This window comes from Watersipora subatra, chromosome 9, assembly GCF_963576615.1.
Source record: "Watersipora subatra chromosome 9, tzWatSuba1.1, whole genome shotgun sequence".
In the NCBI taxonomy this organism is placed as follows: Eukaryota; Metazoa; Bryozoa; class Gymnolaemata; order Cheilostomatida; family Watersiporidae; genus Watersipora; species Watersipora subatra.
Genome location: NC_088716.1, coordinates 55,755,387 through 55,893,476, shown reverse-complemented (window position 1 = coordinate 55,893,476; position 138,090 = coordinate 55,755,387). Strand labels below are relative to the sequence as shown.

Below are 138,090 nucleotides of genomic sequence, written 5' to 3'. Positions count from 1 at the left end.
GGAAGCACACAAAAAACAATACATTTTATATTATTATTTAAATATCAAATAATTATTATTACTACTGCTAAAAAGATTAAATAATTAAATATATTTCAATCGAAATTATAATTATAAATTATAATTGAATATATAAAAATTGAATGTATAATGAAATTTCTCCTTTGACGCTACGGCGCAGAGTTAATAAAATCAGATTCAGCAGGATGCATTTATCAAGGTAGTGTAGCAAATCTTTAAAAAGTTCGCTAATGTTACTCTAGTGAGCAAATTATAAAATAAGTGATGGTCTTGCAAAGGGCCATGGGGGAGCAACTCCATGAGCATTCATTTACAATGAAATGAAGAAAAGATGACAGACGCCATTTATTGAGATTTATAGAAAATTCGGACGCAGTGGACAATCTTTACCAAATTTATTTTCACTGTTCACATGTTCGACGGATTTATTTATGTTCATAATTGTCTGTCAGAATAATCTAAGTATCTGTTTCAATCAAGTACTAGCTGTTAAAGTCATTTAAGTAATATTTTTCCATTTTTGTTGTTACTTTTTTTCGAGACATTATTTTGCATTTAGTCTTTTTCATTATCAAGATGTGTCTTACTGTTTCCCAAGAATATTGTTCTCTACATAATATATGTAAAATTTAGTTTAAAGTTTAGATTATTGCATTGCAATGGCTAGCTTTCCCTCAATAATTTTTATTGTTACAAATGGGAAAATTTTACAGTCAGCAGTCGTGAAAGCGATGTGATTGGTCAGTTTAGACAAGAATGCTATGTCGAGGCATTCCGCTGATGGAAGGGAGAGGACTGTTACAATTTGTTAGTCAAGTCAGCTGGTATTTTACTTTTAAAAAAGACACAGAAGATTATTACTCTAATAAAATCGTTTATTCATTAGACAAATATCATTTCTGATCCAACAGACTGATATTAACAGACTAGCAGCAAGCTTAAACAAGATTGTAACAAATAGTTAGATAACAAATGAGTTGGTTTCAGCTTCTTCCTGTTGAGTTCAGCAAATTGTATCGTCGGCAGCGTTGGGTCTAGAGTAGATACGCTAGAAGTAAGGATTGTCTCCACCCAACTCCTATGAGTTTTCTTCAGTAATAAAAGAATGCAAAGATTACGCATAAAAAGGAAAAAGAACATAATATACACAAGCTGTTGCTGTGAACATCAGCAAAATTAGCTAAATTGCTGACTAGTATATGATATTAATGACTGAATATGTGTAGAGATCACTGCATAGATGCGCATGCATAATTATACATAGATTGCAATTAAAGAAGTAATTATTTTATTACAATCATTTTATTTCTTATACATACCATTAATATTTTTCAGGCTTTTTAATATTTTATAGGCTTTATTTTCTTAGTTCTTCTACAATTTTAACGCTGCTTTAAACTTTTATTTGATTGGCTTGCAGCGATCTTTTAGAGCCAAATAGTGCCAATTAGAAGTTAGATGAGTCTAACCTAAGAATAAGAATCAACTCCAAATTTTTTATCAAGATCTGTCAGAGATGTTTGGCTTTTATAAGGAGCTGTGAAGTGTTTTTAAACAAAAATTTCTATAAAAGATTTTGTTAAAATGAAATCTTTCACAGAGTAATAAAACTTATGAATCTTATACACTGATTAATACCTTTTGAACACATCATTGAAACAATTACTGTGAAAAGCTATACTTGGTTAATGTAAGTCAATTGACCTGCAGTATATAATAAAATAATAGCAACTCACATATGTGATAACTTGTCATTTCATGTGATGAATGGGTATAAAATAGATATGGGCTAAACATGGTAGCAGAACGACAAAAATAGATAGACCAACAGAATCACAGATTGGACACCAAGATAAGGAGAGAGAACAAGAGGAAGGCCAAATGAAAGATGGAGAGATGAAATAGACAGATTTTGAAAAAAAAAACAATATGGAAAAAACAGGTGAAAGACCGGTTATTTTTTCCAGTATAACCTGTTATTTGCTTCTTTTTTTCCATATGATTCTCTTCCAAAAAAATATGGGCTGAACATGATGACAATAGTGAAGATTACATGTAGTAAAAATGAATTCATTAAACGTATGAGCGGAAGACACAAATTAACATTCGCATGTGGCTGATGATAGCTTGCATAGGTAGATAGCATGATATAGCAATGTAATGTAGCTTCAACATAGTGCTGTAATAGATCTGCTAAGCTTGACTATTTCTTATAGCCATATGCATCAAGCTATTTTGGGATTAGCGTAGTAATACGCAAGCCAGCTTTCATGGAAAGCCAATGGACTAGCACATAACTCCGTATATAAAGAGCTATAAGCCAGTGTTCAAGAGGAGGGTTAAGAATATGCAACAGGAGAAGATACAACAACAAAGAGGAACAAAGAGTTAACAAAGAGCAGAGCAAGAGATACAGACTACGAATGACGAAACTAAAGACTGAGAATTATGTTTCTAATCATTATTAAGAACAGCGTGGTAACATTAAGCTAACGTTGAGCAGTTTTGTGTAAATGTATATACATATATGTACACAATTTTGTTTTCTCGTTCAATTAACGTAGTATCATGCATTACCAATCGTATAAAAATTCTTAAAATTACGTGTTTGCTTTCACTTTAACATTTTTACATTTACATGTGTAACTGTTTGAGTATTTATTATTTGTAAACTTATTTCAGCATTACGCTTGATTGTAGTGAATTGTATCTAATTGTTCTATCTTTTCATGCTTATAGAGCTTGTGTAAACAAAAAGGCATACTCATTCACCAGTCGCCTTGCTTGCAACAATTAGTTGTGTATGAGAGCTGTTACTCATTCGGTATAAGACAAGGTGTAAGCAGAACCCAGTTGAAAATGGCTAGTCAGCGCTGACTTCCACAACAGTGCTTTCTATATGCCCACATCGTTTATAAATAGTAAAAAACGTAAGGGTACGAAATAATGTACATGTGTAATTTTAGCTACTATGTTAGGAGTTATCACCTACTTGTTGTATACTGAACGCTGTCTTTTCTATTTCACGTCGCTGTTGAAATCGTCGTCCGATGCCAATAAACGGGTGCTACATGAATGAAAATGAAGACAGGACGTTAACAACATCCAGTTATTGTATTTTTTCATATTCTCCAAACCGGTTGCCAGTATGGCCCATCTCGTAGAAAAGAAGTGTGGCTTCTGCTTACGAACTAATACAAATATAATTGAGTCGAAGCAACTACCGTGTGGACATGTTCACTGCTTATCATGTCTAAGTGAAGCCCTAACCTTGACGCATTTTGTTCAATGTCCAGATTGCACGTAAGTTTTATAAATCATTTTACGCATAATCAATGCGCAACATACTTTTATGATTTTTGTCACGAGTGATTGTCAAAATTTTTACTGCGTTTAAACGTTACATGATTAATAAAATGCATGTATCTAACGATTAAGCAGAGCTATAACTTGTCTTTGTTAAATTTTCTAGGCCAGCTTTAGTTCTGATGCACGTATTATCCGTGTTCTGACGACATTCTCAATTAAATAGCGGCTCTTCTTAAAACCTCCACGAATTTTATAGGGAGCGTTCTATTGGTTGTCTCTATCATTTTGAATAGTTTTCTGTTTTTTCTAAAAAAAAGTAAATTGTATTCTACATGCAAATGCTAAGATGTGGTTATCTAAAAACTAAAGTACTTTTATTGCCTTCTATTGCTGGGTTGGCTAGAAGGAAATAGTGTGTTCGCAACTCTAGTTAAAGAAGTTCAGGTCAGGCTAACTGTGCGTTGCATAATGCTCTCTATCGAATTCATGTAATCCTATCAGTACTGTGACATAAGCTGGGTCTCCCAGTTTTGGTTGGGTGTCCAACGCTGCGCTCAGGCCTGCCAACCCAAGAGTGGGGCAATGCTTGAGATTTGGTTTTGGGGCAATTGATGTATCAATGATAGTCAGGGCTGGTAGTATATTTATAATCGTGGAAATTGGGGCAAAAATCTCACGCATTTCTCACTCATTTTCACTTTTTCTTTGGTGCGATTGCGTGAGTCTCACGCCCAATGCGAGAGAGTTGGCAGGCCTGGCTGCGCTGCAACAACCTTAAGGGTAACCCTTAGAAATTAAGGGCTAAGAGGTGCTTGCAAGGGAGTGGTTCCGATGGGTAAGGGCAAAAGCTATATATCATAGCCAACAGCCAAGCCCCAACAACCCACTATTTCTAGCCAAGTAAGCAGCAACCCATGATAGATTCTGGCCACGATCATGGGCTAGATTTTAGCCGCTAGAAGAACAAACCCTGACAGAACAATTCAGCCTTACGACTCAACCTAGACAACGACTAGACGTTTTTGAAAGTGGAGGATATACACATGTAATATCCCACCACAATCAAATACCTGCCAAAAGTGGATGAGCTGTTATATGGGCCAATGGCTAGTCATTTCAGCCCGCTTATTCACCAGCCATCTAGGTATTGTGAGGTGTTGCAGCACCAAGATTCAACGATGGCACACCAACCTCCCTTTGCCCCCAGCCTTCGCAACCACGATGTTACGCTCCTGTAGCGCAATCAACATCCCCAAAACCAACATCACAACAGTCTCGACTGTCAACACCTGTGTGCAAGCCAATAACTGCTCAGCAGCCTCTGCTGCTACATGATGATTTCGGTCTGCCTAGACCACCACTAGTTCAAGGTTTCCTGTCAGCAAAGTAGGAAGGTCTGGCAGCTCAGTTCACACCTTCTGCTCTCCTCACTGCCCTATATACAGCGTGTCCTGCTAACAGTGGCTCTCTGTGAAAGCCAACTTTTGTAGTACTGGCCAATCACAAGAAACCCTTGAATATTCACATTGTATCTCACGAGATGCGGTTGTGCATTTGCCTCTTGCATTAACACTTCCTTGACTGAGCACCTACGCCTTCAAAAGGGCTGAAAACACAACTCTATTCAACGGCACAATTTGTACCAATGGACATTGCTGCAAGAAAGCTGCTAAATCTTGCCTCAAATTTGTAGTACAGCTGTAGACCATTAATTAAATGTAAATTAAAAACTGAGAAACTTCTCTACAAATTGATATACTTTGCTTGCAGTTAACATATGCAGATCATATGATCTGAGTTGCAATCAATTGGAGCTATGAGAAATTATTTTCCATTTGCATGAATTTTTTGATTTTATCAATATATATTTAATAACGTTGCATAAAAGTTCATTGCACTGATTCATGTTTTTCTACAGTTTGCAGCAAAAACTGACATTTTACATACAATAGCAGTGGAGTTCTGAGACCATTTTCATTGCAAGCTCAGTTGAGATGAGGGCCTTGAGGTTATCAAGCAGTATGCTACAAATCAGCAAATTTATAAAACAAATGAGAATATATAAAATGTTGAAAATAAATAAACAAAAGCAAAACATTGAAAAACTTAACATACAAACAATATTTACAGTAATTGCAGAAACTAAAATGAAAATATTTGAATAAATTTATTTAGTATCAACTTTGTTCCAATCAATAACTTTGTTCCTGGAATGAAATATAAGGTCAATTTCATTGTAGGCTTCATGCCTGACAATTCCCATTTAGTATCTTTTTTCCTCATCTCAATTTGAGGAAGGGACTTTAAAAGGTTCTCTAAAAATAATTTGTTCTGATCTCAAACTGTCTGGAGAACCGCATTTAAAGGTTTCACCAATGCTGTGGTAAGGAAGTTCGGATGGAGATAGCTACATGGAATACACGAGCACTGATAGACAACAATCAAACCGATCGTCTTGCGAGATACCCACTTCAAAAGCTGAGATGCCACAATGTAGGGAAACAAAGCTAGTGGAAAAGGTACAGCTTGCAGAAATTGGTAGAGGTACTTGTATATACCAATTTCTGCCAGCTGTATACTCTCGTTTGAAGAGGAATGAGTTTTCAAAATTGCAGACTGCATAAAGTTGGCTTCGCTATCAAAAATATGGAACACATACCAGTTAGAATAAAAAGCTCGTAACTTTGTACCTGAACTTAAATGAAAACAGAAAGCCCATGATATTTTCAGCATATCTACTAACACTGGCAGCTCCAACTGAGACGGAGGAAAAGTTCTACACCTAACACAAGCAAAGTCATCTAAAAATTCAGACTGTCCAAAGGCTGTTACTTCAATGCACGAATAGGCAAAGATGCGCACACATGGAAGGATGTGGTCAGGAAAGGTCATGTGGGCAAGAGCAACGCAAATAAACAAATGCTACTTACTAAGTGATCAGAACATCGACTGAAGATCACAAACACTCTTTTGACAGAGGAACAGCCGGAAAAAATCATGGTGCCATCTCAACTCAAGGCACTGGCACATGATAGACTATGTTGTTGTTAGGTAAAAAAACTATCTAGATGTACACACTACAAAACTGTTGGACTGATCACAGAATGATCTGTTCTAATGTCACCTCTTCCATGCCCAAGACCAGACACAGCAAGTTTAGTCCTATAACCAAATGAGACCTGGTAAAGCTAAACAACACTGAAACCCTAGAAAAAATTTGCAGAAAGCTTACCAGGTTGCTAAAGGGCATGTATGGGAATGAGACTAATGATGTAGAGAACTTGTGGACAGAGCTAGAGAGAAAATAACCAGTATATGTGATGATACTAGACAACGCAAACAGATGTCATGAAGATTGGCTTGATGAGAATGATGAAAAGATTGTAAGGCTGACCAATGAGAAATTATGTGCTTTTTCAGCTTGGCATGGTGATAAGAGAACTCACAAAAAGACAAGATTACACTATTAGCTAAGAAGTGCAACAGCACACGAGGAATATGAAGAATGAGTGGTGTTAAAAAAGCGACAGAAATACAAAGTTTAGCCCACAGAAACATGAGAAGAGAGTTTTAGGCAGCCACCAGAAAGTTCTGTGGGCCCAAATGTCAGGGAACCAAATTTATAAAGGCAAACATGGAAAATTGCATTAGGACAAATGTGCAATCATAGACATATAGAGGGAATATTTTAGTGGTTTGCTCTACCAACAGTCTGAAGTTATTGATAAGTTCTTTCACGATCTACTGGAAGCTGGACAAGCTCACCTAAAATTAGAATCGGCATTTCTGGAGGTACAGAAAGCTTTGAGCATGAAGAATGATAAATCAACTTGCTATGACAGAATACCTGTAGAAGTGCTGAAGGCGGCAGGATGTCAAGTAATTAAAAAACTTCACAGGCTGGTTGTACACATGGAAAATGAAGAGGCTTCTTTCAGATCTTAGAAACGCAGTCATTCTCATGATATACAAAAATAGAGACAATTCATGTTGTAAAAACTATAAGGGTATTCAACTTTAGTCAACCGCTGGCAAAGTTCTCATCAGGATACTGTCTTATAGACTGACCTCGTTTGCAGAAAATATCCTCCCAAAAACTCAATTTGGCTTCTGGTCTGAACAAAGAACAGTCGATATGATTTTTGCAGCCAGACAACTTTAAGGGGAATGTAAGGAACAGTACTAAGATCTCTTAATGGCCTTCATAGATCTAGCTGAGGTGGTTGACACTGTTAATGAAAGGGCATTCTAGATAATACTTAGTAAAATTACTGTCCATTTAAATTCGTCCCTATTGCACGACTTACAGGAGGGTATGAATTCATCAGTACTAGTTGACAGAAAAACCAGCAGCCCCTTAAAAATTGCCACTGCAAAGTCAAGCAGGGCTGTGTAAGCACTCTAACACTGTTCACAGGGTTTCTCCTGGCCATCCTACACATCCTTCAAAACAGAATAACAGCTGAAATCGAGGTCTGATACAAAAATAATGGAGGCCATTTCAATCTGCAGCCTAGCAAAGACTAGTATCTACAATGACCATGCAACAACTACAGTATGCTGATGACAATGCAATTATTGCCCATCCAAAAGAGGCTCTGCAAAAGATTATGGAGGTATTCTAGTATGCTCATTCCACTAAGCTCAGCACAAAAAAAAACTCCGGTTCTTTGTGACCCAAACTCAAAAAAATTAAGAAATGAGATCCAGCAACCAGAGGTTAAGGTAAATAGAGATCTTGTAAAATGTAGACAGTCTTGGCTATCTTCGGAGCACTCTCTTGTTAAATTTCTTAACATTGAATCAAGAATTTTCAAAAATTAAACAAAAAATAAACTATCACTATGTTTCCATGATGCGCAGTGCTTCGGAGTTGCGCCCTCTCCGAATCATAGAAACGGCATCTTCGCACTGAAATCACTGCGCACTGGTCAGTGCGAAGCCAGTGCAAATTCGCAGCAAGGAAACAGCAATTGCGCAGTGGCTGCGCATAGCTCTCATGTCGTGCAAACGGATTCTTCGAGCGCCATAGACTAGTACAAAAGTTATCTTGCTTATCTTTGTTTTTGCTATTCTTCCGATATTTTTTCACTTAAATTTAATTATGGTCTGCTCCTACGAAGATGATGAAGTGATTACTTTCCTGGACTTTGTTATCGATACCAACACTTTTCGAAAAATAGGTGGCAAGCCCTAAAGTAACATTTCAATAACCTATTACTGATATAAATATTTATTAAAAATATATTATTTGTAAAAATTGTGTTAAGGTTTGTAAAACATTGTGAATGTGTATTGTAAATAAAAGTATAATGATGACAAAAGCATAAAAAGACCTTTTCTGACGTTCGTTACGCATGATCGATTCCATGTATCCATCCAGCGATTCGATTTATACAATTTCTTTTTTCTAGCTAATTTGCTGAAAACCACTGCGCAGCATGGAAACGTACAATCCCCTCGACTTTGGAGGGGGCTGCTTCGCAGTAATGCGCACCATGGAAACATAGTGTATGCTTTGACAGTGCCTTTTCTGACTGGCTATGGACGAGAGTTTTTGAAAATTGATTCCTGAAGAAGAGCATCGAACTCATGGTGTACAAAGCTATTGGGCTAATAACACTGATCTATGGCTCAGGTCTATAGCTCAGCAAGCGCCTCAAGCTCAAGAAAGATAATGGATATACACCGGTTAGAATATTACACCAACAACAGTGTCCACACACAGTCCAGTTCATCATGGATACATTTGAATATGGAAGAATGGAGCGTCGTGAAAAGCTTGAAAATGCTCAAAAGCAGTGACAGAATTCCAAAACGTAAGAGAGTAGTGATTTGCAGTAACTCCGTTGTTAAAAAACCTGCAAATCAAAAGTCAGACTACACAGCCATTCGCAGATAACAAGCACCCATCCTACTTTATAAATAGGGATAACGAAAAGAAGGTGGATGATTCCGTGTTAAACCCTCAGGAAAGTAATAGTTGTTCTATTCCTTTTCTTATCTCATGAAAACATGAGCAGACTACTAAGTGTTAGAAGGTTAACTCACTAGCTTTTTTGATATCCTTAGTGCACTAGGGATGTACTGATTATAGACAAGTTGTGGGAGTTACTCTCACGAAGCTACCCTCCGGGATAGGAGCAGATAAGCCTCAGCATTATTGTGATATATGCTTAGAACGCAAGGATTGTAACACAACAGCTGTCAGCTACTGTACACATGACAGCTGTAAGAAATTATTCTGCGACAAGCATGCACAGGTTAGCATTAGACTTCAAGCTCTAATGTTTCTCAATATTTCTTTGCCAAACTTATGTAAAAAGCTCTGCATCTATGTTGGACTATCCAACCACTGTTATATCAATAGTTGCCATTCTGGAGCCATTAATGCTTATGTGGTATTTATGGTAGTTCCACAATGAAGTCATGCTACATCACGAGATAATCAATATTGCCGAATATGAGAGACATCCTGTTACGTACCAGACAAGGTTTTGTAGTCAGCACCCAGAACGAGAACTGACTTGCATGGGGTGCAAGGCTTGCCTGCAGCCTCTCTGCTTTGACTGTATTGATGACCAGTCGAGCTGTGCAGGTATTACTCATTTACTAATTCCTCCCTTTTGCCTACATTATAAATCTTGTAATGTCTGAAACTGGTTGATCATTGTCACTCATCCCTAATGTCATAACTAGATCTAGTCTACTGCTAAGATTAGCTATTAATTTTTTTCTACCTTCAATTATCTTCTGTAAAGTTTTATTGTGGTTATAAACTCAATATAGGTATGGCTCACCAGGTGGTCACGATTAAAAAACTGTCTAAGACGACGAGAAATAAGATAAATCGCCTCAAAACCCGATGCAGTAATAGACGAGAGAAGTTATTATTATTCTGTGAGGATTTAAACAGGATTATTAGTAGTTATGATGAGGAGACCGAAAAAATGGTTGAGCAAATTCATCACGCAAAATGCGCTCAGGTACGCAGGACATGTCAACATTTTCAGCTTTCAAATGTATTTCTCATTTGCCTTTACCTTTTGGCACATAATTTTGTGTTGTTTTTTGCAGCACATTCATAATTGTACATGTATACTTAGCTTTTCAGTCTCTATAATTTAGCTTCAAAGCATCACTGCCAAATACACTTGCTTAGAGAAGAATCTCCGCACTGGAAGGGATGGTCGAAAAAAGGACCTTGCTGCATTCAAGGATCTAACTGTTGACCCACAACTGATCGAACTTGAGAAGAGCATTAAAGTTTTGGCTGCTTTAGCTCTGCAGTGCCATGAGGTAATCTAGATTATAATTATAGAACAGCCCTGGTTGGCGATATCGTTTCAGTGGTTTTAGCTCAGTAGTCATTCAGTGAATTGCTATCTATGTTATTGCTGGTTTTACTCTATAAAATTACATCCTTGAAGTTATTTGCTGCAGGGCAACGTGATCAGCTCGCATAATGAGTCTAAGCAGCTTTTAGAACCCTTGCTAAGCTCGGCTCTACCGTCACTAACCATTGCAACACCAACTGTGAAACTTGACTCCGCGGGTTAGTCAATAGTTTTATACATTATTAGTCTACTGGCCACATACTGTGCTGTGAAAGATCGTCAGGTGCGTGCAATCATTTTAAAGCATCAGAGGGCTGTCGATTGGTGCAGGTGTTATAGAGTCGGTCCTGAAGCTGAATGTCAAGAGTTCAAATCCCATATGATGCAATTTTTTTTTAACCTTCAACCTTGGCTCCAGACAGACAGAAACATTTTTGTAAAGGCTACTGAATACCCAGATAATAAAAAGTCTGCACAAAAAAATTAATTCTTATTTAACATATATCAACAGTTACCATTCTAGCTTTCAAACTTCATATCATGAGAAAAGTGTTTGGTGTAGTTTAAATAAATTGAGAGCAAAATAAATCAACTGTAAAGGTTTTCAAATTTTGTTAAAAAACTAACTTTCAAACTTCATATCATGAGAAAAAATTTTGTGCAGGTCAAATGAATTAAGAAAAAAATAAAACAACTATGAAAGTGTTTAAATGTAAATATAAAATAATTAGCAAGTAATAGCTAAATTAAGTAGGTTTTGCTAAGATTACAATGAAAACTGAATTGGCAATGATACAATTAATACGAACTGAGAGAATGAAATAAACATCTTGGATATGTTGAATTAATAATAACAATTCGTGCATGGAAGTGCCTGTATAAAGAAGGTTACCATTGCCGTAGAAGCTATCCTTCAAAACTTTGAGTACGACAATACAGATGCCTCTCAATACTGGTACAAACGTAAAATTGAGATACTTGTACTGGTACTTTATCTGACCAAACGGAAAGAGCATGTAGAGGCTATTCCTACTCGAGATAATAAAATTTTCCACATGAAAAGTATTTAGCCTTTTCAGATTTAGCGATATAACCTTATACTTAGGAACAACCAGAAATAGGGGTGTAGCAGCACATTTGAAGTTTAAATGGCACATTTATAAATTACAAATAAAAAAATAGGTAATGGCAAACAAGTAGCTTTCAAAAAATTTCAACAAATGTAAAAAGTAATATTAATTGATGATAAAAAGTGCAAATTTAGTGTATGCAATTGCGAAAAGGATAGAGTATATGGTAAAAGCATTGAAATGGTAAGAATGGCTGAGCCTTGTGGTTAGGTTTGCGTGGTTACAAACTTGTGGTTGCAATCTTTGTGAGTTCAAATATTATATATATTATATATATATAATTTTATATATTATATATATATAATATATATATAATATATATTATTATATATATATACTATATATATACATGTATATATATATACATGTATATATATATATTATATATATATACATGTATATATATATACTAGCTGTGCCACCCGGCGTTGCCCGTGTAATATAAGAGTATTTGGACAGAAAATTGATTTGTATTTAACATATTACAACATTTGCCATTCTAACTTTCAAACTACATATCATGAGAAAAGTTTTTTGTCTTATAAACAATGAGAAGTAGTGAGCGTTTTGCTATTAGCCAGTTTAATAATGTGAGCGAACAGCTTCTCGTGACGTTATGCTATGACCCGCGTCATACAGGTCATACCTACCATACGCGTCACACCTAAAGCATTTAGGTATCGCTCTGATATATTCACTTATATTGGCAGGGTAGCAATTCGACTTCCGCAGTCTAGTGGGCTAGGCGTAATACTGATGAACGGCTTGGCCCGAGATCGAATTCTATTCGTTATGGAATATTTATTCCAAGATTTTAAGATCTATAGCCGGATTTCCGACATACATTGAGAAATATATATATATATATTTTTCTCAAAGTATGTATTTCGGAAATATATATATATATATATATTGTGAAGTTGGTTGTGAGGATGTAGAATATTTAGACAAGTACGATGGTGTAAAGCTATTACTTGATTGCTGGATCATTATACATACTATCCTAGTATTATTGTGAAACGTTTTTTGTAAGACACTTGAGAACTGGATATCTCGAGTGCAGTAGACATCTCTACAATGTAAATCTTCCTATATGTAAATTCCACTGAAGGTAAAGACTTTTTATAAAGTGTTTGCATCATATTACGAAGGAACTTCCATATAATATAAAGCAACAAGCCGTTATAACATCTAAGTTTGATTTGAATAATGAGTGTCTCACAGTTGGCCTTAAAAGTATCATTTTCTCTCTTGCCACACTTGGGAGAGAAAGCGATGTATATGGGTATTTATTATATTTTATTACTTAATTTTAGGCATATATAAACCTTTTGCTCTTTCTTCACTGCATAGACCTTTCTGGGAAGAAAAAAGGAGATAAAAATCTATTTAAATTGACGTTCAAGGTGTGCGCAGTACGCACCCCTTAATTCATTGTGAAATTACCATAATCATGGACCCTAAATCAAGTGTAAGTGATAAAAGAAAAGAGAAAAGTTGCTGATACAAACCAATAATACAGCAGCTGCTGTACAGTCATTAAATTTGTCTAGAATTAGTTTCTCACATTGGAATGCCAAAAAGGTGAGTTTGGGAAGATCTTAGAACCGGTTTAGCTATTTATACAGTATGTATTTTACTGTTTGTATAATGTAAAAATTCTCGGAATGGACTTACATTGTATGAGCATTTACTGTATAATTGAAAATGGAAAAGAGCAAATATTTAAAAGACTGTTTTCAGCAAATGAATGGAGAATATATGTATGTATGGTGAACAGGGATTACATGTTTGTTACAATTTCCATTTCCATAGCATTTCCATAATTCATTTCCATAGTTTTTTCCATTTCAATAAAATTTCCATAATTTATTTCCATATTATTTCCATTTCCATAATATTTCCATAATTCATTTCCATATTATTTCCACTTTCATAATATTTCCATAATTCATTTCCATATTATTTCCACTTTCATAATATTTCCATAATTTATTTCCATATTATTTCCATAACATTTCCATAATTAATTTTCATAGTTTTTTTCATTTCCATAACATTTCCATAATTTATTGCCATATTATTTCCATAACATTTCCATAATTTATTTCCATATTATTTCCATTTCCATAATATTTCCATAATTCATTTCCATAATTCATTTCCATATTATTTCCATTTCCATAACATTTCCATATTATTTCCATTTCCATAACATTTCCATATTTCTAAAATAAAATTTCCATAAAATTATGAGAATATTTATGTTTATGGAAATGGATGTGGAAAAGTAAACATTTCCATAATATGTTTAGCGATCCCTGATGGTGAAGCTTCTTTAATTTTGCAGGTAAATGTAGGAGCATTGAACTCACGCTGGTGCCCTCTAATACACCTCTAACTGTTAAGCCATCTGACTCCATATCAGCAACTTGCAATAATACTTGTGGTTAGTAATTAGATTTTCATTTCCAATCTGCCTTTGTTTTTATCTGAGGATATCGTTCATATATTCTTTTCATTGCTTGTAAAGTCGTATGCTGAATTCTAAGGTGTTTCTATGTGTGGCTAATTTTATCTTGACCAACAAAGTGGATAAATAACCTGATTGATGATGGGTAAAGCACGCCAAATATGGAGACCTCTCTGTCGTTCTCTAACCACTCATTTCTGCTTTTTCAGTGTAGGCTCCTTTCCTTTTTCAGTGTAGGCTCCTTTCCTTTTTCAGTGTAGGCTCCTTTCCTTTTTCAGTGTAGGCTCCTTTCCTTTTTCAGTGTAGGCTCCTTTCCTTTTTCAGTGTAGGCTCCTTTCCTTTTTCAGTGTAGGCTCCTTTCCTTTTTCAGTGTAGGCTCCTTTCCTTTTTCAGTGTAGGCTCCTTTCCTTTTTCAGTGTAGGCTCCTTTCCTTTTTCAGTGTAGGCTCCTTTCCTTTTTCAGTGTAGGCGCCTTTCCTTTTTCAGTGTAGGCTCCTTTCCTTTTTCAGTGTAGGCTCCTTTCCTTTTTCAGTGTAGGCTCCTTTCCTTTTTCAGTGTAGGCTCCTTTCCTTTTTCAGTGTAGGCGCCTTTCCTTTTTCAGTGTAGGCTCCTTTCCTTTTTCAGTGTAGGCTCCTTTCCTTTTTCAGTGTAGGCTCCTTTCCTTTTTCAGTGTAGGCTCCTTTCCTTTTTCAGTGTAGGCTCCTTTCCTTTTTCAGTGTAGGCGCCTTTCCTTTTTCAGTGTAGGCTCCTTTCCTTTTTCAGTGTAGGCTCCTTTCCTTTTTCAGTGTAGGCGCCTTTCCTTTTTCAGTGTAGGCTCCTTTCCTTTTTCAGTGTAGGCGCCTTTCCTTTTTCAGTGTAGGCGCCTTTCCTTTTTCAGTGTAGGCGCCTTTCCTTTTTCAGTGTAGGCTTCTTTCCTTTTTCAGTGTAGGCTCCTTTCCTTTTTCAGTGTAGGCGCCTTTCCTTTTTCAGTGTAGGCGCCTTTCCTTTTTCAGTGTAGGCTCCTTTCCTTTTTCAGTGTAGGCTCCTTTCCTTTTTCAGTGTAGGCTCCTTTCCTTTTTCAGTGTAGGCTCCTTTCCTTTTTCAGTGTAGGCGCCTTTCCTTTTTCAGTGTAGGCGCCTTTCCTTTTTCAGTGTAGGCTCCTTTCCTATGTCAGTGTAGGCTCCTTTCCTTTTTCAGTGTAGGCTCCTTTCCTTTTTCAGTGTAGGCTCCTTTCCTTTTTCAGTGTAGGCTCCTTTCCTTTTTCAGTGTAGGCGCCTTTCCTTTTTCAGTGTAGGCTCCTTTCCTTTTTCAGTGTAGGCTCCTTTCCTTTTTCAGTGTAGGCTCCTTTCCTTTTTCAGTGTAGGCTCCTTTCCTTTTTCAGTGTAGGCGCCTTTCCTTTTTCAGTGTAGGCTCCTTTCCTTTTTCAGTGTAGGCTCCTTTCCTTTTTCAGTGTAGGCGCCTTTCCTTTTTCAGTGTAGGCTCCTTTCCTTTTTCAGTGTAGGCTCCTTTCCTTTTTCAGTGTAGGCTCCTTTCCTTTTTCAGTGTAGGCTCCTTTCCTTTTTCAGTGTAGGCTCCTTTCCTTTTTCAGTGTAGGCTCCTTTCCTTTTTCAGTGTAGGCGCCTTTCCTTTTTCAGTGTAGGCTCCTTTCCTTTTTCAGTGTAGGCTCCTTTCCTTTTTCAGTGTAGGCTCTTTTCCTTTTTCAGTGTAGGCTCCTTTCCTTTTTCAGTGTAGGCTCCTTTCCTTTTTCAGTGTAGGCGCCTTTCCTTTTTCAGTGTAGGCTCCTTTTCTTTTTCAGTGTAGGCTCCTTTCCTTTTTCAGTGTAGGCGCCTTTCCTTTTTCAGTGTAGGCTCCTTTCCTTTTTCAGTGTAGGCTCCTTTCCTTTTTCAGTGTAGGCTCCTTTCCTTTTTCAGTGTAGGCTCCTTTCCTTTTTCAGTGTAGGCGCCTTTCCTTTTTCAGTGTAGGCTCCTTTCCTTTTTCAGTGTAGGCTCCTTTCCTTTTTCAGTGTAGGCGCCTTTCCTTCTTCAGTGTAGGCTCCTTTCCTTTTTCAGTGTAGGCTCCTTTCCTTTTTCAGTGTAGGCTCCTTTCCTTTTTCAGTGTAGACTCCTTTCCTTTTTCAGTGTAGGCTCCTTTCCTTTTTCAGTGTAGGCTCCTTTCCCTTTTCAGTGTAGGCTCCTTTCCTTTTTCAGTGTAGGCTCCTTTCCTTTTTCAGTGTAGGCGCCTTTCCTTTTTCAGTGTAGGCTCCTTTCCTTTTTCAGTGTAGGCTCCTTTCCTTTTTCAGTGTAGGCTCCTTTCCTTTTTCAGTGTAGGCTCCTTTCCTTTTTCAGTGTAGGCGCCTTTCCTTTTTCAGTGTAGGCTCCTTTCCTTTTTCAGTGTAGGCTCCTTTCCTTTTTCAGTGTAGGCTCCTTTCCTTTTTCAGTGTAGGCTCCTTTCCTTTTTCAGTATAGGCTCCTTTCCTTTTTCAGTGTAGGCTCCTTTCCTTTTTCTATGTCCATTTTTACTCCTTCTCAAAATGCTAGGTGAAAACAATATACGTTTTTAACTTTAGGATATTTCTTCTATAGAATTGAAATATAAAAATTCGTTGATGAATCTTGACCAGCTCATGAGATTTGTTGATTGACATCTGCCAAAACATCTCGCAATGCCAGTGGTCCTATTTGTCATTGCAGCAAATATCGACTCAGCGCCGCAGTATGCAGCAAGTCACCTTACTGAGCCAGTTGCAACGCCATCATCTTACTGCGTTGAGAACATTGCTGTTAAAGGTCATGCGCCTGACATCGAACCTGAGTTAGCTTGTTGCTCTATGAGTGATGATCGCTCTATGAGTGGTGATAGCTCTATGACTGATAATGGTTCAATGAGTAAGAGCTCCACCACCTTGCTAAGTGCGGAACTACGTCGGCTCAACATGGATACAATGCTCCAACACAAGCCTGTACTGACATACAACAGGGAAGAGCTGCTTCAACACAAACCTGGCCTTGGTTATGTATGTCCGTTTAATCTTGTTGAGGTTGGGCTGGTCCTAGACATTCCTACTACAATAAAGAAAAAGAAGAATAGAAAGAAAAAGACAGCTAACAGTGTTAACCTATTGGGTATGTTATCATTCTTTACATAGTTTGTGATCAACCTTCTGTCAGTAAAGTAGGTCAACAACTCGGTATGCCCAATAGTAATCTGTTTCACCTCAAAAGATGTTACACCAACATTATCTCTATCACAAATTTGTGTGAAAAAATAAACATACTGCATAGTAGACAGAATGTTGGTTGTTGCCATGGCTTTAACCGCTTGTATTTAAAACATTATAGTTCACTGTTAGGCTTTGCACCATGCTTTCTATTTCGCAGTTCTGTTCTTAACGGGAAGTCTCCGCAGCATCATATAACTTTTCTTTTCGATTGTCTGTACTGACTATTATGCAGAAGGTTGTACAAAATAAGTGTCCTTCATACCCTCATAAAGCCTCTAGTTTGAAAATACATGTAAGCCATCGGTTACCAAAATGTATCAAAATCATTTTACGAAATGCCTTTATCTCAACTAAAGTTTGCAAGGAATTTAAAAAGTTAGCGTCGTTACAGCTACACATTGTTTTGTGATTCCATTTGTTGCGTTCTAAATCACAGTTGAATTGATCTTTTGTGAAAAATTAAAGCTATCATATTTGCTAATAATAAGTCGTCCAATCAAATGTGAGCCTCAATCGCTCCTGGTCGAACCAGATCATACTGTTGTAAGTTTCTGCAATTCAGTTACTTCTGCTGCTTCTCCAGAGCCTCCAACATCAGAAGCTTTGGCTCAGCTGCCATGGGGCCTCTTTTAAGGTTATTGTTCATTTCCTGTTTTGTCAAAAAGTCAATACATCTTTCTTTAGTAAAAAATAGTGATACATTTGTACAAGTTAGTGTTGTTAATGATGATGATTCAGTTGTTCGCATTCATGATTTGTCATATACTGGACCTTACACAGTGCTGTTAGCTAGGTGTTTGACACACACTAGTCAGTGATATATACATGCGGGCTAGTAATCATTTTTACTCACGCTCACCATTTTGAACCTAAATTATTTCCTGTTCAGTAAAAATTAGGGCTGGTGTCTTTGTCATGGCAGATATGTGTGTAAGGATTTGAGATTTAAATTTGCTCATACAACGATCAAATAATAGTTTGAACCTGTAGAGGAATTATCTACCCCTAATAGGTACTCAGGCAGTCAAGAGTAGATGATTTACTGCCTATTTACAGTGTTCTGTTGCAACTTCAACTTAGTTGTGGTAAAGTCAGAGAGCAGGCAAGCTTTGCACTTTCGCTATTTTCATTTTTTTACATTTTCCATCATTCAGTTTTAGATGCTGATACGAAATGCGAGGCTTGAGAGGACTGAGAACAGCTTCAGCTCTTAGCTACCACAAAACTTTTATTTTTTCATTTATTGGTGTTTGGTTGCTTTGAACGGGTTTTGAAAAATGATATTTTTAAAAAAAATATGCACATTCAATTTCATTTTACACAATCTTTAGATTTTATCAATCAAATTAAGTCATTTTTCTACCTTCAGCTCTACGGTTATACAAATACATATACAGTAAATCCAAACTCAGAATGTTGTTTAGCTAGTTTGCTTAGTAATACTTATTATGGGTCAAAGGGTGCCACTGCACTTGATCATGATTATATAACACACACATAAGCAGTGGTGTGGTAGATTATCCTCTTGGTTTCCTTGGAGTATATTTAGCGACCAGTTTCAAGTCTCCAGATTATATAGAAGCTTCGTAACCTTCTTGTATTAATACTTTGAAGCCAAACATTGTATACACGAGCAAGCCTTGTCCTAGATTGTATTAATAACGTTCAATTGATTGTAAAATCACTTAGAATACCATGATTCTTTTTGAATTAAAAATCATATTGAAGCTCCAAGCTTGTAGCACTAAATGAAAAAACAGAAATTAAATATGGTAAATAGGCTAGTGTCATACTCCCTCAGATATGTGATCCTTTAGAGGCAGTTGAAGAAACAATGTCTGATATGCACTGAGCCTGATAGAGTGTATATTTTTATGAATTGAAAGACAATTAGTTTTAGTGTAAAACTCTCATTGCTGAAGAGAAGCTTTCTAGTTTTGTCTATTTTTGATCTTCTTCACTAAAGACTTCAATTAGTATGTCATTAGAAAGTTAGAAACTAATATTCTAATGGCAGCCAATTTTTTTCTCTCGGTGGGTTAGAAGAGCTCTCGGCATTTTGGCAACATCTCAAGAACTAATAGTCCAATCGACTTGAAGTTTCAGAATTATACTGAAAATGTATACCTATGTGAACTGTAAGTACGAAAAAATAGAGTGAAACGAGAAAGCCGCGCTTACTCGTGCATAGAATCAGGAGAAAAACATTTCCTCGAGTTATCTTGGGCTCCAGCTTCAAAGTGTCAATACGTGAAGTAAACTACTCATCTCTATCAGCTGCTCTTACAAGACCAAAATATTCTGATTGCGTTTATATGGTGTCACGAAATACTTTGCTCAATCTTGTTTTTTCTATGTAAAGTATAATTTTCTTATAAAATTTGCCGGATCAGTCTTTGCACAAAGGTGAGTTTCTCATGGATATTTTTGCTTGTAGCTTATTGTGTAGCTTGGCATACTATTTTCAAGCATTTCTACATTTCATATTCATTTTGAATAAAATCGTTTTGCTAACAGAGCAGAGGGTTTAAAACAATGTTGGTGACTTAATAACTTAAAATCTGCAGATAGTGTCTTAGTGTTATGCCCACCCACTTGATAATGTGTGTCAACAGGCTTCTTGTTATCTGGCAGCATGCCTTCTGTTATATGTCCACACTCTTCTTAGGAATCACCCATCAGCTTTTTGTGGTTGTCGATGTGTTCATGCTGGGGTGTAGGATGTTCTTTGTGAAATGCAGTATGCTTGTAATTGTGCTCACATCAACTTCAAGCACCTGTGCACACTAATGTTTCACTACAAATGGTTAGAGTAAATTTTATAAGTTATTGAATTTAACCTCAACCTAAAATAGAATGTTTGTAAAATACCTGCGTATGAACTAAGTGAAATAAATGTTTATTACTTTATATTCACACTCTGTATTTATGAAATTCTATGATTTCACTTCTCCACAGGTTTCATTTTATCTTCTTTCACTTTCCTTACTTTCACTTGCCCTACTTACACTTCCTCTACTTTCACTTTCCCTACTTTCACTTCCTCTATTTTCACTTTCCCTACTTTCACTTTCCCTACTTTCACTTTCCTTACTTTCACTTTCCTTACTTTCACTTTCCTTACTTTCACTTTCCCTACTTTCATTTTCCCTACTTTCACTTCCTCTACTTTCACTTTCTACACTTTCACTTTCCCTACTTTCACTTTTCTTACATTCACTTTCCCTACTTTCACATCCCCCTAGCTGTAAGAGCAGATAACACCTGCAGCAGGTCATATACCCCCATAAGTCATAGTTATGTTTACCTACTATACACTTATTGTAGTTTAGTCAACTTTCACTCTGCCTTCTTATGTGTCACGCAATTTTCCACTGGTGACTGAAGTATTGTTAAAATACCTGCACATGATCTTCATAGAATCCCATCTCTGTTCATTAAACTACAGTAATACTAACAGTTTCTTTTCGTAACCAGAGGAGTATTGTGAGTCTACAATTTATTTCTATTTCCTGTCTTAGGTTCCGCAATAACATTCGATGAACAGACCTTGAACTATGTGTCCATTGAAGAACATAACAATTTCACGAATTTACGAACAAAAACTCCTGAAAAAATTGCTACTGATTTTAAATATTTTTTTAAAAGCTCCTAGCTAAACTACACAGCTTATAGGTAATATGCTACTTTACTGTGGTTTGCCGTGAAAACCATGAACCCTCTAACTGAATAGCATAATTTTGGGTGGAATGCTTTGCAGGCATCTTTAGAGGCGCCGCTAATTTATCTCATATACATCTCTACAATCTATTGCTTCTAAAGTATTACCATCTACTTTTGGTATTATCTTAGCGCATCTTACGGAGTCTGTGAACAAATGATCTCTAGAGTCAGGTTATAATCAATATATCGGAGATAAGTAGACAACAGTCTGATCAGAATGGCTTGTGAATGCTATCTCTCATATCATAAAAATCATTCCCCTCCACGCCCCTAATCTATATATCATGCAGGTTATGATAAGGCTGCCTTTGTTGCTGCTAAACAATGGAAACACGGGCTATATTCGTTTGAAGGGGGGCTGCCCTCTACGTACCAGCCGATGCTCTAGTATCTAATAAATCATGTTATTGTAAGTGACATATATACTGTTGAACAAACAGTCTGATACTTAACTGCTTGCTCTTTGAGAGGCTACAGGGGGCTTTGTACTGTGTGGAGTATTTGCATTGCTTAGCATACAGCTCACTCTTCCGTCGGGCGCAGACAGCGAGAACAGTGTTGCCTTGTGAGTAGCATCTAGGGATTGGCGGCAGCACAGGAAGGAGTGAAAGCATACAACGAGTAAGAGGCAGCATCATCACAAATGTGCTGCTAGTTACAGGTATGTACGTAAGGGACCTAGTAACCTGGTGTCATAACGTGTAAAAACAGCATCTCTACAGTTGTACAAAAAATTCTTTGTCTACTGAGCAAATGATTAAAGGTTAAAATCTTTGCCTTGAAAGTTTTACAAAGTCTCGAAACAGAGTGTAGCCAATCCAATACGACAGTGACCAGATCAAACTAGGAAATTTTCATGGCCATCTTGGATTTCAATTTTCGCTCAGTCTTCACCGCTACTACAGTGATCTCTTTTAAAGTGAGATGATACTTGTCAGTGACGGTCAGTCAGACTTGGCAGTCACAAGAATGTTACGAAGAATGTTAAATGGGTGGGTTAGAGTGAGAGAGGCACAGAATTATAATGCGAGTTAAAGGATTTAGTGACAAGTATACTAAGTCTGCATGATCCTGGATGTAGTTCAATTCATTTTAGTGCTGTCAACGGCTGACAAGTGTGTGGACTGGTATTGTGATATAGCCTTAAATCCGGCTAACTAAATTTCTAGTTGATTAATGACACTATTAGTTGAGACTCTTAGGCTACAGATTTAGCGTGCTGATCTGATTTCCATATCATAGGCGCTGAGAATTAAAAGGCATTCACACTAGTAATATCATTTGATGACTTTGATGACCAGCTAGTAACTCTGGGGAATGAAAGCAATACAATGAAGACTTATGGTTACTATTCATGGCTTTAGCGGGTAACCTCTAATAACACCAACCAGGGGTTACGCTTAAATCAATATCCAAATATATTCAGGACATGTACTCACTCTTTAAACAGTCAACTGTTTCATCCTTATTAGGATTCTTAAGCGGATAATAAGGTGGCATGGAAAGATAATGCTTAGCCAGAATATCAAGTAGCTTGCGTCTGCAAGATTTACCCAGCACCATTACAGAGTGCACAAGCTGCAGAACAGTGTGCTCAGAACAGCTTAGTGCAAATGGTATAATCCACAAACTATACCATTCACCTTATTATAACCCACATATATATTATACATATGTAATATATATATGTATTGTATATATATATATTTGAAAAATTATTGTGAAAAAAGTAAACTTTTAGTATTTGCGTTACAAATTTGTTTCGTGCGAAGCACTCCTCAGACGCGATTGTACTAAAACCAGTATAATTTTAGTACAATCGCGTCTGAGGAGTGCTTCGCACGAAACAAATTTGTAATGCAAATACTAAAAGTTTACTTTTTTCGCAATAATTTTTCAAATATTTCATACTCCACTAATAATCTTTTAGGTTTTTAGTGTAGAGCTCTCTTTTTATATGCTTTTGCACTTGCTTTTAGTTTATATATATATATATGTATATATATATGTATATATATATATATAAGAAATGTATGTAATATACATATATTAAACATGTAATATTATATTACATATAATATTACATATTACATATGTCTTGTCACTAAATCCTTTAACCCGCATTATAATTCTGTGCCTCTCTCACTCTAACCCACCCATTCAACATTCTTCATAATATTCTTGTGACTGCGAAGTCTGACTGACCGTCACTGACAAACATCATCTTACTTTAAAAGAGATCACTGTAGTAGCGGTGAAGACTGAGCGAAAATCGAAATCCAAATGGCCATGAAAATTTCCTAGTTTGGTCTGGCCACTGTCGTATTGGATTGGCTACACTCTGTTTCAAGACTATATTATATAATACATATATGTAATATTATATTACATATAATATTACATATATGTAATATAATATATATGTGCAATATATTACATATAATATATATATTTTATATATATATATATTTTATATATATATATATTTTATATATATATTATATATATATATTACATATAGTGACTATACGCTTATGTACCATGGCTGGTAGGCTTTAATGTAGTTGGCTCTCTCACCTTTTGTCTCTCTAAAGTTACTTATCTACTCTATCATTCTGTCTTAAGGTTTTTCTAAGTTTTATGTGTCTTACGTACAGTATTGATTCGCAAAGCAGTAGTCAGGTTTAGCTGCGCGAAACTGCATTTCAAAGAGGACACAACTCTTCTTTATAGCTACTACATACATGCTTATAACACACGATTGGATATACAGAAGGTTAATAGCTATGTAAGCGCAAAAGAATCCAGCAACATTATTATATATTTCCTGCAAGCTCTGAATACGAACTCCCAGCAAGAGGTCTTAGCTATTAATCTCTCATAATAGCCAGAAGGTAATAAATGCTAGTTCAGTGAGCTTATTTTAGAACTAAAGCTTTAGTAGCCTCAATTCCTAAAAACTGGCAAGTATGTATTCACGAGTTTTAGTTCTCTTCCCTTCTACCTGCTCTTTTTTCATTGTTTTATCCACAGTCTATTCTTTCAATTCCACGTTAAGCTGTGCAAGCAGACATCACAGTCTAAAATAGATATAGTCAAGTGGGGTAAGTGCACCATTGGGGCAAGTGCACCAGCTGTTGATATTTTATCAGCCAATCACTGCATAGCTGTCTCTGAGTGGCAGGACTATTACCCATGATCCACCACAGGAAGCTATAGTCCCTGCATGCTTGATTTCAAATTTTTTGTGAAGTGAGCAACAAAAACATAAATGCACTATTTAAGTAGTTGGCTTTAAATTTAGAGCAATGTACTGATAATTTTATAACTTTCATTTTAGTGGATGTTTGTTTTGGCTATCTATTGAGTGTAACTGGTGTTTATCCATAGAATACTTTTTTTATTGTTTAAATCCAAACAAATAATTTTGTATTATTTTAACTAGGGTGGTGCACTTGCCCCTGATAATTTTAGAGACAGGGGCAAGTGCACCTATGTAGTGCACATTAACATTAACCTATGTGCACCTTAACATATAACAGAGGCAGGGCAAGTGCACCACCCAGCACACATGTAGTTCCCCATCAAAAGGGACAGTTCAATCTCATTGCAAGTTCTCCCAATCTCTATAGTCTTTCTTGTTATACTTTTGAGTTAGTCTATGTCAAATTTGTGGTTCGCTTGAGTGAAACTGGTCACTTGCATTGCAATGGTATAGAATTGCTAATTTTTAAAATTTTAATGTTCAATACAATCAATATTTCAATGGTGCGGTACAAGCTCAAAATTTTTTTTTCTATCTCCATTGAATTTTATATAATTTCAATATCAGCAATTTGGTGCACTTGCCTCTGTTTATTAACCAATGCATAACAATGGCAAAGAAGGCTTGGTGGTGCACTTACCCCTGTATATGGGGTAAATGCACCACCTAAACATACATTTTTAGCGCTTCATATCAAGCAATGATATTTAATTAACAGTCTTCTAGTGCTGATATTGTTGCTCAGAACATTCTGGAGTTTCACAATGACCAATATTAGACTCAAGTGTTTAGTTAAAGCAAAGCAGTAAGACTGTGAAATTGAATTACCCTTTTTCGATGGTGTACTTACCCCACTTGACCCTACTGGAAGTTAATAGACTGAATTGATAATAGGGAAGATGCGCTGAAACTTAGGGTGAGTCTTGCAGCAAATTGTGTGAAAAATTTACCGCAAACCCGGCGTAAGTTTCAGAAATTTTGTGGTCATAAAGTTTTTGTGCTTTCGCTGTACAAATGATCAACTTTTTGCCAGTAACTTATGTAATAGGAAATATTTTGCCTTCAATGAAGTTATTTTAAGCTTAACCTGATTTGTAAGGATTATAAAGATTCTGTTTCCTGCATAAAATAATTAGCTTAATGTGAGGCCGAAGATCAGCTCATTGAAGGAAGTGCAGCAGGTAATTGCTGTAACATTTACTCTAAAGGGCAGTTTAAGTACCGATAATAAGAAAGCAATAAATTTATAGACATCTAACGCTGCCTCGACAGATCCAACACTAGTAGCTCTCGTGTGTCCTCAGCTACCTTTATAATCTTCATTGTCAGTGTGATTGCAAGTTGACAAGAGATGGGCTTGAACAGAGCCGCATTGAGAAATTAAGAAAGACATATAATACTTATAATAATAATCAATAGTATTTATAATAATAACAATATTGATAATAATAATAATATAGTAATACTAGTAGTGCAGCGATATCATTTTTACTAATGGTTATTATTCTCATGTATGTCCGCATCGTAGCAATTATAAGCCAGCTTAAATTACATGCAGGAAGTGTAGCCAATAGTATTAGACATACTACAGCACTCGCTAGTTTGTATTTAAGATATTTAATTTACGATTAGGACTAGCTGACAAAAGTGGGTCAGGCCAGCGTAAATGTGTGAAGGTAAAAAACTGCTTCCTGTTTGTTATAACACGTTTAGAATAAAAAGCTCTCCAATATTAATAAAGTTAAAATGGTTGCATTCATAAGTCACATATTTATTACAATGATCCTTTTACGGCGTAGGAATGGTGGCTTTGTGTGCACGGTTAGTTTTTGTCAGACGCTTTGCTTTCCTTTTTGCTGCCAGCACTTTAAACCTTTAACACTACAAAAACTTATTAACTGAAAACACTTTAGCTGGTCAGTTTGAAACTCCATGCTAGTACTACTATCAGTATATCAGTAGAGAGAGAGAGAGAAGTAGCATCTCCTTGACTCTATGGACATTGGCAGTAGTACATGTATAGCTACTAATCAGCAAGAAATGGTTTCAGAGATCCTCAGCTTGATAAGTAGGATATGCTGATAAGATAAAGGTGAAGTAGGTCCTAGGGCTAGCTGAGAACTAGTAGCAGTCTAGTAAATACAGCCATTTCCAGTTCGACTTACAAAATGCTCAGGAGCTTGTGAAGAGACTGTTATTTTATTTTTATTAGTCACTGAAAATATTAGCCATGCTTTGCCTTTTCAGTCTCACAATTACATCATTCACGAGTTCATCTTTTAAAGAAACTAAACAATTATTTTTCTACGTTTTTTATTAGTTTTTTGTTGTTATGGTTTTACTACCATATTAGTGATCATTCGTTTCCACCCACATTTCCATTATCAGCGTGCAAATGAAAATTTTTCTGTACAATAAGCTAACTCGTTTATCCTTGAGTAAAATATCTTTGAAGTTTTTTACATTAATATATAGTTGACTTGTTTAATATCTCACTTAAAATAATTACTGCAATGTTTTTACCAATATAATATAAAAACAAGAGATAATAATTGATCACGCACTGATTTATCTAATGGTAAATTTCAGCTGTTTACTTATCAATACTAGAGCAGTTAGAGTAAGGGCAGTTAGAGTAAGGGCGTGTATAAGTATTTCATGCAATATGCATGTATACAGCAAACATAATTACAGCATTCATATACATACATGTAGTATATACATATACATCTACATACTCTAGATATAAATATATACAGTACGTACATTAACAAATGTTTGGTTATTGATTTGAGCTAATGCCAACAAAAGTTGTACTTTTGTGACATTTGAACAGCGCGCTTATTGGACATATATACAAATAAATATAAATTCTGTTCACTTGAGCTAGTCTACTGTTACAAACACAATCTCTTGAGGTTATTTGTAACACAATTTATCTTAATTTTGTAGAAGAAAAGATGGCTAATATATGGCTAGCCATTTTACTCGCTATTCCTGCACTGGTTCTCAGTTCCCTAGAATCGCCAGATTTGCAAGTAGACGTCCTTGAATGTCAGCCTACCTACATCCTGGTCGGTTGGAACGCCACAGAGAAAGAGAGCATCGACTCCTACGCTATTCAAGTGGAAGATAACCCCAAAGAGTCTAGGGTCACTTATGAATTAGGGCTACCTTACATTGACACTGAAAACAGTCAAGCTAAAGTACATGTACACTCATCCGACCACCACTACAACATCTGTGTGATAGCACGCCTAAGTGAAGAAGCCACAATATACTTGAACATTACAGAGGTGGCGAAATGCGTAGAAGCAGCTACAATTAGAAGTATTTTACCAATCTCACTAGTAGCCTTGCTACTGACGCTAGGCTTCTTCATCCTTTGCATCATGACTGGCTACATTGCTTGGAAGTGTTCAGCAAGGAGAAGCAAACCAAAGGATTATGAAAAACCGGAGGAGAATGGAAATGGAGACATAGTCCCACTGACACACATAGAAGACTGAGTAGTTATCAGCCCTTGATTACGAGTCACATGACCATCCCCGTGTGCCCCTCCCATAGTCACTTACAACATGATTTCTACCGTCCCCTTATATTTCATAATCTTATCAACTGCATAATAACTTGAACGTTTTTTAGAAATGATATGTTTGAATGCTATATTAAAACAATATAGATACAATACAAAGAAGAATATCGAGTAAGAAAATGCCAAAAAAGGAATGCCATACACAGGAACGAAAGACGTGGCACCAGAGAGAACAATTTACTGTAATTCATACAAGGAAGTAACAGTATATTCTTATAATGAGTACACAAAAACTCCTAGCTGTACATATGACTAGCTAGTTTACCAAGAACTCCGAACTAACTGAAACAATGAGATTCTATTAAAACACACAACAGATGTGAGTCATTATGCTTCACACGTTTACTATGGAATGTCCTAGACATGTTAAAATCATCGAAGTTAATGTGTTCCCATTAATGATGTTCATTTTATCTTCCAAGCAATGATGCCTGAAAGAATTACAAATGAAAAAGTGTTAGATAGTATGTTTTGCTCAGTATTTTGCAAAAATGCATGAATTCCCAAAATGCAATGTAAAACTGTCAAAACTTATCGCAAGTATTTTTAAATTTTAAACTGCTGGCAGTTGATTATCGATAAGCACGCTGACTCGGCACAGGTGTCAGTGACCTGTAGAGTTGAAGGTCGATTTTAACAACAATATCTCCGGTATTAACTTCCTGCAGACGAACATACTTTAGAATTGGTCCTCGCTTCTCTTTCGTCTCCTTGAGAATATCTTTCACCCGTAGTTCGGTGCGACCGAGAAAGTCTACAACCAGTCAAACTGTTACGCCATGCAATCATGCTGTCCCAGCAGAAGAACATCTGAGAGAAAATTCAGGAAAGAGTTACATATGGAAATGTGTTAGATAGTGTGTTCTGCTCATTATTTTGCAAAAGTGCATGAATTTCTTAAATGCAATGTATTTATGTTAAGATTGCCTAGTCTATTAGCAAATTTCAAAACCTGATGACTAAAAAATTAGTTTTAAAATCACACAAAAATTTTCCTAAATATTGTGAGTGTAAAATTGTATTCAATGTTAGCTCATGCTCCAAGGATTCCAATAAATAGGGCTAGAATCTAGGTAAGACTAGTTTGCAGAGGTATCCCTTGAAGATCTCTGGCTATTTAACTGAGAGTTCACACTGCTATACCAGCCTCTACGCACTGATACTATAATCGTGTCATGCTGTCTTATCTACAATGCAGCTAAAAATAACCATATTTAACCAACCGTTGGGAGAAAATCTATCCTGATCAAACACAGTGAAACAGAGAACGTCATCTTCAACACTTTTGATAGGAAACTGCATACTTGAGTTCCATTTGGGATTGAGAGTGTTGGGGATGACCTTAGTCTTGTGAAGGATACTACCCATTGTGACCTCACAATAGGGGTCACTCTTGCCTGCAAGTACGTGAACATGGCGCAGGCTGAGAGACAGCAGTTACTACGCAACTCTTGTGATCCCGTAACTGCCTAGCTAAAGTTCCTAATTTGGGTATGTTACTTAAAGACTTACAACTTTCCAAATAAACATTATCAAGTGATTTTCTTAGATATAAAGTATTAACATAACTAAACCAAGTAGGAGATTAAATATTATATTATATTATTATTATATTATATTATATGTTAAACATCCGATATGTTTAACATCTCTTGTATGATGAGACAAGTTTGGCACCAAATACCCTCTCCACAACCAGCAAAGCCTAAGTATGTAACTAACACACATTATATGTTGACCTACACAATGCAAGCTATATAAAGTAGATTAGTAGCTACAATGCTTATTATCTGCAATAGACCCTACATATAAGTAACAGATATCATTTGATGCAAGGTATATAATCCTGATTGATTGGAATCGTAACTAACTAGTTTCTATGCTCTCTAAAGCCTGGTTCACTATGTATCGCAGTATGCGAGGGTTGTCCTCTCCACGATTATTCGTAGACCATGTGAATATGTCAACGATGAATTCACCGAGGCAATGCAGATATGCCAGAAAAAATTGCAGTTGTACAACTTTCTCGATACCATTCGCTGAACATCCACGATAGTCTGCGCATCACTTAGACGATGTCGATTGGCTGTCACAGGTTGCGCGACCTATATTACCCTTCATGACAGTTGCTGCAGGACTAGTACTTCATCAGCTTCAGCGACTGCTTCTTATAACAAGAACACTATGTCACCGATTATGAGCAAATGGGTTTGTGATAGTGTGAACAATGTTATCACAGACGATCACCGATGTGTTGCGGGATTACTGCCGATATACTGTGATACAGCGTGCCCCAGCCTTAACAGGCAACCAAAACATTAGAATGCAATGCTAAGCCTGGCTTTAATATATGTACACAATTGTGAGCAGCGATGTGATGTAGCCTGTAAACCCCAAGACTTATGAACATTAACATTATTCTAACCACAAATCATTGTGAGATGTAAGAGCCGAGTTCAATAGATTTAACATTTCCTATGGTGGTTATGAGGGGCTAGACGTCACATGAATGTTAAGTGCACGCATTTGACTGCACATGATAGGTACTAGGGCTATGCCTTGAGTGACCATTGAGATATATACAATAGCCTGCACATGAAAAGGACTAGGGCTATGCCTCATGTGAAAATTAGGACGCATGTGATAGACTACACATGAAAGGGACTAGGGCTACACTTTAGTTGAACATTGGAATACATAAAATTGACTGCACATGAAAGAGACTAGGGCTACACTTTAGTTGAACATTGGGATACGTAAAATTGACTGCACATGAAAGAGACTAGGGCTCTGCCTTATGTCATCCTTGGAATACACACTAACTACACACAATCAAGTAAGAATAATAATTTTCACCTAAAGTGTCAGCCAAGGTTATGCATTCAATTATAGTTTGCCTCGGCGAGACCAACAATTATCATTGATGGTGGAATGACACCGGTAATAGTAAACAAGTGACATTGATAAAACAGCTATACTTGTTGCCTGTTAAAAAGATTTCATACATACCATCTATAAGAATAATTATATACCAATATCGCGCAATAGCGTTGTGATTTACCATGTATAAAAACCATGCATTGCTTTATAAATTCACGTTAACTAACTAGAGAGGGAAACAAGGTTGCTAAACAGCGAAAAGCATTGAAAGCGAGAAGCTGTAAAAAAATTAGGTGTCAAGGTCTTTCCAAGGAATAGGAGAAATAAGCTGAGTACATGTCAAAGATATTGTTGTAACAATTGACATAGTGTCGTAGTTTTCCTGCAGAACTATCGACAAGATGCAGTGTATGCATTGCGTCATTACACTCAGCCAGCCCCTACATTGGATTATTTTAGATTACAGCAAGAGTTTATCTACAGAAATTTTTCTAGTGTAACCCGAGGCATAAGCTGCAAACCAAACTAATATTATGTCTACAAATATGAAAGCAAACAAAAAGTATGTACCGGAGACTGGCTTCACACCGACAATGTCCACTGCTTCTCTCAGCACAAGTATAAGTCGTCCGACTGGAGGTAGTCTCACTGCATAGCCAAGGGATTAGATAAAGCATGCGAAGCTGCCTATCATTTAGCATGATTACAACAGCGCAGATTGGACTTGTAATCAGCTACCTTCACTACACTACATGAATTTCTCTAGGAAAACTGTTAAAATATAAAGCTGTGCTGCTGAAAAGGGAGCGATGTGTGCAGATCTATAAAAATAAGCGAACATGTTATGAAAGTTGCTTGCTTACAAACTTGTGTTCAAGTTTTATGACTAGAAACAGCGCATTTGTGACAAAAGCAAACAAAAGAGCAAACGTTTATGAGTTTGTGAGCAGACAACTTCCAAAAAAGTTGAAAATGGCTGCCAAGCTGCCAGCAAGCGAGAAAAATTCTTACCAGAGGCATCTGAGGCGAGAAGGCTTACACCCTCTCTTACAATAACAAGAAGCCTGCCGATGGGCTTTGACAATGGGCTGGCAAGTACTGTCAAGTGATAACAATGCACAAGTACAGATGCCTGCTTAAATGCATGTCAGTAACACTCAAGACATGCAATGTTTTTAGGACAAATGAAGAATACACTGGTAGCTAAACAGAGTTGCACCGCTATCACTAACATTACAAAGGTGACAACTCCAAAATTATTATTGATTCATTGACTAGATACCTGCGAAAACATAGGCTAGTATGATTATGATATGTAAAGTTGTTAGGATTAAAGAAGAATACACTGGTTAATCAAGTGGAGTTGCGCCAAATCCATTCCAAAGATGACAACTCCAAAATGGTTGTTGATTAATTTATTTGCTGTTACATTCTGCAACAGCAAATAACGAATAAATTAAATCAGCAACAGAAAATAATAGAAAAGATACAAACTTATGCAGTTAACACCAAATTTCTATTTTCGGAAGAAACAATTGCGATAATATTGAAAGGTTTACTTTTTTTCTTTGGCACAGAATTTTAATTAAAGATTTAATTTAAATTCTTGTAGTTAAAAAGAAACTCAGTTGAGTGTAACATGATTTGATCAGAAGCTTCAATAAATTTGCAATCAGACTGAGTGATACAACAGAACTTGGTTTGATTGCACGCTGCCTCTTTCCTGTAAGCAACTGCGACTACATAATACTAACAGCATCATCATTGGGTTCATACTACACCCTGATCCTTTTCAGTTCAACTCAAGATATTTTAGCAAGTTTTCATGAAAGAGTGAAATGATGAGTTTATCTTCATTGTCAAGAATACTACAACATTTGCTAATGAACACATATTCGGCAGCTGAACTGACGATCAGTGAAAGACGAATGAATTTGTAAAGAAATTGAACCCTGACTGATTACAGTCAAATTGCAAAGTGCATTTGTTTAACTTGCTCTGAGGTGTTATATGATATTCTGACGCATAGATGGTAAAGATGGGGCCATCACAGGATATTCCAGCGCAGATTTTCTGGCACTACACTTTTTAGCAGTGGTATTTTCATACCAAATAAATTATTTATGCTTCTATACAGTAAATAAATAAAATGATGACAATAACAAGAAAATGCAATAAACATTATTTTATTAGTGAATTCTTCAAACTACATAAAAATAAACTGAAATTTTATTTTAGTTTGGCTTATTTTACTTATTCAGTTTGGTATTTTACTGGCCGTTTTATTGCGGATTCAACGTTAGCAGCTTTAATTGATGCAGCTGACGATCTGTGACCATGCTGGTTTATCTTGTTAATCACTTCACCATCTTTAGTGTTGATTCTTTTTCTAAATGAACGTTTATGTGCCTACACAAGAAGCATTTTCCCACGATTCTATAGAGTAGCATAATTTAGACTGAACAAAAGAGTAGTAAAGCATTATCATGATCTTTCTTGGAACAGTAGTGCTTAATCGAAAAAACAGTCCTGAAATAGGTCTTAATTCAATCAGTAAATTGCGTGTGTGTGCGGACCAACTCAAATTCTTATCAATTTATGTGTTTATGCCTATGTTTATGCTTTATCAATGTTTATGCTCCTATCATCAAATTTGATTGAAGGATCTTGTGAACTACATTATATGTCAAATACATGTATGTAAATTTAGTCGTTATGTGCAGTTTCTTCTCCCACATTCACTTATAATTTGCAGAGCCGTAAGTCACAACGAAAGATGGATAAATTCTAAACTTGTAACCTGTGCCAGAATGTCTGTGCTAAAACGTGCAGCGCCAGAAATTGTCACACCAAAAAACCCATTCCGATCTGATGTGAAAACATCTGATTTGTTCAACTTGAGCTACTCGTTCATTATTAAAGTAGGCATTGCAGTCAATAAATACATGTATATTGAAACCAACTGTAAGCAGGAGTTGTCACAACTATAACATTTTTGTTCTTTGGCAAATACCAAACTTGATAAAACTGACTCACAGGATTGGGCTCTTTCCCGTTTCACTCTCTCCATAGAGAGTGCTTCCTCTGTTGCCATAGTCAGCCGTTTTAGCCAGGCATTTCTGTAGTAAGTACAATCAACATACTAACATGAGCCTTAGACTCATATCAATTTGTGCCCAAAGCATATACATGTAGTTATATACTAGTCAGCTGGCAGTCCCTTAGGCCATGAAAGATTGGCATGTAATAAGTATGTGCACAATTATACTTGGATGTGAAAAGGTGGTCGAGTGGAGCAGTGGTAGAGCTCTTGGCTTCAAATCTGAATAATTATTCCAGTTCGACACGCATGTGGTGCAATCTTTTTTCCTAACGCTCTTAGCGTGGCTTCGAACAAACGGGCAGACGAACATGGCTCTTATTATAGTAAAGATTTGTTAATTGTCACTAGAGTTTTAATACCAATGATGCCATAAACATCTGACTTCAAACAGAAGTAACTCTATAACTAGCTATATGTACATGTAGCTCTATTATTAAAGCTGGTATATATGTATATCTATATGTAAATCCCTAAGTCTGTCATCATCTGTTGTTTGGTGTCTGTCCAGCTATAGCTATTATAATCTAGCAATGAAAAATCCCGATCGCCGAAGATTTGATCTCGGAGCTTCTGGTTCACAGGATAACAAACTAACCCTTTAAGCTACACAAGATATAATGAATTCATTGAGCAATATGAGTCATTATCTGGGTTAAAATACGCATAGCGACTCTGCGATACGCCCCAACATCACTAAAACAAGTTTAGCAATTTGTATACTAGCTTACTCCAATTAACCAATGGCAGCAACATTACCTATCACTGTTTATAAGCTGTTTTTAATACCCGTGCAACGCTAGGAATTCGGCTAGTATATCTATCTCAAAGTTTGTCATTCGTCTGTCCAGTTATAGCTATTAAAATCTAGGAATGAAAAATGTGCTTCGTATTGATTGTATATTTTGTATAGATTGTAAACATGAGCACCTAACCACAAGGCTAAGCCATTCTTACCTTCCAATCGTTCTCAACATATACTGTATACCCTTTTCGCAATTGCAAACGCTAAATTATAATACAGTGCGCCCTCGAGTCACGATGCCCGCTATCAGATTTTTTTGAATTAATATATGGTACACAATGTTTTTTCCCGTCCTAATAAGCTAATGCTCCTAATCGATTTTTTCTGCCATGCGATATCAGCAAAAATTTCTCAAGAAATTACAATTTGGCAGTCGATTACGACAAAATAACAAAAATGGCAATAAGCCTTTTGCCAAAATATACAATGCTTGCAATCTTGATTCAGCGTTATTCGTTATAAGTTATAGTAGAAGCGAATTCAAAAACAGATAAGTGATAAAATTTTAGTTGAAAGTTTAAGTTTAGTTTAGTAAAATACTAAAACTTAGTTTCAAGTATGTGTTCAGTAAGCTAAATTCATTTAAGTTAAAATTCAACGTTTGTATAATGTCTGTCTTGAAGATTAGTATTCCCCACAGTAAATGTCGCACATAGCACATTGCATTGTTAGATTTCCTTGCAGATCATAACCACTAAAATCAGTAAAGTTACTGTAGACAACTATAGTTACTAAGGATAATATATTGGTCTGTTACTAATTCTTATTTAATATGTACAGTACGTATCTAAGATTTTGATGATTTCACCAGAGGGTGTTTGCATTAAATAATTACTGTGGGTTGCTATACCACTCTATACAGTATTTTCAATAAAACACTGAAAAAAATTAAAATCATATACCGTAATTATATACCAAATAATTTTTCCTGGTAATCGTAGCAAAACAGACTTTATTTAGCTATTACTTGCTAATTATTTAACATTACCATTTAAACACCTTTACAGTTTTTTTGTTTTGTTTCTTAATTTATTTCAACAAAACACTTTTTTCATTATCTGAAATTTAAAAGTTACAGTTGTTTGAAAAACTTTGAACACTTTAGCAGTCGTTTTATTTTTTCTCTTAATTTATTTGAACTGCACAAAAAAGTTGTTTTTCATGATATGAAGTTTAAAAGTTAGAATGGTAAATGTTGTATATGTTAAATGAAAATAATTTTTCTGTGCAGACTTTTTTATTACTCGGGCAATGCTGAGCATTCATATACTTGTATAATAAAAAAAATCACACTAGTAACAAAACGCTCATATTAATATCGCTATAGATATATACGGTAGCAAACATACCTTTCTGTAGTGGTTGTGCATTTTATATCAAGCACATTTTCTATATGGCAAATTTGAAAACAGATGTTGTCAGTCTCTGGTTTTTCAGAGTTGGTTGGCTCTCTCACTGATATCTCATTTAGAAACAGGGGCTGAAGAAAAAACAATATCAAACTTCACTTCATAATAATAAGTTACATTATTAATGGTGCATATGGAGTACTCATGGCCAGTCCAAATTAAAATCTGAAATTCGCTTTCTCAACTGAAGAATGAATGAAGTTTTGATAACTAGTCTAAATGAGAACATCATAGATATAATCATAGATGTATTACTTACAGTCTTATACATCTTGAATATGGTACCCTTCGAGTCCAACTGAAACACTTTTTCTGTTGAGTTGTTAGAGACGGGTGTGGTGAAAAGTAAGAAGTCATTAAAGAGAAATGCGTATAACTCTCGTCCAGATCTCAACTACAAGCATAGAAAGAAAAACGAAATTGTGATAAGCTAACTTTTGTATTGGTACAGCAGATGATAGACAGCAGTATTGTCTTTGTAACCATGGCGATATACCTTAGTAAGAACTCCGCTGTAGATAAACTTCCTCTGCCCAAGAACATTCGTCAGAGAGTTGAAAGTGATATGCTGTAATAGAAAACAGTAAAGAGGCTAATATGTTTCAGAATCAGGACACAAACAGCGTGAAACTCAAGTACACTGATGATGTAAAAGGTTGACCTCTTGATGACCTCCTTCGGGCCAGTTGTATGATATTAACAAACTACTTTCAAAGCTTTTGAGGATAGGATGTGCGTTTTCAGAAATGGACTGAACTGTCTATAACCACCACCTACCTCTGGAAGCCCCTCACATGACACATGATTCTGTACCCACTCGAGCTTATCAGAGTTGTCCTCTTCTCTCACACCTTCATTCACCTGATTTGCTAAATCCTGGGCCTTGCTTGAAGCGTCTTCGATATACGAATAGTCAGGATGGTCTTGAGACGTGTGATTCAGTATCTGGAACAAAAAAACATTTCTGATGACCACCCAAGATAAAGATTTCACTTAAAAATAAAACAGGATGTATGAAAGTATGCTGAAATACTTAGCATAAAAACATGCCTGAATAAGTGCAGGGTTAAGCCATATCTTATCTTATCCACTAAAGCAATATCAGGAGGGCTATGATACATCCCCCATATCATAAAACAACTGGACAGGGAGAACTCACCCTATTCACTAGTAATGGGTACTTTGTTATCCTTTGCATAGGCTTGAGAATATAGCTACTCAAAGGCATTCCGTGCACTCTCTCGTCTTGCTGGCATTTCTACAATATGTCGCCTTTTCTAGACACTCATCTACACATTCCCAAATCGCTTTTAGAGTATTAATAAACAGTTCAAAGTCTATACATTTTTCACAGATTTGTTGATTTTATTTTGCAGACAGATTTGTAAATTCTAAATGATTTATGATATAGACCAGTACAGAAATTGTAGGTGTTAATTACAGTAACCAGGCGCGCCTGCAGTGAAATACCAGATGATCAATAGTTTCACCAATCCACACGGTTAAAAAACTCCAAAGTACTCAGTTTTTTGACTGCGTCTTATTCTCCAGGTCCCAAGATAAAAAAGTTGATTACAAGTTATGAACAATGCATAGAGTAACCTCAAAGACTGATAACCAGGTCATCAGTGTCTTCATGTTACCAGAAGTACGACAAAAGACAAGTTTTATAATCGCTTGTGATTTCAAGTGACAAAAACTTGCTTGAGTTGTTTTAAAAAAGGAATAAAAAAAAACTTTCATTGATATTTTTGGTTTCGGTAAATCTGTAAAAGCTAAATGCTTTTCACATGAACAATTGTATCAGCATCATGATGCATGATGCAGATATAGTTATCAGTAACACATTGATGTAGAAAATGCAGTCTCACAGAGATGAACTGGCGAGCATCACTGTCCGTCTCGACTCTCCTCTGAAGCAGCTGCGCTGCATAGAGCTGCCGGCTGCAGAACCTTATGTATGGAGTCATGTTTGGGAACTAAAATATGAAAGGCATACAAAATTATATAAATTATTTCTCAATACACAATGCATAGAGTTGTCTTCTCCTAAAGGAGAGTTAGCAGCACTAGAAATCAGCTAAGTATTAGTGATGAGGTATATAAAGCCCTTACGTTCTCCACAAGAATATCTCCGATACTGTTGATAGGCTCATCCTGTCCACAGGAATTTTTGCGAACTTTAAAAGCGCTGCAACAAAAGCAAACATTAACTTCCTCTACAGAATGAAACTGCGTGGAGCACCAACTGTGTGTATATCTGATATAAAACTGTGTGGAGTACCAACTGCAGGTATATCTGATAAAAAGTCTGCGTGGAGTACCAACTGCATGTATATCTGATATAAAACTGCGTGGAGCACCAACTGCGTGTATATCTGATATAAAACTGCGTGGAGTACCAACTGCATGTATATCTGATAGGCAGCAAGAATATCCTTCTTACTGCATATTGTATATAGATGTAATTCATGTGTATATAATATGAATATAGGTAAAATGTATATATAACAGAAAAGGTTAATATTTTAGGATTTTAGAGAAGTCAGGGGGAGAGAGAGATGAGAGAGCAAGACAAAAGAGCGAAAGAGCTGCTGTAGGCGTGTTGAGAATTTCCAAGGAACATCTCTATTAAATTTTAGTCATGATTGCTTACGCTGACCGGCCAAACTAATGCTTGAATCAGATGCTAAATTGTAGGTGTTAGTACTTGAGCATTTGAAAAAATATCTGTAAAAGCAAAGCATTCTAAATCATTGAAATCAGCTGATAAGAGGTAACAAAACAGGATAATAAAGAGGTAAATGCTGTCAATAATTGTAGTCTATAATTTGAACTCGTATAAAAATGATTTTACTATACTGTTACAATAAATTGCGCAGTTGAACTGACAGAAATTATAAAACCAAAAAGTAAATACATTAGATACAATTTTACATGTATTTAAAACAAAGGTGGGTAAATTATAGTCTTTGCTTAATACGGTAATTAATATTACTATTTAAATCTATGAGCCGCCAGCTAAAACAATAGCAGCAATAACATAGACATAACCATCAGTTTAAATTATTCAGTGCCATGCAGCTGATATGACTATGAAATCTATGAAGCTGATACATCTATGAGTAGTGACCCACTTCAAACTCACTTTATAAGCTTCCTGTTGCAGTGGATCAACTCTTTCCAGTTGACAAAAATGGCTTCCAACTCGGACTCAGGTATGCTGAGTGATTCCTTAAGTGGCTCATAGAACGCCTGCAAGACATGCCATCTAGTTGGCTATATACAACGTAGAGAGTTTCAAACGTATATTTGAATAATCGAAGCTAAAAACCACATTCAGTAGTCTGGTCACCAACCAATAAACTTGGCTAAACCATTTCACATGAACTGACATGTCAAGCAGATGCTCCTCAGTTCACCTTATTATAAGCAGTGTAGAAGCTCTTTGATTGTTAAGGTATTTTAAAGGTATCGCAAATTTCAGTTTATGAACTTTCTGTTACTACAACCTTCAATTGACTATCTATCCCTACTTTACAACACTATTAGATAACCAACTTTTAAAACACGTCTGTTCAACTCCCTCAAAATCCCTGAAATCTGTATTTTCATTTCTTTTGGCATGTAACGAAAAAAAATGATTTTGTTGACGATTACCGATGTCAACAAAGTTATACGTACATACCAGCTGTTAGTCATGTTGTTATCGTTACCAAAAATTATGGTCAATGATTTAATTCAGCTATTTACAGATACAAAAACTGATGTAGATTAGCTAGCCTCAGGGGCAGTGCACATATTTGGTTATATACCATGAACGTTGTAATGAATGTATACCATGAATGCGTTAGGAAATGATACCCAATCAATGATATCCAATCTTTAGATCAAACATACGCTGAGTTATACAGACCTCGATAGCCACACACATATCATTCACATATGCCTCTTCCGTGTCTATTAGCTCAGCTATTGCTTGCTGTCTTTTCTTCTCTTCTTCAGATACTGTCAATGTACATAACATAAAAGCTACCAACAAATCTAGGAAATAACCATAGCGGATATCTCAGAAATCTACAATAAAAGGCATCACTGATTTAACCAGTTTTATGGTCCTGTACAATTCCTCCATATCTTTGAAGAAGAGGTACTTTAGATTAGGAGTTGTTTCCTTTTGTTGAATTACACTTGTGAACACAACTCTAAGTATCATCAGCTTAGTTAGGCCCACATGAAAAGCAATTTGTGTAGCAAATATGACATTCAAGCATTATATCATCCTCAGAAGAACATGGACTACTACATACTACACCTATAATACTTGCTATCTGTAAAAAGTTGAAAATACGAAGATTCCAAAGATGATCAAAGCTAGTTATTATAAGCTTTTAAGTGCTCAATAATTTTGACAAATGGATGATAGTAACATCATATAAAGGTATTTTTGATCAAATAAGCCGAGAAACAAACACATCTTACAGAAGTTTTAAGTTACAAATGCTTATGTAACAATTAAGCCTTTTGACAATTTTAGGAAGCAAAAGTTATGTAGTTTTTAATAATCATGCTAATGTTATGTTAAAGCTTGGATTGCACTCCAAATCAAACTATTAAAAAACTTATCGGAGACTCTATTGGAATGATAAAAAATCAATCAGAATGAAAGAGAAGACAATCTGCGGGTTAGTAAAACTGATTATTATAGTGTTAGTATAAAATCAGTCATGAAAATTTTAAGCGTGTGAAGAAGCCTTTGCAACAAATAGACCTCTCAGGTGACATACAACCTAGTGCCCTTCAGTAAACTACATGTGACTTAGTATTGACTAAGTCACATGTAGTTTACTTTGGTGCCATTTAGTTTTAGTCATTTAGTTTTCATTTGGTGTCATTATTTTTAATATTTTGTGAAGGTACTTTTACACTATCAGTATAGATTAGCCGAATGTCCGGTGTTGCACAGGTAATAAAAACAGCTTATAAACAGTGGCGGGTAATTTAGTTGCCTGCCATTTGCCATTAGCCTGGCACATCGCCAATGACTAATTTGTGTAAGCTACTATCCGTATTGCTAAACTTACTAATAAGAGCCGTGAGAGCAAGCTGTAGTGACGTTGCGTAACGCAATGTATTTAACTTTAACGTATGCGTATTTTAACTGACAACAATTCATATCGCCTAATAAATTCATTGCATCTCGCGTAGCTTAATCGGTTAGATTATCACCTGGTGAACGGGAAGTAGTGGATCTTTCCTTCCTAGATTTTAATAGCTATAGCTGGACACACCAAACGACGAACTTTGAGTAAATTAGCAGTATTATAGATAGGCATGGGTACTGCCAACTATTTTACAACAATCAATTTTCAATTTATCCAATACTCTATCAATATGCAATACTGAGCGAATATTTGATGTCAATACCAAACACTGTAATTCCCCAAATATTTGCCTTAATGTTTAATCCTAGCAGTACTGTATTAAACATTGAAGCTGGTATTCAGGTTTTGGATTGTCTACCAAAATATGTCTGCCCCTCATGTACGTAGAATACAAAACTGCAAGTGAACACATTTTACATAATCAAATGATTCACTGACATTTAACTTGACGAAAAATTTGATGAAGGACATCAGAGCATACAGACTCTCCTCGAGGTGAGACAGACACTCGTAAAGTTACTAAGCCTAAAAAGCTTCTAGTCATCTTTAAAATTCCAATTGATAATATCGGCGTTGTCTCAGCTCATTTTCTCTTACACGTTGTTATGTACATTTCACATGACGTACCTTATATGTAGTCAAACCTCTACTCATGGTCACATCAGCATGCAAACTTCACGAATACGGTAATTTAATGAATATTTGATTCTATCTTCCAAGTATTCTCAACATACAACTTTCCAAGTTTCTCACAACATTGTAGCTTTGTACGCGAAATTTAAAAAAGAAATTGAAAGACTTGAAAATGAAAAAAACATTAGTTAATTTAGTTTAGACTCGAGGGAATAGAGAAATATACTTAATAAGCTAGTAAAATATATCTATTATTGTTATTGTTGTGGCTTCGAGCAATCGTTTAGCCTCAACTGTATCTATAAACTTGGAGTTATCACCTACATGCCAATTTCAACGATAGATGACAAGCATGGTAATTACTCTATTGATGATCAGCTAATGAATCCAATTAAATGCACTTTTAGTAAATGCTAAATGCATTGGTTATAAGGCAGCCATTTGGTTGTTGTAGCCTATAAACTACAAAGTTCACGGAGACGCATTGACACACATCTGTATATCAACTGTCACCAGACACTACTAGACTATTCTGTACCCTTATATATTCCAGTCAAAGCAAAACTACCATAATCTATCATAGTGATAGCAACATGATCCGAATCTACCCACTACATATGTTCCCCATCGTGTCCCTCTACACACGGTAAAGTGCCAACAAAACATATTTTTAATTGATTACTATCATTAATGTAATCTGTAACATATAGTTTAGTTTGTTACATACTTATGTAACACATTTATTTTAATGTTGTGTAATTCCCGATATATTTATTGCTAAGCCTTTACGCTGTAAAACAAATTAAATGAAATACATGGTATGGGAATATTTTCTGCAACATATGATTTTGACATACACAGCATATCTAGGAACTAACTTCGCGTGTAGAGATATAGGTTTACGAACTAAAGCAGTCAACTGTCATGTGGTTAGAAGAGATGAGTCAAGCTATAAAAATGTTTCAACACTAGGTAGGTAGAAGCCTCATCCTAATTCTCCATGTCTCATTGTCTCTCAGTCTTCTCAAGAAGGCAGACAGAAGATTGAATGAGGAAACACCGAATGAGATGCATTCATAAGATATATTATGCGATATGATTCCATAAAATTAATAATAACTTCAAGACCCTGTAAATAATGTGATGGAAAGGAACTCATACGTGTAGCGAATAGGGATTGGAAGTAGTAGTCTAACACCATCGTAAATTTTGACTAACAGTTTGTTTGATTTGTTTATAGAACAAGGAAGAATGGGTAGACAACTTGACGACTGTCTACCTACTCGCAATCCCTATCTGCCCACCGTGTACATCACTGCAGGCACGCCTGGCTACAGTAATTAGCGCCTACAATTTCTGCAGTTGTCTAAATCATAAATCAACTAACTTTTTCAAATCTGTTGGCAAAATGAAATCAAAAATCTTGTTAAATATGTTTAAAATTGTAGAAGTTTATTAAAGCTCTAAAATGATTTGGATAAAAGAGGGTGCCAGTGCTCCAAGGCTGTTCGTATTGCCTGACGAGCTGATGATGAGGAAGGGCGGGGTACAGTTAGCGTGTCAATTATACTCGGTGAGCAGATAGGGAGCAAGTAGACGGTCTGTTGCGCAAGTGTCCAACATTTCTTCTCTCCTTTGAGGAACACTAGCTAAGCTGCAACAGTGCACGAGATGGTGTTATTCAGTTTTGACAGAGCACTCACTTTGACAATACTGTTACCACATCACCACACCTTAACACCACAGCACACATACCGTAAAAGCTCTATTTGAATGCCACGACATCCTTTTTCAACCCTTTTACTATAGCGGCGTTTTATTAGAGGTGACATTCAAATAGGGATGGCGCTGTAATTTTCGATGAGCTCGTCAAATTTTTGAAAAGATAAATTTAACCCTTTTATGAGTGGAGCAATGCTAATGTTGCCTATATTTTACACTCTCTTTCGGGTGGAGCGACATTAATGCCACTGGCCTCAGCATTTTTCCTATACCGTTTTTCAAATACGCCGAAGTATCAGACTGAGTTAAGCAAGGAACTACTCTGAGTAAAAAAATATTAGCCAGACGAAATTATTAATTATTTCGATGGTGTCGCTTTCAAAGTTTTAAAGAAAAAACTAAAGCTTTAGAATCAGAGAATGAACTTCGCTACGCCATACTAATGGCTGCTATTACGTCGTAAAGTATTCCTGAAGAGTCTTCTCATTGTTCATCAAAACGCTTTAAAGTCTTCAGATCAGATTGTAAACCACATTATGGATGAATTTGAAAACAATGGATCAAATTTAGAACTTAATGACACCGAATAAGAGTGTGGTTCTTATGATTGAGACTATCAATCTTCTAGTGGTGGCCAAATAGAAGTGGCATTCAATAAAAGGGTAGTGCTGTATTTTTAACCCTTCTCCTACAGCGGCGTTCTATTAGAGGTGGCGTTCAAATAAGGGTGGCGTTCAAATAAAGGTTTTATGGTAGATGCTATGATATATTTGAATACTCAGATGTATCCAGACACCTTAGGCTATAGATGTATTCAGACACCTTAGGCTATAAATGTATTCAGACACCTTGGGCTATAGATGTATTCAGACACCTTAGGCTATAGATGTATCCAGACACCTTAGGCTATAGATGCATTCAGACACCTTAGGCTATAGATGTATTATGACACCTTGGGCTATAGATGTATTCAAACACCTTGAGCTATAGATGTATTCAGACACCTTGGGCTAAAGGTTAAATTCAGAATGTCAAACTAATTTACGACATGCTGGGATATATTGTCACACATCAAGATATGTTGAAAAACCTTCAATTATGTTCAAGATTTAGATAGTCTTGCTAGTCATGACCACACATGGTACGACTAGCTCACATTTGGTACGATTAGTCCACACATAATACGACTAGCCCATACATGGTACGACTAGCCCACACATAGTACGACTAGCCCAAACATGGCACAAATAGCTCCCACGTAATACGACTAGCCCATGCATATTACAATTAGCTCACACATGCTACTACTAGCCCACACATGTTACAACCAGCCCACACATGTTACGGCTAGCCCTCATAGGTTACAACTAGACCACACATGTTAAGATGTATAAACAATTGCTGGAATGCTGGAAGATGATGCAGATGCAAAGACGACAGATGACTTGAATATTCTGCAAGCGGTCCTAACTGGAATGATAAATTATAATTGTTTGAGATTTCTAATTTCAACAAAAATGAATAAAAGTAATCATTTTTGGCTATAAATCAGCATCGTAAAGAGAAATATTGCATACTGTAGTCACTATAAATGAGGACATTGGACAATGATTAAAAATGTAGAGAGATTAGTAAAAGGAAAGGAGAACCCAACATTATAGCTTTCAATTGCAATTGTTTACAAACTACACACGAGTGCATCAGCCTGACGAGAGACGATAACTTCTGATTTCCCAATGCTTACATGGTTCTGTGTAGTGTTGTACATAGTTGGAAGGAAATACTCCAGTGGTGCCATCAAGCTGTCCAGTCCACCAATCCGGATCATCCTTGTTCACAACAGCAATGATATCGCCTTGTTGGAAAGACAACTCATCATCATTTTGCGCCGTATATGGATAAGAAGCTTGAACCTTGCCTGCACGTAAACATTCTTGAACTAAACAGGGTGCTGGAGTGAAAGCGTCTTTTAAACAAAATAAGACGTCACACAGCATGATCCACATTTCCACTGCCCAAAGGCTATACAACTGCAAAAATTTGCCAAATGCACTATTCCACTGACCATAATCTATATACATGGAGTTGTACACTTGCACCATGTACACTTTACTTGACCTTAAGCTATATTTTACTGACGACCTACGGCTTATAGCCTTCAGCCATCAGTGTAGTTGTACAAAGTACACTGTATTACTGACCATAAGTTATATGCCTGTACATTTGTACTAAGTGCAGTACCACTTGTACCGGTGTTCCAATTTTGCTAGCACTTTGCTGCCATGAAATAGTTGCCAATGCGGATGTAACTTGTTGAGCAAATGTTGCAGACGATGTGACTGCTTGAATTTGAAGAGATTGAATCTATCACCAAATAGTTCGTTGATGAGATATATCTTTGCACATTGAAATAGAAAAAAACCAGTTAATCGCTGGCCTCAGAAGGTAATCCAATAGAGCTGAAAACTTAAATATTGATAGAGCAACTCTCAACTCTCATGGATAGTTGCCAGTCAAGTCACAATGGTTGCAATGTCGGACCAATAGGAAATTGATTCATACTTTGTATGAACTACACATTGTCTATTGTCTCTAACAAACATTGTCTCTGAATGAAACAAGTTGGTTGTAGCTTCATTTAGAGCCCACACACACTCGAACTAACGCTACTCTTACCCATAATCCTGTGCATACTAATAGCTGTCTCATTCAGTCTTAATTGACAGCCCTGAACATGAGTATAGTTCTTTCTTTTTTTATCAATCAGTTGAGCTATAATACACACTTTTCATGCCACAACCGCAAGATACAACAATGGTTTTACGTAAGACCGCTTACCCTGATGCACAGGTGCTGCCGCAGGAGCGGGTGCTGCCACAGGAGCAGGTGCTGCTACTGAAGCGGCTGCTAACGCAGGAGCAACTGGTTGAGCGAGTGCTGCGGATGATATGACCTCTGAAGTCCGAGGAGACTCCATCAGATCCGATGCAGGAGTGGAAGGTCGATCGTTAGCCTTGCTCCCACTACTAGGCAACAACTTGATATAGTCTTTCGGAAACCAGCCTATTTGCTTCTTCTGTCCCTTGGCCTAAAAAGAACATGAGCCATGATAATGTGATAACCCCAAAGTTGGTAGTTCATTTAACATGAAATACAATGCAGCCACTTTTTACATCAGCTTTGCAAAAATGCTGTTTGTGTTTACAACAGCAGCCATAGCAGTATGCCCAGGTATGGTGGTTGGTATGTCTCATCACAATATTTCCATTCAATAACATGAAAAAAGGTATCCGTATTGGTAACGAAGTAATTTTTAACAAGTTGCACACCTTGTCTGGAGTTGCACACCTTTGCAGTGAGTGAAAAACAAGTGAAAAGCATGCTACTAATTTTTTTAAAAATAATCAATAATGATTGTGAATGAAATGATCAGTTTTAAGCGTGCTGCCCAGAATACAAAATTGAGGGCTGACTACATAGTATGTTGTATCAAATCAAAGATCTATTTATACAAATTATTGACTGTGTTGGCCTCAAGTTACTGACATCCCACAACTACTACTACAGTAGTACTGACAGACTACCACTACTACTACAGTGCTACTGACATACTACTACTACAGTAGTACTGGCACACTACTACTACTACTACAGTAGTACTGACAGACTACCACTACTACTCCTACAGTACTACTGACAAGCCCTCACAGCAGTACTATTAATCGACCTACCATGAGCTCTCCTTCCCACCATCCTGAAGGAGATTTCTTCTTGATATGTATCAGCTGGTTTGGCTTGAGAGACAATTGTTCCTGCCCACTAGCTTCGTATGCAGCGATTACTCTACCTATCTCTTTCGCCGGAGGACTGCTAGAACTGGCTGCTGCTGGAGTTGGAGACGGGGCAAAGCTAGCCGCCTGTATAAGGTGAGTTTCAATCACAGACCTTGTTCTATCACTTCTCTCATAGATACTCACAAAACTCGTGCATCAAAATACTATTTTCGAGAGAAAGTGTAAAATCTCAAACATGATAAGCCGCTCCATATAGTAGCGTAGGCAAATATCGTGAGGGAATTTGGATGAATGGAAGAGGCAATATGGTAAGGAGAATATGGATGGCAACTTTACACACATGGGAGATAAATCACATATATCTAAAACCATTGTATTCAAGAGGGAGCAGACCTACTCATATAAGCCGGAGGACCTAAAAAGGTTTAATAATCAAATTATATGAGTGACATAAACAGGCTGCAGGTCAGAGAGATACATAGCCAATACATAGCTGTCTCACACAAGGAAACATACAATGTTACATATAGTTTAGTTAGATGTAGAGGAAGCAGACAATATTTATTAATAGATAGCTAGTAGTTACACAAAAAGTGACACGCTGCAGAAGATAAGGCGACACGCTGCAGAAGGCTTACATTCGCCATTACAGACTCGACTTGTGTAAACTGAAAGCTGAGCATGTGGTATGGTTTTTGGATTGCTGTCGGGCTCTCGAGGCTACAGCAAATGACTACAAGCATTAATAGCAACATTGTTACAAGCTAGCTATGATAGCGAAACCGCTAAAAGAGAACGACTGTGGTTTGGATGCTCCATAATATATCTTGCTCTTGTTTCTTCATGATTGGTAAGAGCCCAAAACTTGCTGATCGATCAAGGTCACACCAAGGTCATTTCGAGGATAGTTCACACAGGCATTGTGCATGCTAGAAATGCATGTCCCGCACTCTGATTGGTCAGATCAATTTCCTGTTATTGCTGGCAGACAACTTAATAGCTAGCTGAGTTCTTCATAATTTTAATCAGTTATGAAAGTTTCTTCCTGCAAACTTTTAAGCAGCTTCTGTCATGGCAATAACAGTTACTATTAGACCGAAGGCTTGCTGCAAGATCTACTACTACGTTCATGAAAATAACAAGTCTTGCAAATCTAAAAACACAAATTGTCTTCTTTTTGTGAATGGCTAATCCACAAATAAAACACAATTTCCAAAACTAATTATGGTGAAAGAGAAAGAGAGAACAAGGGTCGGAGGTGTGAGCCACCAGCAGAGTCATCCCATAGCCATAAATGTGTGGCTGATTTTTCTACGTGCGTATTAACGATTTCTTAAACAAAAGATTTCTCATTTGAAGATGGAGAAGAGTGTATTCGTGACACCACTACTTACAAAAGGCCTTCAGATCGTGTGACAAAAAGAGCATGTCTTTATCGACTAGTTAGCACCGCCTAGTTCAAAACATCTGACAGAGCAGAACAACTCCAAACGAATAGATCGAGATGTAATTTGCCTGGCTTTTTCTATGGTGAAAGTTCAAATATCTATTTACAACCTATGAATGACTTGGTAAAGTTGAACCTCAAAAACAATTTAATATTAAACATGTATACACTAAAACTCGTTGACTGTCATAGGTGTACCATAGGTAGAGTGAGGCGCTGTGCTTTACCATGCCTTAACCGGTCCCGCACCTCTGTTTTCTACGAGAAAACTGCAGCTAAATGTCAGCTGACCTCTAAAGCTAAAACTTGTATCCCAGAGAGATGAAATCGATGATTCTGACCAATTGTCAAAATGTTGGCCGATTGAGCCACAAACTCAAAAGCAAGCATCTTGCCAGTTTTTTCTTTAACAAACATTACGTCTAATTAATAATATTATTATTACTGTTATTGCCATAATGTAAAACTTCCAGCGTTCCAAAAACTTGAACATTTCGATTTAGCATATTTGACTTTTCAAAAAAGCACATGAATACAATAACCCTGTCAGGTTTTTAATTTTTTGCTTTGTTAACAAATAGCCAATACAACAAATCTGAACGATACATATATAATTTTTAGATATTTTTAACTAAAATAGTCCTATTAAATAATCTAATACCGTATTCGCTGTTAAGTGCGTTTAATAAGGACATGGAAGCGGATAACAAGCATACTTTGATAGGAGGGCTAAGCAGGGGAGTAGGAGGCGCTGCCCTTGGATACTTCTTGGCAGAACTGGGGTGGTTAGAAACAAGCGGAAGGGATTCTACATTGCTAGTGCTTTGACGACTAGGAAGCACTGGCAGTGAATTGTTAGTCTGCACACCTTGAAGCTAAAACATAATGAGCTGAAGATAAATAAAACCACACAAGCTGACAGCAACTACTATGAAGGAATGATGACTAGAGCAAGACAACAAGCGACTGATAGTATAGCAAAAACTGGCAGAAGCGTGTGATATGCCGTGTACAGTGTACATGCAGTGAGTAACACAATATGATATGATAGTGTAAAGCATCCTACAGGAGCTATGCAACCTTTTAATGCAATCTTAGTGATAATTTAATGCATCGCGTTCAAGATTTAAAACTACTTTCTCTTGTAAAAGTGTGACAACTAGAAATATTTCATTTTTCAGTGTACTAGTTTAACCCGTTTCTGTTCATAAGTCATGTTTCCAAATGTCTTCTACGATTTCAACTTTGTAAATCATTCCACTTCTGAAAAAGTGTCTAACCTTTGACATTCTTTTAACTTAAAGTGATAGGAACATGTGAAATAGGAACATAGGAAAAGATGTGGCACTCTGATATCTATTCTAACTACATGTATACTGCAAAGAATATGGGCTATTTATTTCTCCCTGAATCTGCAATATATAGTTTTTAAAAAGTTGCATTTTTCATAAAAATTAGTTATAAAAAATGCTTTTGTAAGAATACCGACTGTGCTAGATTTAACGCCATCGCACTCAATTTAATATTTGAGCAATAATATTTTTATTATGTAAATTTTTATACATTAATTACAAAAGTACTCAAAAACTATTTTTCTGATTTGAATATGTAACTTGACAATCTGATTTGAACAAGTTTATTACACAAAACAAACATTTCCAATAATATTTCAGTACAGTCATACCTCAACATATGAGAAAAATGCAATGCAAACAAAATTTCGAGAACGTTTCTGTCATGAGGTACAAGACAAATTTGAGATACAAGCATACGAGACAGTTCTTGATGCAACCGCTAGGTGGCCGAGTATGCGAGACGCTTTTCATGAGAACAGCATCGCTCAACCTTTCCCGCTGACTCAGCTTGAAAAAGTTTTAGAAAGGCCAGCTAAAAGTGATAGCGGAAGAGAGGCGAAAAGGCCAAGCCAGACAATAATAAAAACTAAAATGAAGACAACATACAAAACCAGCAACTTTGATGAAAACCAGAATTGAGTTTCTTTAAGATGAAAGACTATTTTTCAAGTGCGTGCTTAGTAAGCTGAATACATTTAAGTTAAAGTAAATGTTACGGTATGTTACGTTAAGTCACACATCTGTAGCGTACTGAATGTGTTGCTGTAAAGTCTCTCTCACACCGCCGTTAGCTGCTATGTCTGTCTTAAAGGTTAGACCTCCATACAGTACTGTACAAAGTAATGTTACATTAACATTACTTTGTACAGTACTAAGTAATGTACAAAGTTAATGTAACATTACTATGTTAATGTTACATTAACATTGTTAATGCAATATTAACATAGTAATGTTACATTTCATAACCACTAAATATCTTTGTTACTTTATGAGTGTAGGCAGTGAATTACAAGTCGAAACACATTTTTTAGAGTATAAGAATGGACTAATTTGTATTTAGTTATTTTATATAGGAAATATTGCTTTGACATATGAGAAAACTGACATAGGCCCCTATGAGCTCAGTCCCAGAAGGCATTAAGCTCGTATGTCGAGGTATGACTGTAGTAGGTTTTAGACAAACTAGTCTGTAGCTCATATCTACGATGAGACCCAATAAATTTACTAAAATACAATTTTTTTTACTTTTGTGTTTTATGGTAGACCGAATTAAACTTGAAAATCCTCAGAAATCTGTTAGTTCTTCAATGTTTTTACAGTTAATTGTTTTAGCCAAATTACTTCAGCATTCAAATTAAATTTGCTAAATGTAGGAATTTATAAAACCAAAATAAGTGAAAACAGACCTCCTATAGGGCAGCTTACAAAGCCAGACGTTGTTGACAAGTAGAGCAAGCGTTCAAAAAAGCTGCGCTTATTCGCATAACACAAAAAAGGCAGGAAAGACATAAGCACATACAATGTACATAGTAATGTTAGTTGACCCATAAAATGAGAGAGTAGTATCGTGGTTTTTAAGGATAATCTACAAGGTCACCGCTAATTTACTTCTCGTTAAACTAAGGTGGTGAGATTACATTCTCATAAAACCCAATTCGATTAGTTCAACTTTTGAGGTTTAATTAGCTGCCTGTTCTTGCAACAGACCAGTACTAACCCTGTAGAGCCATGACATTATTGTCTACCCCCCTCCCCCTCCCTCATCAGCCGAGGATTATTGCTGAAGCCAAGTATTTAAAGAACTAAATTCATGACAAACAGCATACTTGAAGGATGCAGCACACAAACAAGTAAGGGGGAAGCGGAATATTCAGTATATACCAGTACATACCTTAGGCAGAGAGATACAAGGACAACCAAACCACCTGCATGCAGAAAAAACCACAGTGCGAAAGTACTTACCAAACCCGTGTCATCACCATTCTGAGTCACGTAGTTGGCAGGAAATATGCCAGTTTTGCCCCCGAGAGAGCCAGTCCACCACTCACCATCCTTGCTAGTCACTACAACGAGGTCTCCGGCGTTGAAGTTTAGGTCTCCGTCAACTTCTGATTGGTAATCGTGCATGGCCAGATACCTCTCCGCCTGCGCAGTTAATATTGCGAATACAAGGGTAGTCGAGCTACTAATCAAGCTAGACAAGGTTCAGACAGCTACTAGATAAGAATTAGAGGTTGAGATTTTAAGAATGCGCGTGCATGCAAAATAAAGAAAACCTGCTAGGAGGGCACAACTCTGAGCGTGGATAAAATCCACGCTCAGAGATAAAATCTATAAAAGTACAAATAAAACCAACACGTTTCACTCCATGGCTGCACTCACAGAATGATCAGCCAATTTACAGACTTGAGGATATACAAACATTCCTGTATTTCCAAATGTGATCATAACATTGGATGGCCAAATGTTCACCAGCACTGGCTGCATCCATCTTTCTAAATGCATAACCAATACACCTCTGAGAAAAGTGACACAAATTACTCATAACAGAACTACCTGAGTTTTAGCTGGCGAGTCAGAACCTGCCGTTTCACCAGGAACTTGATCATAAAATCGAGAAGAATCTAAAGGCACTTTCTGTTGTTCTTTGACATCTGGCGGGGTCTGAATGGTTGGAACTTGGTCATAGAGCCTAGAATTGACATTGGGTGGCTCTCTAAAACACAAAAGGTTGCAGATAACAAATTGTGAAATGTTTGTAGCGTGAGGTCACAAAATTCAGCACTATGATATTAATATTTTTGGTTGCACTGCTGATGTGGGGGAAGGGGGGTTGTAGGAGTTATAGACGAAAGTAAATAAAAAATTTGTAAAGATCACTGGTTATTTACGATAGTTACACATCATTGATATAGCTAACTAAACTTAAATGCTACGGTATGTGAGTTTACTAATGAACTCTGTATTTACTGAATGGGTGAAGGGGTTGTATAGTGTTATCGCTCTATATTGAACGCAAAAGCACATACAATATCTTGAAATTTATGCTTCAGCTGATGCCAGCCTAAGCAATTACTTTAAAGTTAATCACATGTTGGCAGCAAATGAGCTGACTTACGACCAATCAGACAGTTTGCTTGATTATTTGGTTGACTACATGATGATGACTGCTGCACACATAAACAATGTTATGCTGAAGAAAGAGTCAAACATAACAACATGTTTTATGAATAGTAAACTTCCAGTAAAAATCAATTTCAGATGAAGTAAAATTTCTAAAATAAATGCATTCGCTACTTTAATGCTTCACTACCTTTAGTACATTCAACTGGACTGCTTGCTATAACTGCATATTGGTATCGAGATGGCTCTCTGATACAGCTATTATAGCCCCTATTTCTCTACATGGTGTCACCTGATGAGCAGGTACCAACCATTCTCTTTGGAAATATCTGTGGATGGTAAGTTGTGTAAGCATGAATTTTTAATGTTACAAAACAGCAAACTTTTCCTCTTTTGATTTTAGCTACAACTAAATTTAGATTTGATTTCTGGTCTGCCTTTCACATGATGCAGCAATAAAATGCTGTCGACACACAGTTACTACTGCCTACACAAGGTTCATCTAAACCTGTAAAGTGAAGAACCGACTGAGTTGTCATCATGTTTGGATATGATAAAAATGATAAATTCAACATTTTTTGTTTGTGTGACATTTAAACACGAGAAGTTCCCATAGTAATATAAAATTTCTTGTGACAATTACAACAGCATCCAACAAATGGAATAATGGAAGTATGACAACTCAAAAAATTTGGCTTGGTAAAGGAGACCACAGTGATTTGATCCGTTTTAGCCATAGATATAGTAAACTTTTACTATATCTATGGTTTTAGCTATTCAACATATTTAAAAACCAAAAATATCCAGTGAAAACATCAGACACAGAAAAAAGATCATCATCGCTGAGTACATGCACTAAATTATTAACATATTCTTCAATAGATTATCGCTCAGAATTAGAGAGAAGTTGTCTGTCCCCTAACCAGTTTCACTAGTATTTCGACTTGATCATTGTCACACGTCGTTTACCTTTTTTTTATTGAAAGGAACAAATATTGATATCTGAAATAGCAACAATCTGTTGTCGCTATTTATCTTTATCTATATATTTCTTAGTGTTGGTGTGTAGGTGCGCCCAGCTATAAATATAGCTATAGCGCACGCTGACTATTTTACTAATGCGGCCACGCGTTATGATGCCCTGCTACGAAATATTTTTCGTAAGGTTCAATTATTATATCTGGGGTCAAGGCCAATTCTTCTCAAGCGAACAACTATACTGTCACCGTAGTAAGAGCCTCGACATTATCTCTCTGTTCGGTCAAACAAAAACAGTACGATCTCTCATTTTTACATTTGTAGAGGCATCAAGAGGTACTAGTATCGTCATATTCAAAGTTTTGATAGATGGCTTCTGGTAGAACAGTAACCTTTTTTATAAACACACTTCTATGCAAGAATCGCTATTATTAATGCTACATATTCAGGATTTTTATTTTGTTTTCTCAGTTCATATTAATTGTATCATTACCAAATCATCTTTTATTGTAATCATAGCAAAACAGACTTAATTTAACTATTACTTGCTAATTAGTTCACATTTACATTTAAACACTTTTTATAGTCGTTTTATTTTTTTTAAATTAATTTGACCTGCACAAACCATTTTCCTCATGATATGAAGTTTGAAAGTTACAGCTGTTTGACAAAGTTTGAAAACCTTTACAGTTGTTTTTATTTTCTCTCTTAATGTATTTCAATTACACAAAACACTTTTCTCATGATATATAGTTTGAAAGTTAGAACGGCAAATGTTGTTATATGCTAAATATAAATACATTTTCTGTCAAAAGACTTTTTTATTACCCGGGCAACGTCAGGTTGTACAGCTAGCATATGTATATATACAAATGCTATCCTAAAAACGCTACGCTATGTTGCAAATGCTTTCCTATGCTACTAACGCTATCCTGGATATATATATATTAGAGCTGCACAACGATTATAAAAATTAATCGCGATTAATAACTGGTATGAACCAGTTAATCTTCGATTAATCTTAGAATTAATCTAGCAAAAACCTGCATATTCAAAAACAAATAATACAGGTACATATAAATTAATTATATTTGAGACAATTGTTAGCAGGAGTACATATTATGTACAACGTACATATAATAAGTTACAATGTAATAATTATTATAAGTATGAAAACAGTCTATGAAAGTCTATAATTAAGTTAGCCACGAGTTGAGGTAGCACAGTTTATTCACATTATCCGAATAAAGAGATACCCTCTTCCTACGTACAATAAGGCCAGCTTTAGAGAATAGCCACTCGCAGGGGACAGTAGTAGTAAGTATTGTCTGCGACAGCTGGTGATGATTTCTGTGCGGTAGGATGAGAATTAGTTACATTATCTTTTAATGATGATGTGCTGTGGTAGTAGGCGAATTCTTTCTGGCATGTAGTGCACTTCGCTTTCTTGTTTACACTTCCAACAACGTACGGAAATGCGCTAGCTAGTATGGAAGACATTTTTTCTGCTTTCATGTTCCAATAAAGTGTCAATCTTATATCACTTATATTCTAAAGCTGAAATATGATTGTGATTTTTTGAAAAATGAAAATACATGTGGAATTTACTTTAAAAAAGTCTTTCTAAAATAAACAAAAAATAGACTGAGATACATGTATTAAATAATACAGAAATCGCTTTTCTTGCTATTACCTAGAAACATGTTGAACGGTTAAACTACTTGGCCGCTTACGGCTGGATCGGCACGGTGCTTGTGCATTGTATAAACAAGTTTAATGTTAGCGACTCACTTTGTGGTTTCATAGTTGAGTGCAAAATAATTGTGGTTGTATATAATTGATAAGAAAGTGCTGCTTGTCATAATACTTATTTGTTAGTAAATTAAATGGTGGTAACCTGCTATGTTAGTGCTATATATTGAACAATACAAAGGCACCACATCATGATCACCACCTCGGTTGTATTTGAAGATTAATTGGCTCAACTCAGTTAATCGTGTATTTGTAATGACTGCGTTAATCGTTAAATTAACGCGATCATTGTGCAGCTCTAATATATATATATATAGCCGAAACAGTACTGTCTGTAGCATGTGTATATATATATATATATATATATATATATATATATACATACACAAATACTCACATTAGAACCTAATGTATATAGGTAAAGCTATAGCAATAACTGTCTACTACATGTATAATATCTGACATATGTTATGAACAGTAGCGAAGATCTCTGTAACTGACAGTCAACAGGAGCCCCAGGTAGACCTATGAACCAGATAGATATCATGCCTCCCAGTGCAGCAATTAGTTTACAATGTAGTGGCCTTGACCAGAAGTTTAGACTCACTTTGCTACTGGTGGCTGTACCGTCACACTGAAAGCTTTCTCTATCGGTTCCACATAAGATTTAGGAAACCAGCCTTCCTGTCCATCGGGGAGTGAGCCTCGCCACCAGAGGTCTTGCTGCATCAGCACCTTTATCTCTGCGCCCTATGTGAGGAGCCATCAGTTAAACACAGTTACTTTATGGTAAGCAATCGAGGAGCTGAAACCAATATAACATAACATACCTTGTCAAACGAAAGATGGTTGTCTTTCTTGGCCCTCCATTGATAAAGAGACCTGACAGTCAGTCCATCCGGTGCAGGATTCCCACCCTCGGGTGTAGGTGATGACCTCACCTCATCAAATGCTGACTCACTATGAAGAACCCGATACATACGGCTATGAGTACTTATAATTGGTTAAAAATACTCTGAGAGCGCCTCACAAAACTGCTGCCGATATGGTAAGGCTAGTGAGCTGCAATACTTCACCCTGGCAGTAGAGCCACAATGCAAGCGCTGCACATACGGTATATGGTCACCACATGAGTATACATGTATAATAATCACGTATTATACATGTATATCAATATAATCACATAATACAGGTGATATATTGAAGAATTGTGTGCTCATGTATTAAAAGATGAACTTGCAGGAAATTTTAGTGGATTTTATCGGAAAGTATTGATATTTTTCCATCATTTGCAATTGTTTTCCATGCTTGAGGTGATCTGACTATTAGAATGATCCAAGATTAAAATCGACACAACTTGATCGCCGTTAAACAACTCAGGAGAAAAATATGTGCAAAATGACGTCACAAATAAGTATAAGTAACGTAAGTATTATGGTAGACAAGTTAATGATTTAGACAAGTTACCAGCTCAAGTTACCTGCTACTGTTTATAAGCTGTTTCTTATTACCTGTGCAACGCCGGGCATTCATCTAGTATTTAATATAAACTACAACAACGAGGAATGCCTCAAATGTGATAAAAAATTTTTAGAAGAAACTAAAGAATACTTAGGTCCTAGAAACTCAAATTCGGTGGGTTGTAATTTTTCATTATTTCATGCTACCACTAGATCTGTTCATGATTTAAAATACCAAATAATCTTGTTATTACAAATATTATATGTTGACAAAGTGAAAACATACTGGACATCTACTGTAAATCTACTCATCTCTGCCATGAGCACACATTCCACCGAAATTTTGTCTATGTACACATGCGCTGACCCTATATCTGCATAACGATTGTATTGTGGTTTTATAAACAATGTTACATGCAATATATATATTATATATACGCAACAAATAAGGTCAACCACAGACTATCACCGCTCTATATATCCATAGATTGAGTTGACTTTAAAATTTCTTACATTTTTGTGCCACTTTTTATAAATTTAAGGTAGACACAATATATAAAATAATGATTGTTTGTGACTAGCCTATACATACAGTAGTAATAGTAATGTAATGCACGTGTAGTAATAGTCATCTATGATCGAAGGGCCTTTGAAACCATTACTAGTAACTAGGTAAACAGATAGCAATGAAATGGCCATTACACCTCCATAACAACATCTACCTACCTCCTTGACATAGCGGAAGCACTTCCTGTTGTATTCTTTTTAGCCGCATCATTGGTTGAAACCGGCTCATACACGTCCCTAAGCTTATTTACGTAGTTAGCTGGAAAAATGCCAGCCTTTTCCCCTTTCCAACCGCTTATCCAGCCTGGCTCTGCCGACTCCTGCTCATCAGGGTAAACCTTCACCTTGTCACCCTCCCCAATAGTCAGCTCATCCGCGCTTCTCCCGTCAAATTCATATAATACCTCATATATCTCAACTTTTCTTGTTCGGCTCTGCGTTGACTCCTTTGCAGCTGACACTGGTGAAGCAGCATCTACAGTCACTTGACTAGGTGCCGTTACTCCAAAAGTTGTTACTTTCTTAGTCGGGGTTTTAGGAGGGGGTTGAATGAGAGGAGCCGCAGAAGTACCCGAGCTTGAGAACGGATCAGTCGCTCCGCTGAAGAGGCTTGTTGACTGCGTAGTCTGAGTATTGCTAGCCGCTTCCCACAAACCTTTTCCTCCCGAGTCGGCAACAGGTTTTGCCGATTTGCTAGAAGCAAAATCAGCGGACTTTCCCCAAGCGCTATTAGATGATTCAGTAGAGTTTCCCCAAGAACTGTCAGCGAAAGGATCTGCGCTACTGCTAGCTTGTGAAGCATCACCCCACAAGTTGCTGCTAGATGCAGCATGCTCAGGTGCTTTTTCTGTAGACGTGCTCTGCCAAGATGTGTTAAAACTATTCTGGTTTCCAGGTACAGATGTAGTAGCAGTTGGTGAGCTAAAATCCAGGCCTTCGAAGACTGACCACTTGTTCTCTGAAACAGTCAAACAAGCGTGTCTATATAATACAAGGTATCATTTATTAACTTGTTTCGATCAGAATTCTGTTTGAGTGTTGATTAAACCAAAAAATTTTTCCGAGAGCTATTCATTAATCAAGTTAGTGAGTCAATGTTTTTGGAGGCATGAATAGTCGACAAATGCTGCACACAAGGGAAATACCTACACACAACACTACATATAAGAGCACATTTTCATTAGTTAAACAAAAATATTTCATCGATACAAATCGTTGTTAAACTATTTTTAAGATAAAAATTACTTTTGGAAACACAGCCTGTGAGAACAGTTTACCCCTTCCAACTCTACCACTTTTTCACCGAGAATGCATTTTTGTGAGTTTTTATATGTAATAATACCCCATTATAGTAAGGAACTTCTGAAGCATTGTCACAATTTGGTGCTAAGTATACATGAATCTATAAATATATGTCTCAAAGTTTGTGTGTCTGTCTGTGTATGTCCAGCTAGAGCTATTAAAATCTTGGAATTTAAAATTCCGCATTATTATGGATTTGAACTTACGGAGATTGCAACCGCAAGTTTTACATCCACGCGCTCTACCATTGAGCTATACAAGGCGTATTGATCAAATACACTACCATATACCATATAGCGTATGCACACGCTAAATGAGGTATTATTTGAAACTCTATGAATTTTATTAACTCTATGAAACACGATGCTTTTCGTGTTGTCTTGAACTTCTATTTTCGGTTTGTCGTGAGGTTCAATTGCTATATCCGCGGTCAAGGCCAATTCTTTTAACGCGGGTAGCTGTATTATCTCTGTAAGAAGCGCCTCGGCATTCTCTCTCCGTTCGGTCAGACAAAGACAGTACGATATCTCATTTTTACATTTGTACCAGTTTCGAGAGGTACCAATATCGTCATATTCAAAGTTTTGATAGATAGTTTCTGCTGGAACAGTAATCTTTTGTATACATACACACAAACCCAAACAAACTCAAACACACACAAACACACGCGCACACACACTTCTATGCAAGAATTAGTATTATTAATTCAACATGTTCAGGATTTTTATTTTGTTTTCTCAGTTCGTATTAATTGTATCATTACTGAATCATCTTTTATTGTAATTGTAGCAAAACAGATTTATTTTAGCTATTACTTGCTAATTTTTTCACATTTACATTTAAATCATTTTATAATTGTTTTATTTTTTAAAATTTATTTGACCTGCACACAACATTTTCCTCATGATATGAAGTTTGAAAGTTACAGTTGTTTGACAAAGTTTGAAAACCTTTACAGTTGTTTTTATTTTCTCGCTTAATTTATTTCAACTACACGACACACTTTTCTCATGATATGTAGTTTGAAAGTTAGAATGACAAATGTGGTTATTTGTCAAATACAAATCACTTTTCTGTCCAAAGACTTTTCTATTACCCGGGCAACGCCGGGTAGTACACCTAGTTCTATACTACAATTAAAAAATATTTACTATAATTGACTTGTTTGTCTGTCTGTAAAAAGCCAGAGGTGAAGGTCAGGTTAAAAGATTGCTTTGTACATGATTTAAACGCATGACATTCGGCTTGGTAGCCCAACACTAACACCTGTGCCAATCGACCACCTTCCAGAATTTCTGAATAGTTGTACACATAGTTATTACATCTAATGATCTGTCACATGGCACACTAGACTACCCGAATACGAATATATATAAAAAGATAGTATGCCGCATATGAGACATGACCTTGAACAAAGGTAACCCCTAAATTATCGCCCCATAGTGGTTACACTACAGGAGTTTTATTAATGTAAAAATGCTAATTTTCCTGGAAATTTATTATTAGACTACTGACATAATTTAGTACAATAATAAAGTTTCTTGATAATTAAAATTCGACCTAAACACTCAATTTAAGTGTTATAATAATTTTCTATCTAAAATATCAACCTTCTAGTTGTTATGTCAGCTACTTGTGAGCCTGGATAACAACCTGTTAATTGAATGTAAAGCGCAAATAATTTAACATTCCACTTATCACAAAGTGAACACTGCTCACACAAAGTTCAACTCTCACAGACAGTGCTCCTTATGAGAAAAGTGTATTCATTAATTCACACACCCATTTTACAGTGAAAACTTTTACAGCAAAAACGGTGAACCAAAAACTGCTGGCGCCGGTGTCCCACTTGGACATGTTATTCAGCGTATTTCTTAATAGAACTTTGACAGTGATAACATTCTACTTGAAAACTAGAGCTTCACTGTTTCCAAAAATCACCCAGACAATTCGATACTGCGAATAGACGATTTACGATATATCGTAATATTATTATTATTATGTAAAAGAACTTGGACATTTTTGCTACTATTTTTTTGTATAGTTCAACTTAGAAGGAAACTGTTTTGTGTTCATGATATTTAGAAACATTCAATTCATGAATGCCGGTGGGCATGGCAGGACATGGAATGAGTTTATTATAAGAATACAAGGTCCGTGCATTTTTTGCGTAGTTTCAGTTTCGTTCACTCTAAAAATAGTCAGGTGTGAGATAAATCGCTGTCACATGATTATATCGTTTATACGATTGAGTATATCTCTTTAATTGGTGATGATTTTTACATCGTCTACCTTAAACATCGCCACTAAACAAGTAAATCGACATGTCATGAAGCTCTATTGAAAACTACTTGACATAAAAACTGAGAATATCTGTCCTCGAGAAGGCGAAAAAGTTATTACGGGTATATCAGAAACTTTTACACTATCTTAATTTCCTGTTCAAGAAGTACATGGTAAGCAAAACAAGTGTCTCACTACTGGAAACCAGACAATTGTGCGCGAAAAACTGATTAACGAAACAATACTCGTCACCATATAGTTGTGAAAGTATGTTTCTGATGGAAGTTTACTTGCAAAACTAACTTGCTTAACACAACCAACCAAGCAACATCAACTGACCTTCTTTCTTCTTCTTCTTTTCCTCTAATTTCCTCTCATTCTCTTCTTCCAACTTCCTCCGATTCTCCTCTTCAAGCTTTTTCTTCTTCTCTTGTTCCTCCTTCGAGTGCAACTCCTGCTCAGCCCTTCAAGAAGATTATAAGTACATCATAATCCTAAGCAGTTTATGGATTACTACTAGACCAGCTTTAGCTGTCTAGTAGTTACTAGACAATTAACACTACAGTAGACGCTCCTATAATGTAAATTCCGGATAACGTAAACAATTTATGTGAAGTTTTTGCTTCCTACTACATGGAAATTCCATTCAGAGTCAAACTCGGATAACTCGCTCTCGGATAGCTCGAACACATGGTTAACTCGAACGGATTTGTTTGGTCCGTTTCCATGCAATGATAAACTGCTTTAGATAACTCGACCTCAACTTGGTTAACTCGAACAGTTTTTTGCCCAACGGCTACTGCGACGGTTTTTATCGCTTTAGAATATCAATTTATTCCAAGCCACAAAGATAAACTTCAACTTTTAGTAGTTCTTAGACGTCGCTATTACCATCATCGGCAAAATACTTTTGTTAACGACTTTTTTAAATATTTGCAAATAATCAAATTTTACCAAACATCCGCTTAGCGATGGCCCTCCGAAAGCAAGGAAAAGTTGTAGTGTATCGTGATTACGACCAACCGGAAACGATACCTACGGATGAGGCGAGCCTCACGAGAGATGCGAGAGGCGGGATCTACATACTAGAGCTAGCCAAGACTGCACATACTGTGTAGAGAGTTACTTACATACTACATATACATGTATATACTACAAAAGTGAGCTAACCTTCGCATAAACTTGAAAATTGACTTGCAACAAAATTCACATTACAGTTATTTGGTATCAAAAGGTTCACCATATCTTACTATGCTGTGTTTTTAGGTGCAAAATATGTGGAAATGTGATCACAAGCTTTTAAAAGCTCAAAAACGAACAGTTAATCGCCGCCATCACGAAACCACCGTAGATCGGAATCAGTTTATTTCTCTGACGTAGATATTCCATTTGGTTATTGTTTTGACACGTGATGTTCTCACGTGAATCGAAAGGCCAATAAAAGGCTCAATATAAAACTTCTCGTAGCACTAGTTTATGACAAACATTTCGGGTTTTACCGCAGAGACCTTACCAAATATAGATGCCCGCTACTTTACAGTTTTGTTTCGGCTTGGTCTAATCGTCTATTCGTAATCTGATCACGTGACCCATACTTCCTGCCAAACAGCGCGAATAATTTATGCAGCATTTCTCGACTATCAGAGGTGACCAACAGGCTTGTCATGTTTATCAGAGGATGATATGCACTTCTTCGAGCTAAGGTTAACAAATTAAACGAACTTTCACAGTAGGTTTTGAGATATCAGTGCTAAGAATGACAGCATTACAATGATGATGAAATAGACGCGCAAGAACAATAGACATGGTTTTCTTGAACACGTGAAGTATTTGTGAAAATATTTCGATGAATAAGGTTGCATGAATGTGTAAACAGAAGCCATCTTGTTCAAGTACGTCCCATTTGAGCCGTTTTGGAAAGAAATTTTAATCTACGGCAGTTTCGTGATGGCGGCGATTAACTGTTTGTTTTTGAGTTTTTAAGAGTTTGTAATCAAATTTCCCCATATTTTGCCCCTACAACAAAACAGAGTAAGACATGGTGAATCTTTTGATACCAAATAACTGTAATGTGAATTCTGTTGCAAGTCAACCTTTAAAGAAAAATCGGAAAACTTTATCTTGGTTGAAATACTCAAAAGAAAAAGATGTCTTTTCTTCTGAGTATTTCAACAGAGATCAAATTTTGCCTATTTTAATCTGAAAACGACCTGGCAATCTTATCACCTACAACAACAAACTAATCTCAAGTGATAGAAAAGTCTCTATGCTTTGTGATGAAATTTTTTTTTAAACTCTACCGTAGAAGCCTTTTAATTTGCAACAAGCCATCTATGCATTTGATTTATATATAGTTTGTATATGTACATTTATCTACTAATAAATACATGGACTTGTGACAGTGCTCTGATAACTTGAACGCTCTGACAACTCAAACACTTTCGTTCTGTCCCGTGAAGTTTGAGTTATCCGAGTTTGCCTGTACCGTAAAGCGTGAAGTCGGGCAAGTTCTCAAATTCGGTTTGAATGTTACTCGATCTTGCCACACGTGTGAGAGAAAAACGACGTGCGTATAATGCTACTGTTGCTACAGTATATCCATTATATATAAAACTTTTGCGATATTCTTGTTTGTCGTGATAGATCGGCCATTGTGTCAAAAAACAGAGAACAGTTGCTGCGCAATTGTTCATAAATACAAAACCTATTGATTGGTGCAGTTGTTACAGGGCCGGTCTACCAATCTGAATCTGCCGAATTGGAGAATCATCGAAAGTTCTTTTTTATCCTAACCTTGAGCCCTGGGTACAGATAGACAATGAACAGACAGTAGGCCTACCGCTTTTTTATTTTAAAATATTTTGTTGTTTTGCTTTATTGTAGATCTATAAAATATTTATTATTAGTTTTACTATGCAGAATAACTTTGCTGTTTAGAAAAAAAAACCAAAATCGTTGAAAATTAACGTCAAAGATGTGCGCTCCCCATAAACTTATTGTAAAAATTACTGCAATCATAGTCTATAAAACCTGTGAGATTGATTAGAAAAAGGATGAAAGTTGTCAATGCAAACCAATAATACTGCAGTCACGGTACAGCCAATAAATTAAAAAAGTTAAGTCAAGTTTATCATTTTTACATGGCCAAAAGGGTGAATTTGGAAAGATCTTGGAACGGATTAGGCAATTTACATGCATTTTACCGTTCTTATAACGTAATATCCCTATAACGTAAATATTCCTGGAACGGATTATTTAGATTGTAGGAGCGCCTACCGTACTTTAACTAAGCTTGTTTGACAGTTTGTTCCGTCCACAACAACTTAATACACTACCTGGTTTTCTCATCCACTTTACGTTTCTTTTCCCTCTCCCACTCTGACTTTTTACTCTGAACTTGAGCTCTTGAATTGGATGTGTTGGTTTGTAGCTGTGCCATGGACTCCTTGAGTTTCTGTAAACATTAGTTACAAAAACAAAAGATTACAAGTTTGTAAACTTTTATATTAGCTAACATTTTCATGGTTAATCTATTATTCAGATAATCATGAAAATAAAGCAGAGTAGACGATCCTACACTGTAAACAATCTCGGAAATGTTCACGCTATAGGGATTTTACGTTATATGAACAGCAAAATACATGTAAAGCAAAATACATGCAAATTGTCTAATGCATTCCAAGATCTTTCCAAATTCACGCCTTTGGCTCTTCAAAAATTTGAAAAACTAAACTTTAATTTAATAGCTGTACAATCGCTGTGGTATTATTGGTATCAACAACTTTTTCTATTTCTGATAACTTTCACTTGGTTTAGCTTAGGATCCATGATTACGGTGATTTTACTCTCGTTAATCAAATCAAATTTGAGAACTTGCAGAAACTTGATTGTATACATTATATGGAATTTCTTATGTAATATGGCGCAAAAACTTCACAGAAAGTCTATACGTCAAGTAAAATTTACATAAAAGAAGGTTTTTATTATTGGAGCTTCTACTAAAGTTTGCAAAGTTGGAGATGCTGCTCAATATGCATTTATGAGCCCTCTGATGGTTTTAAAGGATGCCTGAGATAAAACTTTATCATTACTAAACAATTTATTCAATTCTACCAAACAACTTATTTACTTTTACCAAACAAATAATTTAATTCTACTAAACAATTTATTTACTTTTACCAAACAAATTATTTAATTCTACTATTTACAATTTATTTAATTCTACCAAACAATTTATTTAATTCTACCAAACAATTTATTTACTTTTACCAAACAAATTATTTAATTCTACGAAACAATTTATCTAATTCTACCAAACAATTTATTTAATTCTACTAAACAATTTATTTAATTCTATTAAACAATTTATTTAATTCTACTAAACAATTTATTTAATTCTATTAACAATTTATTTAATTCTACTAAACAATTTATTTAATTCTACCGAACAATTTATTTACTTTTACCAAACAAATTGTTTAGTTCTACCAAACAATTTATTTAATTTTACTAAACGATGGTTCCAATGTCGACTAAACCTATATTACGTAACTTTGTATCTTACTAATGACTTTATTTGAATAATGTAATATTCAGATGACTGCCATCCAAAACAAATTAACTGAGTAATGCTTGTCGTATTTAAATAATTATATTTGAATAACTATTACCACGACAAACCTTGATTCTTATCATGACCTTTGGTATTTGCAAACATAATAATCTCCATCATACGAAATGAAATTGAGTAATGATATCGACAAATCAATTTGAAGAGGTCATAAACGATTGTGTAAACACATGGTCCAAAGGCTTCTCTTTACTAGTGAAATCTACAGACTGCTTGAAGTGTTCTGCAGAACATGTACATTGGTAGCATCACAAGTAATATATAGGTGGGTAGTGTGGATATAGGTGGATAGTGTGGGGACAGATGGGTTATGTGGGGACAGATGGGTGGTGTAGCTATAGATGGGTGGTGTGGATATAAATGGGTGGTGTGGATATAAATGGGTGGTGTGGATATAAATGGGCGGTGCGGATATAGATGGGTGATGTGAATATAAATGGGTGATGTGAATATAAATGGGTGATGTGGATATAAATGAGTGGTGTGGATATAGATGGGTGATGTGGATATACATGGGTGATGTGGATATAGATGGGTGATGTGGATATAGATGGGGGCTGTTGATATATATGGGTGTGTGGATATAAATGGGTGGTGTGGATATAAATGGGTGGTGTGGATATAGATGGGTGGTGTGGATATAGATGGGTGGTGTAGCTATAGATGGGTGGTGTCGATATAAATGTGTGGTGTGGATATAAATGGGTGGTGTGGATATAGGTGGGTAGTGTGGATATAGGTGGGTAGTGTGGGTATAGGTGGGTGGTGTGGATATAGGTGGGTAGTGTGGATATAGGCGGGTAGTGTGGAGACAGATGGGTCATGTGGGGACAGATGGGTGGTGTAGCTATAGATGGGTGGTGTGGATATAAATGGTTGGTGTGGATATAAATGGGTGGTGTGGATATAAATGGGCGGTGTGGATATAGATGGGTGATGTGAATATAAATGGGTGATGTGGATATAAATGGGTGGTGTGGATATAGATGGGTGGTGTGGATATACATGGGTGATGTGGATATAGATGGATGATGTGGATATAGATGGGTGCTGTTGATATATATGGGTGTGTATATGTATATAGGTGTGTGGATGTATATAAGTGTGTGGATGTATATGGGTGTGTGGATATAGATGAGTGGTGTGGATAAAGATGGGTGGTGTGAATAAAGATGGGTGGTGCGGATATAGATGGGTGATTTTGATATATATATATGGGTGTTTGGGTGTATATTGGTGTGTGGAAGTATATGGGTGTGTGGATATAGATGGGTGGTGTGGATATAGATGGGTGGTGTGGATATAGATGGGTGGTGTGGATATAGATGGGTGGTGTGGATATAGATGGGTAATGTGGGTATAGGCGGGTAGTGTGGAGACAGATGGGTGATGTGGGTATAGATGGGTGGTGTGGATATAGATGGGTGATGTGGATATAGATGGGTGATGTGGGTATAGATGGGTGATGTGGATATAGATGGGTGTGTGGGTATAGATGAGGAGACTACCTACCGCAAGCGATTCTCTGGTCAAACTGACTTCTGCATTCAACGATGTCTTGTTGGTGTCGAGCTCCTGAAGAGTATTTCGCAAGGCATCTACCTGATCAGAAATGTCATCGTCAGCAATTAAAATGTTTAGTTTTTAGCATTTCAGCATACAATCACATGAAGGGCAAACCAAGGGAGGCACATCTAAAAAAATTTTTAGTAAATCAATCATCCAATCAAGTTATTTTTCGCTGCAGCCTATTTAAAAACTCTAATGACTACGAAGTAACTGTCATACCTGCTGTTTTTTAACTGTGTGCAAATGTTGATGTTGTCTGAAGTTGTCTGAGATAGGATTGGCTGCCTGTCTCGTCTGAAGAGCCTGTTTTACTTTGCTGCACTCTCCAGTCAGCCTTGTGAGCAACATTTCCTGTTCCTAAAATACAATAACAGCCAGTGCGATTTTTATCCCTTCATTTATACCTATGGCTGAGCTATGCATTGCTCTAAAAAAACATTTTTCTACGCTCACAAATAAAACACAAAAGTAACAAATGATTGTGTTTCACCCATACACTCAATATCTCACAACGCACACAACCGATCAACTGTAGTTTTCTTTAAAACTCTATTATATTGTTTATGCTGTTGACAGCTGAATTATTCATATCTAGGTCTGTGGATGGGGAAGTGGTGTTTTTTTTAGTATTTCTAAATGCTACTGGGCTGCCTTGTCTCTAGTTTAAACTATCTGGCAGTTTCTTTTGCTAATTTTATTTTTATTTATTATATTTCGATGCATTATCTTATTATAACGCAATGAAGCAAACACACTTGCACTCACGCACATCTGCCGTCGTGCATTTCCGTTGTACAAAGGAACACAAAACATGAGAATTACAAAGTTATTACATTCTTGCCGCTCTGATGAGAAGACACGGCTGATACAAGACTATCTCTAGTTGATCTCATATCATCTATGTAGCCTGTGTTCTTTGCAACATTCTCCTTCCCCTCCGCAATGCGTGCCATTAGTTCATTCTTCTTGTTGTTCATAGTCTCTATCTCATATTTCAGGTTGTTCACCTGTCTCTCTAGCAACTGCACTGCTTCCTGTCAACACATGACTCCGTTTATGAACTTATATAACATATAATAGCGATGCCAATATGAGAGAGCTAAATACTTTTCTAGAAAAGGGTATGAAAAACTCAAATATTTTAATTTAATTGCCCATAAAGAAATTATAACATTTTTAAATTTCAACGCAATAGCAGCAACTAAAGAATTTTTGATGATTTACAAAATCATTTGTAAAAATGTCAAAAATTGTAAAATACAAATTGAACAATGTGAAATTGTCAAAAGACTTTTGTAGAAATAACCAAAAGCTCATTCATTTCCCACAGGTGATATGTTTCCTTTGGTGATATCTCAATTACAGTGATACAACTAGCCTTGTGATTCAACCACTCTTGGGAACGCATTGAACCCACTCCCTTATCGAGAACCCCTACGTCATACACCCAACACCATTTCTTATAGCAATAGTAATGCAATATCTTAAGTTCAATGAACACCTCATGACGCATTTTCTCTGATAAAAGTGCTTGTTTTCTCTGTCTCTCCCACTCCTGCTGACGCTGTCTTTCCATTTCTCTACGCGCGGATTCCTTGGCTTCCAAAGCCTTCCTCCGCTGCTCCTCTCGTTCAGCTTCCATTTGACGCTGCCGCTCCATCATGCGCTCCTGCTCCGCCAGTCGCTTCTTCTCCTGCTCTCTTTTGATGGCCTCTCTTTTCTCTTGCTCAGCCCTCTCCTTGGCCAGCCGTGCCTCTTCTTCCTTTCTTTGCTGCTCTCTCAGCTCTGCCCTCCTCCTCTCCAGCTCAGCATTCCCTGTTGTGACACACAAGAATCAGCAAGGATAAAGTGTAATAACTTCTCCGCAATTCAAAGCAACTGGATACTTGTCCCTAAAGGAAGCAACATACAACTTTCTGGAAAATGAATAATGCGCTTAAAGGTTGACTTGCAACAAAATTCACATTACAGTTATTTGGTATCAAAAGATTCAGCATGTCTTACTCTGTTGTGTTGTAGGTGCCAAATATGTGAAAATGTGATTACAAGCTCTTAAAAGCTCAAAAACGAACGGTTAATCGCAGCCACACGAGACCGCCGTAGTTTGGATTCGCTTTCCAAAACGGCTCAAATGGGACGTAGTTGTTAAAAGATGGTTTCTGTTTACACTTTCATGCAACCTCATTCGTCGAAATACTTCCGCGAATATACTTCACGCATTCAATAAAACCATGTCTATTGTTCTTACGTGTCTGTTTTATCATCATTGTAATGCTGTCACTTTTAGCACTGATATCTTATAACTTACCATAAAAAATCGTTAAACTTTTTAACCTTAGCTCGAAGGAGTACATATCATTGTCTGATAATCATGACGAGCCTGTTGGTCACCTGTGATAATCGAAAAGTGCTGCAGAAATTATTTGCGAAGTATTGGGTCACATGATCAGATTAAGGCTTGACGATTAAATCAAGCCGAAACAAAACTGTAAAGTAGCGAGCATCTATATTTGATACGGGGTCTTCGGTAAAACCCGAAGTGTTTGCCATAAACTACTGCTACGATAAGTTTTCTATTGAGCTTTTTATTGGCCTTACAATTTACGTGAGAACATCACGTGTCAAAACAATAACCAAAAGTAATGACCCTGTCAGAGAAATAAACAGATTCCAATCTACGGCGTCTTTTCGTTTTTGAGCTTTTAAGAGCTTGTAATCACAATTCCACATATTTGGCACCTTCAACACGACAGAGTAAGACATGGTGAATCTTTTGATACCAAATAACTGTAATGTGAATTTTGTTGCAAGTCAACCTTTAAGGATTTCACAAGCCCATTGAACAATTAACTAAAAAGAGATTGTCAATACCGGCGTACGAATGCCGCTCATAAGACAAAACACATTAATCATTGGCAGAAATGTATTATTATTCTACAAAAACAAAATTTCCCTATAACGAGCAAATGGCGCACAAGAGACGATTTTGGTGATTCATCTGTAAGATAATTGATACCGGCTGATATCAACTCTCCATGAATGCTACTATTAGTGATTTAGCCAGTTATACTAACTGTACGTGACAGCTATGAATTTCAAAGAAATGCAAGGTTGCCGAGGAATGTCTCCCTTACTGAGGCGGGCTGAATTTTCTTATTGTTCACTTATTAATTTCATAATTTCAACCATAGCTAGCATTGTGGCTGTAGCTAGCATTGTGACTGTAGCTAGCATTGTGACTGTAGCTAGCATTGTGACCGTAGCTAGCATTGTGACCGTAGCTAGGATTGTGACCACAGCTAGCATTGTGGCTGTAACTAGCATTGTGACTGTAGCTATCATTGTGACCGTAGCTAGCATTGTGACCGTAGCTAGCATTGTGACTGTAGCTAGCATTGTGACTGTAGCTAACATTGTGACCGTAGCTAGCATTGTGACTGTAGCTAGCATTGTGACCATAGCTAGCATTGTCACCTTGTCACAATCTAGAAAAGCCATGAGAGCTCCAAATGACGAGCATTTGAATAGCATGAGCACCTACACAATAGCATGAGCACCTACACAATACAAGCACAATGACGAGCATCTGAGTAGCATGAGCACCTATACAATACAACACAATTCGAGGATGAGGGGTAAACGCATTCGCAATGGTGACAAGACTAGGGATACGCATATAAAATCTTCTTTAGTTGTTGTACACATAAGCACCTTTTGCAAAGTTCTCCCTCCGCTTATCCTCCAATGTAAGTGGGGTAAGCGAAGGAGCCTCCTCTAGCACTTGACTATCAGGGGCCTGGGGCAGTACGCCTACACCAAATCCACCAGGAATCAGGTCTCCAAATGAATCCGCTGGACGACTTGCAGCTGCAACAATCAACAAGTGCAGAGAGATTTTCCTTACAAACAGAAAGCAGAGTTAGTTTGAAGGAGGGAGAGAAACTAAGCTGAGTCAAACATTCAAGAACATGTGAAATTGCAGATTCATTTGCAGCCACTTCTTAATATTGCACATCCAGAATGTTTCAAACATATTTAGTAAAATAGGCATGATAACTCCATTCACACGAAGCAACCCAGCACCAGTTGGTAAGATTACCTGTTGGCAGCGTTGGCTGGGCTCTCATGCTAGGCACTAGTTGGTAAAATTATCTGCCGGCATCATTACCTTTGCCTTTTATGCTAGGAACCAGTTGGTAACATTACCTGTTGGCAGCGTTGGCTGGGCTCTCATGCTAGGCACCGGTTGGTAAAATTACCTGTCAGCAGAGTTAGCTAGGCTCTCATGCTAGGTACCAATTGGTAAAACTGCCTGACAGCAGAGTTGGCTAGGCTCTCATGCTAGGTACCAATTGGTAAAATTACCTGTCGGCAGCGTTGGCTGGGCTCTCATGCTAGGCACCGGTTAGTAAAATTACCTGTCAGCAGTGTTGGCTAGGCTATCATGCTAGGTATCAATTGGTAAAATTACCTGTCGGCAGCGTTGGCTGGGCTCTCATGCTAGGCACCGGTTAGTAAAATTACCTGTCAGCAGTGTTGGCTAGGCTTTCATGCTAGGCACCAGTTGGTAAAACTATCTGCCAGCAGCATTGGCTGGGTTTTCATGCTAGGCACCAGTTGGTAAGATTACCTGCTGGCAGCGTTGGCTAGGCTCTCATGCTAGGTACCAATTGGTAAAATTACCTGTCGGCAGCATTGGCTGGGCTCTCATGCTAGGCACCGGTTAATAAAATTACCTATCAGCAGTGTTGGCTAGGCTCTCATGCTAAGTACCAATTGGTAAAATTACCTGTCGGCAGCGTTGGCTGGGCTCTCATGCTAGGGGGAATGAAGTTCGGAGGTAAAGTCATTGGCAGTGGCTGGCCCATCTTTACCATGTCTATTAAAAACATGGCTAAGGAAAACTCTTCCGAAGTCAGTCTTCCATCTGAATCGACATCGGCCAATGACCTGCCAAAAGTGTATGACAACAGCCAATGAGACAACGGAAACGAGCAACCATGAATGAAAAGTAACGGAGTTCAGTAACATGCTAATGTTCCAGCTCTAACACAAATCAGGATGGTTTTCATCACTACAGCCAAGTTCATCAATAGCCATCTAGTTTACCAGCCTTGTCACTTGGAGTAGGTCTGCTGGCTACCTTAGTGTCAAGGTCAAAGTTTTGTGCAATTTAACTTTATGCAAATTAAAAACTCCAGACCCATTCCCTGTCAATGTGCTTAGGTCACAGCCATTTCCTGGATACTTCTCCACACTTCCTTGCTGACAAACAAGCACACTGACCAGACAAACTAGACAGTTCTTGGTCATAGATTCTGTACCTTTTGTACCTTAGCCTTCGCTACACAACACTCTATGAAGAAGAAAACTGTAAGATGAAACCTGTTTGTGAAAAATTCTAAGACCATCATACGTGAACAACGAAACAACCAATATCAAAATAATCAGTGTCGAAACAGATTCTGTACTAATTTTATAAAGCACAAAAATTTAACAAAAAATGTGAGTATGTTTCATTTGGGTAGTCATTAATCTGCAAAGATATGTATCAGCTGTTAAAAAATTTTTCACTCCCATTTACAGTTTTATGGCTTTATAAAATACAAAATCATAATTCCAGCTTTATGAATGGTATTTTGAGATGACCTTAAGGAGTGCAGAACACCTCCTATATAGGTCATCATTGAAAGACAGATAATGGTCATGCGCATATGAATGGTGGTGACTAATTGGGTCAGATGATAGGTACCATGATTGAGGCATAAAAACGATTGAACAACTTTAGAGTTAGCGTGTGATTTGTAGCAAGAAATCGTCATGCTGACACTCTAGTACATCAGCAGTCAGCTCTCTGCTTAATAGTTTAAACAGAGGGCATGATAAATCAATCTTTGTATGTATCATACAAATACTAGCGAGTGCTTAGAGTTGACTAGCGAATAATAATTAATAAACCAGCCTGTAACACTTCAATCAACTCTACTGCGCAATGTATCCTAGCAGTGGCTGCTGCAGGGAGAACAGTTACTGCCACACAAACATATATGTCATGAATGGTGACACTGGTTACAGATGCTCTATGTACTAGCCAGCTTAGTAGAGCGGATTACCCAAGTGCATGGATGACACTGCTTGCGTAAGTTCAAGACACTACCAATGAGACAAGGCCAATGAGTGTGGAAAGAACATACCATATTTGGGCAAGAAGATTCTGAGGAATTCCAGTAGATAGTAGCAACTGCTTGGCATCGAGACCAGTCAAGTAGCCGATGTGCTTTCTGTCCTCCCTATTAAAGAGCTGATTGTAGTTTAGTCTGCTAGCGTGTGGTACAGCCCAGTCGGTGTTCTCAGCAGACCTGCTACATAAACAAGATCCTATTTTAGTCAGCAGCCAGTTGAGAAGGAAAAGAAACTGAAACAAGTGACAATGCAAGACAGGATGAGGCCTGAACGTGCTCGAAAGCATTTGCACAATACAGATATGTAATAATTTTTCAGCTATTTTTTCTAAATAATTCTGGTAATGTTTCCCAATTTTTCATATAAAAATCTTTATAAGTTACGCATGAACAAAAATGGTTTGTGATAATAGGTTACCTAATTACATTGTGAGTTGACAGCGAATGGATGCTATTAGCAGTGTGGTCACATGATCAAATCTCTAATCATTGTGATGCGTGATTCACATTTAAAAACTGTTATGCAGAAGGCATGAAAACTTAAACTGTAGAATTTTCTTAGTTTAAATTTTATTTACACATTAAAATCTAATTACAGCTGTGTGCAGAATATTAAATACCATACAAAATTAGATTTGTAATGAGAGCACCGCTGGTTGAAACTTTTGGCACTGATTAGTGTGACCAGGAAAAACGATAGATTTCAGTTATTCCACTAAGATGGAACTATTGACACCAGATAAATAGTTCCGCAAGTCTGGCCAACAACTATCTTTAAGAGAACGAGACTAACCTAGCGGGTGAGACAGAGGCGCCTTGAGCGAAACTAGCTGATTGTGCGGGTAGCCTACTGGGCAGAGTGGCTGAGGACATTGCAGGCATATTAGGGCTGGCTGAGACACCACCCGTAAATCCATGTGGCAGCGTGCCACCGTGAGATGGCTCTACCAGCATACTTGGGGGTAGAGTAGCTGGTAGCATGTATCCCTGGAGCTTGCGTTTAATGAGGGTCATTGCTATGGAAAACTCCTTCCTGTCCATCATTCCATCCGAGGTGAGGTCTGCTAGGCCCCTACAAGATCAGTATGTCAGAACTTGATAACAACCAAATAATTCCTTTAGTGCATTCTCTGCATGACTCATCATTTAATCAATGTTTTACAAGAGTTGGCAGACACCCTGATGGAAGTAACAACCTCATAACAACAGAGGTATGCTTACCATATTTGCCCAAGGACTGCTGGTGGGAGTTTCGACTGCAGAAAAAAGGTTCTTGCCTGCTCCCCTAAAATGTTTGAAACCTCTTATGGACGCTCAACAAACAATATGTGTCGTTTTAGCATTGCGACTTCTATCAAGATCAGCCAAAGGAAGGCTGTACATTCATTGTACATCAACAATACACCTATGTAAATAAACCGTGAATAACAGAAACCGACAATAGTCAAGATTTAAGGCTGCATGTTTTGTATGTTTTCTCTTGGCAAGAAAAAACTCATTAAGTTTGTTCTTACCAGATATGTGAGTTCCTTGGGTCAGAGTTGCAAACTGGCCATCGTGTTTGATTCTCTCATCAGGTGCCACCTTCCAAGGATCCATCTTATTAGTACCTTACTTTAGATAGGCCAGGCGAAGATTACTTCATGTTAGAATGATAAAGATCAGCCTTGATACTGGATATAAGAAATTTTCTAAAACGATGAAATTAATTAATTTTATCAACTACAAATGCTAAAAGCAGCTGACAGACTTAATAACGACTCTCTTGAAACAAATGTAGCAATTGAGCCAAATGTATGTGAAACAGAAATAAACAGATTGGTACAACAAATTCATCAAAATGTATAGCATATAATTATATAATATTTTGCATATATGCAATATATTTTATAACTATATATATATATAGTTATATACATTATATAGCAAATAAATATTGCATACTAAAAGAATTGGACTAAATTTGGTTATTGTAGAGTGCATTCTATGAAATGAGATGTTCTAATACAAGCTATGTTTCCTTTAGAAAATGGTAAGACTACCTACCATAACAGCGCATGGTTTGAGTGTAACAGGTCTAAACCTATCAATGAATTTATATGAAAAAAGATTGCAATGGCTTCTAGATGTTGATCCTAAAAGAAATATCCTTGAAATATTTGAGTAACTAGTGACAAGAAATGTTCCTAAAATCAACCTGTTAGCCCAGCAGAATCCATGAGTCCGAATGTTCAAAGAGACCCTAACAACAACTAATAGATTAGCTAAGAGACAAGCTTAATCGCACACCTTTGAACACAGTGCAAACCATCTGCGGCTGTGTATATGGGGAGGCGCCTTAGCATCAGATAAAACATTCAGTTCATATATATATATAGAGTATAGCTATATTAAAGCATACAGTGAGAGCAAGAGAGTGAAACTTGTGAATTATGAGGTCAAACATAAGCAAAGGTTGTGGAAGGTCATAAAATGCTTTAACAAGGTCATTAAGCCAAGAAATTCAACCTAACTATTTAACTCTATATACTAATAAATAATAACATATGTATAGATTTCTCAAAGTTCGTCGTGTCTTCTGTCGTTTGTACGTCTGTCCTTCGATATGTCCAGCTATAGCTATTAAAATCTTGGATTTAAAATTCCGCATTTTGATGAATTTGAACTCACGGAAATTCATCCGCAGATTTTTGTAACCACGCGCTCTACCACTGAGCTACGCAAGGTATATTGATAAGACATTATCATATACCATATAGCGTATGCACACGCTAAATGAGGTATTATTTGAAACTCTATGAATTCTATTAACTCTATGAAACACGATGCTTTTTTGCATTTTAGTGAACTTCTATTTCCGGTTTTTTGTAAGGTTTCATTGCTAAATTGTGGTGATGGTCAATACTTTTCACGAGGAAAATTGTATTAGCTCGAGTAGGAATGGCCTCCACATTTTCTCACCGTTCAGTCAGACAAAGACAGTCCAATATCCCATTTTTACATTTGTATCAGTGTCGAGAGGTACCAGTATGGTCGTATTCAAAGTTTTGATGGATAGCTTCTGGTGGAACAGTAACCTTTTCATGCTCACACACGCACGCACACACACACTTCTATGCAAGAATTGTTAATATTAATTCAACATATTCAAAAAATTTTATTTTGTTTTCCCAGTTCGTATTAATTGTATCATTATCAAATCATCTTTTATTGTAATTGTAGCAAAACAGACTTAATTTAGCTATTACTTGCTACTTATTTCCCATTTACATTTAAACCCTTTTATAGTTGTTTTATTTTTTATTTGACCTTCACAAAACATTTTCCTCATGATATGAAGTTTGAAAACCTTTACAGTTGTTTTTATTTTCTCTCTTAATTTATTTCAACTACACAAAACACTTTTTTCATGATATGTAGTTTGAAAGTCAAAATGGCAAATTTTGTTGTATGTTAAATACAAATCAATTGTCCAAAGACTTTTTTATTACCCAGGCAATGCCAGGTAGTACAGCTAATATATATATATATATATATATATATATATATATATGAATCTCAAAGTTTGTATGTCTGTAGTTCGGTATGTCCTGCTATAGCTAATAAAATCTTGGAGTTAAAATCTCACATCGTGCTAGATTTGAACTCACAAAGATTGCAATCGCACATTTGTTATCCAATTGTCTAACCACGAGTCTATGAAGGCTCTTACAATTTATAGCTCTTACTATATACTCTATACACCCTTTTCCGATTTCACTCGCTAAATGATGTATCAATTACAACTCTATGAACTCTCTTTTTCGTCCTCGCTGTACGAGGGCTAATTTGTTTTCCACAAAACGATATCAACAATAATTCCTCTCAAAATTAAAATTTGGTGATTACGTCTCAGTTCAGTGTCATCCGCTATAGTAAAACGAGTTCGCAAACAGATAATTGATAAAGTTTTAGTTAAAAGTTCACTAAAATGCATACTAAAACTTCCTTCAAGTGTGTTTTTAGAACGCTAAATTCATATAAGTTAGATTCATCATTTATGTTACACGTCTGTCTTAAGTTAGAATCGTAAATGCTGTATATGCTAAATAAAAATAAATTTTCTGTCCAAAGACTTTTTTATCACCCGGACAACACCGGGCATTCAGTAGTATATATATATATGTATGTATCATATGGACTTTAATGCTGCATCTTGTACTTGATAATATAGATTGCACTAAGTGAAGCCAGGCATTTCTACCTCTAAACTTATGTATTGTCAGGCCTACGCTTCTGTCCATGTCTTAAACAAAATATAACAATAAAAAACTCTCTTTTTCTGATTATTATTTTAGTAATTTGGTTGTTAAATATAAACAAGTTTTTAACCGTTAGGTTTGTCATGTGTGCTTTTATGCTGCATCATGCGCATGATAATATATGCTATTAAAGCTGTAAAGCAAACTTTCTAGTTAACACTAGTAGATAAACTGGGCAACGCTTTGTTCTATTTGTCAGGGTTGGAAAAAACCACGGTTTTTATGAAAAAACCAGGTTTTTTGGTTTAAACCGATGTTTATGGTTTAAACCAGTTTTTATGGTTTTTATAATGGTAACCACTCGGTTTAAACCAGCCCAAAAAAACTGGTTTTTATGGTTTTGTTGGTTTTTTCATTATTTTTTTGTGAAAAACATAATATTTTAAGCTCCTAGTGGTTCATGTGCGGTAGGAATAAGTTTTTTTGGGCTGGTTTAAACCGAGTGGTTACCATTATAAAAACCATAAAAACTGGTTTAAACCATAAACATCGGTTTAAACCAAATTGGGACAACCAATGGTTTAAACCAATGGTTTAAACTCGGTTTAAACCATTGGTTTAAACCAAGCCAACCCTGCTATTTGTTATTAGTTTTTTCATTAAAGCACATCAATTATATCAGTACTGTTTCAGCTTATTCAGGTTCTTCAATATCTTGGCTTTCAAATGAGCCATTGTTTGACATGGTGAGACAGACATTGGTTGATGTTTATAGGATTTTCCCGGAGCTCTACTACAGAAATGTTCAATGGTATAAGCTCGCCAATTATGACGTCAAAATTTTCATATTCGGTGTTGTGTGCTCTTACCGCTTATTTTTATTGCTTACCACTTATATTTATTAACTACGATAATGACGCTAGTGGCAGGCAAAGGTAGGACAACTCCAGAGAATCAATGAAGGTGACAAAGGACACAGTGTCATTAGCTATCCATGTACTGATTATTTCTATGATAAATAGCTCAGATTCTAAGCACCATACTATGCTTTCCCGATGGTATTATGCACTAGTCCTTTCTTTTTATTGTAATGTTGAGGGGCATGACTGAGGCCAATTAATTTCAAGTATTGCGTGATCTCGCTAGAGAGCAATTTACATATCATCCTAGAGCCACGCCAATGCAGGTCACAATTTAATCGATGTGATTTCATTACCTTTATCAACGACAGTATATTTATTGAAGCATAATCATATTTAGAAAGCAACATGGAAAGCGATACGAATTCTTCAGATAATAATACTATAAATGTTTAAAATGAACGAAAGGATGAAAAAGCCAACTCTAACAATCACCCACAATCTATTAACCCAGAACATGTGTTTGTATTGGTTGGGCCTTAGCACGATCCCCGGGCATTGTTGATTATCTAGAATCCTAGTTTATTATTAGCGGTCTCTGGATTCAAGAGCACCGATTGTCACAGAAAAGCGCAGCCTCAATGGCAGCAAAAAGTATCGATGACCTAAGGCTAAATGATAATTATGACATCACATTGTGGGAACCACAACCAAGTGTTTCTTATTGCAGGACACACTTTTGACACCCTGTTTTCCATAGTTCTATTATTCTTTGTGTATTGAATATAGGCTCATTTGCAAGCCAAGACTCTGAAGTGCTGAAATATATAATAAAAGTACTGATATAATTGGTGTACTTTAAAAGTGGCAATACATTAGCTTCTAAAAAAGTGTTTTTGGCTGGCAATAGGATTAAAAACTCGGTGTACTTTAAGTCAACCGTCTACTTTGGTCATTCTTGTTTTGACTACAAATAAAATACTCCTATATTACTGTTTCTGTGTGTTTTAATAGTTTGAAACAATGACTTTATTTTTGTGAGTAGTTTAAATGTCTAAAGCAAACTTTTGTAAAAGGATGAAGCATCACACTGCTTCATCATGTATGTATACTTATTTAATAGCCAAATACTTCCATGTGTCACACAGCTGTAATAGCTGTAAAACCCTGCTTGCTTCATCCCATTGCTAGTAAGAACTGCTAGATTGACGACCTTACTACTTTTTTCATCTAAAAATCAGAGTTTAACTTATCAATTGCTAGCTTAAAAACAGAATTACTTAATTTTAAGCAATTGAATAAATACGAAACTTCCAACAATAACCTGTAACCTGAAATTATAATGTGTTTTGGTGTTAATTTTTGGAAAGCTTTATTTTAAATGTTGAACTGATCACTGTTGCTTGGTGGCAATTTGCTAAGTTTGGTTGCAAATTGTAACCAATTTGTTTGTATGTAGACAACGTATATAATTACATATGTATATATATAAGTATATATAAGTATATATATACTTATACATATACTTATATGTTGTCTACATACAAGTACAACACTAACTTTACAAAATATTAAGGACAACTTAAATTAGCCATTCAGTGCATTGCCTTCCAAAAAGAACAGCTATCAAAATGCCTATGCAACACATGCCATGTTTGCACTGTATTATTTACGACCCTCTGCAAACTTGTTGTCAATTGGTGCAGGTTTGTACTGATCGAACCCAACAAATACATGTAGTTTCAAAAAATGACGTATATCAAAGAATAAAATAAAGAATGACTTAGCAAACATGTTAAGGAATCTTGCACTAATACAATAAATGTATAATATATTTATTTTTAAAGTTCATATTATCAATTTTGTGTTTCCCATCTTTAGCAAAAAAGTAGTGCGAACAAGAATACTGTTTTACATCTTTATTGGAGGATCGATCGGGAGACACCTTGGCAATCGAAAGATCATTGAGGATGAGATCGTACAACTGTTGTTGAGAAAAAATACACGCCGTGTAGCTATAAGACCAAAATAAAAAATGACTTTACATAAATTCCAGCTATTGTTGGTTTACAACCGTCAATCAGATACCTTATTGAGATGAGAGAACTCAAACGTTAGATGACCTTAATGATTAGAACAAGCCGACATTTCTTTCATTGTAATTGCTAAACCGGAAAAAGCCTATAAAGACTCAGTTTCTAAAAGTTTTGCGCCGATGCTCTTAAATAGTTATACATGTACTTGAAAATACCGTTATTGCGAGAAAACTAAGATTTTGCTCTACGGAGGCGTACACTGGCTCTTCAGATTTGTTTACGTAATTAATATTATCGAGAAGATAATTCCAAAAATATTCATAATGATTCTTCCTTGTTGCCATACTTTGTTGCATTAGATAACATGCCTACTTGCCAAGTTGTTGTAACCAAAAAGAAAACTGTTTTGGTGAATTGCTAGATCTAATTATTGATCAAAATAGTATTACTACTCAGTCTTTTGCAAAATAAACCAAAGGACACATCTCAGAAGGGTCGACTTCTTGATGTATACACATGGCCACACATTGAAATAAATCTGTTAACGTCTACATGTATGTTCAGTGGCTCATTGGTGGGTATGATGTTGCTGAGGTGTTCTTGATGTTTTTAAATACAGTCAAATCTCTACTTATGATAAATTCAGTACATAGGTTTTACAGCATACTAAGTAGAATATGAGCAAATGTTTGAGTTTTGATCAAAATAATTCCAACATAAAATGATCAGTTTTTTAGATCTTTGCAGCTTCACACTTGAAGATAAAAAGAGGTTAGTAATAATTATATAGAAAAGTGAAGAATCTATGAAAACAATAAATAACACGTAAAATTAAAACTTCACCTTTTCTAATTTAAACTAAGTTATACCAGGCCTCTCTACCTCCAAACTTATGCATAGACTGGCCAACACTTTTGTACATGTTGCTAACAAAAAATAACAATAAGCAACTCTCTTTATCTGATTATTTCCTTAATAATTAAGCTGTTGAAATAATACAGTTTTTCGCAGTTCATTTTGTGTTCAGTTATATACAATTCATGTTTTTTATTGCTATGGGTCATTTTGGCACTATACATTACGAAATTACTACAGAAAATTACAACGTATATAGCAATATATGTTCCAACACATGGCAGTTTTAATACACCTAGAAAATATTAAAATGAATTTATATAAGAGCATTGATGAAGTGATATTGCAGAGCGCCTTTTGATAATTTGAGACTGCATAATTTTGTAGAAAAAGGTTACATTGGACTCACACTCAGGACCTCACTAAGAGCTACACAACATCAACGAAATGGGAAGCCAAGGAGTAGCGCAGTCATCTGCTTTTGCTAACCAACGACATATCTCAAGATTGACAGATGTTGGCAAATAGGGGTGATTTTAAATTAGCTACCCTAGGACACTTATGTATTCGCGGCATCTAACTTTCGCGTTTTCGCGGTGTAATCCTCTCGCGAAAATTTAATGAGCGAAACTAAACTATCATAACCAACGAGCGAAAACGCGAAGTTAAATAGCTTTGTTCATTGATATCCACAATAAAATCGTAATATTAGAAATGCAGGCAACTTTCGTCTGTGGTTAGGATAAATGGGAAATTTCTGGTAAACTCATTATAGCTAATACACCAACTGAGCAGCATGGCAAAGCAATATCAGTTTAGTCACCGAATTTGTAACTGATGAGGATGAAAGTGTCAGGGTTTGAAGCAATAGATGACCAAAAGTCAAAAGAAATAATAAATTGTGGGATCACCTAATACCACAACTGCTGCAAAACATTGCAGCAAGCACTGTGATGCATCAATAAGCAGACATGAAATATATGGCAATTGCTATGCTGCTGGAAATATCAAGCATGGGAGTTGTCCAACTATCACAGCTGATGCAATGTGAATATATGGGACATCATTTCGATTGGGAGTTGTCTGATCATTATAATGAAAAGCTTAATGAATGAAAAACAGCATAAAACTGTTACTAAATCACGATTATTATTGATCAACACCACTTAATATGAAAGAGACTAACTAGTTACAACAATTATTAATGGATATTCAGCGAAGCAAACAACTCTATAGAGTATCAGGCAAAAATGGAGGTATATCGCCAATATTACAGGAGCCAGCCACATTAATGACTTGTTGGAGCGAAGAAGCAGCCGGCGTGCACCAGATCAGCAACCAGCCATCAATGAAAGAATCATTTACAACTCTTTATTTAGTATATTTAGTTATAGCTTATAACATCATTATAGTCTAGAAAATGTTGTATTGTAGAGCAGTAGAAAAATATAGCATAATTATTCATTAACTCAGATATTGTATTTTATGAGAAAATATCGACGAAATGGTTGTACAAAGAATGGCATAATATTATCATAGTTTCTCTTGCTTCATATAAATTAGCTAGCTAATAGCATCTTAGAACGAGGATTACTGTAAAATTAATTTTATAATGCTGCCATTGTTAGTTTTTGAGTTATGGCCAGTTTTGTACAATTTGTTACCGGACTTAGAATATTTTTCACTTCTCATTCGCTTGTCGTCATGGAATTCCAACCACAGTAAGGAATTTTAGCTCACCGCAAGGAATCTGAAATATAAATTAAACAAAAGCTTACGCAAAGACCGCAAGTAAAACACAACCAACCAATGACATTCGACAATGGCTCAAGGACGAGTATAAAAGAGGGGCAAAATCAAGGGAAGAGGAGGAGAAGCTGGCAGCGAGCCAGACGGCAAAGGGGAGCCGCAGAGGAGAAGCTGGCAGCGAGCCAGACGATAAAGGGGCGCCGCAAGGAAGAGCCAAGATAGGAGGATTAACATAAGCCCAAGATAGCCAAGGAGCCAGCAGCAACCAGCTCGCCGAGGATAGACTCAACAAACACGATTCACCCAAAAAGAGGTGGCAAGCCAGGAAGCCATAAAGCCCTGAGAGAAGAAAGTTAACTCAGCCGCCCCTGTTTACAGTAAGAGCTACTACTACACGCCTAACAGATACGTACTCATTTAACCTAGTAAGGCCATAACAAATAGGGCTAAGCATATTGTTATTTTTGCTTGAGCTAGTAAGCCTTGACAGAATAATTGTTATTTTGACCTTTGGAGGAGAATAGAGTTTGCAGACACATAGAAACAAACCACTGGCGTGTTATTGTCAATTATAAGATAATTACCTGCAGAGAGTTGCCTACAAGAGATAGTAGGCCTCATAATCTCAATAATACTTGATACTTGGGCTCATTGATACAGCAACGCCTTACTGTCAAAACAAATTGCAAGGATAACTATAGTAGTGCCCATCTCCATTGATTGAGTTGGTATTTCAATTTTGCTTTATAGCAACGGTCTGATTTTCTGGGGCAGAAGTGCCACTTTGTCTGCGGTCAAAATTTGTCTTGGGAGAAATTGAACTCAAGGTCCAGAGGCTAACCATTACACATAGAACCATAAAACCATAGAACCATTGTAGTATTTCACTCAAAGGAAACTCACAAAAACGATACATTTCATATTATTATTTAAATATCAAATTATCATTATTAGCCTACTTTTTATATTCATTATTATAATAAACTTTAAATAAATACAATAAATTAAATTATTTAAATAGCAAATTTCTCCCTTGACAAAAGTCTGGTAGGTGAAGTCGTAAAATTGAAGAATAATTATTGCAGTGATGAATTTTATTACCATCCAAAAACAATATCAACCTTCATCAGGTCCAACCACACTATCTCTTTCACTGCCAATCATGTACAAATTGGTTACCGGCCTAGTGCCAGCCATTTTACCGAAATTGCCGATATTGCTTCATGATATGTATACAGTATTTTTCAAGTTCTACTTTAATTATCTGTATAATCACAAAAATCTAAACTGGCTATTATGTCATCAACAACTAATTACCTGTTTTATGACTCGCGCGGGGTAGTTAATGAACTCACAGAAAAATCTTCGTTTTTGGATTAGAAATTCTCAAACAAAAGTTTAAAATTGCTTCGTTGTTTTAGGCTGATTTTATAGAGAAATCTTCGGACAACACAGTCAATTTCATAAAACACTTAAAGACCGTGGGTTATGTGGTCAACAAATAATAAAATCGGGGACAGCCCTATGTTCCGCAGGCCCTATGTTCCGCAAGGCCCTATGTTCCGCAAATCGCTACGGCTCAATCAGTAAATTTATTGCTGTCTAGACGTTGCGGACGTAAAAGTGACTGATGATTCGTCTCAGCACATTAGCTCTGCCGATGTTTCTCACGCAAGAATACAATAAACAAGTTTATGTAGGAATGCGTACTGTATAAGTTGTCCAAGCGATTGTATTATAATTAAATTAAAAAAAACTAAAGCCTGTTTTCTGATTATTTGATTTTGTAAATATAATCAAAAAACGTATATTACTCGCTGATTGTTAATGAAATCATCAAAGCATATCTTCCTCACTGAATAATAACATCTATAAAATCATGGAGGCCTATGCTCCTCATTCAATATTGCGCAGTATACTCGCAAGGGCTGATGTTCATCACATAATATTTTGCAATGCACTCAGTAAGGTATATGTTTCTCACTCAAAAATATTACAAATATAATTCTATATTTGTAATTATTTTATTTAATATAATGTGATTAAATTAATAATTACAATATATTCTGTATTGTCTTGTATATAAACTCTGCATATAAGTCTTGCCGTGAAGCAATTTCTGTTTGCTGCCAGTATGATTTTATTTTGCTACTTGTAATTACCCTCTCTACATAACCGTTTCGTTATTTACATCTGACAATCTCACCTACAGATGGGGAGTTTCCTTCTCATGAAATATAATTGAAGATACAGTCAAACATGGATAACTCGTCCACGGATAGCTCGAAAAAATGGTTAATTCGAACATTTCCTTTGGTCCGTTCCCACGTAATGATAAATTGCTATAGATAACTCGAATTCAACACTGTTAATTCGAACTGTTTTTTTGCCCAACAGCTACCGAAACGGTTGTTTTCGCTTTAGAAAATCACTTTATTCAAAGCCATAGAGGTAAACTTCATCTTTTCGTAATTCATAAGCGTCGTTATTACCACCATCGGCAAAATATTTTTGTCAACGACTTTTCTAAAAGTTTGGTGAAATTTGATTTATACTGCGATACGATGAATAGCACGGGCTAACCGGGTCACGTGCGCAAGAATTTTCGCCACGCGCATACAAAACAAAAATCGCATGTTGTTTTGTATGTGTGTGGCGAAAATCCTTGAGTGCGTGACTCGGCTAGCCCGTGATGAATAGTTTTCCGACGTTGATTCCGTGTTGAATCAACGTCGGAATGTTGAATGTTTAAAACGTCTTAAAAAATGTTGTAATTAAACGTATACGTTGTCTGAGCTACAAAAAACTATTCATCGTTTGACCTAAACACAGAATACGTGTGTACATTCAATAAGTATCTATTAAAAAAGCGTGAGTGATATAGAATGTACCGTAAAACCTCGTAAAATTCTAATTGAACTGCCTCGGAGTGTTGCTCTTAACGAATCCCAGGTAAAGTAAAGTAATCTGCATAAACTTCAAGAAAAAACGGCAAAATTGATCGTGGGTAAAACCCCAAAAGAAAAAAATGTCTTTTCTTTTGAGCATTTCAACAACGATCAAGTTTTGCCAATGTCAATCTGAAAAACGTCCTGGCAATAACATCACCTCAAACAACAAACCAATCTCAAGTGATAGAAAAATCTCTATACTTTTTCATGAAAACGTTTTAAACTTTACATTAGAAGCATTTAATTTGAAACAAGCCATTTGTGCTTTTGATTTATATTATAGTTTGTATATGTACATGTATCTACTAATAAATAAGTAAATACATGGACTTGTGACAGTGCTCTGATAACTTGAATGCTCTGATAATTCGAACACTTTTGCTCGGTCCCTTGAAGTTCGAGTTATCCATGTTTGACTGTATTTATTTTTGCCTGCAAATAGAAGCGCAAATAATATTATATTTGATATTAATATTATTTCAATGAAGATTAACTAACTACAAATATAATCATGAGGACCTATATTTCTCACTCGATAATAATATAAATATAATGATTGAAGCCTAAGTTTCTCACACAGTAATAGTATAAAAATCATCATGAGGACCATGTTTCTCACTCAATTATTTTATAAAAATAACCATGATGGCCTATATTTCCATTTCATATTGCGCAATATAGTCAAAGGGCCTCACTCGATATTGTACAATACACTCGCTTCGGCCTATGTTCCTCGCTTCGTATTGTGCAATATAATCAAGGGGCCTATGTTCCTCACTTCATAATGAGCATATTTTACTTGCTTGGGACTATGTTCCTCACTTGAGATTGCGCAATATACACAAAGGGCCTATATTCCTCACATCATAACGAGCATATTTTACTTGCTTGGGCCTATGATCCTCACTTGAGATTGCGCAATATACACAAAGGGCCTATATTCCTCACATCATAATGAGCATACTTTACTTGCTTGGGCCTATGTTCCTCACTTGAGATTGCGCAATATACACAAAGGGCCTATATTCCTCACATCATAACGAGCATATTTTACTTGCTTGGGCCTATGTTCCTCACTTGAGATTGCGCAATATACACAAAGGGCCTATATTCCTCACATCATAATGAGCATATTTTACTTGCTTGGGTCTATGTTCCTCACTTGAGATTGCGCAATATACACAAAGGGCCTATATTCCTCACATCATAGTGAGCATATTTTACTTGCTTGGGCCTATGTTCCTCACTTGAGATTGCGCAATATACACAAAGGGCCTATATTCCTCACATCATAACGAGCATATTTTACTTGCTTGGGCCTATGTTCCTCACTTGAGATTGCGCAATATACACAAAGGGCCTATATTCCTCACATCATAACGAGCATATTTTACTTGCTTGGGCCTATGTTCCTCACTTGAGATTGCGCAATATACACAAAGGGCCTATATTCCTCACATCATAACGAGCATATTTTACTTGCTTGGGCCTATGTTCCTCACTTGAGATTGCGCAATATACACAAAGGGCCTATATTCCTCACATCATAACGAGCATATTTTACTTGCTTGGGCCTATGTTCCTCACTTGAGATTGCGCAATATACACAAAGGGCCTATATTCCTCACATCATAACGAGCATATTTTACTTGCTTGGGTCTATGTTCCTCACTTGAGATTGCGCAATATACACAAAGGGCCTATATTCCTCACATCATAACGAGCATATTTTACTTGCTTGGGCCTATGTTCCTCACTTGAGATTGCGCAATATAATTAAAGGGCCTATGTTCCTCACTTCATAATGAGCATATTTTACTTGCATGGGTCTATGTTCTTCACTTGAGATTGCGCAATATACTCAAAGGGCCTATGTTCCTCACATCATAATGAGCATATTTTAGTTGCTTGTGTCTATGTTCCTCACTTGAGATTGCGCAATATACACAAAGGGCCTATATTCCTCGCATCATAATGAGCATACTTTACTTGCTTGGGCCTATGTTCCTCACTTGAGATTGCGCAATGTATTCAAAGGGCCTATGTTCCTCACATCATAATCACTATGTTTCCATGATGCGCAGTGCTTCGGAGTTGCGCTATCTCCGAATCATGGAAACGGCGTCTTCGCACTGAAATCACTGCGCACTGATCAGTGCGAAGCCAGTGCAAATTCGCAGCAAAGAAACAGCGACTGCGCAGTGGCTGCGCATAGCTCTCATGCCGTGGATATGGATTCTTCGAAGGCCATAAACTAGTACAAAGGTTGTCCTGCTAATCTTGTTTTTTTATTCTTCCGATCTTCTTTCACTTAAATTTAATTATGGTCTGCATTCACGAGGATGATGAGGTGATTACTTTCCTGGACTTTGTTATCGATGCCAACACATTTCGAAAAATAGGTGGCAAGTCCTAAATTAACGTATAAATAATATATTACTTAAAAATACTTATTAAAAATATATTACTTTGTAAAAAGTGTGTTAGGTTTGTAAAACCTTGTGAATGTGTATTGTAAATAAAAGTATAATGACGACAGAATCATAAAAAGACCGTTTATGACGTTCGGTATCCGTGATCGATTCTATTTCTCCATCAGGCGATTCGATTTATACAATTTCTCTTCTCTGGCTAATTTGCTGAAATTCTGAAAACCATTGCGCAGCATGGAAACGTACAATCCCCTCGACTTCGGAGGGGGGCTGCTTCGCAGTACTGCGCACCATGGAAACATAGTGTATGAGCATATTTTACTTGCTTGGGTCTATGTTCCTCACTCAATATTGCGCAATATACACAAAGGGCCTATATTCCTCACATCATAATGAGCATACTTTACTTGCTTGGGCATATGTTCCTCACTTGAGATTGCGCAATATACACAAAGGGCCTATATTCCTCACATCATAACGAGCATATTTTACTTGCTTGGGTCTATGTTCCTCACTTGAGATTGCGCAATATACACAAAGGGCCTATATTCCTCACATCATAATGAGCATATTTTACTTGCTTGGGCCTATGTTCCTCACTTGAGATTGCGCAATATAATTAAAGGGCCTATATTCCTCACATCATAACGAGCATATTTTACTTGCTTGGGCGTATGTTCCTCACTTGAGATTGCGCAATATACACAAAGGGCCTATATTCCTCACATCATAATGAGCATATTTTACTTGCTTGGGTCTATGTTCCTCACTTGAGATTGCACAATATACTCAAAGGGCCTATGTTCCTTACTTAATAGGTATTTCAAAAAAGCAGCAACAGAACCAAGTACATGTAGTTATATCTAGCAACTAAATGATGACATTGTCTAGTAATTTATTTAGTGGAAACTGGTAAAATATCCTCATGTGACATTAGTGCCATAAATTGCAACAAGTGCTTGTTAAAAAAGTTTCTACATCTCCTCTTTCTACTTTACATGTTCTACTCTTCACATGCCTAATTTAAATAAAAGAAATGAGCTAATCGATGTAATAATATATTATGTAACTATAATAATAAAATGTGTTTTAAACATCTACCATAAACAAACCAGCCAAGTAACTAACGGATTATTTGGATATTATATAGCCGATATATTTAGGATTTTATCTTGTTCTAGCAATTTCATCTGAGAGCCCCAACAGGTATGAACTATTTTTTAATAAATAATTTTACATACAAAAAGTGTTCTCTGACAATCAACTGAATCGATAAATACAATATACAATAGATTTTTATGAAGTGACTGCGGGTAATTTTAAATTATTTCATTCACAGCATATTTTATCGCTCGCCAATAGCTAGTTATTGTTCGCTTTCCCTGCTCCAGCTGTCTCTTGAGTTTTTGGATTCGTTCTTCTAACTTCTGCCACTTTTTGCGCCTGCGAACTATCAGTTTCCCTGAAATGAAAATTATTGCATATAATTAAAAATGCATTTGAAAAGCGTTTAGGGTATATATATATATATATATATATATATATATGGTTTGCCAAAGAAGGTAGATTATAATGATCGTTCCTATATTTTTTCGTAAAAAGACAAACCTTTTTCAGCAGCTGCGGCTCGTTGTTTATACAACACTTCTTCATCTTTTAGACATGAAATGAGAAGCCATATCGAAGGGTGCTTCCTTCCAACGACGTCATTGAAATGGCTGTTCCAGGCTAGGCATAAAAGACAAACACTGCTGAATAAACTCATAGTATGATTAAGCTATACGAATGATCTTTTTTAATCCAAAATTTCGGATAAAAATTGCATACAGCTTTTATTTTTTTTGTGGAAGCTTATTTCTGATTTACAGCAGATTGCTGTATGCTCACGAGCCTTTTAGGATCTTAGCCTAAATACTGGGGACTGCACATTCGCACTATCGTCTACGTAATGTTTGGTATGCACATATGCAGTAAAATACTTAAAGTTTGTAGTGAAGGCAGCGGCTTTTTGAACGCTTCTCTTTTTTATTGAATTACTTTGAGGAAGACAAAATTATAAATTGAGTGTCAATAAACTTTGCTGGTTTTCAATATGTTAAAACAGCAGAATAATATGAATCAGAATCAAAGGATATTGGCACATGATGTATCATTATAGAATATAGTCTTAAGAATAAAAATCTGCCTGCATACTGCTGGCGAGAATTGTTTTGCTGACAGATATTTTTGTTAACAAGATTCAACATATTCCGCAAATGTAAACAATATGCAATAACTGGGGAAGCCGAATTTCCAAGCATCACTAATATTGTGTAAAGGACGATGTCTGAGTTTTTTGATATTGTAATTTGTTTCAGCTTTTTATATTCACCTTCCACATAGTTGTTAGTCCGTGTGCTTATGTCTCGAAAATATACATTCCATACACTGATTGGAATGACTCCGTGTATAAAGGTATCATGGAAATAGGCTAGTAACATCTCCATGGCTGGGAAATGTTTCGCCGCCTCCCATACAGCTACTGAGCTCTTTAAGCTACTACAATAAGAAATGAGAAAACATTAATTAAGGATTCAGATGTCATCGAGGAAGCATGGTGGAAATCATACTCTGAGATGTTTGGTTGGATTTATAGGTGGCGAACTCAAACGGTTGCTGCATTTGCTCTCTTGCAAAATATGTACTTTGTAAAACTGTTTCATGGCAATTGGTTGCTCATATTTTTTGGTTGCTTTGAATTTACACTGAAGTTATATTATACTTATAAGTTATATTATTTTTGAAGAAGCCAGATGAAAGGTTTCATCCAATATATTCGTTAGTAATAAAGTGATGGTTAATCCTATCAATGCCATATTTCAGAAAACAGGCCTATTTGCTTTTAAACCAATTTTTAATGCACACATCTGCTGATCAGCATTTGTTCATGTTGAAAATGGTACTATAACCCTTTCTCTGTGACCTTACATCATTATTGTCTCCTACTTGTATGTTTAGATAATTTATATCTTAATAAGCCAGTTCATTGCATAATTAGTCATCGCACCTGTAACAGTTGTTGCCTGGACTTTGTCTAATAAAGGTGTTTAACTTGAGAAAACTATCCAAGGATATATACATTTCACAACCCAGTTTCAACTGTTCAAATGATTATCATGTTAAGGCAGACCACGTTTTTACTATAGGAATTTCAAATGAAATAAATAAACATATATAACAATAAAAATCTTCATTAAACAGTCATGCTAATTTAATACAACTCACTCAAATGCCCCGATCACGTGATGTGGTGGAAGGAAACCCATACTTGATAGCTTTTGTACAATATCTTGTACATTACAATCTTTCTGGTATGCGGATTTCAGACCAAGCGCTGCCACCTTCCGAGAAACACTCTGGGTGAAGTGGAAATAGCACCCACATATTGCTACATTGGGCCATGCTGATTTTACCGCTTCGTGGAGACTAATCTCGAAATCACAAACAACCTCCAGAGCATTCCCGCCAGTAGCTATTTATTGTTCGTTTTCCCTGCTCCAGCTGTCTCTTGAGCTTTTGAATCTGTTCCTCTAACTTCTGTTATTTTTTCCGCCTGCGAACTATCAGTTTCCCTGAAATGAAAGTTATTGCATATAAATAAAAATGCATTTAAAAAGCATTTTGGGGTTTGTTATCAGTTCCACTATTCATATATATGAATAGTGGAATATATGAACACCTTTGTAAATTTGCCTAATTAAATGAGATTATCCCCCCTTATCAAGCTTTAATTTGGCTGATTATTATCCTATTGAATTCAAACTTGCTGTGTGCTTGTGGTTTGTGATAGTAATGAGTTTTAAAATATTTTCTTAGCTTACATTTCTCAATGTTATCCATTGTTGTAGCTTGGTAAATTCTATGCCTATAAGAAATTCTATTTGACGCATACATACATATATACATGTATATATATACATGTATATATATATATATATATATATATATATATATATATATATATATATATATATATATATATATATATGTATGTATGCGTCAAATAGAATTTCTTATAAGCATAGATTTTACCAAGCTACAACAATGGATAACATTGAGAAATGTAAGTTAAGAAAATATTTTAAAATTCATTACTATCACAAACCACAAGCACACAGCAAGTTTGAATTCAATAGGATAATAATCAGCCAAGTTAAAGCTTGATAAGGGGGGATAATCTCATTTAATTAAGCCGATTTACAAAGGTGTCTGGAGTGCATTGAATTTGGAACTCAATTTTAAGCATTTTACAATCTGAAACACAAACTTTTGATGGTTTTAATAAAATTTGCATATGTTAATTGGTATGAAACATGAGAAGAATGTGTGACTTTGTTGAAACCACAGGTTGACCTTGACTTCTACTTTTGCAGTATTTCTACAAAGAGCTTAATCTTGTATGGCTTCTAGATGCTGACCCGATGAATCGACAGAGAAGATGAGACTTGTTTTGGATAGCTGAGGCCTGGAGAATTTCAGAAATATTAACAGAAACAATGGCAAATTATATGTTAATAGTGATAATTGTTTTTGAATAGTGGCTAAAATAGCATTTTCGGTCATTCTTGTTCGGAGTTATCTCCCACATTATTCATCCGAAAAATTTCAAACCTATTTGTTTGTGTAAATATTGAAATTGTGTGTAGACAAATAAAAATCTAGACCTCTAACTTGTATATTTTTGAATTTATATGAGTCTAAAGTAAGCTAGATGTGACTTGCCCTCAAACTCAGGCGACAAATAGTCAAAGTTCAAATCCTCATAGCACCTGAACCGATAGTAGTATAGTGAGAGCAGATCTACACACACTAGGCGGAGCTTAGGGAGCAGGAAGTGACATCACATCAGGATCTGTTTGATTGACAGTTGGGGGGCGGAGCTAGGCGGTGTTGAGTCATGGTGTGAGTCATGGCGATCTGTGTGATTCGTGGTGCGAGTGAGTAATGGTGTGAGTTGGTTGGTGACGTCGCGGTGGTGGTGTCGGTGGCCGAGTGGTGAGTCGGGCCGCGAGACGATTCGCGGTTGTATTTGGGATTATCGGATTTCGTTGGCGTCCGGTAGAGGTCGCTCTTCCGTGCCGTTTCGGGGATTGACGGAGAGCTCGGTGGCGACGGGTTGACGGACGGTGGCGGATGGATTTCGAGATCGTCGGAGCTTGTATGTATTTTCTTTTTTCCGATCCCGAATGAGAATGATGTGTCCGCGAACGAATATTCATTTTGATTGTAAACTTCATAAATTCTGAAATTATCTATCGCCTCTAAGTCTTCATCAGGATTAAAACTTTTCAGAATTGACGGAGCATGCAATCTGAAGGAATTCAGAGAGAAATTAAAACAAAGATTATAAACTCTGTATATCAAGACAGTAATGAGTTAAGGAAATGATATTATGATTAAATTTTATATAGTTTATTTGATGATATATCATAGGGATTTAAACTTACTATCAATGGATATGTTATTGAATAAAAGTTTTGTATATAAAAATGCTAAAACATAATATAAAAAAGACTATTGAATTTCATTCAATCCCAATTTTCTTCTTCTTCTTTCATTGTCGAATGAGAATGAACTGTCTACAATCAAAACATACATTATTTTTAGTGAGATATAGTAAAAGTAAGACATACAATCAGATTAGATCATTCATTCAAACTAAAAATCAAATATAATGTAATACTTACTGAAGAAGAAGAAGATCCATCCTTTTTCTGAATGGAATCTTCCTGTTGAGATACGGGAGCCTGCAATTGCAATGATTACAGTCAGGATGGTTTACTATATCCTTGCTGAGATAGTAGACTCTACATTCACAATGGACTCCAACTTAAATTGTAAATTTCAATTGCATTAGTCATCGAATCATAGAATGATATGCAAGATGTAATGCAGACAGAATAGGATATGCAATCAGCTAGAGTAGGACATACAGACAATAAGAAAAACAAATATGTTACATCACATAGTCAGACTAGGACACACAGACAGAGGAGGATATTCAGTTAAAATAATCTGTTTTAATCTGAGTAGGGATATAACATACACTTTGCTAAGATATTGGAGTTTGCAATTGCAATGAATACAATCAGCCTAGAACACATAGTTACTACTCAGAAGAGAAGATTCATTGTATCATTCCTACATAACATCTAGATTGAATTTGTAGTACTTACTGTAAACCGTAATCTTTCGTTGAGATCTTGATAGAACTTTTCACGTAAGAGAAATCGACAAGCTTTTCGCTTCCGAACGCTTATTTCCATTCCATGAGAGCAGTAACCCCATCGCTTCACACATTTATCTACACAATGTAATCGTTCTTGAAATTTCCTTTTTCTGTTGTCTCTGGTACTCATTGTGAAGTTATGAACTGAATTGAAAAGGCATATTCGCTCGAAGGAATTATAACAAGTAGAAGTGTTGTCGCAGTTCAATAATTTTGTGATCTAATGATATATATAAACAGTTTTCGCGAAATTCACTTTCGCGAAATTCAATTTCGCGAAAGTTGACTATATAATATATATGTGTAATTTCGCGAAATCCAATTTCGCGAAATCCAATTTCGCGAAATTCACTTTCGCGAAATTCAATTTCGCGAAAGTTGACTATATAATATATATGTGTAATTTCGCGAAATCCAATTTCGCGAAATCCAATTTTGCGAAATTCACTTTCGCGAAATTCAATTTCGCGAAAGTTGACTATATAATATATATGTGTAATTTCGCGAAATCCAATTTCGCGAAATTCACTTTCGCGAAATTCACTTTCGCGAAAGTTGACTATATAATATATATAATGTGTAATTTCGCGAAATTCAATTTCGCGAAATTCACTTTCGCGAAATTCAATTTCGCGAAAATCTGTTTACTATTTTCGCGTCATTAATTCCTTTGGACACACCCATCATTCTTCAATTCACTATATAAGCGTTGCATAATCTGATGGAATATTCTGCCTCATTAACCATCTCTTGATACCTACTTATATTTGAGAATTTGGGTCGATCGAGTGTTGATACCATAAGGCTTGTATGCTTCAGCTAGAATTCTGTTAGCCGGCTACTCGCGATTAAGTTCGTTGAGTGTCGCTGTTTTCAGGGGCTGTTGTGTGGACAAGCGCCTTGGCATTCGACTTGATTGTTTTCCTAGGTTTACCTATGGAATTCTCCTGTTTGGTTTGGCTTAACCATTCCATAACAGTTTCTCGACCAGTAAATAGATGAAGATGATGAACTAGTAAAGGGGCATACATGGATTAATATGTGGATTATTTTGAGGATAGCTCCAACTCAGTGTGAGTATATCAATATATAAAACTTATATCAAAAAGTAAATAATATTCGGTTGTATTTGTTACCAACTTTATTTCGATATAAAGTATATATGTATATTCAATTGTAAAATATAGAAAAAAAAAAATTTATGTCAGATCTTCTAGTAATTTAACAATTTGGGAAGTTCCTTGAATATGTACATTGTCAACACCTTCATTTTCTTCGTTATTAAGACTTTTACTAATTTTTTTTTTTCATTCCAATCATATCTATCTAGTATAGTTTTTCGAACTACATGATCTCGTGTATCTGTTTCAGAAATTTTTAGCATAACTGTTAGAAAATCTTCTATTGAACATCCTCTGCTCCAAAATATTGCAAAGAGAAGACAGTAATCTCCACATGTTGTTGAAATAATTGTTTCCAATGAAACAACCTTGTTGCCAATGACGTGCAACTAAATTTTTGGTTCAACAATTCCATTTCTAATTATTTTTTCAAAAACGGTAAAACCAGACCGTTATCGTCATGACAATAAGAAACACACCGAGTTTGTTCAACGCAAAGAAAAGCGTCAGGAATTTTGTGAGAGTAAGAGTTGCTAAACAATTTTACACCTATCTTGTGGAGAATTTTGTTCTGAATAAGATACATTTAAAAGTAAAACGATATATGTTTTCATTTTTTGAGATATTGCTTAAATACTAACGGTATATCGGATTTTTTAGAAAATCCGTTTGAATTAACTTGGGCAGAATAATCATTTGGTCAACAATTAACGTGGTAGCGAAAGAGTTAATATACAAGTGAGCAGTGATTATAAATGTATATATAATAATAAAATGTGAGTAAGATAAAAGCTACTGAAGATACAATAAACAAAGCTAGGATTGTGCTAGTCCATGTTGATATACAAGGGAGCAGTGATTATAAATATATATATATAATAAATCGTGAGTAAGATAAAAGCTACTGAAGATACAATAATCAAAGCAGGATTGTACTAGTCTATGTTGATGTACAAGTGGGCAATGATTATAAATGTATATATAATAATAAAATGAGAGTAAGATAAAAGCTACTGAAGATACAATAAACAAAGCTAGGACTGTACTAGTTCATGTTAATATACAAGTGAGCAGTGATAATAAATATATATATAATAATAAAATGAGAGTGAGTAATGTGAGTATATATAATAATACATTTTATTATTATATATAATTATAATCACTGCTCACTTGTATATTAACATGGACTAGCACAGTCCTAGCTTTGTTTATTGTATCTTCAGTAGCTTTTATCTTACTCACATTTTATTATTATATATACATTTATAATCATTGCTCACTTGTACACCAACATAGACTAGTACAATCCTAGTTTTTGTTTATTGTATCTTCAGTAGCTTTTATCTTACTCACATTTTATTATTATATATGTTTATAATCACTGCTCCCTTGTATATCATCATGGACTAGTACAATCCTAGCTTTGATTGTATCTTCAGTAGCTTTTATCTTACTCACATTTTATTATTATATATACATTTATAATCATTGCTCACTTGTATATCAGCATGGCCTAGCACAATCCTAGTTTTGCTTATTGTATCTTTAGTAGATTTTATCTTACTCACATTTTATTATTATATATGCATTTATAATCACTGCTCACTTGTATATTAACATGGCCTAGCACAATCCTAACTTTGTTTATTGTATCTTCAGTAGCTTTTATCTTACTCACATTTTATTATATATATACATTTAAAATCATTGCTCACTTGTACATCAACAGGGTCTAGCACAATCCTAGCTTTGTTTTATTGTATCTTCAGTATCTTTTATCTTACTCACGTTTTATTATTATATATTCATTTATATTCGCTGCTCACTTGTATATTAACATAGACTAGCACAATCCTAGCTCTGTTTATTGTATCTTCAGTAACTTTTATCTTACTCACATTTTATTATTATATATACATTTATAATCACTGCTCACTTGTATATTAACACGGACTAGCACAATCCTAGCTTTGTTTATTCTATCTTGAGTAGCTTTTATCTTACTCACATTTTATTATTATATATACATTTATAATCACTGCTCACTTGTACATTAACATGGACTAGCACAACCCTAGCTTTTATCTTACTCACATTTTATTATTATATATACATTTATAATCATTGCTCACTTGTATATCAACATGGCCTAGCACAATCCTAGTTTTGCTTATTGTATCTTTAGTAGTTTTTATCTTACTCACATTTTAATATTATATATACATTTATAATCACTGCTCACTTGTATATCAACATGGACTAGCACAATCCTAGCTTTGTTTATTGTATCTTCAGTAGCTTTTATCAATTATTCTAAAGTGCTGTAAAAGATCATCAGGAGTGTTAATAAAGTACTGAGAATAAGTATGTGTACAATTATTATAAAGTGCTGTAAGAGAACATCAGGAGTATTAATAAAGTACAGAGAATAAGTATATGTACAATTATTATAAAGTGCTGTAAGAGATCATCAAGAGTGTTAATAAAGTACAGAGAATAAGTATATGTACAATTATTATAAAGTGCTGTCAGAGATCATCAGGATTGTTAATAAAGTACAGAGAATAAGTATATGTACAATTATTATAAAGTGTAGTAAGAGATCATCAGGAGTGTTATTAAAGTACAGATAATAAGTATATGTACAATTATTATAAAGTTCTGTAAGAGTTCATCAAGAGTGTTAATAAAGTACAGAGAATAAGTATATGTACAATTATTATAAAGTGCTGTAAGAGATCATCAAGAGTGTTAATAAAGTACTGAGAATAAGTATATGTACAATTATTATAAAGTGCTGTAAGAGATCATCAGGTGTGGTAAAAAAGTACAGATAATAAGTATGTGTACAATTATTATAAAGTGTAGTAAAAGACCATCAAGAGTGTTAATAAAATACAGAGAATAAGTATATGTACAATTATTATAAAGTGCTGTAAGAGATCATCAAGAGTGTTAATAAAGTACTGAAAATAAGTATATGTACAATTATTATAAAGTGCTGTAAGAGATCATCAGGTGTGGTAAAAAAGTACAGATAATAAGTATGTGTACAATTATTATAAAGTGTAGTAAAAGACCATCAAGAGTGTTAATAAAATACAGAGAATAAGTATGTGTACAATTATTATAAAGTGTAGTAAGAGATCATCAAGAGTGTTAATAAAGTACAGAGAATAAGTATGTGTACAATTATTCTAAAGTGCTGTAAAAGATCATCAGGAGTGTTAATAAAGTACTGAGAATAAGTATGTGTACAATTATTATAAAGTGTTGTAAGAGAACATCAGGAGTATTAATAAAGTACAGAGAATAAGTATATGTACAATTATTATAAAGTGCTGTAAGAGATCGTCAAGAGTGTTAATAAAGTACTGAGAATAAGTATATGTACAATTATTATAAAGTGCTGTCAGAGATCATCAGGATTGTTAATAAAGTACAGAGAATAAGTATATGTACAATTATTATAAAGTGTAGTAAGAGATCATCAGGAGTGTTATTAAAGTACAGATAATAAGTATATGTACAATTATTATAAAGTTCTGTAAGAGTTCATCAAGAGTGTTAATAAAGTACAGATATTAAGTATATGTACAATTATTATAAAGTGCTGTAAGAGATCATCAAGAGTGTTAATAAAGTACAGAGAATAAGTATATGTACAATTATTATAAAGTGTTGTAAGAGATCATCAGGTGTGTTAACAAAGTACAGATAATAAGTATATGTACAATTATTATAAAGTGCTGTAAGAGTTCATCAAGAGTGTTAATAAAGTACAGATATTAAGTATATGTACAATTATTATAAAGTGCTGTAAGAGATCATCAAGAGTGTTAATAAAGTACTGAGAATAAGTATATGTACAATTATTATAAAGTGCTGTAAGAGATCATCAGGAGTGTTAATAAAGTACTGAGAATAAGTATATGTACAATTATTATAAAGTGTAGTAAGAGATCATCAAGAGTGTTAATAAAGTACAGAGAATAAGTATATGTACAATTATTATAAAGTGTATTAAGAGATCATCAGGAGTGTTAATAAAGTACTGAGAATAAGTATGTGTACAATTATTATAAAGTGCTGTAAGAGATCATCAAGAGTGTTAATAAAGTACAGAGAATAAGTATATGTACAATTATTATAAAGTACTGTAAGAGATCATTAGGAGTGTTAATAAAGTACTGAGAATAAGTATGTGTACAATTATTATAAAGTGCTGTAAGAGATCATCAAGAGTGTTAATAAAGTACTGAGAATAAGTATATGTACAATTATTATAAAGTGCTGTAAGAGATCATCAAGAGTGTTAATAAAGTACTGAGAATAAGTATATGTACAATTATTATAAAGTGCTGTAAGAGATCATCAGGTGTGGTAAAAAAGTACAGAGAATAAGTATGTGTACAATTATTATAAAGTGTAGTAAAAGTCCATCAAGAGTGTTAATAAAATACAGAGAATAAGTATGTGTACAATTATTATAAAGTGTAGTAAGAGATCATCAAGAGTGTTAATAAAGTACAGAGAATAAGTATGTGTACAATTATTATAAAGTGTAGTAAAAGACCATCAAGAGTGTTAATAAAATACAGAGAATAAGTATGTGTACAATTATTATAAAGTGCTGTAAAAGATCATCAAGAGTGTTAATAAAGTACTGAGAATAAGTATGTGTACAATTATTATAAAGTGCTGTAAGAGATCATCAAGAGTGTTAATAAAGTACTGAGAATAAGTATATGTACAATTATTATAAAGTGCTGTAAGAGATCATCAAGAGTGTTAATAAAGTACAGAGAATAAGTATATGTACAATTATTATAAAGTGTAGTAAGAGATCATCAGGAGTGTTATTAAAGTACAGATAATAAGTATATGTACATCTAATCTGATTGTATGTCTTACTTTTACTATATCTCACTAAAAATAATGTATGTTTTGATTGTAGACAGTTCATTCTCATTCGACAATGAAAGAAGAAGAAAATTGGGATTGAATGAAATTCAATAGTCTTTTTTATATTATGTTTTAGCATTTTTATATACAAAACTTTTATTCAATAACATATCCATTGATAGTAAGTTTAAATCCCTATGATATATCATCAAATAAACTATATAAAATTTAATCATAATATCATTTCCTTAACTCATTACTGTCTTGATATACAGAGTTTATAATCTTTGTTTAATTTCTCTCTGAATTCCTTCAGATTGCATGCTCCGTCAATTCTGAAAAGTTTTAATCCTGATGAAGACTTAGAGTTCATGTAAATCTCACTTCGATCCAATATCATGAGAGCTGGTGTCAACCATTGAAATGATGAGGGAATGTTATACTTTTGAGGTTCGATGATCGAACATAATACCACACGCTCTCCCTTACGTTCAACGAAGAATTGCAACGCAATCTCACAATTGTCATTTTCTTCAGACTTATTTGCTTGTATTACTTCTAACGAAGCTGGAATATCCAAAACTTTTAGATCAATCCATTTCCATGGTTCTTGCATTTCCTCGGTTTTAAAAACTGTTGCAATAGGTGACGTAATTTTCTCATCTCCTTCCATATAATTTTCCTTGGATTCGAATAACCGCTTTACTACCGAACTTTTTCTTGATGATCTTCGTAATGACGTAGTTCTGTTCAATCTAGACTTGGTTGGTCTTCTATAGTCTCTTTGTTTCATATTCAATTGGGAAGTTCTTTCAGAAATAATGTCGATATTCATACTATTGGAAGTTGACTCCTCAGAAGCTCCAGTAACAATCAACACTAACTAATAATACTTCATCAATTTATACATTGTCTTTAAAAAAGTAGTGGAACCATAACAGCGATGGATAATTTCAGAATTTATGAAGTTTACAATCAAAATGAATATTCGTTCGCGGACACATCATTCTCATTCGGGATCGGAAAAAAGAAAATACATACAAGCTCCGACGATCTCGAAATCCATCCGCCACCGTCCGTCAACCCGTCGCCACCGAGCTCTCCGTCAATCCCCGAAACGGCACGGAAGAGCGACCTCTACCGGACGCCAACGAAATCCGATAATCCCAAATACAACCGCGAATCGTCTCGCGGCCCGACTCACCACTCGGCCACCGACACCACCACCGCGACGTCACCAACCAACTCACACCATTACTCACTCGCACCACGAATCACACAGATCGCCATGACTCACACCATGACTCAACACCGCCTAGCTCCGCCCCCCAACTGTCAATCAAACAGATCCTGATGTGATGTCACTTCCTGCTCCCTAAGCTCCGCCTAGTGTGTGTAGATCTGCTCTCACTATACTACTACCGATGACCCTAGAGGATAAAAATTTGGGATTTGAGCGTTTTTCAATATAGGCAACAACATATTAAAAAATCATCAAAATCTGAGACTATGAGGTTTTTTTCAGTTACACTTGGTAAATTCTATGCCTATAAGTAATTAAGTATTAAGCATAAATTGTGTCATAGAGCAATTATTGCTCTATGACACAATTTATACTCACTCAGCAATACAAATTAATCATTATGTCACACAAAGTCTGCCAAAGAAAGTAGATTACAATGATAGTTCCCATATTCAGCAGCTGCTGTGGCTTGTTGTTTATACAATACTTCTTCGTCCTCTAAACATGAAATGAGAAGCTATATCGAAGGGTGCTTTTTCCAACCATGCATTGAAATGATTGTTCCAGGCTAGGCATTAAGGAAAAACACTTTGCTGAATAAGCTTATAATATGATTAAGCTATACGAATTATCTTTTTCAACCCAAAATTTTGGATGAAAATCGCATACAGTTTTTATTTTAACCTTGTGGAAGCTTGTTTCTGATTTACAGCAGATTGCTGTTAGCTTACTAGCCTTTTAGGATCTTAGCCTAAATACTGACGACTGCGCATTCGCACTGTTGTCTACATAAAATTTTATATGCACATATGCAGTAAAATATTTTTAAAAAAAATTTTTAAATATGAAAATCAATTCTTATCCATATAGCTCGTGTTCATACTATCCATAGTTACTAATTAACAAAATCTTGATGGCACGAGCAATGTGGATAAATAAAAAACAATTGTTCATGGTTGTTGAAGACGAAAGACTTTCCAGCAAAAGCCGTTATTATTGAAACCCTTTCATAAATAGCAAATAGCAAATAAGCCAAATAGCAAATTTAATGGCGACAAAGCATGCATTTGTCTACGGATTCACAATCACTCATATTAATGATAGTTCAGCATATAAATGTTAAAGCTATTTCACAGAAGTACCAGTATCAAATATCAGCGAAGATACCATATATATTTCTACTGAACATGCTTAGTACATCACTTTCAATCATAATATGGCAGGCGCTAATGTTATGCTGAACTACTACCGATCGGTTTTAAGTTTAACAAGTAATATATTCGGAAAACATTAGGCGAAATATTCCAACTGTAAATTCTAAATAGACTATAGATATGCACTGTTTGTTTTTTTACTACCTCCTGAGCAGCCCACACCCAATTGAGAACAGGCAATGCTTAACTTTTGTTTTAGCATGTGATCCATTCACAAACAATATCATAAGTGAGTCAACCAAAACCTCGTTTAAAACATGCCGATGAACTTTATTTATCATATCGAATAAAAAACTTTTGAAAGCTATATTTTTTTTCGGATAGCAACAATCGATACAGTTATAGTGCTTCTAAAATATTCTGGAATAGCGGGGTGAACTTATACATGAGTAATACTTATAATAATACAATTTTTGCCTTAAAAATGCCTATCCACTTGTAAAGAATTGCCATTTATACTAATGTAAGCGTTCATTTCATATATTTTTGTAAGATTCTATTAACCAAATACTCTATGTAGAGCTAATCTTCCAGGCATAGAACTGCATTGATTACTATAGCATTAAACAACTTCTACTGTAGTTTGCTTATTAATCAGTAAAATACTTTCCACTCTTGATTTGATCGTTAGTCCTATCACCACCATTTTTCGATAACCAGGTGTATTAACTTTTAAATAACTTTTTAATGCGCACAATTGCTGATCAGCTTTTGTTCAAATGTTTATCATGTCAAATAATATTCAAATGAAATTAATAAAATTGTATAACAACAAAAATCTACCTTACAATAATCATATTAATTTAATACAACTTACTCAATGCCCCGATCACGTGATGTGGCGAAAAAGATCCTATACTTGAGAGTGTTTGTACGATCTCTAGTGCATTACAATCTTTATTGTATGCCAATTTCAAACCAAAAGCTGCAACCTTTCAAGAAATACTTTGGGTGGTGTGGAAATAGCACCCACATACTTCTACATTGGGTCCTGCTGCTTTTATTGCTTCGTGCAGACTGATCTCAAAGTCGCAAACAACCTCAAAGGCACTGAATTCTTCAGTGCCGTTGACTACCTTGAGCATCTACAAATGTATACAGTAAAGCCTTAATGCTTTATTATTTTTACTTGCCTTTTTATTTTAATTTGCAAAAAGAGAATGTTTTGAAAAACTCGACCTCATGTAATGTCATTACTTTGTGTGTTGAGACAAACACTTACTAAAAATTTCATGGTATGTTAAAGATATTGTACATAGCGGTGATGATAAACCTTATCAAAGTAAAAACATTATTTTAAGAACTTAAACTTCTGACTTAAATTATTAAGTCAGACAATCAAACGGAGCAAATGTTTACGACTACATGTATATAAATGTGGCTGCAATAAGACACTTTTCTGACATACCCTCCAATAGCCTTAATTTTTATGAACACAAATAATAATGTCACAACATAACTTATGCTCAACTGCTGCTGGGCACAAGGAAAACTAAAAAAGTGAATAACAATCCTCAGGTTGATAAGCTGGCAGTTGTCAGTCCTGAATTAGTGCCCATATTCCCCCATAAGCCTGATTTATTCTGCTGGCTACGTGTTCAGTGGGATGATCAGTATAGGTGCTTTTATAAAAACACCATAGGCATAAGAAAACGGCTATCTACAGCCATCTCCTTTCTCGGTGGTCCCTGATGATCAGACTCAGAGTTACAGAGCCTGAGTGAGTATGAGTTGGCTGAAACATTTGACATATTTATTGTTGCTGCGAGCATAACCTTCTGATGTGAAATATGATCTTTCAGCTTTATGAACACCACCCAGGGAGCCTGCATAAGCAAAGTTGAATTAGAGTAGAATGACAAACAGGACTCCCTGAATAACCTACATTTATAATAGGCCTAACATCACATAAGCATAGGCCCCAAACATACTTGCTGGTAGTTGTAAGATAAACTGCACCTCTTTGGTCAGTTGCAAATTTTTCCAAAGCTGCTTAAAATGCGCTGTTGCTGGCTTGGTAGCAAGTAAACACAAATACATTATACATCGCTAAATTCAAAATCTCATCACTACTTGGAATACCTCATCACGCTATGGTTAGAATGCAATAAGATTGAATTTCCTGAACGTTCCCAAACCTAAGTTCCCAAAAGTTATTGATTAACTTGAGCATCATAAGGTTTCATCACAGGTTTTTGTATTCTAAAAGGAAAGAGTGTAAATGTATTACTCCAAAATTTGAGTCTTGAGGTCATTTATAAAGGCATGTTTTGTATAATGCCAGAAAAAAGGTTTTTTTTTGTATACAGTATACATAACTGAATTGTCAGTTTCAGCATGGCTCACCCCAGTGAGCAACAGCGAGTTGTTTTACGCGAGAACAAGCAAGAAAAATCCGACTGGGCAGAGCCAAACATAGGGTCACACACATAGGCAATTTTTTTTTACTTTTTTGTGATCATAATTTTCTGTCAATTAGTGAGTAAACATTTTCAGACATACAGAAACAAGAAAGTTTTTATAATGAAATAATCTCTCATGATGATATGGGGTATGCAAGTAGATTTTTCTGGTATGGTGTGTGACGGGCGGCACAATAGGTCATCTTTTTTAAAATTTTGCTATTCATTCTGAAATAAATTTTGCTTTTCTTTTATAATCAATACAAAAGTAGATTTTTAGCTTAGGTGTTTTTTCCTAACAAATGCAACTTTTTTTTACCATTCGCGTGAGCAAAGAATAGCTTGTTCCGCGTGTCACAATTTTAGTGCATTTAGTTGCAGCCTGTTCTTCCTAAGCTATCTGAGGTAAAAATCTTTTATCTATAAAACGAGATTTGGCGAGAATTGGCGAGTTTGACCAGCCAAACTTGCTAATGAGCTGAAAATATAGCTAGTTTCGGTTTTATGGGCACATGGAAGTATTTGTGACACGCCGAACAATTTTAATAATATGACGATGTCTGCCTTTGTTTGAGATTTCATTTTGATACCTTGCATGGGAAAACATCGCTGGATATTCCAAGGCAAAAAAGCCAGTTTCTTTGAGAGAAATAAAAAATTAGAATTAATTTACGATGTTTCGAACTCAAAACATGGAGTTGGTCAATATTACCCTACTGATACAAACACATGGCGTGATGCCCGTCAAATTGAGGTAATCTTTGAACTGAATGTGTGTTTTTAATGTATGATTACAAAAATCACATCGCATGGCGAAGGTGTAATAGATGGTATTGAGGAAAAGCATCAAACAACAGGTGCTAATGGCAGTGTACCGGAAAAAAGTATGTCGTAAACTCTGCAGTCATTTGCGAAAGCTGCAACAACAATAACTTCCAAATCAGCGAAACCAATAAAGATATTCTCTATCTCAAAAGATAAGATTACTGAAACTGCGCAAATGTGCAAAGAACCCTGGTCCATGGTGCCTTTAATTCATGGCATTTGATCGTGCCATCACATTGCAATTAAAAAATAGTTATGTTGCTCTGATTGATTGATCCCACCTGGCAGCCAATTCCACACACACACAGAGCAGCGAACCTAATCAAGAAGTTACCACAAGAGATACTTCACAAACATTAATGGAGTTTTCACCACAAATGCTGGTCGCATTGGCCTATGACTCTGAAGTCAACACGGGAGAAATTCTCATTGCAAAGGCCAATGAAAGTAGCTGAACTATAAAGTACATGCACAGTGCACGCAAGAAGTTCATGCAGCCAAACCCCAACGACAAAAGAACCACCCAGATGAACTTTCCTCTTAAAGTATCTCCAGTTATTGCACCAGGGGTAACTATCAGGTCACTGTGGTACTTTTTACTAAAAAATGAGAAAATGACAATGGCAGAATATGACGATTTTAAGAAAAAATTGTTTACTGCATAAAAGTCTCACAATCTTTGAATCGTATGTGTCTTATAATTCACGGTTAAATTAAATAAGTATAATATATACTAATTTTAAATTATTAGTTGGTTGACCACATGTATATGGGTAGATGTTGTGACTCCAAATCATGACAATTTGTTGTCTAAATACTACAAAACGTAGAGAAATTCTGGATTTTTCGTAGTGTTATTTTTGTCCCACGCGTCACAGTACCGCGCGTCACAGTTCCGCGCGTCACAGGTGGTAGTCTTCTTTCAAACCTCACAGAATCATTAAACTTGGTCCTAAAAAACAAAACAGTACATATTTTTAGTAGAAGGGTAGTAGAGATATGAGCTTGCTGAACAATAATGTCATGTGTCAAAAACTTCAGAAGATTTTTGCAATTGATCACAAATCAGTTTTTGATGTCAAATTATGGTTATCACACCAGGTTTGATATTTAATAATTTTTCAATCCATTACATGACAAGGATGAAACCTCATTCAGTGATAGTTGGTGCCAAGTGCTGCCTAAAGCAGCATAAATGATAGCAAAAGTTCACATCTAGGCTGTAAAGTATGCGAGGGAGCATTCCAATGTGCTGCGCCTCACAATCATGCCAAAAATGGCCGTGTCTGACTTTATGAGATCTTAAGAGCTTTATATGATCTAGCAAGACTAGCATGCAATATCAAGGAAAAACCTCGGCCATATGACTATTCATGATATAACAGAATGAAGAACACAGATCCTACTGATTGTATTTATATCAGGATTGAGTGACTAACATAGCCTCTTTGAGCATGTTCCGCATTACCAATTGAGGATTATAAGCCCAAGCAATCGAGTGAGAAACCTAGGCCCAAGGGAGTATATTGCCCAATATGAAGTGAGGAATATAGGCCCTTTGAGTATATTGCGCAATCTTGAGTGAGGAACATAGACCCAAGTGAGTATAACATGCTCATTATGAAGTGAGGAGTATAGGCCCTTTGATTATATTGCGCAATCTTGAGTGAGGAACATAGACCCAAGCAAATGAAATATGCTCATTATGAAGTGAGGAATATAGGCCCTTTAATTATATTGCCCAATTTCGAGTGAGGAACATAGACCCAAGGGATTATAATATGCTCATTATGAAGTGAGGAGTATAGGCCCTTTGAGTATATTGCGCAATCTTGAGTGAGGAGCATAGACCCAAGCAAGTGTAGTATGCTCGTTATGGAGTTAGGAATTTAGGCCCTAGTGAATACCTATATCGTAATATCTCGAGTGAGGAACATAGGCTCAAGCGAGTACGTTGTACAATATCGAGTGAGGAACATAAGCCCTCATGATTATAATTATATTATAATTGAGTGAGGGACATAGGCCCTCATTATTATATTTATAATAAAATAGAGTGAAAAACAGAGACCTTCATGATTATATTTATATTATAATAGAATGAGGGACATATTATATTTATAATATAAATAACTATATATAGTTATGAGTGAGTAACTATATATGTAACTAGTAATAATATAACTAATTTAGGTAATAAAATATTAAAAATATAATATTGTTATAGTTATAATAAAATAGAGTGAGGAACATAGTCTTTCATTATTGTATTTATATTATAATTGAGCGAGGAACATAGGCCTTCATTATTATATTTATAACATGATAGAGTGAGGAACAAAGACCCTCATGATTACATTTATAATATAATAAAATGAAGAACATATTATTTTATAATATACATAACTATATACAGCTGATAATATAAATAATTTAACTAATAAAATATATATAATACAACATTGTTACATTTATAATAAAATAGAGTGACGAACAAAAACTCTCTTGATTATGTTTATATTATAATAAAATGAGAAACATATTATGTTTATAATATACGTAACTATACATAGCTAATAATATAAATAATTTAACTAATAAAATATTTATAATATAACATAATTATATTTATAATAAAGTATAGTGAGGAACATAGGCCTTTCACGGTTTTTATTTTTATGCTAATAGAATGAAGGACACAGGCCATCAGGGTTATCTTTATAACAGAGTGTAGACCATAGGCCATCACGATTATATTTATAATATATTAGGGTGATGAACATAGGCCCTCATGATTATATTTATAATATAATAGAGTTAAGAATATAGGCCCTTATTACTATATTTATAATATAATCGAATGAGGAACTTTGGCCCTAATGATTTTATTTATAATGTAGTTGAGTGAGGAGTATAAACCTCATGATTATATTTATACAGTATTATAATTGAGTGAGGAACATAGCCTCATGATTATGTTTATTTACTATATCATTTAGTGTAGAGCATCGGTTTTCGTGGCATACAATATCATATGGTGGAACATTACGCCTAGAAGAAAAATTGTATAATATTACAGAGTACGTAACATAGGCTTACATGATTATGTTAATATTGTTATGGAGTGAGATATATAGAGTTTATGGCTTTTATAATTAAAAATGTAGGCTTACATGAACGCTTGTCTATAATTAAATAAAAAAATGAAGTAGCCTTTGAATTTATCTATATTACTTTAAAATAAAAATGACTGAAAAAGATGGTTTTTTTTGCGTATTCTAATTTGATAATTCGTGTATTATCACTACTAATTTTTAGTGAACGTTCATTCGTCAGATCTTTTTATTTTCTCTCAAGTTCAGCAGAGCGGTTTGTATTTTCCCAACGGCGTGATTTCACAACGACGGTTTTAATTTAAACAGCAATAATTGCATTTGCTTTAGAAGTTGTCTGTCCTTTTCAGAAATTTTATCCGATTTTGCGGAAAAGTGCGGAACATAGGGCCTTGCGGAACATAGGGCGTGCGGAACATAGACCTGTCACCATAAAATCAGGTTACCAGACAATTGCTGAGAAAGTCAGAAAATGCGTTTATGTCAGTGGCCCCTAGAAAACGCATAAATGCGTTTATGGCAGCGTAAGGGTTATACAGTTTTGGTTGTGAAGTTGGTTGTTACCTATCTATTTTCTTTTTCTTGGGATTCGAACGTGAAAGTCACGGCGGGAGGGACCTAGATGTCATTGATAGTCTAAGAAACAAATGGCAGCAAGTGATCAAATTGAATTGTCGATCTCACCCACACATTTCAACCTGTGGTTTACAAATACGAACTATTCCCAAATTGAATTTTTTTCTTATTAGTGAACTGGACATGAGGAATATAATGTTTTTTCCACTGCATTTATTTTCACACCACTATAACTTCGCACTCATCAGTGCCGCGAAATTAAGTTGCAGCGAAATTTTACTCTGTGTGCTACTCACGAAACTAAATACTAGCGAAATATAAGTGTCCTAGGGTACACCAACTCCAGAAGTATGTGTGAGACAAAATGAAAAATATAGTTATGATGGAATGGATACACATAAAGCATTTGTTTAGTCGTATGTGTACCAATAATCTTGAATGATGCCTTATGTACAGAGTTGAAACATGATCTTTTTAAAAACAGTGATTATACAAATATCAAACAATAGTACAAGGTCTAAAAATGTATTGGTCCAATTATTATTTATACAATATATAGTAGATTATATAACTATAGTCTATATGTTATATAATATATATAGATACAATATTATATATGGTATATATATTAAATAATGTGGTATATATATTATATAATATATACACAGTGTTATATATTTATTACAATGCGTTATCAAACATTTCAAAGGAAAGAATTTGTTGTTGCATTGATAAAAACAAGCTATCTGTTCCCTCTTCACCTTGCAAGTCTGTGTACATGTATTCATTTAGAGCCTTGTTTATAAACACTGGCCTGAGGACCACCTGAGAAGAAGTGACTAATGTGGTTGACAGATGTACCAAAGGCTGGGTGAACTCATCAAACCTCAAAAGAAATAGGTTGGTTTACTGCCATGAGTGATACATTTTACATTATATTATATCAATATATATAATATATTATATCAAACAACTGCAAAAGTTGATCATCAAACCAGATTTACTATAGCAAACGTAATTACTTTGAGTATATGCCCAACCTTTTAATAATTTTACCAAAATAATTGTTAATATCAGCTTCTGGTAAAGTGAAAATAAAAGTAGAGAATAGAGCCCGAATTTGAGCGAATAAGGCACACATGTATAAAAATCAAATAAAAAATGCAGACACGCATACATCAAAACCAGTTTAAAATTTTCCAATTTTGGCACAAAATCAAACCAAACATTTCTGGAATGCCGTTATAGATAAAAAAATATAAACAGTGCCTGTGAATTTATCTTTCTTCTTGCTGCTGGTAAACAGGCGTATACTCTGGAGGAAGTCCTTCCCACTTTTCATCTAAAGCATACAAACGGTTAACGTTAATATTTTAAGGTATTACATAATTCTATATAAGATCTGAGCTTAAACCTGTTTTGTACAAAGTTATATTGAGAAACTGTAGAGCAAAATATATATTTTATCAAATACTCATGTTTAGTGGAAGATGGCTGTAATATGAACTAAAACATTTGTTTTTTATTTTGAACTCCAAATTAATAAATCTAGGTTTGTGAGATGAGTATGTGATTATGTAAAATTACTGAAAATTGGTTTTATATTCCAGTTACTGTCATTTAAACTACACGATCAAGTGATGTTTACCTCCAAACTTAGCTTTAAAATTTGGTTCAAGTGACACAGTGGCTCAACCTCGTAGGACTTGCTACACTTCTGATTTCCCAACCAGGCTCTTAGCTACTATAAACTTTATCTTTGAGCCTCCATCAGGAGTCTCCAGTTTTTTTTATTAACAAGCATTTCAATTCAATTATATATTTGGTGATATCTTCAAGCAGTACGGTATGTTCATAACTTTCAAATGCCCTAAAAGTTTGTGGTTATTTTGTTGAAATTCTATTAGCTGAAATACACATTTGACGAAAGACCATTTGTCGAAAACAGAGCCATTCATCAAAAAGTATAGTTTTGGTCAAAAATGTAGGCTTTGGGTTAAAGTCTCAAGCCAGTTAGTCAAAAATAATAATATCGAACAAAAGTATTAAGAATTATAATATTTATATAATACTAGTTTCAACAACTAAACATATGCTATTCTATACTGTAAAAATATTTAACACACAATTATGATAAGCATGTAATCTATTTTTTATGAAATTCTGTGATATATGGGTGTAATGATATACACATGTATAGCATATAGTGTGTTCTGTTGGTTCAAGGTCCAAGCTGCTATACAAAGTTTGGTTTGTTGAAAGCTACCACAATTTTTGCGACATGCGTGTGTATTTGTTTTACAGACTACAGATAATGAAATCTCTTGAGATGGTATAGTTTTAATGCTATGGCTATCTGTTTTAGGAATTCTAGCAAGATGATAGTGTTATAATTAAAGTCTTTTCAATAATCTTCAATTGCAAGTAGTAGTCTGAATTTGACTGACAGCCTGTCGGTAACAGCGGTTTCGACCATTGGCTTCCTGATTAACCACCATTTATCAGTGCAGAAGCTGTTGCTATAGACAGTTTGACATGCTTAGTTTTGGTGTGAGATAAACAGATGTTTAATCATAAAGCATCTAGTGTAGTAAATATGCAGAATTTTTCTTTTTTCAAGGACTCTTTTCAAGAGACATTATAACTATATACCTATATTGTGATATCGTGACTTGTTATGTTAAAATTTAAATAATGATCCTCAAGAAAAGATGAACCCTAACAACACTGAAATATGAGTGTTAAGCCATCAGAGATATTATTTATCATTTACTCAGCCAAGAACTACTAGTCAGGTCTAGCCGTATACAGTAGAGTAGTACTTGGAAATGCACACTTCTTTTCTATCTATTTATTACAATAAAAGTTAAAAACTGGATTCTTAATTGCTTATTTTAAAATCACTGTTCTTTACAACAACAATGTTTTATTAGATATTTTAATACGATTTGTTTACAAAGATAAAGGTTTGCTTAGTTTTGATGTCATTACATGTAGATGCAATGACAATTGATAAAAAGGCGTCTAACACTATAGCATATAATTTTCTGTTTGCTTAAGGACTTTTTATAAAAAGCCTTATAAACATACAAGTTCCGAGGCTACATGATTTATTATGTTACGAATGATAAAAGATCTTCTGAATTCAAAGGAGATAAACCCTAACAAGTTTGTTATTTCCTTATATTGTACATGTTATTTCTCATTTCATTCCTAGCATATGTACATATCCATAAATACACGTACGAGCCTAGCAATTGCAAAAAAACATATAAGTGATTTTTACTATGTATTTACTATGGTAAAAATAGAAAAAGGTTTCCTAATTTTTTCAAAACATTATTTTACACAACGAAAATGTTTTTTATTTTAAGTTTTCATGCGATTCATTTACAAGAATAAAGAAAAACTAAATAATAACTTTTTGGAATTAATCAATTGAAGCAATAACTTTTGTATATTTTGGTAATTTTTACACGGCAAAACCTTGAACTAAAATGAGTCACAATATTACTGTAAATAAAAATGTGTGAGTCAAATAAAATGCAGATAATCTGGGTTGTTTTATAATTACAAACTATATAATAAATGGTTAACTAGATTTATGACTACTTTTTATAATTTTTGAATGTAAAAAGTTTAGAAACACTATTGACACAATTATTACTAGAGGTTAAACACTGTCCCTTTGAAAGTAATTTAGATAGAGAACGTGCAATCAAGCATATTATCTGTGTACATATATGCAAATGTATGTGATGGTATTTCTTAAAAGATTACTACCTACTAACCTGTCTCAACTCGTTGCTCTACCGATGGGCCAGGCTGGCCAGGGAGGTGAGCTGGTACTGGATATAGAGGTGCACCGACTGGCATCTGATTCAAGGGAACACTAGGCATAATGGAACCTGTAGGGTGGGCATAATATCCCATTGGATGGTTGTTATCCTGCAGAAGGAGATATACAACATGTTTTACTTATGTATTTTACTTGTATGTGCTTCATTTTTGTACTATATGGGTGTTGGTAAATTTGTCTTTAAACAGAAACGATAGCTAAGGTCAGTTTAGTGGAGCTAGGGACTGATTAAGGGGAGGCTACACATACCCATGTTCTAGAGCGGAGATGCACAGCAAAGGCTATCATGCTAAGACATTAATGACCACACAGACTGATCTTTTGGGCAACCCCGAACTTGACTTAAAAACTTGTTGATTTTGACCTAAAAACTTGTTGATTTTGACCTAACAAATTGGTTTTTTACATATAAAGAGCTAATTTTGACCGTAGTTTGAACTACAAAAACCAGGTAGATATAATATAATATCCATCAGAAGTTCGTAGCATAAATGCACTATATATTTCACACAAATACACTTATCAACTTTCTGACCCGAAAAATTCTTGTTTTTAGTAATCATTGTAGAATGACTAGGCAAAAAAGATGAATGAATCAAGCTGAAGGCAAAACAACAATGAGCAGATTAATAGAAAATTGTACATTGGAAATTTGAAAGAACTAAGAATAAAAAATTAAATTATGGATGACTTAAATTTTGTTAACCTGGAAATCAATGCTAAAAAACAGAATTTGGACTTTTTACTATAAAAAGCTTAATTATGACTTTTTTGGCTTAAAAAGTTATTTTTATTATAAAACTTAAAAAAAAGGTCAAATACAGCTTTAAAGAAATAATTGAAACTGAAAGAAACTTTTGACTTTTTATAATTGGGTTGCCCTGATGTCTATTTAGAATACTTTATGTGTGAGACCGCCATTGGTCAATCTCGCTTACTCTCGCTTATATCAACCAATAAATTGATGAGTTGAAGTTCATTTTCAATAATCACTTTCTATAAATTTTAAATAAGTCATAACACAAAACATAATGGTGGTAATTATCCCAATTCTAGTAGCTTCCAAAAAGGAAAAAAGATTATTGTTAATGAAAAGAGCCACTGAGGCAATACGAAATAAATACCAACATTGCTAGACCTAGTGTTTTCAGAAACATACAAGCATTAAACATGGCAGAACCCACATCACTACCTGCATAGACGTAAACATTGACTTGTGATGCCAACATTTTGAAAAGAGTGAATTTTGAAAGTACACCGCTGATTGCTAGCTGATTGACTTTGAGAACCTACCTAGCTGTGAAAACCTCCTACTTCTCAATATGAATAACTTATTTGTAAACGGTTTAAACAATAAACAGTCCACCCAGTAGAATTTTAACTGACATGAGAAGTTTTAATTTTGTTGAAAAAATCCATTGCATAAAAGGATTTTTTTAACAAAATTAGAACTTTTCCCATTATTTTAGATTCTACTGAAAGGACTGTTTATTGTGTAAACCGTATACAAATAAGTTATTCATATTGAGAAGTGGGAGGTCCTCGAATGAGGAGTTACAACAAGCAAAAGTCTCCTCGTGATCTCCTAGTTACTTGTTGAGCGCACAACGGAGCAATTCCGAATAAATATTGAACCAGTAGTTGTTACCGTGGTTACATGAGTTTCCTCTTGTCTGAGCCTAAAACTTGTAACATCTCACATGAGCTAGCTTAAATAGACTACAGAAGTCGCCAACTCAATTAGTAATAAAACCTCTAGGCAGTGTTACTATTTTCAGAGTTTGTTAGACACTGAACAATCAAAAACACTTTCGAAATTACTAAAATTGTAATTATTTGGTTTAGAGTTTATCAGTACAATTTAAGAATTCCAAAAAAATGCTTCAAGTATTCAAAAAAGTTGGTGATATGAATAGGTTTGCACTGAAATAATTGTTTATCCAAACTTTAGAGTGGTAAAATTTTGAATTGAAATTTTACCACTGTTGTGTATTGAATTATCAATAATTTGAAATGTATAGCATTTTTGGCTAAATAATATAATCTTTTGAAATGAAGACCTTTGGCAGTATATTGAAAGCAAAAATGGCTTATCAACTAAAGATCAGCAGGATACATCACTTGTACTTTCTCAAGTAGAACTATCCACTAGTTGCACCTGTGTGGGTGACGTCCTGATGACGAGTCACTCGGAGTGCTTTAGAAAATATTTTTTCTCGCATGGCATAATCAGTAGAGTGTTCTATCAGTCTCACCTTCAAACAGTCCTTGTAACCACAGTGTTTGAGTGGCCAGTTCATTAGTGAAAACATTTGTAACTGCATTTATAATTAGTACTTCATCTGATCTGATGTTTTCAGTGATTCATGACGCAAAATTTTGATAGCAAAGCTTTAGCTGAGCGATGATTCAAATGTTTTACAAAGTGACTTTTTTCACCAAAATTAGCAAAAGTAACTCTAGCAAAAATTTGCCCCCAATCGTAAGGAGCGTAATGTGTAACTATTATCCATCCTGATTGAGCATAAAGTGTAATTGATATAGGGAGTATTTGAGTGGAGATTTACAGTATAGGTATGTTGGAATGTGTGTACTCACCCTCCCAGCTGAGTTGGGGCAGCAGCAAGGAGCGCAGGCAGCAATAGAACTGTATATGAGTAGTGTGAATGTCATAAAGAAACCAATAACGCTGCAGAGTAGAACAATTGCATCCATGGCCAGCCATGCCTTAAAGATTGCCTACAAGAAGTCGAGTTGAATCAAAATATATTGAATGTTTCCCATCTAAATGTATGCCATGTAGGCGGTCTTATTTTATTCTTTCATCACCCAAAATGACACTTTTTGGCAATCTATTGTATGCATAACTTTTTATTAGAAGTAATAACCATCAACAAAATGGAGTTTTTTACTACCTACAAAAACAAAAATGAAAAGACAGGAATCAGGAATTATTGAGGAGTTGAACTAAGGTGTTTTAAGAGTTGGTAGTCTAATAGTATTGTAAAGAAGTCCTGATAGTGGATTAAAGGTTGCATAGTAACAGAAAGTTTAAAAACTAAAAAATACTATTGTATTGTACTATAACATGTTTCTTCAAACCTTAGAGAACTAGATATAAAAAAGTAATTGGTAGGATTCCTAAAATAAACATTAATTTTTGTTCAGAAGAAATTGTGGCAAAATCTAATGAGACTGACTCAAGACTTGCTTTGAAATGAAATTGCCTATAACACTTTTATCAAATAATGGGAACTAAACTAGGTAAAGTTTAAACAAATATATTATAAATGCTATTGTTAATATTTTGTAACTTTGTTTAAAATCACAGCCAAACAATTGGTTTGCTCTATAGCGCCATTTCTCACCATAACCCTGAAGGCTGTATCAGGACAGCAGGCTTTCTGCGAATGGTAAATTTTTATGTTTTCCTTCTTTTGTGCTAAATACAGTGACAGTCTATGGGTCACTATTATTATCATTGTTGTTGTTATCTTCTGAGAAATGTTAATGTTAATTATGATGGTATCAGACTGGAGTGTAGCACCTCACTGATGGGCTTATAGAGTTGTGGCATCTTGCGGGTGAAGTGATACCTACTTTTCGAGCTGTATTCACTTTTGCATATTGAACGCATTGAAGTCTTTTGAGATAGCCGAACAATGATTTGAGAATGCAGCGATAACTACTCAGCGTGCTCTCACTACTGTAAAGGGGGGGGGGGGGCAAGTGTTCTTTGTACTTTCTATATCTTCTCGATTTTAGCCTAGACTAGCAGTAAACCCAGTGATAAACAGAATTTTTTTCCTTCTTAACCAGATAACTTGCAGGTGGGTGTTTAAGAGTCTGGTTCTCAGGAACCAGATAGACTGACAGAAGGCATGGAGCATATGGGTGTGAAAATTAAGGAAACTGACCAACAACTTGGAAACACATGTCGTGTACACAGACTAACACACACACACACACGCACACACCACAAGGATTAACAAGGAATCCCAAGGAAGAAGTGGGATTTATTAACATAAATATTTTGTGATTATTTCTGCCTTTTTGATTTTGTTATTTACATTTATGAGACGTTTATGACATTTATTTACATTTATGAGGTGTTATCATTATGCTACTAGCTGAATGTCTGGCAGTGCATGGATAATAAAACAGTTTTTGCATAGAACAATTATTTTTTATCAACATATACAATATTTATCATTCTAACTTTTAAACAAAGGTGTATGTTTATTTCTATGTATGTCCGCCCAATGCGTAATCCTAATGTTTGAAAGCTCGAGGGGCAGCTAAAACAGATTGTTGAAAAAACATTTCTTACTATTTATGCTACAGATTTGTACAAGATTTAAAATAGCTTATAAACAGTGGCAGGAAATGTATTTGCCATTGGCTAATGTTTTTTACCCAATGAATTTGAGGAACTTAAGCTAGTAACTTAAGCTAGTTTACATATTCACTATAACAAGAACCGTGTCCATCCTTTCGTCTGGGTGTGATGTAAAAAGACTGCACATCACAGGAATCAAACCAATACATTCAGATGCACAGATGTACAGCCAAGCACACTACCTCCTAAGCGGCGCAGCCAGCTTGCCATGGGTTGGAATAATCGTACTTATAATCGTTACACATCATGATCTTACACGCAATCATGATCTTAAAGTGTAATATAGAATACAATTACTCTTTGATATGGCAAATGGCTGCGTATCGTAATGATTCGCACGCCTGTTTGATGAACTGAAGTTTTCGGGTTATATTATAGTGCGAAGTGGTTTTTTCATTAGTTTTAACTGAACATATGGATGACAGACCAAGAAACCAACAAACATTGAGATTTATATAATACACGTATATGAATCTCAACATTTGTTGGTTTCTAGGTTGCAAAACCTATAACAATCTATATATTATATAGATTGTTATAATCTATATATAGATTTATATATACTGTATTATATAGGTTGTTATAATCTATATACTGTATTATATAGGTTGTTATAATCTATATACTGTATTATATGGGTTGTTATAATTTATATATTATATAGGTTGTTATAATCTATATATTATATAGGTTGCTATAGGTTTGCCAGCCTTAATAAAGGCCATCGTCTGCAGTCACAACATTGCTAATGGCTTCCTCGGGATGCTCTGCAACTCCATCAAAATTGTCCTTAGTATCTTTTTGCAAACTCTGTAAGCAGTCTGTGTTCTGGTCTCGTCTTTTTTATCTCTAATACAAACTATTGGTATTTCTGCTTCTTGTCTGTCATGTACTCATTTATGTTTTTCTCACTGAAGCATGAGGCTATATCAACCAGCTAAATCACTTTCTCTGTTTTATATTCCAAAGTTATATTTGGCTTGTAACCTACATCTTAATAATACATGTAATATAAACAGCCATTAATATTATTATTGTTAATATTATTTTGTATGTTAATTTTTGCAGCTCTTCAGCTGGTAGTATGCTAGCATCTGGTAAGGTCCTCCCAGCTTTGCAGATTCCAACAGATTAGGAAACTGTAATCTGCCATTTCTTTTCTCCCATGTCTAAACTTCTCAAATTCCTTTCTTAAACTGTAATTCCTGCAGCTCTCTCACCACAACTAGCATCACATCCACAAATACCTTTCACAGTTGATATTATTGTTATTAAGGCATTGCACTGTTATTATATGTGTTATAATCTGGAGTAGTAGTGGCATTGTGATAATTAATTATAATAGTATTATCTTTAGTACTGAAATAAGTACCTTGTTGCAGTAGAAGTTTCCGGATGCCCCTTCAAGTGTTTCACCATAGAAAGTCAATGCTGGAATAGTAGTGGTGGATCGGTTAACGGTGGTAGATGCATTCTCATTCCAATAATAGTCAAAATAATACAGTCCTCTAAAATAAATTGATTCGAGTTGACGTAACAAAAATATTAATGAAGTTATTTCATCTTATGCTGATGCATAAGATGTGACTTGCAGAATACTGACATTTAGAGATTTTATAAGTGAAAAACTTGATAGAAGTTAAGAAAACGGCAAAAAAGGTGAGGGCGAACACAATGTGCTATTGTGAGACAACACCAGAATGTATTGCAGCAGTTTAGACCTTGCATGACATAATGGCTAACACATTTTTAACTCGCCAACCTCTACTTGCATTCTCTTGACTAGGAAGCTTTTGTGTTTACCATGTGTACGTTACATGTGTACGTTACATGTGTACGTTACATGTGTATGTTACATGTGTACATTACAAAGGTGCATTAAAAATAACTATTTAGGAATAGAGTATACAATATGCGCTAGTTTAGCCTTATATATATACATTATTTATATATAGAGCTATCTAATACACGCCGACAGGGTAATTACTCCATCGATAATTGGAAAATGAATCAGAAGCACCATTTTGAGCATGCACTTAACTCATTCCTTATAAGGCAAGTAAGTATAAAGCTATTGCTGCCTAAGAGTGTTAAAATATTAAGATATCTGGCGATGGCTTTGCCAGATACATCACAGCCCTTATCTACTGTCAATAAGCCCACTTGATCTGGTTATCAGCAACCATCATGCACCCAAATCAAAGACAGCTCTCTTATTATAAATCTGCTTTTATCCTTATTTCGATTATATGCTATATATGTGTATATATATTTAGCATATACAATGTATATGTATATATTTATCTACCATATACAATATATATGTATATGTATATTTAACGTATGCAATATATATGTATATATATATATTTAACATATGCAATATATATATTTAACATATACAATATATATGTATATTTTTTTAACATATACAGTATATATATATATATTTCACATATACAATATATATATATAAACATTCTCCTGTCAAGGTTCTGTCCAGGGGGCGGCTGCCCTGCTGCCCTGGCAGCTACCCTGGCAGCTACCCTAGGACAGCTCGTGCCGGCCTCGGCAGTTGCCTTCTCCTATTTCTGATCTCCCTTGTAAGCCACTATGATTGCCGGTGTTGGCCTTTTTAACTCTTCTCCAGGTTCTTTCAAGCTAATTGTTACCAAATTCAGTAAATCCTGAAAAGAGGTATTACACGCGCTGTCCATATTCTCGAGCAAGCTGACGTCATCCGGAGTAAATGAATGCTTTAAAAGGAAAGCTTTGGTAGCAGCTGAGAGAGCCGTTTTACCGTTTTTCTTTTAGACCTCCGAACCGTTTTTCGGCAATCCCATTGAGTAGTAGCACGCTCCATTCCTATACCGTTCTGGCTTTCTAGTATTCTGGGCCGGCTGGTCGGTTTGCCTGGTTTGCTGGCGGCAGGCCGCTAGTTCTGATAGGATTTCTTGTGTCGGAGTCGTTCCGGTTTGATTCCGGTTCTCCCGGAATTTCTTCGAGTGTGACCAGATCAGTCGTTACTGAGCTTGGCCTTTAATTATCTCTTTCTTTTGGTCCAGCCAGGTTTCCTAAGGGAGTTGCCTTCTGCCCTTGGGTTTTTACGGCCTCCATCAACAGTTTTTTTTAGCTGGGGGTCAGCATTACTGGTAAGGAGTCGTTTCTGAATTGCTCCGCATTTTTCTCCAGCCTGCTGGGTTGGGCTCCTGTCATGTTAGGGCCCCTTCTTGGCTTCAGGGTGGCTGGGACTTGTCCCAGCTTCTCTGGACAGGCGTGGTAGGGCTTCAGTCTCGCTTTGCTCTGAATTGAGGACTGGTCCTGCCTCTCCACCAGATAGGTGTGGTTGCCCCAGTCTTTTAGAACCTGGTACGGTCCCACAAACTTTACCTGTTGCTTGGGGTTCCCCCAAGCTAGTAGGGTGGGGCTGGTAGTCCCTTGGGGGCACTACCAGCACTCAGGTTCAACTCCACCATGGTTGGGGCAGGAGTCCCATGCGAGCTGCCGGTTGGCGCCACGGGGTATGCGATGTTGCCCAGAGTCAATCCCGCCCTGCCCAGAGCGGAAGTCCCATCTAGGCAACTGATCAGTACCCACGCAGCCAACAGCCCCTGTTCTTGAGCCAGCTTTTTCCGTGATGAACCTCTGTCTCTCTGTTTAATGTTCGGGCCTTGTCGGCAGTCATCGCAGGTTTGCCTACTCAGCTCGTCTGCGTTGCTGTGCTGGGTTCCTGACTGGTGTTCCAGGGTATATCAGAACTCGGCCAAGATCTGGAGCCACCGAGCAACTTTGTTTGAGGGTTCACTCCTCCTACACAACCACCGGAGAAATGCGTGATCGTTCCGTAGAAGGAACTCCTGCCTATATAAACAGGGCCGAAAGTGCTTTACTGCTTTGACCACCTCGAGCAATTCTCGTCGAGTGACAGATTAATTACCCAAAGAGGTGAGAAGTTTGCTGTAGTAGCAATGACCTTCTCGCAGCCCTTTTGCACTTGGCACAGCACGGCCCCTACTCCGCATCCACTGGCATCTGTATTTAAAATATACTGTCGCCGGGGGTCTAGATAGCTCAAACTTAGGGCGGTGCTGATGCTGTCCTTCAGTTTGTTGAAGGTGATCTGTTTCTCCTCTGTCCATCTCCAGGGCTTTCCTTTTGCCATCAACCGTTGCAAAGAGTGCGCAAAGGGGGCGCGCTGCCTGGACTTTATCGGGATTCATGGAAAATCCATTTTTGCTCATATATGACCCAAAAAGCGTACCTAGGGCTGTAATAACTTGCATTTGGATAGCTTCAACTCGGCCCTGTGGAGTCTCTGGAAAACCTTCTCCAGTCGGTGCCAGTGTGTGTTGAAATCCGATGCGATGACTATGATGTCGTCAGGGTTTTACAAAAACGCCCTCCAGTGGAGGCCATGTAAGACGCGTTTCATGAACCTTTGGAAGGTAGTTGTAGCGGAAGTCAGCCCGAAGGGTAATGCCTTTCACTTCCACAGCCCAGACCGGGTTGAATAGGCTGATTGCTTTTAGGCTTCTGCATCCAGGAGCACTTGTCAGTACCCGCTCACCAGGTCAAGTGTGCTGAAGTAGCGGCTGCCAGACAGCGCGTTCAGACTGTCGTCGATTTTGGGTAAGGGCTAGGCGTCCTGCTCGGTGACAGCGTTCAGACGCCAGGAGTCTATGCAGAAATGTCACATTTCCCATCCTTCTTGTGGACCAACACTACGGGAGCACGCAAAGCTCTTCCAGCTGGCTCGATAAGCCCTCTCTTGAGTAGGTTTTGTACCTGTCTTTCGGCCTCTGCCTCCTTTTCCGGTCCGAGTTTGGGGGGGGGGTTGCCGGATCAGCCGAGTGCCCTCCTTAAGCGGAATAGAATGCTCTACTTCGGAGATTCTCCCTATGTCGTCGTCGCCTGTGCTGAATATGGTGGCATATTGACTCAGCAAAGAGGCCAACCTTTTTGTCTGGCCTGTCTCTTCACGGTTCAGTCAGGCCGCATGGATCAGCTCATTGGTTGAAGTCGAGCCAGCTTCAAATAATAAGGGGTTGTCTTGTTTAATCTGTGGGGTGTCTACCCCCGTGTAAGTGCCAATAGTGGCTTCGGACTAGAGGGTCAATGGCCGTTCCATTGTATTCATGCATCCATTGATGCCATGTCTTTTGGGTTCTGGCTGATTTAGGCTACTTGTCACTGGGGGGTTCATCTGGAAACCCTTCGATCAGCCCTATGGGGCAGCAATTCCTCGTAGGGGTGTGACAAAGTATCGCCATTTCTGTCCGGGCTGGCACCACCACTCCCCTGATCACCTGCATTTTTTTCTTTAGTAGTCGTCCATGCTGATTTGTGCAGACTAGCTGCCTGACATCCACTTGAACTACCAGCTGTTCAAACTCGAGAGAACATTGATGAGCCACAAAGAACGGCATACTCAATATGGCATCCCTACTCAGGCAACTGACCACACAAACATTTTTCGTCTTTACATTCCTCAGATGAATTGGCAACCGGATTATTCCATAGAAATGAAGTCGTGTTCTGTCAGCCAGTAGACCGTGGCTGTCGCTCTCATCAAGCTTGGCATTGTACGGCTCCAGGTAGTCAGTCAAAGACAAAATCCTGCTTATTTAACATGTTCATGTTGCGTCCTGTGTCCAGGAAAAACTGGATGGGCCGTCCTTCCACTTTTCCTGGAAGGAAATAGCTTGTAGAGTGAGGTCGGCTGCGGGCTTGCGCCATAATGGAATCCTCTGTGTTGTCCTCTAGAGTACCCATTTTCTGTGCTGGAGCCTAGTTGGCCCTTGGATCCTCCTACATCCAAGATCAACTTACGGCTCCCGAGGTCGCCACTCCTGAGGCAGGAAAGGTGCACAGGCTTTTCATGTGCACAAAACTTTCTCGGTCTAGTCCTTGGTGGTTGAGACCATCCATCAGCGTTCACCGACTCCCGGGTGGCTTTGTTACGTTTCTAGGATTGTTTGGCCTTGGCGCAGTCAGCAGCCGGAGCTACTGCTGTGGCTTCTCCTTGCTTCCCAAAGCTGGTTTTGAGTGGCAGGGGCAGTCCTTCCAAATGTGCCCTGTCTTGTCACAGCCCCAGCAAAGAGTAGCTGGCTGGCTTCCCTTCTCTGTTCGAGTGTGGACTTGCTCCTGAAGTTGTTCCACTTTTTCCTTGAAGAATTGGACTAGCAGAGCTAGTTGGTCAATGACATCGGTTTTGGCCAAGTTCACCTGGCCATGGGTTTCCCCCTCCAGGGCTCGCTCCAAAAATCTAGTAGGTTTGCATTCGCCTCCTTGAATCTGAAGGTAATCATTTCGGGCCTGTACAGCGTCAGCTAGTGTGGGCATATGCATTGCCAACATGTGCCGCTGCAGGGCAGGGTACCCTAGTGAGCTGCAAAACGTTTCCATGGCCATGTTATTCCAGTAAGAGTTTGGTAGGTCTCTGTACGCAATGCGTGCCAGTCTTTTCACTTCCTTGGCATGCTCCTAGAGTGACGTCTTTTCCCTTTGTCTAAGGGCTCTGAGCTGATTTACCGCCTGTCTGGCGGACAGCCTGAATCTTTCCTGAAGGGCATTAAATACGGGTTTTGGATTCTTGGCTCGCTTATAGTCCTCGACCTTTTTGCCCAGTGCTTCCTGGAGGTGCAATAGTGTTGCTTGTTCCATCCACCGGTTAGAGTCAACCACCTCCAGGAAGGAGGCAATAAAGTACTCCGCGTCTCTTTTTCCCGTGTACTTGGAAGTCTTGAATCGTGGTGCTAGTTCCTGGGCCTCTGGCATCAGTAGTATTTGTTTTAGTGCTTTGACTAACCAGTCGGGTCCTGGCTTAGCACTTTGTGCCCTTCTATTAGCCTTTTTTCTGGCGGGGCTTTCACTAGGTTTCTGCTCCTTTCTTAAGGCATTTCATCTACTGAGTCCGTTGCTGCAGGTAGGGTTTTACACAGCTCTCTCTAGGTTTCTTCCTGTTGCCAGGAAGTTTTTCTAGTAAGAACAGTGCTGCTGTATTTTTAGGCAGGCCCTATGCCGTGTTTCTAGCAGGACTTTTAGTAGGTTTCTGCTCCCTTCCTAGGGCAGTTCATCTACTGAGTTCGTTGCTGCAGGTAGGGTTTGACACAGTTCTCTGTGGGTTTCTTCCTGTTGCCAGGAAGTTCTTCTAGTAGGAGCAGTGCTGCCGTTTTTTAGGCAAGTTCTATCTTGTGTTGTTTGGGTTTTTCCTGCTGCCACTTTAAAGACAGCAGAAAGTTAATCCAGAAATCCAGTGATCCAGTATGAGTCTCGTAGTGGAGTTTGTTTGGGATCGTTTTATCCCACCGCTGCCACCAGTGTAAAGGTTTTGCGCGCTACCTTGACTATTCCACCAATACAAAACTAATTGCAAAAGTTTATACATATATTTGTCCGCTTTGTTCATAAAGGGTTACAATAGAAAACATGCAACATGTAATGAACAGGTGCAGAACAGCTCTGGTCTATCTGCTCTCCTCTGTGAACGTTCGTGCTTATATAGCGGGAAGCCCCGCCTCTTGTTCCACTTGGTTGGACTCGGCTGGCTTGGCTTGGCTCGGCTCGGCTCGGCACAGCTTGGCTTGGCTCAGCTCGGCTGGCTTGGCTCGGCTCTGACCGCCTTAACTCTCTCCATTTCATTATTCCGCATGACTGAGCACAGCCCAGCGCGGCTTAGCTCAGCCCTATGCTCAGCTCTCAGTGGATCATATTCCACAACATAGCTATAGCGCATGCTGATTATTTTACAGATGCGGTCACGCCTCTACAACACTCATGTTAAGAAGTATTTTTCATAAGGATCAAAACTATATTTGGGGTCAAGGCCAATTCTTTCAGCGCGGACAAATGCATTGCCTCCGTGGAAAAAGTCTCCATAGATTAGGAGAGTCTCCGCATTCAAAGTTTTGATGGATAGCTTCTGGTGGCGCAGTAGCCTTTGTTATATACAGGCACTTCTATGCAAGAATTGTTATTATTAATTCTACATATTCAGGATTTGTATTTTGTTTTTTTCAGTTTGTATTAATTGTATCACTACTGTAGCAAAACCAAATTAATTTAGCTATTACTTGCTAATTATTTCACATCTACATCTAAACCTTTTTATAGTTATTTTATGTTTTTTAATATATTTGACCTGCATGGAACATATTCCTCATGATATGAAGAAATATGAGTTTAAAAAGGTTGTTATGTGTTAAATATAAATCAATTTTCTGACCGAAGACTTTTTTATTACTCGGGCAATGCCATGTAGCATAGCTAGTATATATATACAGCTATATATATATATATTATATTTATATATATATATATATATACGTAATATATAGACCTATGTATATATATACATGTATATATATATTGTATATTATATTGTATATTATATATATATATATATTGTATATATATAAATATATACAACTTCAAACTGATCCTATGCTTATATGCTTATCAGGTAAATTGAATACAATAAGTATTCACCTGTCATACCCTTCACCATCGGTACTACAACTCCTTAGCTTAGCCAAGTTGATTGAAACTGTTATAAGAAGAGGCATCCACAAGAATAGAGAGAGTATGTTGAGCACCAGTTGGGCAACGATCTAAAGAAAACAACGACTGTTGTGAGTTATAAAGTTTTCAGAAACTTGTTAGTCGCACGTATATCTTTATATTAGTCACACGTATATCTTTATATTAGTCACATGTATATCTTTATATTAATCACTCGTATATTTTTATATTAGTCACACTTATATCTTTATATTAGTCACACGTATATCTTTATATTAGTCACGTGTATATCTTTATATTAGTCACACGTATATTTTTATATTAGTCACACGTATATCTTTATATTAGTCACATGTATATCTTTATATTAATCACTCGTATATTTTTATATTAGTCACACTTATATCTTTATATTAGTCACACGTATATCTTTATATTAGTCACGCGTATATCTTTATATTAGTCACACGTATATCTTTATATTAGTCACACGTATATCTTTATATTAGTCACATGTATATCTTTATATTAGTCACACATATAAATTTATCCTGAATAAAGGAAACGAAAACTTGTTTTTAAAAGTAATGTAAGTAAAAGTAATATCCGATTGTTAAAAACAGTTTAACCTTTAATATCTTTTTGTAGTCATAAATGAAATAACTCTGAAAGGCAACACTCTGTGATACATGTACATTGAAGTATTTAATAGAAATACATTTGATAGTGTTTGTTTTAGAACATTAATACTTCAAGTTCATGTCCTAATAATTCTAATTTTGCTTTATAAGGTAAACTGTTAACAAAACGGATGAAAATAATTAAAAATAAGAAATTAATTTGATGACCTAGTTTCATTAATCTCAAAGAATTATTTACAATATCTCAAATTGTAAATAAAATTCATTGAATTGTAAAGGCAAGAGCCTAACTTTTTAACAATATTTATTATTTTCTCATCATCTCATTATTTTTTGCTAGTTTTATCCACATTTATTGCCTCCTACTCTCCCCGCCTTCTCTTCTCCCTCCCCGCCTTCTCTTCTCCCTCCCCGCCTTCTCTTCTCCCTCCCCGCCTTCTCTTCTCCCTCCCCGCCTTCTCTTCTCCCTCCCTGCCTTCTCTTCTCCCTCCCCGCCTTCTCTTCTCCCTCCCCGCCTTCTCTTCTCCCTCCCCGCCTTTTCTTCTCCCTCCCCGCCTTCGCTTCCCTACATTTACCCTCCCCGCCTTCTCTTCCTGACTTTTATTTGCTTTCTTCATCTCATTTATCGCCTCCTACCCTCCCCGCCTTCTCTTCTCCCTCCCCGCCTTCTCTTCCTGACTTTCATTTGCTTTCTTCATCTCATTTATTGCCTCCTACCCTCCCCGCCTTCCTCTTTCTGACTTTCATTTGCTTTCTTCATCTCCTTTGCTAACTCTCAACAGTATGGTTCTGCCTTCTGCCATTTAATAAATTTTATTTTGAACATTAATAATGTAATTACAATCGCTGACTATCACAGCGTTTTTATGTCCAAGGGGTCTCTCTGTCAGGTATTTAATTTCTACAAGAATACTGAAATAGGAACCTAATCGACTCACCAGTCCCTTTTTCTGTTTTCTGTAAGCCTGTATCCCTACGATGGCAGTAATTGCTACCTGCAAAGTATTAGGCAATATTTTAATAAACGCTAAATTTCTTCTCTAAAGATAAATGCAAGAACACTATACTAAACTTATAAAGTGTCTACTCTAAGCATAGATGCACAGACAGTAGAAGGTTTTAACACTAAAGAAATACCCATCAGAGGCCAAAATAGCCAATGACCGATTTTCTGATTTATCTTAAAAACAACCCTCAATATCTATACCAAGTGTCAAAACCTTCATTTATTGGAGAAAATATTTTGATCAGTTTGCTCTGTATTTTGTTCAATACTTTCCTGATTCTAAGAACAATCATAATTGATTCTGATAATCCCATATAGTGTAGACACATGAACGGAAGTGTAGGTGGTTCAGTTTTTAAGGTTAATTTAGCTTCTAGACATATGAACAGAAGAGTAGGTGCTTCAGTAATAGAATGAGTGATAGGTATATACAGCAAAACTTATTCTAAATGCAGTTTAAATGAACTTAATGTATATATCGTTATTCACTCAAAAATGCCCTTTTAATTTTGAAAGCTTTTTATTATTAGTTATAAAATTACAATGTTTTGCAAAATTCCGGATAACACATGTTAAAAATTATGTTGATGCCAACAAAATGTTTTAGTCAAGCCGCAGTTACCATAAGTCAAGGACTGACTGTTTGGTTAAGTGCGCATATAGCGATGTTGTAGATGAATATCTTTACTATAATAAAAGCAGTGTCTGTCTGTCTGTCTGTCCGAAACCAGGCTAGGAGTGTTAAGAACAAAAAATCGCGGGACACAAGAATTAAACTCGGTTACTCCGACTTACACTCTGAAACTCTGACACTCTAACCACTACACTACTCAGTTACCTCACCTTTACATGAGTTAATTATATACATTGTACTGATTACTCATTACGATCTCCCATGATGCACGAGACTGCCAAACATATTAGTATTATGTAACAGAAGGTGCTGCACTGTTCAAAGCTCTCTTATGAACTACAGTATACTATTCATGAACTATTCAACCAAGCAGGCTATGCTCTGATATTAGTTTATGCTTACAATAGGTCCAACCCAAAGACCTGTTCCTGCATGATCCGCGTAAGATGATATGTTGACGAAATATTCATCTCCCAGTTCCTTCCTCAGTTGAAAGACTTTGCTGGAGAAGGTGCTGCTGATGGGCGTGGTGATGCAATGAAACACAAACATGGTGACCGTAACCACCAGCTGCGTTATGGTCAGCCTAAATCATAGCCAAGCATAAAAAGAACATTGTCAAACATTTGAACAAAGAAGATATTTTCATAACATTGTAATTGCACAACGTCCTGTTAAAGTTGGGTTAGAACTGACAGAGAGTGATAAATTAGTCAGTGTGCAGTGTAAGCTGCCTCTCTATCAAATCTTAGTCTAAGGAGTTGTTTTTCCGTACATGCTAGCTGTTTCCCATTATTGATAGTTGGAGAGAAATAGCCCTAAATTTCCAGGTTGTTCAAAACCTTTACAATAATAAAAGTCATGTCTACCCTGTTACACTTTTTAGTAAGAAGCAATAAGCAAATGTAACATTTCAATTAGACAGCTTTATCAGCAACTGAACCACAGTTGACACTAGCCAACTCAACACTGAACATGGCCAGCTGACCAAATGGTAGGTAAGCAAAAGGTAGGGTGAAGACTCATCCTAAGCTATTTATAGACTACTAGCTGCACATGTTCGGGCAGCGAAATTTTTTTTCTCAAACATGTTTACTTAGGGCAGTAAAATCTTGGCTCCTGATTGGTTTTAGTAATTGAGTTTTAGTAACCAAAACCTACATCATTACATTAGAAATTAATAGTTATAATTAGAAAGGAACACTAAATTCCAAATGACGTAGTAAAACTTATGTTATCATTCAAAAAGTGCTGTTAAAACGTAAGAGGGTGCTCACTCAAAACTCATTGATTTAAACCATTTTAAATAAATTTTTGGAGTTTTGTGTTCCTTTCTAATCATAACTATTCATTTTTAATCTAATGATCTAGGTTTTGCTTACTAAAGCTCAATTACTAAAACCAATCAGGAGCCAAGATTTTACTGCCATAGGTAAACCTGTTTGGGAAAAAAAATTTTGTCGGACAGGGACAAGACTAAGCTCTCGTGATAGTGCATACATTTCATATCCATCCGTCCATCTGTTTGTCTGATCGAAGCCACACTAACAGCATTAAAAAATAAATGCACTACACAGGGGCTGAACTCAGGGATCCAGGTTATCAGCCAAGCAGGCTACCAACTGCACTTTTGTGCAGTTGGTCAGTATATGTCATCAATGTATATTCAGTTGCTCAGCCTTACAGCTTACACAGAATAATTGTGCGCATACTAATTACTCATGATGAACTCATATGGTGCACAAGACAGTCAGCGTATGAGTACTTATATAAAGTGCGAGAAAATAAGTAAAAAAACTAAGTAACACATAAAATAATTGTTGGTCTTATTATAATACTTTCTTAAAATATTAAAATTAATAAATATTTTTGTTTTACTAATGGAGAACGTAATTCAAAATTGCTGTCTCACAAAACAGGCAATTTAAGCTAGAAACATCCTAGTTGTAGACAGTATTTCAAGACATGTATGCTACTATCATAAATAAAGGTAGTATGGAATACTCACCCCTTAACAGAGTCAACATTCTCTTTAGAATACTCCACTTTCTTTCTAGGAATAGGAGCGGCTTGGAGGATGACATATGGCACACTTGGTTGTTGAGGTGCCACCTGGTTCACTCCGTATCTATGCGGTGGCTGATTGGGATATGTGTGAGTAGAAGCCATTACTAGACTGTTGGTTGCCGTACACTGAGCTGATATGCGACCTGCATTCGTAAGCAGGCTTTCTATTAGAATAAGCTGTCAATAGCGAGTGGTGAAATAAGAATCGATAAATCTATTCATCGCCTTATGAGCTCTATGACTACAATAATATTTAGGTCTGAGTGCAGGTGACCTTGAAGATAGAAGCTGGCAAAGTTCCACTTCTATTATACATACTATACAAGCTCTTCATTCTTTTCCATTTCCCTTTAATTTTTATGCGAGGACATCCTACTAGTAATTTTTATAGAGTCTAGTTGTATACAGTAAAAGGTTTTGTTTGGCTTCAGACAAGCAATATTTTAACAACTTGAGCTCGTCATGAGTGCTGTTGACTCCTGAACAGCTGCCAGAGCTCACTAATGTTGATTTTAACGCCGGATCTGCTAGCTTAGAGGTTTTATATACCTGCAAGTCCTAAAGGTTCCCTATGTCTAAAAACAAGGTAACGAGTGTGGCTTTCTTCGGTTGGCAAACTATATTGACCTTATAGTCTCGCTCAAACTAATGACTGCAGCTTTTTTAGCATGCTGGCTTTACTTGAAATCGACAAGATGGCCGTATTTGTGGCAGCAGGTTACTTTTATTCACTGAACATTTTAATACTGTCCTTTTTGGTGTATTACCGCAGTTTGCAAAGAAATTAAATAGCCACCAACATTGATTTATATTTAGTATCAGCAGTCAGCCTTTACCCTAACTTCTTTAAACATAGAAACAACAGCACTTTACACAGCTTCAGTTGTGTTCATGTAGAGAACAAGCACAAGCACTCTATATAAGTGTGTAAAATGGAACTATGGTTGGTATTTGTTTATGCAATGTTGTTGTGAGCAGGCTGTAAGATAGCGCAACTCTAACTACAGCGTTTATGTAGGTTTAGCGATTATAAATCACAAACTCGATACATTTGATACAACATAGAGTTCTCTACAATAGAAATCTCTGTAATATCGAGCAATTGTGTAATGTGTCGACAATTATAGTATTAGTATATAGGAGTTACTTATATAATCTGTATTTTACACCACTATCAGATTAGAAAAAGATGATTATGTTAGTTGGCACAGGCAAATAGATGATATACTCCAGAGTTGTGTACCTTTTGAATGTCCCTATATCTAAATATTTAGTCTGTCAATTGACATCACAGAGGTTATTATATCTGGACAGTTTAAGAGTCCTTGAGTAAATAGTTACTTATGTTTTTGTATCATTTGATGAATTTTTGTGTATAATTTGCCTCATGAATGATTTGGACAGAATAACACTTCTACTTATGGTTTTATTACCAGTCATTTTGGCAGCCCTTATTTAGAGAAGTGGCACCCACGACAGACACCGACATGAAGATGCCACCTATTTGGAATCTGATAAGACAGGGTTATCATTTCTCAAAGTCAGCAACTGAAATTGACAGAGTTTAATGTCAGTAAGGAATTCCCCATAGCCGTATATCGTGACTGCGAGCTTTGTAACTTTGCTGTTTGCAAACATCACAAATTCAGATGCTCAGCCTTACATGTACATATCCTCCAAACCAAAATAAACCTCATAAAGTAATTGTTAAAACTACCCAATCAAATTTTCATTAGCAGACGTCTGGGTGACAATTCTTAAACTTGACCTTCTAAATTCTCCCACAGCCTTTGCTAATCAATCTCGTTTACTTTGGTTACTGTCAGATTCCCTACACATTGAGGGTACACGATTGCGATATCCTACAAATGAAGCGTTCAAATTCTGATTGCATACTTGTCCTAATCTTAAGAGACTTAAGGTAGTTCTTCTTTGAAAAGGTTACGCCAAGATACATAAAAATCGTTTTGATGCAATGCATCGTGGAAAGCTGGAGTTTGACGTTTTAATGAACAATTTAACTACTTATGCTATGTTAACTGTTAACCGAGCTTTGTTAACAAATGTTGCTTTGCTAACAATGCTAGCAAAGCAACATTTGTTAACATGTCACTATATGCTAACAATGTTCTATTAGAATAGATCATCAATAGAGGTATTACTGTATCAGTTACATGTCACCCCTATTTAGGGGATAACTCCCAGTTTACATAGTGAGCAGGACTACGAGAATATTTTTTGTGAATCTTATTCCATGATTGATATTTTTTTGATATTTTATCCTACGCACCTTCCTAGGTACACAAAGAGAGTCTGAAAGCACCCTAAAGTTTAATTGAACATATATTTACCAACTTCGTGTGAAGGACTCATTGCATAGCAGTTGCCTGACTTGACAATCATGTAGGTTGATGAGAAACAATTTTTAAAAAAGCGTTTTTTAACTTAAAATAATTAAAAAATTTTGTTAACAATTGTTAAAATTTAACTGTGTTTGTAAATTTAAATAAAAATATAAAATATAAATTTAAACAGAAATTTAAAAACAGAAAAAATTTAAAGACTCATGACTTGTTTTTTGTCAATGAGTAATGCTCGTGTAAAACTTGAACACTACTTAACCTTGCCAACAAAAAACCCAAAAGTTATTGGACACAAGTAGTATACAAAGTTATTCGTGGTACTTTGTGAGCTGGTCATATGAATCCTAGAAAATCTTTGACACCACAACTACACACAGAAATCTAACTTTGTTAGAGTATAGTGCAGGGATAAACGACTCATCTACACTTTATAACCGGAGCGTTCGCTGGTATCACTACTGGTGCACGGCGTTTGCACATCATCTGTATTCTTCTATATGTGTCTTGCGGTACGGGGTGGATTATAAGAGTTCTATGAAAAGGCTGATAACTGCTCAGGTGCAGTCCCAGTAGCTTGCTATTTTGCAATTTGTGCAATTGTGCTACTTGTCTCCTCGTGTTGGAAGGTTTATATAGCGATGTCCATGTATAAAGTATTTTTGTCCTTGCGGCTATTACTAAACACTACTATTATTACATCTCATTCCCGTTCAGCATGCTAAAAATCACTTGTTTGTCATTTCTCTTTAGGCATATAAGACAACAAAACTTATCATTATGAGATTTGAATAGCAGTATGAATGCATGCATTTGCATTTAAAGCAATAAAGCATTTGGCTAATACAGAGTTAGTGATGAATTGATAAGTTCTCTCAACTGGAATGCTATTGGAGAATAAACTGAAAAGCTTGGAGTTAAATTTGACTTACGTTGTAAACAAGCTCTGTGAACAAGCAGCAGTGATTCTTACACCGCTATAAATATAATATATTTATAGTGGTGTAAGAAATATTGTTTCTTGTTGAAATATTGTTGAAATATATTGTTGAAATATTATTTCAACAGTTCAATATAGTTTGACATCAAGAGCTTTAATTAAACAAAAACTTACGCAAAATTGGTGTAGATTTTATCAGATTTTTTCTCACTTGAGATATTTGTTGATGTTTGAGGTGATCTGACTGCCAGTACGTTTCAAGATTAAATTGACAAAATTTAATCACGGTTAAAACACTTGGAAGAAAAATATATGCTGAAATGACATCACTAATTTCTCGGCTGCCTCTCTTGTTATTGATATCGGCTATTGCGTTCAGGTTGCAGGATTTGCATCTGTATCTTGTCGATCTATTTGTTGAAATGCAACTATAGACATCATAATCGCACTTTCGTTTGCATGTGCACATTTTAACCTCGGCCAAGTTTCATTGATTTTAATCTTGAAACATCCTGGCATTCAAATCCCCTAAAACATAAAAAACAATAGCAAATTATTAAAAAAGTACTAATACTTTCTGATAGAATCTACTACAATTTTGTGTACAATACATCTTTAACTAAGAGTAACAACGAAAGGTAATTGAAGTCGTTTCTCCAAATGGAAGCTTCTGATGTCACAGTCATCAGTTCAGTTGCTTTCAAGGTAACTGAAACTATCAGACGTGATTCAGCAGTTAGTCATTCGACTTAGATCAGCAGGTTGCTGGTTCTAGTCACAGAAGGACTATTGGTGGCATTAGAAAGGACGTCCAATCACAATTTCTCATGTGCCAAATCTCAGGAGCAAATGGTCACAAGAGTAATATACCTAAAGGAAGATCATTTGCGATGGTGACCACAAATGACAAAACCCGAAATAAGAAGTCAATGTAACCGAAGCATGAAACTTTCAATGGAATGACTTCAATTCTTCTGAGCTTGGTCTAGATAGGTGCAACTGGTGAAGAAAACTCGCAAGAGTGGGGTGGGGACAACCCCTAGCTCTAGTTCTCTGCGCTTTAACCAACGCTACAACCTGCTGAACCCAACAGGAGGGAGCTGAAACCAACTCATTTATGCTCTGCTGAACCCAACAGAGTGCGCTGAACCCAACGCTGCTGACTGTACAACCTGCTGAAACCAACAGGAGGGAGCTGAACCCAACTCACTTCCGTTCTGCTGAAACCAACAGAGTGCGCTGAAACCAACGCTGCCAACTGTACAACCTGCCGAACCCAACAGGAGGGAGCTGAAACCAACTCACTTGTGCTCTGCTGAACCCAACAGAGTGCGCTGAACCCAACGCTGCTGACTGTACAACCTGCTGAAACCAACAGGAGGGAGCTGAACCCAACTCACTTTCGTTCTGCTGAAACCAACAGAGTGCGCCAAAACCAACGCTGTAACCTGCTGAACCCAACAGGAGAGAACACAACTCTTGTAAGGATAATTATTTAATTATCCTATTTATTTGTAGTCATTTTGTGTGAGCTTGCTGTTAGTGACGATTATAAACGATATTCCTCCAACTATAACGACTTTATTATAGTAATACTAGTCATGCATCCAATTCAAGAGTCACACCCAAGCTGAACTGCCTAAAAATTAGTGGCAGTATTTATATTACATAAGCGATTGGCCTAGAGATTGACGGTTATCGTTCAAACCGACCAATCATATCGTCTTGCTGACTGCCGAGTTTCTAAGAATTTTCACATACAGAACAATAAAAAATTATTCCTAGACAATGAGCCATTATAGCATAACAATCTAAACACTAACAAAAAGCCCAGGAAATTCTACATATACTGGGTAGCGAACAGTAAGTGTAAAAAAACATTAAGACATATTTCGATAATGAAAAGGGCTAATTACAAAATCTTATCTCGAGAAAACGTAGAACAAAAACGGAAACAATATTGTTTAAGTAATCTTAAACCACTAACAATTAATTATAACAGAAACTTAGAATATTTTGACATGTAACCATGAACATAGAAAATGTCTTCCAATGAGTGAACGGTAAGAAATAAATTATAGAAGATTGTTCACTGCGTAAAAGCCTTAATAAATGGCGTCTGTTATCTTTTCTAGGTCAACCACTATCCCAGAAGTCTCTTCTCTATAAACGGTATATATATTGGCTACGTCACCTTTTCCCTTTGATCACTTCACCATGTTTTTCTGCGACGGGTGTACGGAGCGCCTTGATGAGCCTGACGTCCATGAGACCGATAGCATCCAAATAAGACAACTCTTCGGAGTTATTCCCCCACGGTCTTTTTCATGGCCACCACTCCTTTCATAGAGTTTGTTCTTTAGAATATCTCGCTTTATTTTTACGTTTACAACACTATCCTCCCCTAAAACTTCATTCTGTCCCAGAATGGCATTACTTCTATGGCAGACATCTAAGTGGTAGTCCGGTAGGTGCTGACGTAAGTTAGTAGGCTGAGTTGGCGGAATAGTGCGATCCCCCATCTCGGATCTCTTCGTGTGCTCCTGGAACAGAGGGCCGAGTTGCTCCATCACCTCGGAGTCAGGAGGGCGATCCGTTGGCTTAGGTAGACGTTCTCTGCATATCCTGGTGGTGCTTAGTCTAATATCACTTTCATGTTGAATAGGGGTTCCCCCCTTGCACTC

The 138,090-nt window shown here is 36.0% G+C and overlaps 4 protein-coding genes across 5 annotated transcripts; 1 reads left to right on the top strand and 3 right to left on the bottom strand.

Moving 5' to 3' along the window:
* Positions 1–3,115: 3,115 nt before the first annotated feature.
* On the top strand, positions 3,116–18,846 carry LOC137404263 (uncharacterized). The gene is made up of 9 exons (XM_068090441.1): positions 3,116–3,324; positions 9,428–9,593; positions 9,745–9,928; positions 10,120–10,316; positions 10,459–10,629; positions 10,774–10,885; positions 14,148–14,246; positions 16,918–17,349; positions 18,602–18,846. Exons 1-9 carry the CDS (start codon positions 3,170–3,172, stop codon positions 18,631–18,633), a joined length of 1,548 nt encoding a protein of 515 aa, XP_067946542.1. The 5' UTR covers positions 3,116–3,169; the 3' UTR covers positions 18,634–18,846.
* A 9,094-nt stretch (positions 18,847–27,940) lies between these two features.
* Positions 27,941–81,450, bottom strand: LOC137404669 (intersectin-1-like). Of its 2 annotated transcripts, none has more exons than XM_068090894.1 (35): positions 81,376–81,450; positions 75,701–75,877; positions 75,408–75,471; positions 74,980–75,258; positions 74,199–74,366; positions 72,794–72,954; positions 71,716–71,871; positions 69,506–69,819; positions 68,838–69,038; positions 68,224–68,361; positions 67,948–68,037; positions 65,141–65,259; positions 62,145–62,269; positions 58,380–59,178; positions 57,024–57,153; positions 56,801–56,943; positions 52,897–53,056; positions 52,303–52,485; positions 49,702–49,860; positions 47,476–47,661; positions 46,583–46,832; positions 45,489–45,662; positions 40,141–40,232; positions 39,373–39,479; positions 38,340–38,415; positions 38,096–38,203; positions 37,384–37,482; positions 37,002–37,169; positions 36,721–36,792; positions 36,484–36,618; positions 36,165–36,295; positions 33,947–34,029; positions 31,922–32,008; positions 29,254–29,427; positions 27,941–28,784 (listed from the first exon to the last, which is right to left on the bottom strand). In XM_068090894.1, exons 2-35 carry the CDS (start codon positions 75,783–75,785, stop codon positions 28,603–28,605), a joined length of 5,598 nt encoding a protein of 1,865 aa, XP_067946995.1. In that variant the 5' UTR covers positions 75,786–75,877; positions 81,376–81,450; the 3' UTR covers positions 27,941–28,602. The 2 variants fall into 2 exon arrangements, with proteins under 2 accessions (XP_067946995.1, XP_067946996.1); XM_068090895.1 differs by lacking the exon at positions 31,922–32,008 and adding an exon at positions 31,481–31,558.
* Positions 81,451–90,456: 9,006 nt separating this feature from the next.
* On the bottom strand, positions 90,457–92,805 carry LOC137404687 (uncharacterized). The gene is made up of 4 exons (XM_068090920.1): positions 92,575–92,805; positions 91,682–91,848; positions 90,919–91,038; positions 90,457–90,772 (listed from the first exon to the last, which is right to left on the bottom strand). The coding sequence occupies exons 1-4, from the start codon at positions 92,613–92,615 to the stop codon at positions 90,630–90,632; spliced, it is 471 nt and encodes a 156-aa protein (XP_067947021.1). The 5' UTR covers positions 92,616–92,805; the 3' UTR covers positions 90,457–90,629.
* A 19,162-nt stretch (positions 92,806–111,967) lies between these two features.
* LOC137404540 (uncharacterized) lies at positions 111,968–132,210 on the bottom strand. Its single transcript, XM_068090764.1, has 8 exons — positions 132,048–132,210; positions 130,442–130,625; positions 129,338–129,394; positions 127,726–127,847; positions 120,611–120,746; positions 117,438–117,578; positions 114,772–114,928; positions 111,968–112,322 (listed from the first exon to the last, which is right to left on the bottom strand). The coding sequence occupies exons 1-8, from the start codon at positions 132,206–132,208 to the stop codon at positions 112,258–112,260; spliced, it is 1,023 nt and encodes a 340-aa protein (XP_067946865.1). The 5' UTR covers positions 132,209–132,210; the 3' UTR covers positions 111,968–112,257.
* Between the last annotated feature and the right edge of the window lie 5,880 nt (positions 132,211–138,090).

Coding starts and splice junctions, on each gene's coding strand:
- LOC137404669 (XM_068090894.1), bottom strand. CDS start 75,785: ATGGATCCTTGGAAGGTGGCACCTGATGAGAGAATCAAACACGATGGC. Junction 69,039..69,505: donor CAGAGAAAATGCGTCATGAG/GTGTTCATTGAA, acceptor ATGTGTTGACAG/GAAGCAGTGCAGTTGCTAGA. Junction 38,204..38,339: donor GAGATATTCTTGTGGAGAAC/GTAAGGGCTTTA, acceptor TTCATATTTTAG/TTCCCAAACATGACTCCATA.
- LOC137404540 (XM_068090764.1), bottom strand. CDS start 132,208: ATGGCTTCTACTCACACATATCCCAATCAGCCACCGCATAGATACGGA. Junction 127,848..129,337: donor GAAAACAGAAAAAGGGACTG/GTGAGTCGATTA, acceptor TGTTTTCTTTAG/ATCGTTGCCCAACTGGTGCT. Junction 120,747..127,725: donor GATGGTGAAGGGTATGACAG/GTGAATACTTAT, acceptor AATTTATTTTAG/AGGACTGTATTATTTTGACT.
- LOC137404263 (XM_068090441.1), top strand. CDS start 3,170: ATGGCCCATCTCGTAGAAAAGAAGTGTGGCTTCTGCTTACGAACTAAT. Junction 10,317..10,458: donor ATCACGCAAAATGCGCTCAG/GTACGCAGGACA, acceptor TCTATAATTTAG/CTTCAAAGCATCACTGCCAA. Junction 10,886..14,147: donor TGTGAAACTTGACTCCGCGG/GTTAGTCAATAG, acceptor TTAATTTTGCAG/GTAAATGTAGGAGCATTGAA.
- LOC137404687 (XM_068090920.1), bottom strand. CDS start 92,615: ATGGGTTTCCTTCCACCACATCACGTGATCGGGGCATTTGA. Junction 91,849..92,574: donor CACGTGATCGGGGCATTTGA/GTGAGTTGTATT, acceptor TTCTTATTGTAG/TAGCTTAAAGAGCTCAGTAG. Junction 91,039..91,681: donor GACTAACAACTATGTGGAAG/GTGAATATAAAA, acceptor TTTTATGCCTAG/CCTGGAACAGCCATTTCAAT.